Below are 144179 nucleotides of genomic sequence, written 5' to 3'. Positions count from 1 at the left end.
ACTGCAGTAGCTGGGAGATGGCATCAGCTATGGTATCCCAGCTGCAGGATGCATGGAGCACCCCCATCAGCTGTGGTCTCCCAGCCTTGGAGATGCAGCTGGGAGCTCTGTCATCTGAGGGGGCTCTCAGCCATAGGAGTTTCTACTTGTTGGTGGCTTCCTGCCAAGTGTGGCATGGCAGGAAGCTTGACTGTGTGGATCACACATCAGATCCTGTCACCCCTTTATGTGCATGTCTCGAAGGGCTTTAAGTCTCTCAAAAGAGCCTGCTCACCTAAATTCTTTTGTGGTATTAACCTGCCGAGGATATAGGGTGGGTTTATATTTTCTATGTTGTATTCTGTCCCAGCATGCACATCAGATAATGGTCCTGATCCTGTAATGGGCTCTGTGCCAATGCACTCATAGCAGATCCAGGGCTCTGCAACCCAAAATGCAAAAAAACCTCATCAGAATAGCTCCTGTAATTTCAGTTACATGGATTATGTGAATAATGAATGCTCTTGGGGTTAAGGGTTTGCAGAATCAGATCACAGAGAAATGATGAATGATACGCTTAGATTAAGGAGATGTAAAACCAAAGGGGAATTCAATTCTAAAATATGCCTTACCTTAAATAGTTATTAAATGTTCTTGGAATTCTAACTACCAGTCGCTTGTACATCTGCTTACCTTTATGCATGAAGATGATCATAGTCACTCAAATGGTTAAAGCATACATGTTAGTAGTTTTAGAATAAAGCCATAGTATGAATATTTTAAAATTATGTTCTATCATATGAAACAAATTTTGAAAAGTAAAATTTGTGAGAAATCAGAGGTTTGTGCTCCCTCTACTGGATTTGCAGAAAGAATTAGTCCAAGTTCTTTCCAAGTGTTGTGTTGACATTATCATTGATACCAAATCACAATGGAGGATGATGTTTTATTTGTCATAAGGCTTGGCATATATATTTTATGTGTACATTTTAAACTAATGAGTCCTATATAATTATTTGGCAATATCTTTCTAAAGGATAGATTGGTTAAAAATAAGATAATTCTACCATGAAAGCATGCTAACCAGTCATAAAAATAAACATAATTGTTAGTAGCTAATTTAGTCTGTGGCTTTTGAAAAAGAAGAGCGGTGATCTCTATTAAAATGGACATGTATATGCCGCAGTCAAAGGGATGACTTCAGCTTATGAAAGCATAGCTCAGTTACCTGTTAACTACTAGCTCAAGGGCACCCTAGACTCATTTGTGGGCTAAGCTTATTGAACAGCTTCTTGGGTGCATTTTGGATCCTGTGCTGACCTGTGTGCTGCCATGACTACATTGCTGGCAGTACTTGAGCAAACTAGTTTAAAAGCCAATTCAATTATGCCTACACCAGCTATAGTCACATCTTTGGGTGCAATGTAGCTATGTCCCATTTCTGCCTCTTAGATGTCTTTCATTCAAATAAAGGAAAGTGTTTTTAAAAGTTTACAGACAGCTTCCGGCTGTGTAAATTTTAGAGTATAAATAACAATTAGTAATGATGAATAATAATGTATTAGATTTATTAACTACATAGAAATGTAACACAGCTGAAAATTAACAAACAAGAACCCTGTCCTTCCAGCATGTAAGCAATGCTATTCACATGAGCAGTCCCATTAAAATGAGCAAGGCTGCACATGAGTAGACCTATTAAAATTAATGAGGTTATACATGTGTTTACGAGAGTGTTCAAGGATGAGTCCATTAATATCAAATACACAGCTTTAATGTGCATGTGTAAATTTAAGAACAAACATTAAGTCCTAAATGGCTTCTCTGAGAAGGACATTGAGATCTTCTGATGAAAGATGGTATATATCAGTCTAAAACAATGTGTAACATACCTTACTTAATAACAAATACAAAGCCAGATCTTTAGACTGGCTGGACAAGGGTTGTTCATCTACACTTCTGGAAAAAAGAGCTTTTGAGTGCATTCTGTCATGTTCGGTATCTGCAACACAGGCATCTCATATTTGAAAATTTGGTCTCTACCCCCACAAATAACTATTGAATATCTTTACAAATACAAAATATAAGGAGAAAGAATCACATGCATCCAGTTCTTTACTAACTAGCTCTAAACTGGTATTTAGACATTGTCAGATTTAAATTTTTGTGAATATTTGATTTAAAGGATTTCTTAGGGTGATCTCTTTTATTGGATCAACTGCATTCCAAAACTCATGTAGCTATATTCCAACTATGAAGATACCACCCACAAAAATCCTTGCCTCTTGCTACTTCCTGGACCATCACAGCTACAGTATCAGTCTAACACTAAATTACTTGATAAAATATAATATTAACGTAAAAATATTTTTAACCTTAATCTACTTTCCTTTTAATTTGTGATGGAAATTAATAACATCTTTCTAAGGATGTGAATCTTAGACCATTCTCCTCATCTGATTTTTTCAGAGGCAATGACTTATACTTGTATCATCAATTTTTTTTTGATTAGTGAAACTGAGACTCCAGCAATTTGTTTACCGGTTCCCACCAGATGAAATAGTGAAATACTATATAGTTACAGTTTTAGTAAGAATCTAGTAAGAATCCAGTATATACCAATACACCTCTTGCAAATCACTTCTTGGATATTTTCCCACCTGGAGGTTTTCCAATAAATAGTATGATTTTCTTCTAGGCCCTTGCCATTATGGATATGATGTGTGTCCTTTATTTTCTCATTCCTCATCTGATACCAAACTCCCACAATTCCCTGATTACTATATGCATGATACAGTAATAACAAGTAAGTGCCCATGTGAAATTGCCCATTTCCAATGCTTAGTACATATTTTTCCCCCTAGTAAGTTGCCTGAGGAAAAACTGAGTTAATGTTCTCAACCAAATTATAATCAAGCCAAAACTACACTAATTAGTGCAATTTAAGTAAAAATAGCTGGAAACGCTCTAGAAACTTACCACTTAAATAATATCAACAAGTACCATTGCTGAAGGCCTGGCTGGATGTGTCCTGTGAAATCCTATAGGCTGGGCAGGCATTTCTCCATCCATTACAACAGGAGATGCAGGCTCTCAGCAATATCCAGGATTTTACCTTAAGTGATAAAGGGATTACTGTTAATTTAATCAATGGGAGTAGGCAGTAACTTAAGTAGGAGTGGCCAAGTGGGACACAGGAGATGGGTGCTGACTATGGGGGGGAGCACCAGACTGGCGGCAGGCGGCTTAAAGTGACCAAAACCTGCTGCTGAATGATTTTATATTGTTTCAAGCATGGGACTCTGTGGGAGCTCAGAGGGGGAGAAAGGTGGGCAGGCAAGAGTTGTCACCCTGGCTCCTGGCCACCTATTTCAGGCAGCCAGCCCCTGTAGCTGCTTGGAGCCTCAAGTCCTCTTGCCTCCACCCCCTGGCTGTTGACCACCTTCCCCTGGCTAGCACAGCTGGAGCTTATAGCTGCCAGGGCACAAACCCTAGCAGGTATACCTCTGCAAGCAGGAGCTGCAAGCAGAGTAACTAGGTACTTTATAAAGGCCACATCAGAGTTAGAAAAGGATAGGCTACTAATGACCCACTCCTTTATACTGAAAACAGCAGGACCTACTTGATTTCTCTTAAGGCACAATCCAGTTCCCATTTAAGGCAGGCACTCCCAGGCATCCCATTGCTTTCAGTGGCAGCTGGATCTGGCCTTTACTCAAACTGGCTTGCATTGATTCCAAATAGACCTTGAACACACATCTGTACTTGAGAAATCATTGGGCCCTTAAAATCTCTTTAAGTCCATGGGACTTGAAGCACAGGCTTAATGTTAAGAGTATGCCAAATGATGTCCTGAATGGGGATGCTGTCCTGAACTGAGTCCCAGACAATTTGCCTACTTTCACTGTGAGCTGCATTTTGTTTTGAAATAACAGAATCTGAAGTACATGCTAAAGTCCCTGAATTATTTTTTGCTTCCAGACAAATGATAGATATTACAAATCCTTATTTAAAGGCATGCTTATTTTTAAAACAGAAGACTAAAGTATAGGAATTGCTGGGTGTTGAGTCTGTTAATTCTACACACATTATGAGAGAGGAAGTATGGGCCCAAATATATCAGTTTTACTTTGAAGGACTTAACAAAAAATCGTAGGCCTTAAAGAAGCTTATTTCTCTTAGAGATGATTTTTATAGTGTCTGACACCAGTGTAAAGCAGAGGGAACTCCCTTACTATGCAGTGAAATGCCTGATTACACATTTGGCAGTAAGTAAACTCCTCTGCACTAGTGAGTTGCTTGTTAGTCACTATGTAAAATCCAGAGTCCAGAACAACATAGCTAAACCTCCCACAGAAAAAAGGAAGGAGATTATAAGACAACAGCAGCAGAATGATCTGTTCCCTTGTATGTGGTGGGGGGGAATCTGCAAAGTACTCACTTCTCCCAAGAAGCCATGAATGCTAACTCACGTTGCTGTTAATGCTGTTAAACACCCAGGCATTTAAAAAGAAAAAGTCCTCCTGCTCTTCCAAGAAACAAGGACTTTTGTGAACCAACTGCATGTTTGGAATAAGTTAGATAAGTTTTCAAACGCCAAGCATGCTCTTGTTACATCATGCTGTCATCAGGACAGGTAGTTTTAGTATCCCTGACTGTGAAGCAAGGCAGAATCATAGGGCTCCTACAGACTTGCAGTGAGGCTGCTCCAATGTGCTGTAAATCCAGCGCATCAAAGCAGATTTGATTAATCAAGTCTGCTGAAACGTGAAAATGAATACAATCCAGCAGCCTCCAGTGTCATGTGTATCAGCGTCCCCGTGCTGAAAACTGGTGGCGGAGCATTTTAAACTAAAATTCATTGGATGAGCTTTACTCAGGGGCAGCCTGGGATCATGATCAAATAGAAAACCAGGTGTCTTGTGAACCTGTGTGATACTGGGGTTGGGACCAGCAACCAGCTGATTGTCACTCTCAGCCCTATTACTGCATTGAAGTGAGTTTGATACTGATAGTCAGCTGATTGCATCCCAGCCCCAGGACAGCACTGGGGCCCATCCCAGAGCCCCACCATGCAGTTGGCATTAGGCCGCAGAGCAGGGGCCCTGCCACACACTGTCACAATGCAAGCCAGCCACAAAATTATTCCATGTATTCTGTGGAATAATCCCATGTCTTATTTCCTAATTTATTGTGCCATTAATTGCCTGCACTGCACATGTGGCTGGGTTACAATTTAAGACACTATTAACTGCTTAATCTCATCTTTGAAAACTCCTGGTGCTCTGGTGTAGTGCCTGAAGACTGGAAGAAGGCCAATGTGGTGCCGATCTTCAAGAAAGGGAGGAGAGTGGATCCGGCTAACTACAGGCCCATTAGCCTGACTTCTATCCTGGGGAAGATCTTAGAAAAGTTTATTAAGGAGGCCATCCTTGAGGGACTGGCCCAGGCTAACATCCTAAGGGATAGCCAGCACGGGTTTGTTGCGGGTAGGTCTTGTTTGACCAATCTCATTTCCTTCTATGACCAGGTGACCTATCACCTGGACAAGGAAGAAGAGATTGATGTCATATATCTTGACTTCAAAAAAGCTTTTGATCTGGTATCCCATGATCACCTCTTGGCCAAACTGCCCAGTTGTGGCCTTGGCTCCACCACGATCCGCTGGCTGGGAAACTGGCTCCGTGGTCAGACCCAGAGGGTTGTAATTGATGGCAGTCACTCATCGTGGTGCCCTGTGACCAGTGGGGTCCCTCAAGGCTCTGTCCTTGGACCCATACTGTTCAACATCTTCATTAATGATGTGTACATTGGAGTCAGGAGTGGACTGGCCAAGTTCGCCGATGACACCAAACTTTGGGGCAAAGCATCCACGCCAGAAGATAGGCGGGTGATCCAGGCTGACCTGGACAAGCTCAGCAAATGGGCAGACGAGAACCTGATGGTGTTTAACACCGAAAAATGCAAGGTTCTCCACCTTGGGAGGAAAAACCTGCAGCATCCTTATAGGCTCGGCAGTGCTACGTTGGTTAGCACTACAGAAGAAAGAGACTTGGGGGTCATCATTGACCACAAGATGAACATGAGCCTGCAATGCGATGCTGAGGCTAATAAAGCGACCAAAATGCTGGCTTGCATCCATAGATGCTTCTCGAGCAAATCCCGGGACGTCATTCTCCCGTTGTACTCGGCCTTGGTGAGGCCGCAGCTGGAGTACTGTGTCCAGTTTTGGGCTCCACAATTCAAAAAGGATGTGGAGAAGCTTGAGAGAGTCCAGAGGAGAGCCATGCGCATGATCAGAGGTCAGGAAAACAGATCTTACGATGATAGGCTGAGAGACATGGGACTCTTTAGCCTGGAAAAGCGCAGGCTCAGGGGTGATCTGATGGCCACCTATAAGTTTATCAGGGGTGACCACCAGGATCTGGGGGAACGTCTGTTCACCAGAGCGCCCCAAGGGATGACGAGGTTGAACGGTCACAAACTCCTGCAAGACCGTTTCAGGCTGGACATAAGGAAGAATTTCTTTACTGTCCGAGCCCCCAAGGTCTGGAACAGTCTGCCAGCGGAGGTGATTCAAGCACCTACATTGAACACCTTCAAGAGTAAATTGGATGCTTATCTTGCTGGGATCCTATGACCCCAGCTGACTTCCTGCCCTTTGGGCAGGGGGCTGGACTCGATGATCTCCTGAGGTCCCTTCCAGCCCTGATGTCTATGAAATCTATGAAATCTTAAGTGTAACATCTACCAGAAGCCTAAGTCACGTAGACAAGTCCTTAAGTTACCACAGGCAAAGGCACCCAAAGAAGCTTCAATTTACTAAATGAATTAAGCTAACTTGCATTAAGGTTTATTTAATGGTGAATGAGCCTGTCAACACAGGGCTTAATGGAATTTAACTAATCCACTGAAAAGTTAATCCAAATTCTCTTTTCTGAGGATCCATTGTAAATACTTGCCAAAAGATGAGAGTCAAGATCTGGTGTTACTTCTGCTTTGAGGGAAAGAACTGGATTTCTTTGTACGTAGTTTGACAAATGCATTACAGTATAAAATACTGCAAAATCTGCCTGTTGCTAGTGCCAGTACTTGATCTGACATAATAAAGAGACCTTGTTTCTTTTTTAGTGACTGCCTCTAAAATGTCAAATGATATTGATGCAAGCCTGATGTTCTAGAGAATTAAGGTCTGATGACAAAGACATAAATACAAAGGCAAAAATCATATTTTTTCTGCTTGTGCTTCTTCAAAGCATTTCTCACAGCTCTTCCCCTAGATAACTTAGGGCTCCTACATGCTGTCAACCACCGTTTTATCTATGGCTTTCACCAAATGCCAGGACTGTAATATGTAAGAACCAGAATAAAATTAGTATAGCGATGGGTGCATTTCTAATATGAGTATCTACTTTGCCTTCTGCCTGACTTCAGAGTAACCCAGCTATCTACCTCTATCTCTCTGCATTAGTAATGTTATAAATGAACATACTGTCTTTGTGTTTTATACTTATTAAATATTTAAACTAAAATAGTGGCTGAAATCTAGTACCATTGTTCATAGCACCGTACCAACACATGGGGTGCATCTCCACATGAATATAAATGTGATACAATAAACGGTTTTATTGCAGTGCCCTGCACTATAGCACCCTTGTGCCCCAGCCAGCCCCAGTCACTGTCTAGTCGTGTGTTGTGGCAGAATAAATAACTGCAAGAACGCTACTTGCATTAGGCAGTAGTATCCTATTGGTGATTTGATTAGTTTACTCCAGCCTAATAGTACCACTCATGTAGACAAGTGAGGCTTTACTTTGGAGCTAATTAAGCAACTTGATAGCAAGCGTCTCATGTAGATGCATCCATGCAGTGATAAAAACCCAGCCAAGAAGTCACCAAATTCCAAAAGATTCACAGAATCTACTTCTCATGAGTTGAACACCAAATGACAATATATTTCAGCAATTCTGGATTATCCACTCGCATGCAGCTTTTGTAAATGAAAATTATACCTTATCTCAACTATAACTGTTCTTAAACTACTTAAGTTGTCCTCCTTCCAGCAATTATTCAAAATCCACTTGCAGTGCAGCCAGGAACATTGTTACTACCCAGGAAGCTGAAACTTAAAATAATATTTTGCCTCCCCCAAATTTTATATTAGTACAGATGATAGTCTGACTACAGTATCCAAGTCAACATTAAAGCTGGAAACCATCATTTATTACTAATCTATAGTAGCAAAGTATCACTTGCAAATAAAGCTTGATTTCCCTAAATAGGAGACTGATCAGGATAGCCTTAGTAACATTCATTTTTAAACTAAAATCAAAGTGCACACTAGTTTGTTTGGATGGTTTATTCCATTTTGTTAAGAGATAATTTTAAAGGTTTAGTATAAAAAGAAGATGAACTATTTGGACTAGAGTGAACTAAAGGGTTTATATTAGATTTATAGAGAGAAGACCAATATTTTCAAAAATCCTATAAAGAAAAAAATCGACCAAATATTCCATCATATTCCATTTATACATCCAACCTGCTAGAGAGAGATTGAACTGGCAAAGGACACCCGGTCTAGTTCTCAAATGTTCATTTCCCTCCTTGCTACCAAGCATATTCCTTAATCTATAATAACTAGAACTGAAGTCTTCTGTCTTCCATCACGGGGTTAGCATCTGATCTAATCAACTTATTCATATTTCTTGCTGAACCATTTTTTCTTTTGCCTTTCACTTTTAAATCCCCTATTGACTTGAATTAATCTTTAACAGGGTTTGTAGGCCAGGGAACTCACTGAGTTTTGAAAACAAACTTTTCCAGTTCACTAAATGGCTTCTTCCTAGTCCATCTTCAACAAATTTCAGAAAGGTTAGATACTGGGTGACAAATGTAACTGACTGTCATCAAATAGAAACACTAGAATAGATCAAAAGAAAGAAGGTTGGAGCACAAACCTGTGCCTGAGCAGAAGTTTCAATTCAAGTGAAAACCCCTTTTTGGAAAAATGGTGTGTTTTTGTACAGGGATATTAACCACAGAACTGCCACTGGAATTAAGAGATGTGGTGCGCATAAATTCATCTGTAGAAAGTTGATTGTGGAAAGTTGATTTTCTTATATAAGCTCTTCCCCCACCTCCCCAAGAGCTATGTTCTCAAGACACAAAATCATTGTTTTAATGAATGGAATATATTACATAACTGTATAAACTGGTAACTAGATCCTTATGACTTGAGTTGTGTACAGTGTGAAGCCATGTAAACAATGGATTATTTAACAATATACGGTTCCTCATCTGTAAGTCAGCAGTCAGTTTGACAATGGTATAAATATCAGCAGAGAGCCTGTGGTATACAGTGACTCATGTTGTGAATGTAATGCAACTTTTAAGGCTCACTGAGAGAAAATGCAATAAGGTCATGAGAGATCACATTGTGAAATTACAACATTTCAGGTTGCTGCAGTTTCTTGTGGAATTTTTGCATGCATACAAAAACAAGTCACTATATTCTGCCCTTTCCTAACTATGTTGAAGTGGGAAAGAGTTTCTGATTTCATGACATGCTATATATCAGTTATGTAGAAACTGAGCCAACTATTGAAATAAAAGCATAGCATTTAGCCAAGCAAGTTTACTTGGCTAAAAATGAAAGATCAGACACAAAAGAAAGACCATTTCCATGCAGTGGAAAATATACAACTGAAGGATCATTACCTGAAAAATAGCGTTCTATGAAGTATTAACAGGAATGTCACTTGTAAGAAGTGTTTTTTCTGCTCTATTCAGCAATTAGGCCTCACCTGGAGTCCTATTTCCAGTTTTGGGGACCACATTTCAAGAAAGAAATGGGAAAACTGGAAAGCGTCCAAAGGAAAGTAAGAAAAATTATTTGAGGTCTAGAAACATGACATATGTGGAAAGGTTGGAAGATGGAACAAGGTCTTATGTGAGACTGCATATATAAATAAAAACAGGATATAGGAGAAAGTATCAGGTAGCCAACATTGTCACAGTCCACAAAGGCAGCAGTTCTAGCAGGTAGAGCTGGGGGTGGACCAGGGGTTTCAGAGATAAGCCACAGGTTGGAGTAGCAGAGGGCAAAGCTGGGGGTGCTAGTCAGGGGACCTAGTTACATAGGCTGCAGGGCAGAAGCCTTACAAACAGGAAGGACCTGAACAGTAAAAACCTGGTAAGTGGAAGAGCCCAGGCAGCAGAGTCATTATCACAGGTGAAGCACAGAGATTAGTAATCAGGTAGATTATGCTAGGCCAAGAAGTCTTTGTCTATGTTAAATCCCTGCTTTTCAGTGTCCAACAGGCTACAGGATTTTTGTTCCCACTGATTTTTTGAAGTAATTTTGTAAATTTCCCTTCAGCATGAGAACAGTGGGGTCAGACAGGGAGACAGGGAGTTGGGGGCACGGGGTTCGGTGAAAAATATTCTCCTACCTGTATTCTAATGTCTTTGTCCCTTATCTATTTTTAAATGATAGTTCATAATAATACATAATATTTGCCTGGTTTCACCGACATAGTCCTCATAAGGGCATTTGGTGCATGGGATGGACATGCACATGATCCATGGATTTTGGTGGTTTTGTTGTGGGAGTATTGATACCTGTGGCAGTAGAGATGAATTGACAGTCTTACATTTATTCTTAAGGCAGAACTGGGTCTCATTGAGTGCCTGTTGATCCACAGGGAGTTTGCTACTTATGCGTTAGGCAAGGATAGAGGGCTGTCTGAAGGCCTGGAACAAAGGAGTTGGAGAGTTCTTTCAAGGTCTGGTCTTTTTTTGAGTATAGGATTTAATTGTTTAATGATCCACCTTATTGGCCCAAGTATAGGGTGGTAAGAACAAACAAGGAGTGTGCAGCCAGTGGGGGGGTTCTTCTTGTACGGTAGCAGGTTGCTACAGAATATTTGGGTGGCTCTTTCAAAGATATGGTTTACGTCTCAGCTGGAGTAACCTTGCTGGGCAAAGGCAGTTTTCAGTTTTGTGAGATGGGTGTCATGAGTATTCTCCTCAGAGTAGATGCAATGGTGTCTGAAGGCTTGGCTGCAGGTTATCACTTTTTGGTGTGTTTGAGATGATTCTGGGTTTTGTGGACCTAAGTTTAGTGGTCTTAGTTTTTGTATTTGGTGGTCTGTAGGGTGCATTTACAGTTTCTACTGCACATATGGGAAATCTCATTCAATTTGGGACTGACAGGCAGCATGTTTCCACAACGAACAATGCAATATAGCTGTGATGAAAGTGCCTGCTGAATATCTGCATTTTATATAGACCTATTCTCTAGGTAGAAGCATGGAACATTCATAGTACTATAGCAAGAATATCACACTTACTGATTGGAGCAGGACTGTTCAACATTTAAGTCCCCAGGGGCCACACACCATGATGGACACACTGCACAGGCCACACAAAGTGAGTCATCTTGCTGTGCAGGTAATCCACCCTGCTGCTTCATTCAAACTCCCCCCCGCACGGCTACACTATGTGCAGCTACATGAGTGCAATTCCCCACATTCTCTTGCTGCAACACACACCATCACTGGCATCCCTCAATCCCATCACTGCACTGAGAGCCCCTCCACTGGTGCCCTGATCTCCCCTCCAACCCCCAGCATGACCCAACCTCATCCTCAGCTCTCTGCACTGCACCATGCTGCCCACCCCCTGGGCAGGCAGAGAAGGGAGGGGGAGCCCAGAGACTCTGGCAACAAAGGCAGGGGAACAGTGGCTGACTTGCAAACTGCATGCGGCCTATGGGCTGCCAGCTGGACAGCCCTGGATTAAGGAGATCCCCAATTCACAGCAATATTGTGTGTATTTTTCCATTAACCAAGCCACCTTATATTTGGGTCTGGTTACTGGGTGTGTTAACGCTGCAAGTAGCAGACTGCAAACGCTTTCTATAATGCAAAGCATGACCAGTGATTAAAGAGGCACTAAATGGAGCAATGGAGGGGCAGAGTAAGTAGAATGATATGGCTCACTATATATGCCAGGAATATATAAACAGAAATATTTGAGATGAACAGAGGCCCTGTTGCTACTAAAAAGGATGCAGTTTTTCTGCATGCAGTTAATCCATTTCCTGCCAATATACTCCCACACTACACCAGCTTTTTCGTGTATCCTTATGTTACCAGTGTCAGAGAGGACAGAATAGCATCAGCAGGCCTGAACAGAGGTTTATTTCCATGCATATTAAACCAGCTTGAGCACCAGTTCTCAGGTGTTTGTTATCACCTATTCCACAGCTGTAGAATTTACCATGGAAATCCCCCCCTCCTCCCACTTAGTAATTCAACTCAGAATCTCAGCATTCGTCACAATAAATAAGCCTCTAGGCCTTATGATTATGAAGGAAGCACTAATCAAATAAAATCAATGCAATAAAGCCAGTACATGGTCTGGAAAGCACCCGAAATGGCAGCTTTGAGAGGTGTGAACTGCCCCATTCATCTCAATCACCACTGCATGGACCTTGCAATTCAGCAAGTAGAGAACTGTGCAATTCAACACCTTTACTTCCTTTTTGACATTTTGCTGCTGCCTCGTGGCTAATATTTTCTTTTCATCTTCCTAGCTGGCTGGGGCTTGCAGCTGCTACTTCTGTTCAGCTTTCTTAACTAGGTAAAGTTCATACTGGCTACGGGGGACGACCTAATCGTTGACCTAGTGATTGATGGGAAGTTGGGTGACAGCGACCACGAGCTGATCACCTTCACCATCCGCCGTAAAGCTGGCAAGTCAGTCAGCAACACAGAAGTCCTTGACTTCAGAAAAGCCGACTTTGACAAGCTCAAGAGGCTAGTCGGTCAGGCCCTCAGGGACCATGACCCCAGGGAGATGGGAGTTCAAGAAGAGTGGTTGCTTCTCAAGGAAGCGATCCTCAGTGCACAAGATAAATCTATTCCAACATGGAGAAAAGGCAGCAAGAAGGCACAGCAGCCCCCCTGGCTCTCCAGAGACCTAGCGGACCTACTGTGGTTAAAATGGAAAGCCTACAAAGGATGGAGGACGGGATTCACCTCCAAGGAGGATTACTCCACGCTGGCCCGGTCCTGCAGGGAGCAAACCAGGAAAGCCAAGGCTGCAACTGAACTCCAACTAGCTTCAGGCATCAAGGACAACAAAAAGTCCTTTTTCAGATATGTGGGGAGCCGGAGGAAAAGCAAGGGCAATGTTGGACCCCTGCTAAACCAGATGGGGCAACTGACAACTGACGCCCAGGAAAAAGCCAACCTATTAAATAGGTACTTTCAGTCAGTCTTTCATCAGTCACATGGGATGCCCATGCCTGCTATGGGACAGGGAAATCTCGGTGAGGGGGATCCCCTACCCCCCGTCAATGCTGACCTCATGAAGGAACACCTTGAGAAGCTGGATACCTTCAAGTCAGCTGGCCCTGACAATCTGCACCCCAGGGTACTCAAGGAGCTGGCGAGCGTCATAGCCCAGCCCCTGGCACAGATCTTTGAAAACTCCTGGCGCTCTGGTGTAGTGCCCGAAGACTGGAAGAAAGCCAATGTGGTGCCGATCTTCAAGAAAGGGAGGAGAGTGGATCCGGCTAACTACAGGCCCATTAGCCTGACTTCTATCCTGGGGAAGATCTTAGAAAAGTTTAAGGAGGCCATCCTTGAGGGACTGGCCCAGGCTAACATTCTAAGGGACAGCCAGCACGGGTTTGTTGCAGGTAGGTCTTGTTTGACCAATCTCATTTCCTTCTATGACCAGGTGACCTGGACAAGCTCAGCAAATGGGCGGATGAGAACCTCATGGTGTTTAACACTGATAAATGCAAGGTTCTCCACCTTGGGAGGAAAAACCTGCAGCACCCTTATAGGCTCGGCAGTGCTACGTTGGTTAGCACTACAGAAGAAAAAGACTTGGGGGTCATCATTGACCACAAGATGAACATGAGCCTGCAATGCGATGCTGCAGCTAGTAAAGCGACCAAAACGCTGGCGTGCATCCATAGATGCTTCTCGAGCAAATCCCGGGACGTCATTCTCCCCTTGTACTCGGCCTTGGTGAGGCCGCAGCTGGAGTACTGCGTCCAGTTTTGGGCTCCACAATTCAAAAAGGATGTGGAGAAGCTTGAGAGAGTCCAGAGGAAAGCCACGCGCATGATCAGAGGTCAGGAAAACAGATCTTACGATGACAGGCTGCGAGCCATGGGACTCTTTAGCCTGGAAAAGCGCAGGCTCAGGGGTGATCTGATGGCAACCTATAAGTTTATCAGGGGTGACCACCAGGATCTGGAGGAACGTCTGTTCACCAGAGCGCCCCAAGGGATGACGAGGTCGAACGGTCACAAACTCCTGTAAGACCGTTTCAGGCTGGACATAAGGAAGAATTTCTTTACTGTCCGAGCCCCCAAGGTCTGGAACAGTCTGCCATCGGAGGTGGTTCAAGCACCTACATTGAACACCTTCAAGAGTAAATTGGATGCTTATCTTGCTGGGATCCTATGAACCCAGCTGACTTCCTGCCCTTTGGGCAGGGGGCTGGACTCGATGATCTCCCGAGGTCCCTTCCAGCCCTAATGTCTATGAAATAAATCTATGATTGCAGTGTGATCATTTGAAAAGTGATACTGTTCAGTGACAATCTGTAGGAGGTGCATGGGGGTGCATCCCTGACTGGTCATGCTGTAGCCGCTTCTGGGAGCCACTGCGGGGGGGAGGGCAGGGGACTAAGGTGGCACCAGTCACCCATGATACTGTTCATTTGCCTACAGTATGATCATTTGAAAAGTTCATTTGAAAAGTGATACTGTGCTAAGAAAAGCCTTCATATGGTTGAAGTGATAAATCTGGAGTCTAGTTTACACTTAGGCTAGGGACAGAAGTTACACATAAACCGATATAAGTGATGGGACACCAGTTTAAACCTGTAACAGAACAGAAGTTCAGGCACATAAGCCAATTTCAAAATAGCCAAACCTGGTTTAAGATAAGCCTGGATGGATGTAGTATCATACTTTACAAATTTGGGTTAAACCGGTCTATGAAAATTCTGTCCCAAATCCCTACCCCCCGACTCATGTCCTGCTCCCCCACCATCCCAGGATGCATTGTGTCCTTTGATAGCCCCCCTAGCAGGGCAGGTGGGCTAGCCTCAGCAGTGCTGTCTGCCCCAGCTGAGTTGGGGCTGGCCCCTGCTACATGGTTGTCACAGAGCTGAGGCAGCAATGCCTCTACTCCCCAGCCTGGTCCTTCCTGCATCTATCAGCCCTGCAAGGCAGCAGGGTGGGAAGAAGGGGAACAGAAACCCCAACCCTGGCTCCTGTCAGCCCTGTGGGGCAGTAGGTGGTGGTGGGGGAACAGAGCCCCCCCAGCCCTGGTCTGTGAGGATTGCCCCTCCCCCTCCTAGAACAAGCCGAGTCACTGATCCACTGGGGGGAGAAGGAACAGAGTCTCCCCTCCTGGGTCTGGGGCTGGCCCTGAGCTGTGCATCTGCCCACATGGAGGGAGGGGAGCCCCAGCCGCTGGGGGTTTCCTTCAGCTGGCCCAGGTTCCCTCAAGCCCCAGCCTGCCTAGCTGCAGAAGGGTGATCCCACACTCCCTGCGTGGTCAGGACAGTGTGAGTTACTGACATACAGTGGGAGAGGGGACAGGGGAATGAAGTCCCCCACCCTCCTCATCCCTCCCCAAGCTGGAGTCTTCCTAGCATGGGGGGAGCAGGCCCTGGGGAAGTCCCAACCTCACATGGCCAGGCTGGCTCCATAGAAAGAAAGATTGAGCCCCAGTGGCAGGTCTGCCTGGCACATCTTGTCAACTGCTGCTGGTACCGGGCTCCAGCAGGATGTGCCTTGCAGACCAGGGGGCTTGCATAAGGCAGTGGGGACAAGAGACCTTCACAGAGGGCAGGATCAGGTCCCACTGCCTGGAACAAGCCCCTAGGGCAGCCTGGCACAGCTTGCTGGCTGTCACTGATGCTAGACCCCAGTGGGGCATGCCAGGCAGCCTGTGGAACTTGCACTAGGCAGCAGGGCCTGATCCTGCCCTCTTGGGAGTGCTCCCATCCCTATTACCTGGTGCAAGGCCCCTGGGCTGCCTAGCAAATCCCACCAGAGCTCAGCAAGATGCACCGGGCAGCTCTGGGGGCTTGTGTCAGGCTGCAGGGCCTGATATTTCTTTCTGTGGAGAAGGAAAGAGAAAATACTGCAGTGCCTGGCACCCCCATCTGGAAAGACCCCAGCTGCTGGAGCCAAGACTGAGGTGAAGGGGCCTATCTAGGAGCTACAGCTGTGAGTTGCCACTGATTGCTAGAAAATGATTCAGAGGTTTGTTTTTAGGAACTGGCTTGTAGATGGAGTTGATATTCATTAGAACAATGATCCAAGGGAACAGCAAGGGTTAACTGGCTTCTAAAAGCCTGTTTGTGACAGTTTCCTTCAAGGCCCACTGTGTCTGAAGCCAGAAGACAAACAGGCTGGGAAATTAAAGATGTATTGTACTGCTCCCTGGAAACCAATAACAAAGATAAGGGACTCTGCAGCGTTGGCTAGGTCACAATGACCCCTTGATTTTCTGATTTTGGTGGATGGGCCAAATTAGGAGGCCAGAGTTGCCCAAATTAAGGCACCGGTAAATGACCAAATTAAGATGTATGCATGTGATGGGTTTGTTGAAACAAAGGAATATGCTGACAGAACAGAACATGGACAATATGTTGATCACATGGAAACCAATCAATGGTACTCAGAAATGAAGTCATCAGAGGTGAAAAAATACAAAAGGAGGGGCTTCAGAGCAACAAAAAAGGTTCCCAAGGCCACCATTGATGGAGGGAACGCCACCAACCCATCTCACCCATCCCTCCCAAGGCTTAAGATAAGCAGGGGAACGAGCAGGGGGCCGGAGACAAGATCTTGGAAATGAGCTGAAGACATTCCCCTGCTCTCTCCAGCCTTCTTCTTGTTCTCTGCTACTACCACTGAGTGTGTGGGGGCTGGGAGAGCCAGCAGGGAGCTAGGGGAACAAACCGGGAGCGGGGAGAACAAATGGGGGGTGGGGAGAATGAACAGGGGGTGTGGAGAATGAATGGGGAATTGGGGAAGGTCCTTCCTCCCCTCCTCCAGCCCAACCCGCGACTTACCTGGCAGAAGCCGGGTCCAGATCTCTGCAGCTTGCACCGCTGCCTGCCCGGCTCCAAATCTGCAGTGGGGGGAATAGTTTTATGCTCTTGACGTGCCTCTTGGAGCATCTCAAAGGGGTTTGAGATGCTGCAAGAAGCACATGCGGGCTCACCTGGACACGCCCAGGGGGTTATTTTGTTTGCTTTGCCTGTATTATACTTACCTGCTATCACTGTGTATCAATAAAAACTGCCTATTATAGAATGGAAGAAGTCGTGGTTGTTCTGAGGGTTTGCGTCTGCCTGGAACAAGATATCAGGACTGGGTCATAAATCCAGTGCCAACAGTCACTACAGGGCTGGTGAGTCAGGGCAGGCTTCTAGGCCTGCTCTAAGTGGTAGAGTGTGAGAGATGGGCTGGGGGAAGTAGGGGGGGTAGGGAGAGGGAACATGAAGCTAGGAGGCAGAGAGTTAATGGGATGGGGGTGGGTAATGAAATGGGAGATGCAAAGGAAATGCAGGTGGGGGAAGGGTGGTGAAGTAAAGGAAGTTAACCACTGAAGGATGAAGTAAAGAGAAGTATAAAAAAAATGTAAAAAGAAATAAAGAGGAAGTAAATTAAAGAAAGTATCATGTTTTAATACTCTGGAATTTGGGATTGAATTGTTGGGAGTGCTGATTATGCTTGCTGGAGTGGCTGGGAGATGGTAGCGGTGAGGGAAGATGCTTTTTGGGGGAGCTGCTGCCCCTGCCCAGGAAAGAAGCCCCAGCTCATAGGGAACCAATCTAGCCCCCTACCTTGTTCCTCCTCCCACCCCCAGCAGACCCCAGTCCTGCACCTGTCTCTGCCCTGTGACCTGACTAATTGGCATGTGCTCTGCAGGCTGCTTGCAAGGAGTTACACCCCTGAGGGTGGGAAGGTCACACACCCAGTGGGCAGGAGGGGGAATTGGCTTTGTGCCAGAACCACCCTCTAAGAAGCTTGTCCACACAGAACAGAAGGGTGAAAGAAGGGACACTGCATCCCTAGGATGCTGGAGGACTGTAACTTGGCCAGCTCAGCTGTGGGGAGTGGCCACATATTAATGGAACACAAGGTGGGTAACATGGCTCAGAGATAACCCTGCCCTGGAGTGGTATAACTTTAAGCCACCTAAAGTGTGCTTATAACTAGTTGCAGGTGTTAATGGGTGGACAATCCAGGAGTTAAGAGCTCCAGGAGCTGCTTAAAAATCAATGTGTAACAAGGCTCTAAGTCTCCAGAGTAAAAGTGGAGGAACAGTAATCCTTTATAACAGCAGGATTACTAACAGATGGGGTTTCCCCACTAGTTTTGGCTCAAATTTCGTTTCCTCTCTATTCTGTGTTGCCGGCTTTCTTTAGAGACTGTAGTGCATTTGGGAAACTTTCAGCCTAACATCTATTATGTAATTTTATTATCAGTCAGAAATGGACTGGAAACCTATTGGTAATGTCTGATGTGTCATATATAATGGGTGCTCAAGTCTTATGGTTGTAAACAGAAGAAAAATTATGATTCCAGCTGGGCTTGTAGCTGGTGGTTTACCGAATATGCCAATTAGATGTGTAGAACAGTTTATGAAGATTGCCTCTGGTTACAATAAAGTGTTAGTAGGGATACATAAACCCTAACACCTAATCTTGAAGCTTCTTTGCACATAGCACTGGAGGTGTTAATTACAGTCTTATTAAAATAGCTTCTGCAATGCCTATGTACAACACCTCATTTTTCTTGCTTGTTATTAGTAGTCTGACCTCTGAAAAGTAGTTTAGAGATTTATAGTGATTATATAGCTGGGCTGGAATTTTTTATGTACAATATCTAGTAGGAAGATTGGCAAATTAAAAAAAAATCACATTTAATTACAAAAGGAGTCCTTTTACTTTATGACTATTCCTATGAGACACCAAGCTAAAAGACTGTACATGCAAGTTACATATCCTGTTATTAGAAAAAAGGTGTTAAAATAATTTTGCAACATGAACCTTAAAGAATTAACTACCAGAAAATAAAGCTATTCAGAGGTTCAGGGGAGCTGATTTTTGATTTTCAAGTTGCATATAAAGCTACAAGGTGTTTAATTCACGTGATTTGATTTTACAAGACTGTGTTGTTGTCTTAAATATCCACTCACTTTTGAAGTGCTTTATTTCATGTTGGCATTCATCAGGATTTATACTAAATCCATGTCAATTTCACAACCAATTTTTTTCTACCTCATGGAAATCAACACAAAATACGTTTAAAGCTCGCTTAGTTGGTTTTCACATTGTGAAGCAGGTAGGGTCAGCATTGCTTGCCTGCCACCTTCTCCCAGCCTTCCTATATCTCCCTCTTCTTGCCTGCCACCACGTTGATGTTGTTAGTTGTTGGGAACTGAGAGAGTACTCAGACCAGTCGTGGCTCTGTAGGTAGCCTGGCCTATTCAATCAGACCAGCTGCCCTACTGAGTCTTTTTTGCATGCCGATGCAGAAGTTCCCTGTTATGGGGTTGTCCTTATGGGTTTCTAAGGATTTGTTAGGGCTCCAGCTATCAAAGCCTAGGCTCCTTTTTCTCTCTGGCTCTGCACACCTCAGTCCTCAGACTCTGGGTTACAGAATGAGACTCAAGAGCCATTTCCCCCCCTTTGGAGCTCCATCTTGGTGTGCTAGACTGAGTCTGCCCCTCAGCTTGAGATTGTGTTACCTCTCGGCTCTGTGTTCTTAGGGAACCCTTGCACACTCACAAAGAACTCTCCACCTCCCTGCCTCTGCCTGAACAAGAACTGGTTAGAGGAAGGACTTACAAAAGACAAGGAATATGCAGTGGGAGATGCACCTAAAGCCCTCCAGACAGGGGTGATAAGAGTGAAGCAACTCCCCTGGTCTCATTTGCATTCAAGATGGAACCAGATGGCAACTCATTTACATGGGAGATGGGGCAGGCATGCACCTTCACTAGCGTTCAGGATAGAGAACAGAGATTCCAAGGCAAGGACTGCACTGAATTCTGGGATCAGAAAAGAAGGGGAGCACTGCATAATGAGGAATCCTTGCTCCAAATGCTAATCAAGCCACATCTACAAACACCTAGCTCAGCATTTATCAGACCAATTCTAGTAATTCCTCTACTGGTATCCAAAACACTGAATCTGTCTGTCTGTATTGTGAGCCCCCTCAGAGTAATGCCACCCACAGCCAGGAGTGATCAGTTCCTATTATCCAGCCATTGTTTACCCCTAAACAAACCTAGTGTTTGCCCTTGAGCCATTGTTAGCTCTCTACAAAACCCCTACCCAAGCTCAAGTTCCTGTCCCGGTGCTTGGATCTAGACACTGCACCACTTCCACACCTTTTCTGCCTGGAATCCCTCCATTAATTGTGCTCAGACCTCTGCCTGTCAGCCAGCTCCAACAACGCCTGGGAACCTCGACTGGTTCAAGCGTCGCTCAGTGGTGAGATCCCAACTCTTTCTATCTATCTCTCTCTCTCTCTCTCATTGACTCCAGGAACCTGACTTTTTTTTCTCTTTCTTCAGGCACAGCTTTCTAAACCTGACTTTTGCTAATCAAACTCAAACTAGACTTCCCCCACAATCTAATTAAAACTATGTAATATTGTAACTGTTTGTCTCTCTCTTGTATGGCTATTATTACTGGTATCATCATAAATTCATATACCTGGCAATAAATAACTTTTATGGTCAAGCTGATTGCTATACTTTCTCTCTGAACCTCACCTACTCTTTCCTCCCTTTGACCTCCCAATTTGCTCTGCAGCAACATTTCTTTTACCAAAGCTAAAGATCCTTGTAATGCCCAAAACCACAGTGGGGTCTGCTCATCAAGGGGGTTACTACTAGGACCATTGTAACAAGAGATTGTGATGTGCTGAGTTTTGAGGCACATGAGGGGATCAGCTGAAAGTGCTGATCAGACCTAGCCTGCTCAGATGTACTCTGTTAGCATATGTGTACGTGGGTCTAACTGCATTTATTATTGTCCTGCTGAAATAAAGGATGAACTGAGTTCAAGGCACATGAGGGTGTCAGCCTATCGATGCTGAATAGTCCGGACTGATTCAGATGTGCTCTGTCAACCCATCTGTTTGTGTCTGACTGCATTTTATTGTTGCCCTGATGAACTGAGTTCAAGGCATATAAGGGTTATTTAGCATTGACAGGAGTGTAGCCTGTCAATGCTAAATAACCCGGCTTGGCTCAGGCATGTCCTGTTGATCTGTGTGTGTACGTGCATACATGTGTTTGACTGATTCAGTGGTCAGAGGAACCCAGCCCGACTGAAACTGAGTCCTGCAAGATAGCTCCATTGAGGGTGAGGACTTGCAGAAGGGAGAGATACAGCTCCATGTAGAAATGCAAGTAACACAAGCAGCACATTGATAGAATTACAGATACCACCAGAAACATATCCCTAATAAATGAGCACACCCCAAAGTGACAGGCAAAATTGGTAACAGTTGGCTCCTAACCCCTATAACAAAAAAAAAAGGGGGTGGGGGAGAGGGGGGCACTCCTGCACCCTGTTCACAGCCTCCTCTGCCCCTATATCCACAACTTGGTCCTACAATCTGTTGGTGTTACTGGGCATAATTTTAGGTAATTTAGAGAAATGAAAAATTACAAGTGTTAATGAAGTTTCTTTGTTTTAGGCTTAGGCGAGCCAGGGCTTCCCCACCTTTCCCAACTTTTGTAACCCTTTTTTTGACTTTTGTAATTTTTTGTAATATTAGAAAATAGGATGAGTAGTAAGTTAAAACTGTTATTTGTAGAATGTAAGGGCACTGCTTAGAGTGAGAAGGGAGGAGGGAAAGTGGGGACAACTAGTAAAAAACTATTGTAAAAAATGACTAGGATATAAATATATATTGTTGCAGGGCTAGGGGCACGAAATTTGAAACCATACAGTCTCCCTGCACCTTTTACTTGAGCTCAAATAAACTCTATCTACTTCTCCCCCCAGCGTGTTCATTTGGCGCGATGCACACCGGGCAACGAACCCAATTGTTGCCTCCCTCGGGTACCTTGTGCCGGCAGCAGTTTTTGGCGCCCAATGTGGGGCTCGAGGCTAACATTTCGCCTTGCCCGGATCCCTCCTGGGGTCGATGACTTGCGGCAACAACCGACGCCCAATGCGCACCGGTGGTTTCATCGGGGGCCTCGGCGAAGACGTGGTTTGATCGACCCCAGAGGGCACAACGGTGCAACGCGCTCAAATAGTGGAGAAGCGATCGTGGGCAACAGTATAGAACCGGTCCCTTGGACAAGGTAGGATAAGCTCAGCAGTCTGAGCATTGCCTGTTAAGACCTGGGGACGCCCAGTGTCTCCCTGGAGTATGGGGCAGGGACAGAGTACAGTTGACAGAGCACGGTGTACACCCTTAGAATGCATTCTGACTAATTGAAAACTGTTTAAGTCAGATCTAATAACTAAAAATAATCTTAAAAGGTACTGTACAGTGGAATGGCCTCAATATCAACTGAAGGATCAGGAAAGGTGGCCTCCAGAAGGGTCAATTAACTATAATACAATCCTCCAATTACTCCTGTTTTGTCAGCGGACGGGTAAGTGGAATGAACATTTGTATGCACAATTGTTTATGGCTTTACGAAATAAGACAGATATTTTGCAGAAGTGTAATTTGACTCCGACAGGATCGGTAGTTGTCAGTGTTGAGCCTCAGCATTCCCCCCCAACCACTGTAATGCCAGAGCCGGCGTCCCCTTCGGCTTTAACACCTCCACCATATAAAGATCAGATGCCCCCGGGTCCAGAGATTCCTCCCTCAGTGGAATTTTATCCTTTACTTACTGAAACTGTAATAGCCCGGCCCGGGGCAGATGGGTGTGCAGCCCAGACCATGCAAGTATACACCCATGTACCTTTTAATCCGGTGGACCCGGTGACTTTTAAGGCACAGGCTGGAGAATTTTCAACTAACCCGAGTAAGTTTATCTCTGTCTTTAAGGGATGTTTAAGCTAGTCACAAGCCTGACTGAAACGATTATAATATTCTTATGCAAACTTTATTATCTGAAGTAGAGCGAAATCAAGTTATTTCCAAAGCAAGGGAGGAAGCACAGCGGAGGCATGAAAGGGATCCCGTCAATGTTCCTGGTCCAGCAGATGTGGTTCCCCTAGCAGACCCTAGATGGGACCCTAACAACCCTGTGGCTCATACCCGTCTTACCTCTTACAAAGAACTGCTTATGCATGGACTCAGGCACTCGGCTGTCCAACATAATAATTGGGCAAAGCCGTACGAAATAGTACAAGAACCGAAGGAAAGTCCAGGTGCGTTCTTACAGCGCATCCAGGACGCCATTCAGCAAAATACCAATGCAGACCCTGATGACCAGGCGACGGAGGCGATTATAAAGAATATTTTTACCAGCTGTGCAGCCCCTGATATAAAGCGGAAATTACAAAAAAAGAAAGACTTAATGGGTATGTCTGTAGCACAAATCCTGGAGACTGCAAACAGGGCATATACCCTCAAAAGGAAGAAAAGGAAAAGAGACAAGTTAGAATGCTAGTAGCAGCAGTACAGGCTGGAGTCAGAGAAAGGCCACAAAAAGGTGGGAGAGGCAGAAATATAAGGGGTCATGGGCGCGGGCGCCCTGGTCCACAAGAAAGACGCCTGGGACGAAACCAGTGTTACTTATGCCGGCAAGAGAAACCCTGAAAGAATGAATGCCCAGAGAAAGGGAGAGACTGTACTCCTGTAATGGCAGTGGAAGGACAGGAGTAGGGGTGTCAGGGAAAACGGACCACCCCACCCCCAAAAACCCCGAATAAAAATGTGAGTGGAGAATTCAAAAATTAATTTTTTGGTAGACTCCGGAGCGGCATGGACCGCTATAAATCAACCTCTTCAACTTCCCGTAGCGGACTCTCTCACCGTGGTAAGTGCCACGAAAAAATTGGTCCACCTTCCAGATTGCCCAACACCCCTGCTAAGACAAGACCTGCTTTGTCGATTAGGTGCATCACTGCATTTTACCCAGGATAAAATAACCCTCACAATGCCCCCTAAAAATGCATAAATAATGACCCTTGCGATTGAACCCTCGACTATGAACGCCCCCCCCCCGGAGTGGAACCAGTGGAAAAACCAGGTATACCCTTTAGTGTGGGCAAGGGGGGTCCCCGGAAAGGCTACACATCAAACCCCCATTAATATCCAACTACTGCTGGAAAAAGGTCCAGTACGAATCAAGCAGTACCCAATCAAAAAGGAAGCCAGAAAGGGACTACAAGAAACTATAGACCGTTTCCTAAAGTATGGCATACTGCAAGAGTGTCGGTCAGCCTGAAACACTCCTATCTTGACTGTACTAAAGCCTGATGGCACATATCGACTGGTACAGGACCTAAGGGCAGTTAATAAACGAGTTAAAACTATTCATCCCCTCGTCCCAAACCCGTATACCTTGCTGGCTTCCATAGGGGGGCAGTATACTCATTTTTCAGTTCTTGATTTGAAAGATGCTTTCTTTACGATTCCAGTTGACACCCCCTCTCAGGAGATATTCTCTTTTGAATGGGAGGACAAAAAAAAAGTTAAGAAACAACTTTGTTAAACAGTATTAGCCCAGGAATTTAAGAACTCTCCTACCCTTTTCGACCAGTCCTTAGCTAAAGCCTTGGAGGAGTGAAATAATGAGCGTAAAGTTCTCTTGTTACAATATGTGAAAAATTTATTAATTGCTGCTGTAGATTTAATCTCTTGCCTTAACGCCACTGTAAGCCTCCTGAACTTTATTGGACTTCGAGGATATCGAGTGGCTCAAAATGAAACTGAAATTGCTCTCCCTGAAGTACAATACCTGGAATTTCACATAAAACAGGGGGAGCGCCAGCTTTCAAGTGAGCGAAAGGAGGCTATATGCCAGGTTCCCACCCCAAGCAACCGTAAGCAGCTCAGGGCGTTTCTTGGCATGGCAAGTTTTTGCAAAATATAAATCTCTGAATTTAAACTATGGGCAAAACCACTATATAACTGTGTAAAAGGGGCAGACCATGACCCCTTTTATTAAACTTCAGAAGCCAACAAGGCATTTAAATACTAAAAAGGAAACTAATGGAAGCCCCTGCCCTGAGTTTACTGGACCTTTCTAAATCTTTCCAATTGTATGTACATAAACGAAAAGGGATGGCTCTAAAAGTGCTTACTCAATTGTTGGGGGCGTGAAAACATCCCGTTGCTTATTTCTCCAAACAGCTTGATCCAGTTGCCAAGAAATGGCCAGCGTGTTTACGAGCAGTTGCAGCAACTGCCCTAGTACTTAAGAAAGCTAAAAAGTTAACGTTGGGAAAAGTCATGTAAGTGTATACCCCTCATATGGTCCAGGCTCTGCTAGACGCGAAGGGGGGTCTCTGGCTCACCCAGGCTCGGGTGGCTCGGTACCAAGCTAAGCTGCTGGAGAACCCTAAAGTGACTCTGCAAACCTGCCCCTCCCTCAACCCAGCTACTCTCTTACCTGAAATGGAAGAACAAAAGCATAATTGTTTAGACATCATAGATACACAGTACTCCAGCCATCCAGACCTACAGAATCAGCCACTTCTAAATGCTAATTGTAAGTGGTACACTGATGGCAGTATTATTATTGTAGAAGGGCAAAGAAGGGCAGGTTATACTGTTGTAACCCCCTATGATATTATTGAGGCCAAGAGTTTGCCCGCCAAAACATCTGCTCAACTTACTCAACTGGTAGCCCTAACCCGGGCGCTAGAACTGTCAAAAGGGAAACGGGTCAACATCTATACCGACTCTAGGTATGCTTTTGAAGTACTGCATGCCCATGCTGGCCTATGGAAACAAAGGGAACTGCTAACAGCCCAAGGCTCCCCAATAAAGTATAGACCCCAAATTCTCCGACTCCTGAAAGCTGTTCAACTTCCCTTGGCAGTGGCAGTAATGCACTGTAAGGTGCATCAAAAAGAGAATCAAGACATAGCCAGGAGTAACACCCGTGCAAACAGAGAAGCTAAAAATGCTGCCACCCTGAGGACGCCAAGACCTGCTGACACCCATATGCATGCCCTCATTCCATCAGTGGGGGAGCTCCCAGATCCCCAGTACTCGTATAAAAAAACAGAGCTAGCCAATAAGCTTGGTCTCCAAGAAAAAGAGAGATGGCTCTACTCCACTAACAAAAAAATCCTCCTACCAAAGAGCCTGACCCAGCTGGTGCTGCAACGGCCACATCAAACTACTCATGCTGAAAGAGAAGCTCTCACTCAGTTAATGAACAAATATTTTCTAACCTCTGAACTTCGACCTCTGGCATCCCAGATACAGGCCAGCTGTTCAATTTGTCAAAAGAATAACCCTCGACCCAGTCTCTCAGTACCTCCAGCCACTTTGGAACCTACCCCAGACCCAAAACTGGTTTGGCAAACAGATTTTACTAAGTTCCCCCGAACTCAAGGATTCAAGTAGCTCCTCGTTATAATAAATCGATTCAGTGAATGGCCTGAAGCCTTTCTGTGTCGCAACTGTACAGCCAAAACTGTAGCTCTAAAATTCGTCCGGGAAATTATTCCCCGCTTCAGACTTCCCCAGTAAATAGAATCTGACAATGAAACACATTTCACTTCAAAAATCATCCAAAACATCTCAAATGCTTTACAAATCCCCTAGAAACTCCATACTCCATGGCGACCACAGGCTAGTGGTGTAGTAGAACATACAAATCAGACCCTCAAGCGTCATCTATCAAAGATCTGCCAGGAGGCCTCTCTGCAATGGCCCGATGCTTTGCTCCTTGCTCTGCTTCGCATCCGTGCCCTCCCCAAGAAAAAATTAAAGCTTAGCCCCTTTGAAATTATGTTTGAAAGGGCATGGCCTATAAACGAGACGCCGGTTCTAGCAGGAAAGTGGGAAATAGGATATAATATTTTGTCACAGTATATGTGTTCTCTGTCTGCTGTTCTTTCTTCTCTCCATAAGTACACTAAAAACTTGCAGCCTCTTCCGCTGAATACTCCAGTCCATTCGTTACAGCCGGGGAATTCCATGCTCGTTCGTACCTGGAAGGATGAGCCCCTCCAAGAGAAATAAAAAGAACCTCACACTGTCCTACTAGTTTCCCACACAGCGGCAAAGGTCGACGAACACAAAAACTAGATTCATCACTCTCGTCTAAAACCAGTGCCTACTCCACCTGCGAAACAGTGAACTGTCCAGCCCACCAACGACCTTAAACTAAAGTTACTGTTTAAAAGGAAAAAAGTTTAGAATTAACAGTATAAATTCTAGTTTAAGTTTCAAAACTACTATAATATTTTCCTTTTTCACTGTAGACTTTCTTTTCCTGTTACCTTTTACTGCATTCTCCTTACAAGCAGGGTGGGGAGGAGACCCAGCAAACCTTGTTACAAACACCTACGAAGCATTAAAGGTTACTTTTGTCCGTAAGTTTAACCTATCTAACTGTTGGATATGTTCCCAAATCCCTTATCACGCTCCAGGACTCTCATGGCGAGCCATTCCTAGTAACTGGTCAGATATCTGTCAGAAAAAAATAGCTATTAATACTACAAAATATCATAACTCTATCTTTAACCCCTCAGCATACCCCTCCATACCTAAAATCGCTCCTGAATGGCCACATTTAGGCAACAACTGTACCAAAGAAGCTCCCTTCAGTCTCTCTAGTTCCTCATGAAAGCCAGAGTGGAATAATTCCTATATCCCCCAGCCTATCCGCTTACGTTCAGTTCCCCCTGGGCTACTTTGTTATGCTCAAAATAAAACCACGAACCATACCTGGTTCGCCGGCAATAGTTCATGCCAATATTATCTCTCTCCTAATCAAAACATATCCATACCCTTATATAAAAGCTCTGGTTATGACCCGGGTAAAACTTGTTTTTCTTTACTCCAGATCTATCCAGTCGAATGCGAGAGGGGCTTAATGGAATGATGGGAAATGGGGAAACTTTTTGGATTTGTAGTACCTTGGCCTACAAATGGCTACCTAATGGCTAATATGGAAGTTGCTACATAAAATTTCTTGCCCCTCCCCTTCAAGTTCTAACCCACCTCCCACCTGCCCGCCCAAGACAACAAAGATCCCTCTATGCAACTCCGCCACCTATTAGTGAGGGAGACAAATTTAGCATAATCCTTCTCCCATCGTATAAAATAAACCGATTAGCCAAGCTGTATCGTCAACTTTCTACATTTCTTACAAAATTTACCAATGACACTTTAGCTATTAAAAAAAGCCTTAACTCCAAAATTTATCAACTTCATTTATTATCTCTTCAAAACCGTCAGGCTCTAAATTATGTCTTAACATCTCAGGAAAAAATATATACTCTAATTAAAAACAAATGTTGTACTTATATCCCAAAAAATTCCCAAGATATTAACAAACATATTTTGTCGGCCAAACAAGCTTTTAAGCAGTGGAAAAGTCAAGAACATAAACCCACTGTTTTCGATTCTCTCTGAAGCTGGTTGCCCAACCTCGGAGGCCTAGGAACGGGCATCCTTCACCTCCTGGTCACTGGTGTTATATTGTATTTAATTACCCTCCTCTTATTTGCATGCTATAATGCCCTCCTACGCAAAGTCTGTGTATCCCCCTCCCCGAGCACTACACTATACCCCTGCATTAAAAATCCCAGTTCTCAAACACTTAATCGCTTTTTATCTTCAAAATATAAGAAAACTCAGCCAAAACTTTGTTAAATATTCTCAAAGGGGGGAATTGTTGGTGTCACTGGGCATAACCCTAGGTAACTCAGAGAAATGAAAAACCACGAGTGTCATTGAAGCCCCTCTGCTCTAGGCCCAGGCGAGCCAGGCCCCCTCCGCCTTCCCCAACCTTTGTAACCCTTTCTTTGACTTTCGTAATCTCCTGTAATACTAGAAAACAGGATGAGTAGCATGCTAAAACTGTTATCTGTAGAATGCAAGGGCACCGCTCAGAGAGAGAAGGGAGGAGGGAAAGGGGGAGGGGGGGGCAACTAGTAAAAAACTACTGCAAAAAATGACCAGGGTATAAATATACACTATTGCAGGGCTAGGGGCGCGAAATTTGAAACCATACAGCCTCCCTAGGCCTTTTACTTAAGCTCAAATAAACTCTATCTACTTCTCCCCCCAGTGTGTTTATTTGGCACAACGCACACCAAGCAACGAACCCAATTGTTGCCTCCCTCGGGCACTTTATGCCGGCAACAAGTCCACAAATCCAAACCAATCCAAAAAACACAAGCCATCCACTTTACAAAAGAAACAGGTAGACTTCCTCCTCAGATAAATGCAGCCCACAGGCCTAACCTACTTAGAAGTCTTGTTCCCCCCATTTACCCAGGCCGCTTATGTGCCTGCCCACCTTTAGAAACACTCTCCAGAGCTCTTTCCCTACTCCACCCCCTTGTATGGCTGAGTTTAAATCCCCTAACTCAAACTCCTTCTGGTCACCTGATGGGGTCTGCTGCACCCAGTGACCAGGTGGCAGTTACTCACTAGCCACCTGTCTTTATCAGTCCCAGGCTTAGTCCACCTGCACTGCTACCTTTAACAACCTGTTTTCTCAGACCTCACCAGTAACAAGGGCAGGTGGACTACAACACACCATAAACAAATCCAAACTAGAGTTGTCATGATGGATATAAAATAAATATATTCTTGCACACTGAAATAAAACAGAGATGGGTAAAATATGACCTGTGGGCCAGATCTGGCCTGCAGAGGGGCTTTGTCTAGCCTGCGGCGGGTCCCTTGGGTCTGCCTGGCCCATGTCCTGCTGCCCCCTGGGCACGCAGCGGGGCTCGGATGGCTCTGTGGCTGGGCTGCCTTTCCAGCTCTGTGCCTGCTCTGAGCTTGATTGACCAGACTGAGCAGCAGCAGCAGCAGTGGCCAGGCAGAAACTGTTGCTCAGAGCGGGGGAAAATGGCGCCTTCCCCTTGCCACTGCCCGGTCTTCCTGCTACAGCCACCTGGAGCCCGTGCTGTGCCAGGCTGCCCTGCATCTCTACTGCCATCACCACCACCTCCTAGCTGCCAGAGGAATAAAAATGGCTTTTCAAAAAAACTTTGAAAACTCACAGCAATCAGGAGAGGTCCCGGATGACTGGAAAAGGGGAAACAGTAGGCCTGTGCAAAATGTTGATAGGCATTTCATTTCAATGCTGTTTCAACTCATTTTAAGCTTGAGACAGCAACATCAAAATGAAAAGAAAGACATATTATAATATACAACTTACACAGGAACACATGCATACATTTATATATTTTATTTATTACATAAATACATACATACAATTATCTACATATATTACATAAATGCATATTACATTACCGAAGAACACACACATTTTCCAGCACACCAAACACACTATGAAGTGTGCTGGAAAGGCAGCTGGCAAGGCTTCAGGGAGGGATGGAAGAGGGGGTAGAAGGAGACCTGTAAGCCCTGCTCCCCCCACCACCAAAATGAGACACAGCCTCTTTCCTACAACTAGCAGGCATGAGGCTTCTGGTTCTACTGTCAGCAAGAGAAGGGAGCAGTGCCACTGCCTGAGTCTGCATCCCCTCCAAGAGCACCAGCCATAACTCCCCCCCCCCACCATGACACCAAGCAGCACCAGCATGACAGTCTCCTTTACCCCATTTCACTTCCCATGCTGACCCTTCCAGTCCCAGGAGAAGAGCTGGATTGGATGTGGATCCAAGTGACCCAGAAAGGGTCATTCTGGGGAAGAAGCAGAAATCAGCTGAGTATGTTCTCCACAGCCCTCAAGTTTCCCCGAAAGCCAGGTCTCCTTCCCCAGAAGGCACTTCGGAGGAGGTTAAGGTAGAGGTTGTGGAAGTAAATGGCTCAGCTGACTCTGCTCCTCCTTTTGCTGTGTCTCTGCCTGCTAAGGGGGAGGAAACTACAGTATCCACACATGCACCCACACCCCAGAAGTGAGGGTGCATTGTGGTCTGGGATCATTTTGAGCTGGGAGATGATCCCACATACACTATCTGCCCGCACTGCCGAGCCAAAACCAGCCAGGGAAAAGGAACAAAACACATGAGCAGTAGGGGGATGCTGATGCATCTCCACAGGCACCACCCCCTTGCCCTTGATCCTCAGCCTGGATCCACTGGGAGAATGGTCATAAAGAAGTCCCCTTCTTGCTACAAAGCCCCCGTCCCTCCAAAGCAGAGGCAGACCACTCTGGAACAATGGAGGAAAGGTGGGCACACAGGGGGGTGTGTTCCCAAGACGAGGGAGGTCACCCAGAGCACTGAGATGCTTCCTCTGGATGGCCAGCCCTTCTCCTTAGTTGAGCCACCACGGTTCAGGCAGCCCATGACACTCGTGGCCCTGTCCTACCAGGTGCCTGCATGCACCACCTTCATTAGGATGGTGGTGCCCTCCCTGTATGAGGTATGCAGGGAGTACTTGATGGAGGAGCTGCGCAAGGCAGGCCTGCAGGTGGCCTTACATTTTACCTCAGACATCTGGAGCAGCCGGGCTGGAGATCATGCCTACTTCTCCCTCACAGGGCACTGGTGCAATCAGTCAGACCGTTGATGGGCTCTACTTCAAACCGAGGTGATGGATGAACCCGAAATGGCAACTGAGATCATGGGACCCATGAACCACTTGGTGCAGGGGTGACTCATTGGGCAGGTTGAGCTCACCTGCAGGTTCATGGTGACAGACAATGGGGCCAATATGTTCAAGGCAGTGCATGATGCCAACTTGGCTGGCATCCACTGCGTGGCACAAGAGTTCCACCTCATTGTCAGGGATACCTTGAAGGGGGACAGGACTGCCGGTGACAGTGCCAGCACCACCAGCAAACTCATTTCTAAGTGCTGAAAGGTGGTAAGCTCCTTTCACCAAAGCATTAAGGGGGGCAAGATGCTGCAGGACAAACAGGCAGAGATGAACATCCTGCAGCACAAAATCATGCAGGATTGTGGAGATTCAGTGGAACTCCACACACCTGAGGTTCAAGAGGCTGGTGGAGCAAAAGGAGGCCATCCATGAGATAATCTCCCAGAGGAAGGCTGGGATCAGCAGCCCCCTTAACTGAGCTGAGTGGGATACTACCTCCCAGATCTTGGTGGTCCTTAAGCCCTTCCTCGAGGCAACTGAGAGCCTCAGTGCTGGCTATGCCCTCCTTAGCCAGGTGATCTCTGTAGTGAGGGAACTGGAGAACCAAATGGAGAAGTTCCAGGGGATCAGTGTTCCTGGCTGAAGCATAGCTGTCATCAGACATACAAGCACTGGTGAGGCAGCTGAAGTAGGGCATCAGGAAATTGCTTGATCCCTTGTGGTCCAGTCTGGTCCATGTGCTGGCCACCATGTGTGACCCAAGGATGAAGAGGAGTGTCAGTGTATGCAGAAGCAAAACCCTGGATCAACGGACGGAGGTGCTGCTGAACAAAGTCAGGGAGACCACACCTCCTTGGATCCTGATTTGGTGGAGCAGCTGGTGTTCCTAAAGGTGAACCACCTGCTCCTGGGATTCCCTAAGCTCCATGTGCAGATGAGTGCCACCCTCCTCAGTCCATCCGCACTTCCTTCTTTTTTTTACCCTTGGGTTTCACAACCATTTAGTGCCCCGCTCTCATTGCTGGAGGCAGCACTCACTGTATCATCAGCCAGCAACGGAAAAATATGTCTCTGCTGATCTCCCGTGCTAGGACAAACTTGGAGGTATGAGCAGGGGCTGTGGGGAAGGAGAAGGACCCAAGTCCTTGGCATGACCATTAAAACTGCAACCTGCCAGGTTTGGGGGGGCTGGTGGGCCTGCCAGTGGCACAGCAGCCCAAGAAATGCCAGGACCGAGAACCTCCCTGGTGAAAGGTGGGTAGGAGGTGCCTTATAACCTCCAGCCACCACATGCAAGCACAGTCCTGGCTGGGGAAAATCCAGACCCATCATATCTTTGATAGGTCTGAGGCTTGCTGGTTGCAGTGGAGTTGTGAGGCTCCAGGTGAGCTCAGTTTAACTGCCTGGCATTCCAGTTTTTGGGTTGAAAAATCCTTTGTCAGGCTGAGGAAGCATCTGCAGTTGGTGTGTTTGTGTGCTGTTCCTGGATGGAAGGAATAGTACAGAAGTCAGAGGTTGGCGCAATGCAGGCAAGAAAGCCAGTCAGTGAAAATGGAAATGGAGGCATCAGGGGCTGAGGGACAGGCTGGGGTGAGGGACACTCAATATAGACACTGGATTTATGACACACTACAACCTGCCAGACACTCGACTCCCTAGGTACTTCTCCACTTTTACCTGCTACATCCCCCTTCCCCCCTACCCCAGCCTGTCTTCCATCCAGGAAGAGCACACGCACCACTGAAGGTGCTCCCTCAGCCTGATGAAGGTTTTCAACCTGAAAGCTTGCTAAGATATATTTCTCCAACTATTCTGTTGGTCTACTAAAAGACATCAGATTGACCAACACGGCTACAACCTATATCACTAACAACTCTACCTAGTCAGCTGACTGGAAGGAGTCAGGGCCCTGGGCACATCTAAGCCCCAGGGCTGGGGCTGGCTTGGAGAGTTCTCTGGCAGTTGCTGGAGAAGGAGCTCCTGCAGGAAAGATAAGAAAGACTCTGTGACAGTTTGGTTGCCTGAGATGCTAGTGTTACTGTACTGCTTATTTGTTGTTATGTAAAGTGGTGGACCAGGCTGAGGCTCTGGAGGAGAAGGTCTCATTGGGACACACTACCATGTCATGTAGAGGCTCCAGCACCAGTGAGGGTGCAGCGACAGGGGCAGAGAGAGCCCAGCAACAATGGAAGGTAGATGAGACCAAGAGCTCATTACTGGGACGATATTGATATACTATCTGCAAGGCATGGGGCATGGTAAGGGTGGTTGGAGCCATGCATCTAGCCCATAAGGCTTAGAGTATCCCCTTGAGGCATCTGTTTAAACCGGGTCCCAGCAAGGGGTCCAAGAACCTACAGGGTTTAGTGGGGTCCATTAGGACCATGACTGAGCTGAAGCTTGAGGGCAGCCCCCCTATTATCTTTTCCAACAAGACATGGCAGCAGGCGAGAAGAGAAGACACCCACAGGGTGGAGCTGGCACAGCCACAGAGCAAGGGCCTAGGGGTATCACAACCATCTCTAGGGACCCTACTCCGTGACAAAGTACAGTTTCTCAGAAAGCCCTGTACCTATCTCTTTGACACTTGACAGGCCTCAGCAGTGGCAACCATGCCTGCTGTTTTCACCTTACTGTGCCTTAACACACACGTGACACAAGTTTTTCTTGTCAGCAACTTGAGGTGCAGTTTCCCAGATACCCCTGCACCTATCTCCTTGAAACCTGACAGGCTTTGTGGCCTCAGCAGGGGCTACCATCCCTGCAGTTTTCATTTGAATCAGGAAAAAAATGATTAAGTTATAGGGATTTCCATGATTCCCCATTATAGCCTAAGAAATGTTTAAACAGCATCGAAACGGCAAAACAGTTTTTATTAAATGAAATGGAACAATGCTTCAAAACAGCAAATGAAACACTGTCCCTTCAAACCAGCAAAATGAAGTCAAAATGGAATGATGCTGTTTCACACAGCCCTAGCAAACAGTGCCCATATTTAAGAAAGGGAAAAAGGAGGCATTACAGACCAGTTAGCCTCACATCAGTCCCTGGAAAAATCATGGAGCAAATCCACAAGGACTCGGTTTCTAAGCACTTGGAGGAGAAAAAGTCAATTAGAAACAGTCAGCATGAATTCACCAGGTGCAAGTCATGCCTTACCAACTTGATTGCCTTCTAGGATGAGACAACTGGCTCTGTGGATGTGGGGAAACGGTGGATGTGGTGTATGTATATTTTTAACAAAGCTTTTGATACGGTCTCACACAAGATTCTCGGAGGCAAGCTAAGGGAGTATGGGTTGAATGAATGGACTGTAAGGTGTATAGAAAACTGGTTGAAGCATCAGGCTTAGAGACTAGTAATCAATTACTCGATGTCTCGTTGGCAGCCAGTATCAAATGGAGGGGTTGGTCTTGGGACAGGTTTTGTTCCAGCCCTGGGCTGGGCTGGGCTGTCTGCTCCAGCAAAGAAGGGTCTGGGATCAAGGATGGGGATTAAACTCACCTTCCCCCTAGTACAGCGCTTCCCTGCTACTAAGCTTACTGAAACTTACTGAGACTGTGAATTATAAATCCCAGAGGCACCTGGAAGCAGGAAAAAGTGATGATCAACCCTGCAGAGTCCTGCTGCTGTGGTTCTGGACTACAAATCCCAGAGACCTTGGGGCCGGCAGAAAGAGGATGAAAACACACAGCTCATGCTGGTTATATGCCAGAGAGATGTGCTATAGCACTGCCCAAGCTTCTGGCCTGAGCCACTGCAAGCATTTGGCTGCATTCCCGGAATCAAAAGTGAATGTGTGTCCAGGTGTTTCTCATTTTAATCTCTGCAGCTTAAATTAACCTGCAAAGACTGAACCTAAAGCTTTTTGACTCTCGGTACTTAACCATGATGAGAAGATAGATCAATCTGTTGAGGACTCACCCCTCTTCTTTCCTGAGAGCTTGGATATTGGCTGCTAGACACATGCACAGTTAGCTATCCACCACTACTGCATTCTCCTTTTCAACAGATTCCCCACATTCTGGAGGAGGAGATGTGAAGGGCCAACCCACTTTTTAAATGTGTGATTCGTTTTTAATTATCTATGTGAGGTCCAAAAGAGAACTGATAACTTGTAACACTTGCACCTGGAGTTGATTGGAAATTGAACTTAAGAACGAAGGAAATTTTTAAATAATAAGCCACTCCACTGTGTTAATGTGGTTAATTTGTTATTATTCATACTCATTAAAAGTCATTATGATTAACTGACAGAATGACAGAGCCTCTTGCATCTAAAAACAGGATTAAATCTTTCAAAGACGTATTTCCATTTTTTTAAAAATCACCTGCATACTGCTTTCAGTTGATCACTAAATACCAGGAGAATGGCTTAGCTACAGGGAAGAGTCAGGTAAGCCAGAAGGCTATAAAAACAGACAGTAATAAATATATTAAAAACAAAATAGTACAGCCAGCTCTTAAAATATTATAATTTTAAATCCATTGAGGTCTGTATTCTGAATTTCAGAATAAGGGTCAGTCCAAATTCGTTATCCTAAGCATGTGTCACTGTTTGACACATTCTTAAAGTCTGAAACTGTGTGAATCAAATATTTCAGACAAGTTAAAAGCACACACGGTATATCTTGCAACTGAATGCATGGATATTGTGTTTGATTTAGCACAGCCACCTTATAATTTCATTGCAATTTCTGAATCATTAAAAAGACTATTGAGCAGTTTAGCTGAACATGCTAAGGATCCATATAAATTATTCTGATTGTTGAAATGATACATGAAAGCAATTTTTGCTGCCATAATATTATGGTCTTTGGAAGAATTGTCTTTTCAAATGCATAAATCAGGTAATAAGAATTCTGCTTGCTGCTAGGTAAAAAACAGAACTAGACAAACACTGACAGAACTACTGGAAAGATCCTAGTTATTTTTAATGTTTTGGTCCCCGTACACAGTCAATTTCCATTTATGTAAATTTCCATTTCTTAAACCAAAAAGGATTGGATTTAAATTTTCCTAATACATTTTAGGCCTGATAATCTTTCTCCATGTCTAACAACTGTCCTAATGTATTTCCTTTCTTTGTAATGAAACTTCTCGTTATTAGTCATTCTTGTCTTGTTATCACGTCTCCCTCATGTCGGGGAGGGTCCGGGCAGCTGGCTGAGCCAAGCTCACGGTCTCCTCGGTCACAGTAGGTTGGCCGGGTGGGGGCAAATTGGATGCGAACAGGTTGGGATTAGCGGCGGTTGAGTCGGGGTGGCACAAAAGCTTGATGGTTGTAAACAAGATGAATTTATTTGACTTACACTTTAGACATAGGCAGGATGTCTTCAGTTACAGTATTACAACAGAGAACAACGAAGGGGTCTGTTGGCCCACGAGGTTCAGTCTGAAGACCTAGTCCCAGGGCTGGTCAACAGCTCATTAATGGGGAACACAAACAACAAAACAAAACTGTAGCATGATGTATACGGTAAGTCGCGTGACGCCAGTCCTGTAGGACAACGATGAAAAGCGGTGATGTCGGAAGCCAAAGTCAAAACCAGGTGAGTCAAACCGAGGTTGCAAACAAAGTCCAATGGATGATCCGGAATCGTAGTCGGTGGTCAGTGCCAAGGTAAGTCGGAAGCCAGGTGAGCGGAGTCGAAACCATAACACAGCAAGTAATACGAAATACCAAACGACGGAGGCAAAGGAGGAGATCGATAGGCCCTAAAGCCTGACTGAGAGACAGTCCCTGCAGCAGCAGCCTCTGTCCTCAGCTAACGCGATCTCCCCCCGAGGGAGGGGTTCACTGAAATTTTAAAGCAGTCCTGTGGCCAATCAGGCTGCTTGACTGAGTGAATTTTCCAGAAGCGTGACCTCATTCCAGTCAGTCTCTGAGCATGCCCAGCTGCAAGCTCTGTGAGGCAACTGAGTCTGCGCCAGAGAAAAACTAGGTCAGGCCTGAGTGACAGGCCGACAGGTCATGAAAAGGGCACCTGCAAGGCCCGTCGCCATGGCGCATGCCTGGTAGCTTCTGTCTTGGCAGCACACACAGAGCAAATTTCTCTGACACCTCAGTGGCTCCAACCTTAACAATTTTCTTTTGATACTTTTCCCATTCTCCCCCTCTACTCCATACAGCTTCTGCTCTTCAAATTCCTCTTCAAGATCTACTTCTACCATGACACCTAAAAGTTCTGAGCCAAAACGACCTATTTTGTAACAGATTATACAAAGCAGCATGGGGGAGATAAATGAATGAATATGTGTGTGTGTGTGTGTGTGTGTGTGTATGTATGTGTGTGTGTGTGTGTGTGTATATATATATATATATGTTATTCATCTCCCCCCACGCTGCCTTGTTGCTTAGCCTCTTAGGGTTATCTCTATGCTGGCTCTGCACTACTCTTCAGAGTGGCAGCAGGTGGCACCCCTGAAGCATGCTCACTATTGCATAGCTGTGTTTGGAGAATGTGAATCAGCAGTGGATGCCAGGGTTTATGAATCTAGTGACACAAAGCAGTACTAAGTCAGGGTAAATATACTTTTAGAGACTTACTCTGTAAACACTCCAGCATTCATGCACTTTTACTTAGGCTACTGGTTCAATTCAAGAGCTTACAAGTTTGTTCTAGTGAAATGCTCACTTCCTCCTAGAACCATCAAATCCTATTCCTCCCAGTTTCCTGAAGGTGTAAAGCCCCTTTCAGAACCAAAGCATAAATGTTCCATGACTGGGCCCTTAAACTGCAACATTCTGGCTGATGTCAGCTGTATGATTGCCCACAGCACATTGTAGGCATTACCTGTTATTTGCATTTTAGTAATGATAGCTGCTTACATGTGTCAGGACTGCACAGGGCGTATGTATTTGAAGAGGTAGATTTTGAGAATCTAACTGTACAAAAGCAAACAAGTTAAACCTCAGAATTTAAATAATGCATTATAATTTCTCAAAATTGTGTCTTTTCCCACTTTCCTACCAAGTTTACACCCTGAAAAAGAGACCAAAAAAAGGAAGAAAGCATGTTACAGTTTGGCACAGAAAACAGTTGCCTTTCAAAGTTTATAATACCATGTGTTAAGTGCAGCTGGCAAGGAGACAGACAGCATCAGCAGTGTCTTCCAAAATTAATATGAAAAATGTGAGCCAGAATAGCAACAGGTCTGAATTTAGCAAATACTCATGTGAGTACTACTCCTGAAACCAAGTTATTAATAAGCACAGTAGCAGGATCTGGCCCTATACCTGTACCTGATATAGCCATATCATCATCTAAAGTATGACTACATTTGCCACATAGCTGCTGCTTTCCCTATGTATCAACAGTTAATAAAATAATGTTAGAATTGAGGAAAGGTGATGGGAATCTCTTACACATCTCTGGGAGAGGTGACGTGGAACTACGATCTAGGAACTCAGGTACTAGAACTACACAGGTACCAGAACTACAAAGAATAAGTGGTTCTTTGAGAAATAGTCTAATAACGAAAATCCATATGAAGTCTATAACAAATTGGTGTAAAGTAGCCAATAGAATGTTATCAGAGAAAAATAGAAGGTTGGGTTACTCAGTTTCAGGACTAAATGATTAATTAATTGTTCACATTAGTAAATGTTTTGCTCAGTAAGCAACAATGTCTTTTATAGATATGTCTACTATAGTGTGTATATCTATTATAAGTATATGATCTATGTACTGTACATATTTAAATACATAAAATGATCAGTCAATATTATATAACAAACAATAATATCCAAATTTTACCTTAAGCAGTGTGAATGAAGCTCCCATTGAAATCAGAAAAGCTGACAGAGTAGGCGCTGTGTAGAGCTCATGTTCTCAGGCTCTTGGTTTCCTACTATGCTTTGCTTGAAATTCTTGAACAGAGTGATTCTAACTGTTTCTACTTTGTTTTGAGTTAAGTTTTTCAGTGAAAAAACCTTTTTAGATTGACCAAATACCTCAATGTCATGTCAACAGTTCATCTTGACATAAAAATTTTATAGATATATATATAAAATCTGTTCATTTTATACTTGTCCAAGAGGCATATTTTTAAGTAATTTGATATCACATTTTGTAAAAAGCACACATTTGGAACTTCAGCATACCAAATCTACATAAGGGGAAGTACTTTGAGGAGAAAATACATTGTGTATGTAATGTGGCTGTAGATCAAGGAGGCAACTAAATCAAATAAAGCGGCAGTAATGGGCAATTGCAACAACCCACATATAAACTAGTCATATGTCACACTGGGACAAAGTTTAGGGAAGCAAACTCTTGACATACTAAGAGATAGTTTCTTAGAACAGCTACCTCCACATGGAAAACCCATGTTCAATATTCAAATATCTCTTTTGCAATAGGGGATTTGGACCTGTCTGTGAGAAAAGAGCCAGCACTGGAACTTCATAGCAGAGGATATTCTTGAGCGCCTGTTGCTATTGTTTCTCTCTGTGTAAATTAATATTCCCTGGAGCAAAGGCTGGAACCCCAGTGTATCACATTCTGTGTGAGTGTTCTAACTACTAGGTTATAAATTTATTTTCTTTCTCTCTCTTGTTCTCCAGCCCAATTCATATTTAAGTATTTTATATGAAGGGAAACATCATCAGCGAAAGAAATTAGCAGCAGAGTATCCTGTATCTGGGGGCTGAAGCACACTTTTGAGAGGCGAGAGATAGAATCAAAATCCCATTAGACAGAAGAAGCAACTGACCCCAAATCCCACATGCTGAACCCAAACCACTGGGCTACTGGACTCCTCCTCTGGTTTTTATGACTCTAGTCACAAGTTACAAGACACAGAAAGTTATACTGTAGCTCTACTACCCTATGGTTCTTTTGCCGACTAAAGTTTTCACCCAGGGACTGTAGTTAATTTTGTAGAAAGATGTCTTGCCTTAAAGCCTTTTATACGTACAGCTCTTTGTCAAACACTGTCTAATGTTGACCAATTAAAGCACAAACATCTTCTCAAATGAGTGTCCTACTTGTAGCATAGTTGGTAGAATACAGTTTAGAATTACTATGCTAGAAATGTCTTAAAGTCTCCTCATCTATACATTTTGACAAAATACATTTTGTAAATACATACATACTTCCATTTCTGTTGTGCTTGTTGTCAGCATTTGCTTCCAGCATTAAATGTTTCCAAGTGAGCTGCTTGAAGACCAGTTTTCAGCATGCTCAGAAATTCTTCCAGCATCACTTCTGCATTAGTCTGATAACTGTGTCAGAAACTACTCATTCAAACAGCTTCAGGTGCCCACTTTTCATCTCATGCTGGCAGCCATACTTCATTGTTGAATACTGTATGAAAAACAAAGATAAGCATTAAAAAGTAATTACAAGGGTTTGTTTATACTGTTATAATTAAGGTGACATCAGTGTTTGCATTAATCTTTAAGTGTCTGGGATTCTTCTGTTTTGTCATTTTGGGAAATAACATTTCAAAAAAAAATATTGGAGGATTTAGTGCATATAAAACTATAATTGAGAACAGGTGTAATATGCCCTGAACTAGAAGAAATGTCTCCTTGTTGTACTCCTCCATGGAAGTACCCACACATCTCAGTTGAACAGATTTTCAGCTGGTGTAAATTAACATATCTTCAGTGATGTCAGTGGCCCTACAGCTCTACGACTAGCTTCTAATGACATTCAGTTCTTTATCTCTCTAAGAATGGTTATCAGGATGTCAAAGTGATCGCGCTTATGAAGCAGGTATCTGTTCATTAGAAGTTGGTCAGGAATTTCCAACACATTTCTCAACTGAATAGGTAGAAGGATCTACCAGTCTGGAGGCAAATAAGCAACAACATATAACTGTGTAACTAACCATTCAGGAATACAAAATAGGAATAGTTTCCCTGCTTTTCTATTGTCCTACTTCGAGACCATCTTTTTTTTTTTTTTAATTTCACTTCAAAGATGCTTGTATTTTTGCTCTAACTGACCTCTGAATGAAAAACTCTTGCATTTAGAGAAGCTAAGGAAAGGTTATTCTTGGGATAAACAATGCTTTATGAAGTAAAGGAAGTACATTCGCCCATATATTTCCATTACATTTTCCGAAAAGGGTGTTTGCAGATGCAGCTGTTTCTAACCAAGGGAAGACTTTTTTCCCCCCTCCTCTCTCCACATTTTACAAACTTCAAACCCAAGATTCATTCCTTGCAGGGAGTCTGCAAGAATGCATCCCATATGGATATGAGTTCCTAGGAAGCAGGCAGAACCTACCAAGTTTTTTCCTGTCTCTCTTTTTTTTTATCTGATATTTCTCTCAACATTGCCTCCCCCAAATCCTGCGCCTTGCTACTTATGTACAATGACAAGAAGTACTCCTGCAGTGATGTAGTAAAAAACCCTATTTATTGGAGTGTATTCAGAGGCTTGGGGGTGTGAGAACACAGGAGAATCAATGATGGAATAAAATGACCCTGCCTCCTCATAAACCAATAGAAAGAAATCAAAACAGATGATTTCTCAAGGAGACAGGATTTATTTTCCTTTGTGACTCACCAGTGATAGGAGTAACTCAAACTCCATTGACCAGATTCTGACCTCACTTAATCCTGTATCATACAAATGTCAGAATCTGGCCCACTAAATTAAGGCAATACATTTCTCTGAGGAGATTTAATTCTAGCAATTCTTAAATATTCTCAGCAGAAAATATTCTAGATAATTAGAGCTGGGCCAAAATCCTTTACTTATCTTTTGAGATTTTTTTCTATTTTTTTAAATGCCTCTGAGGGGGGATCAAACTGAAATGTTTCCAAAGTTTTCAGAGAAAATCTAGCCAATAACCTAGAAATTCTGTCACTGAGCTTGGATGCAGGAGGTGGCGAATCAGTGAAATAAATGCAGGTCTCCCATGTTCCAGGTGACTGCCCCAAAAGCTTATCAAGCCATACCGAGTTATTCTGTGTCCCGTTTATCAATCTCCTTTCTTGGAGCTTTTCCAATGTGTATAAATAAATATAGAATGAAACTATTATCCTGTGACATCTACTGCCCACGCAAAGTAGGGACTTGAACTGAGTTTTCACAGGCAAGTGGCTGTAATGGAGCTGTTCCCTCCTTCTTCCTCTCTCTCTTCCCCGTTCTGACTTTCAGTGGAAATTCTACCCTGGACATAACAAATTTCTAAACAAAGATTCATCAAAACCACTTCTTTTCACAGGAAAAGTTTCATTATGCTATAACAAAAATGGTTATGTCGAAAGAAATCCCAACTTTTCCCAAACCACCAGGCCCCTCTAGGACTCCCGTCTACACTTCAAGTTTAATAGAACAGGCAGTGACACACGTAAAAATTCTGTTTCCCTAAATGGAGCAGTATGGGCTGAATGGAGAAGGCATGGCAGTGTGGCATTTTATAGATTAACTAGAGACATTAGCTTTCATAAACTAAAGCCTACTTTCTTGAATGCTATGAATGGAATGAAAGGAAATGAGGTAACTGTGTTTGTATGAGATAGCAGCCAGACTAATTAGCACTGACTCTCAATAGTACTAATGACAGTGCCTGTAGCACCGTGTCAACAGCATGGCGTGTTTGAGGGCACTGCTGCCCTAAGCCCTATTTAGGTCTACAGGAGCTTAAATCCCATGGAAGTTCACTGTGATTTAGACTTCTGTAACAGGGCAGCACCCCAAGGGTGGTCAAGAAGCCCCAAAGTCTCCTTTACTTTAATCCACTTCTAGGAACAGTCTCCCCTTCACTCTCTTGCCATATCTTGATGTTTCTTTTGGTTCTCAAAGGGAAGACTGCCCCCCCCCCCCGGCTTCCCAAACTGGGTCTTCACTCCAGAGAACACCTGAACGTGAGGAGCTCCTGCCTTAATGGCTAACTGCATGGCTCCACATCATCCCTACACTATGCCCCATGCCTTGCAGATATTACACAACTGTTGTCACCTCTGCTGGGGCCTCGGCTTATTCAGCCAGTACTCCTTTAATGTGGCTTGGCCTTCTAGCCTAGGCCAACTGCATTGGACCTAGCTTTGAGGAGCTAGCTCTGCTCCTTCCTTTCCTCACTGGTCCCTGCCTCTCTGCGCCTTGCACCTGACAGGTCTCAAGAAAGTGATATGCCTCTGGGCACCAATGAGGCCTCCAACCCTTCCCTTTAAGCCTCATCCCAAACCTCTGGTTTATCCTACAACATAAACACTAAGCCCCTGGGCTATAACAAAGTAAAGATAATAGCAGCAGCGCACCTGCTTCCCCAAGGCTTCTTCTCATCAGGTCGCTTTGTTCTGCCCTGCAACCTGCAGAGCTGTTTTCTTCCGGTCTCCTGGGCATTCAGGAGCCCACACTCTGCCTCAGCCTGGGTTGGCTGGCCCCCTCTGGCTCAACCCAGGGCTTATATAGCTCTGGCCTGGGCTTATATAGCTCTGGCCTGTGCTTTCTCCTGGTCATGTGACAGCCCCCAGTGAGCCGACTTGCCTGAAGGGCTACCCTGGCAGGCTATGCCCTCCTGGCAGGCTATGCCCTGGAGACTCTATCATTAAAGGGGCCACCCCACTTTCTAGTAACAGGGCTTGGGTTCCCTTCTAATGGCTTAAGTTGGAAAATGGGATTGAAGCTCTCAAATCATTTCACTGCTTTTGAAAATATTGATTAGTTTTTGTTTTGTTTTTAAATAAACAAAATCTTCATTTTATAACCTTCTGAACTAAGCAAAAAAGAATAATAAAAATATTGTTTAAAAGATGAGAAAAAGCAAACCAGGAAATCCAGAGGTTCAACTCTTTAAGTGAAATGAATTGCTAGATTGAAAGCTGCAGCTTACCCAAAAAGACAGGCATCAGGCTTCTAACTCCTCTGCAAAGTTTTCCCTTCTCCATAGGTACATAAGAGATGTGAGGCCGGAAGTGAACATGGCCTCCAATATCACAGTTCTCTTACCTCCAGTACAAAACCCCTAACAATAGTCTAAAGTTTTCATCTTGCTGGGCTCTGTTGCAGTAGCCCAGCAAGCCCAGGGAGCCCAGGGAGCCCAGGGTGACCATGTCTCTGAACCTTCTCTAAGTTGAAAACCTTAGTAGGCTGAAACAGGCAGTGAGTGACCTGTTACCGAAGACTGACTCCAATGTATTTACCAGTGCATTAATAATTTGGGCCTCCTAATAATCACATTTTTTTCCTTGAGTAATTTGTGTACCATGCTGTGTAGTTCTTCTTTCCTCAGGACTTAAAAAGCGGTCTGGTTTCTTCCACATACTATCCTTCTGCCACTGTTGCTGAATCCAAACTCCTAAATAAAGGGTACAATAAATAGAGAAAGTGCCTTTCGTGTAGGAACTCCTAGTTTTTAGGGTTACTTCACAATGCCATCTTACATGGTTTCCAAGCATATGGCTAATATGCCTAACTCCATCATACTTTTCCCTGTTTCTCCCACATATGTTACTTTCCACTCTGTTGCCAACAGAGCATTTTGCACTACCAGATTGAAAAAACATGCATCATACTTTTTAGAATTAATTGAAAATGAAAGGCCTGACGTTTAAGGCAAACTGTTTAATGATGAAAATTGTTTAAAAAGAATAGCTTCTGGGCTGAGACCTTAGATAACAAGTTGAAGCCCAGAGTGAAATTTTATGCCTGAGTTATAAACCTCTGATAATAGAAGATTTAATGGAAAATGAAACAGACCATTAATTGTAGCAGTACCAATATATTAGGAGGAACAAGAAGATTAAAAAATGTATAAACTAAGAAACTTCAACACCTCTTAGCTTCTTTATTGGAAGTGAAACCTGTCTTAGTACATTTCTGATGCATGTAAATGTTGATTAAGAGCCCCATCATCAAAAATGCACCCATACCAAAAATGTAAAGAAACACTGTGCTCAAAATACCACTTAAAACTGGAAAATTTCATGATGTACTCTGCTCTTTTGACCTCCCCCCCCAAAAGAAAACTGAATTTTAGCAGACTCTGCAATGACACACAGGGATTCATACCCTTCATATCTACCTAACCTACACAATAAGAAATAAAAAGTTAATAAAGGCTGCTGAATCCATTGCAAAGCCTAGTTATATATGTTTATTCCTAAAATTTCATGAAGAAAAATAAACATGTATAACTAGGCTTTGCAGTTTTAAGTGGAAAATCAGCATTTTAAGGGCATATTATGTGGCTTCGACTGCACCTTACATCACACCCATGCCTCACAGATGTCATCAATTAGCTCCACTCCTAGGCCTATACCAGGCCACAGACCTTCTCTGGTCCCCATAAGGTCTCCACTCTGTCCCTATGCCATCAAACTTTCCTGACCCATCCTGGGTTCAGGCCACTGTCTCTGCCCACACCTAGGCACTTTGCCCATTTTGGCCAATCCCAGGTACCTACCCCCTCCTGTGCACCGGGCACTTCTGGTCCCCACCAAGCACCAGACCTTCACCTTATTCCTGAGTTCTGGCCCTGACACTGGGCCTCTTGAGGCCACCACTGCCCCTTGTCTCTATCCTTAAACCATCAGTTCCTACCTCAGCTCTAAGGCTGCCTTCTCTTAACCCCTGGAAATACAGTCTTCCTCTTGTCTTCTGCTTGCTCGGGAGCTCCTTCCATATCAGCAGCCAACATGAGACTACTTGCCCCAGCTTGGGCCCTGGGCTTATCTCCCACCCAGTGCCTGTTACACTCTATATGGCCGGCATGGGAGAGAAGGGACTACAGTGTTGGGGTGCCAGAACCTGTAACTCCTCTTGTGCAGCAATTTGCTGCTGTGCAAAGTGGGGGATTTGCACAGATGTCAATGACAGCAGTAAGGTACAAGGTAGTGAAGAACTGGACTCTAAAAGTGAGGCCTAATCTACACTAGAAATGATTTGCAAAAATATCTTGCAGCAGTGGATAGCAGGGGTATATCAGTATGGTGCTATAAAAGCAAACTGTTAGTATAACTCCAACCAGTTCCCCAAATGAAATACATTCTAGCAGCAAAAGAGCTTATTCTCCAGTGTTACTGCATTCACACCAGTACTTTTTTCCTGCTACAAAAATGTCAGAGAAACCATACCCATAGACATACACCAACAAACACTTTTAGTGTAGACCTCTCAGGGTTTAACCTCATTAGCCTAACCCTTCTACTCCCAGGAATTTGTCGTTTCTTAATGATATGTAGCTAATACCAGTATTTTGAGTTCTGGAGAACACTAGGACAATCCTAGGCAGAAGTGATGATAACTACATCAAATGTAGATGACAAGCAAAACTTGATGCGCTGTAATTAGTGCTACAGCACAGTATTGCCGGCACACGTCTTTTACATGACACTAATGTTCAGTACGCTAATTCTACTGTGCGCTAGCATGGCTTTCACTGTGACATGGTAATGCACAGCAGAATAAGTCTACTGTGCTTTTAGCGTATCGTGTAGATGCACCTTGCATATACCAATACTATTTTCTTCGCAAGAGATCTTGGTGTCTTGACAAATGTCTGGAAAGTGCTTTGCAGTCCTAACTGAAAAAGCAGTCTATGAACCCGAGAGAGAGAGAGAGAGAACAATGCCAATACAGTATTAGGATTGGGAAATAATTACCGATTATAACTGTCAACAAAAGATAGTTGCAAAATTGACATTTTGAAGTTGCCATGCTTCATCTCTGCTAAATTTAAAAGGCCAACACTCTCAAAAACATGCTTAGCATTCTTATACTTCAGAGTCTCTATACGGAATAATAATTCGTCAAGAAAAGTAGTTTTGCACTACACATTGTTAGAACAAAAATGAGTTCCATTTAAATGTTATGTAAGACAAGTGGGAGTGAGACTAATTATATTGTTTTTATTTTCTTAACTAGCTTCCCTTTGATAAGAGAAAGTCCTTGCCTCTTTCCAAATATATCATATACCTATTCTGTGTCAGAGGAAAGAACTCATTCATTTAATCTTAATAAAACCAAATTAAGACTGACCTTTTGTGTTGGGTTTCTCATACAAGATGCTTTACTACACAGCAGACTAATTTGCTGCACAGTAAAGTGTCACTCTTTACATGTGCATCACAATTAGGGTGCAATAGACTAATTTACTGTGCTGCTGGATAGTTCCTCCCACCAGATACAAATGGTATCTGGCAGCACAGTAAATTACTGTGCTTAAACATGTAAATCATGACACCAGAATTAGTTTACTCTGGCTCAAATTGAGCTGGAGTATATTCAGTCAACATTAGTTGTACATGTGGACACACCCAAAATGTCCCATTTGTATTTTAGATTGAAATTAATAATATTCACTGGGCCTAGATTCCAACATGTGTTAACCTAAGCAGGGGTCAGCAACCCCTGGCACATGTGCCAAGCATGACACATGAGGCCGTTTTTCTTGGCACGCATTGGGGCCAGGGTGGCAGCAGCTGTTTGCCCTGCTGGGAGCAGTTAAGGCTCCATGGCTATCAGCAGCTACCCAGAACTGGGGCCGGCTGCGACCAGGCTACAAATAGCTGCTGCCCTCCTGCCCTGGCTCAAGCCCCAATGGGTCCAGGGGCAGCACTGTTGCCTTCCCGGAGTCCGGGGCTGGGAGACAGCTGGGGCCAGGGAAGGAGGGCAGCAGCTGTTTGTCGCCTCCCAGCTGCAGCCAGCTCTGGTTCTGGGTAGCTGTTGATAGCCATGGAGCCCAGGTTGCTCCCATGGAAGCCTTGCTGCAAGCAGCCCAGGCTCCATGGCAATCAGCAGCTACCCAAAACCTGGGCCAGCTGCAAACATCTGCTACCTCTCTACCCCGACCCTGGCCCCAGCTGCCTTCCAGCCCCAGCTCCAGCCCCGGGCTCCGTGGAGGCAGCACATACCAGCAACGCTCCCCACTACGCTGCCCTTGCCACTTCTGCAAAGCAGCGTTGGAACCCAGTGCCGCAGGGCACAGCGGAGGCTGCAGAAAGCTGCCTGCTCCAAGCTCCCCGCTGCCCTGCCACACTTCCCCTGCAGGCGGGGGCAGCAGCAAGGGGCACAACCCTGCGCTGCTGTGCTCCCCTGTACACAGGGGAAGTGTAGCAGGGCAGCGCAGAGCTCGGAGCAGGCAGATTTCTGCGTCCCCCCACTGTACCCTGCCATGCTGGGTTCCGATGCTGCTTTCCAGAAGTGGCAAGGGCAGCATAGCAGGAAGCATTGCTGGTACGTGCTGCCTCCCCATAGCTCAGGGCCGGGTCTTGGGCTGAGAGGCAGCTGGGCCCAGGTTCTGGGTAGCTGCTGACAGCCACAAAGCCCAGGCTGGGCAGCAGGGACTTTGGGTAGGGGGCAAGGAGCAGCAGGAGTGGGGGGCAAGGGCTTTGGGTGGAAGGCTAGGGTCATGAGCAGGGCTGGGGGGCACGGGATTTGGCTGAGGGACAAGGGGCACAAGCAGGGCTTCCTGCCATGTACTCCCTGCCCTCATTTTGTTTTTCTGGCATGCCAGCACTCCGGCACCTTTCAAGGTAGGCATTGTGGGTTTTTTTGGTACTCCAGCCAAAAAACGTTGCCTACCCCTCACCTAAGCCAACAGTACATCTAATTCTCTATCCAGTCTCCTGGCATTGTTATTCTTATGCTCCCCAAAGAAGGTGGGGAGAGGTAGAGTCACACTATTTTTTCCCTTTGCATCAGCCAATTTAACATATGTTGCACCCTACAAAATGATGAAAAAGCTACCACTGCATCATAAATTCTACTGGAACTGTAATAAAAAACCTAGCTGAGTCAGTTTGCAATTCAACCTAAAGCTCCCAAATGTAGGATGGACATTTCTACACTCCATTCCACAGGGACGTTCTTATTTTGAAGAGAAAACTAGGACAAGGTTGAGACGGGAATATTATACGAGTAGTCCAGCTGAGTTTCTCTCTCTGAATGATTAGTTAAGAAAAAAGCACTACATTACATTTGTTTGATGTGTTTTTAACACTGGGTGAATAAATCTGAAGTAAGAGAGTAAATTCACAGATTAAATGATTTATGATTCATTTGAAAGTGTCTTTCAGTAACTTAGGAACTGTTCTCTACTATGACATATTGAGAAACTCCAGTACAATTTGTCTTTTCAAGCTGTCCCTGAAAAAGATTTTGGGGAAATTTTTCAAGTGCAGTTTATATCCAAGTTATAGAACTAAGAATATATTATATCCTGTCAGTTTTAATGTTTGTGGAATGCTTTTAAAATTGTCACTTGTGAGATAGTTTGAGCACAGACAACGTGGTTTATAAAACTGGAAAGTGTGGAAGTAGCACATAGTGCTTCCCTGAAATTTTGCTTCAGTTATCATTAAAAGGAATAGGCCATATCCTAGAAAGGAGGTGGTCTCTGGATTCATGCCTCCAAACCTTCTCACTGCTGTCTATCCATTTTATCTGTTGACTGTTAAATGCAAAATGCAGAAACACTACTAAGACAAATAATTCGCCAGCACTCAGGGCCCTTTACCTTCCATTTAGCTGTTATATTGAGGTACACACCCTCCAACTACTTCTGAATCCATGCATCTTCCACAAATATATTGGCTCTCCAGTGGGCCAGCTTCTACAGAGGGGGAACAAGGGTGCCCTTAGTAATTCTTAGCTCATGGCCTGGTGGTTAGGGCACTGTGACCGGACCCATACCTAGCAGTGCTATGGTTTCCTTTTGTGGGCTCATGGCTCCTGCTCACTCCCACCCCTTAGGGTCCACTTATCTATTATCTCGTTCCTTAAGGAGACGATACTTAGGGCCCAAGGGGTGACCATCCAACAAAAAGCAAGGGAGGCAAGAGTACCCGAAAGCCCCGCTGGCTCACCAAGTGTGTACGGGAATGCCTAACTGCCAAAAAGGCAGCGAACACCCGGTAGAAGGGGGGTGCTATCTCCTCTGCTCGGGCCTGTAGGGGGGCTGTCAGGAAAGCTAAGGCGCACATAGAGCTAGGACTAGCATCCAAAATCAAAGATAACAAAAAGTCCTTTTTCAAATATATAGGGAGGATGAAGAAAGCACTAGAAAATGTGGGGCCCCTGCAAGATCCTCTGGGCAATCTGGTGGTTGCGCCAGCGGAGAAAGCAGACCTTTTTAAACAATTCTTCACCACCATTTTCTTGTGTAGGGATCAGGACTTCCCCACCGTGATGCAAGACAGACTCGAGGGGAACGCCTCCAGACCTCAGGTTGGGGAGGACTGGGTTAGAGAGATTCTGGAGGGGCTGGACGTGTTCAAATCAGCGGGTCTAAATGTTCTCCACCCCAAGGTGTTGAGGGAGCTAGCAGAGGTTATTGCAGGGCCCTTGGCGCAGCTTTACAAGCGCTCATGGTGCTCTGATTGGAAGATAGCCAACGTGGTCCCCATCTTTAAAAAAGGGAGGAGGGAGGACCCGGGCAACTATAGGTCTGTCAGTCTTACCTCAATCCTAGGGAAACTCTTTGAGAAGACCATCATGGAGCACATCTGCGATGGGCCGGCCTCAGAGATGATGCTCAAGGGCAACCAGCATGGTTTCTTTAGGGGCAGGTCATGTCAGACCAACCTGATTGCCTTTTATGATCAGGTCACAAAAGCATTGGATGCAGGTGTTGCCGTGGATGTAGTCTTTCTGGACTTCAGCAAGTCTCCCACCCCATCCTCATTAAAAAATTTTGCGACTGTGGCATCGATGCTTACACAGTCAGATGGATTGCAGATTGGCTGATGGGTTGCACTCAGAGGGCGGTGGTGGATGGGTCATATTCAACCTGGGGAGAAGTGAGCAGCAGAGTCCCCCAGGGGTCGGTTCTTGGGCCCGCGCTGTTCAATTTCTTTATCAGTTATTTGGACGACGGGGTGAAAAGCACCCTGTTTAAATTCACTGATAATACCAAAATTTGGGGTGAGGTGAGCACGCTAGTAGGGAGGGAAAGACTGCAGCAAGACTTGGACAGGTTGCAGGGGTGGGCTACCAAAAACAGGATGCACTTCAATACTGACAAGTGCTGGGTGCTGCACTTGGGCAGTAGTAACTAGCAGCACACTTATAAGATGGGAAACGCACTTCTTGAAAGCACGGAAGCAAAAAGGGATCTTGGAGTCATTACTGACTCCAAAATGAACATGAGCTGACAATGCGAGGTCACGGTTGGCAGGGCTAACTGCACCTTGTCATGCATCCACAGATGCATCTCTAGCAGGGACAAGGAGGTGATCCTCCCTGTCTATGCGACACTGGTCAGGCCACAGCTGGATTACTGTGTCTGGTTCTGCGCGTCCCACTTCAGGAGGGATGTGGATAACATTGAGAGGGTCCAGACGAGGGCCACTCGAATGATCTGGGGACAGCAGGGCAGACCCTACAATGAGAGATTGTGGGACCTGAACCTGTTCAGCCTTCACAAGAGAAGGTTGAGGGGGAACCTGGTGATAGTCTATAAACTCACTAGGGGGGACCAGAAGAGTTTGGGAGAGACCTTGTTTCCCCTAGCGTCCCCTGGCATAACAAGGAATAATGGCCACAAGTTGTTGGAAAGTAGGTTTAGATTAGACATCCATAAGAACTACTTTACAGTCAGGGCGGCTAGGATCTGGAACCAACTTCCAAGGGAAGTGGTGCTGGCTCCTACCCTGGGGGTCTTTAAGAGGAGGCTTGATGCCTACCTACTGGGATCATTTGAGCTCAGTTTTTTCTCCTGCCCAGGCAGGGGGTCAGGCTTGAAGATCTACAAGGTCCCTTCCGACCCTACTTCTATGATGATCTTGCCTGCCATACTTTGAAGTTGTTCAAAAAGGATTGGGATGCTGCCTTGAGGACCCAGAGTAGATCCAGTCCACTGGAAACTTTCCCTCAGACAATCCATTGCAGAACTTATGGCCTTATGGTGCTCTATGACACCAGGTGCCGTAGGAACTGTTTTTGTGGCCTATGTCCACCTCCATAGCCATGTCCATGCCTTGTAGATGGTATATGATATTGTTAAGGGAGCCACTCAGTCCCACCACAATGCTTGGCCCTCTCAGGCCTCAACATCTTTGTTGGGGCTTCAGTCTTCCAAGCTTTTGCCCCTTTGTTCTGGCTGTGCCCCTCTTAGCCTAGGTGCACTGCACCAGACCTTGGCTTTTGGGCTCCAGCCCTGGTCTCACCCTTTGTTGGTTTAACCTCTGATCCTCTTGGCCTCAAGCTACCTATGTTACCTATGTAGTCATTTGAACTAAAAGCTTTTGTTTTCAGATTTATTTGTTGTTTATTTATCCTAAAAACAGAAATACTAATTCCTGTGACTCCAGTCAGTAAACAAGCAGGTTTGTTTCAAACTTTTCCCAGGGTTGGGCTGGGAAATGTGTTGAGCAATAAGAGGGGGTACAGTCTTCCCTGTCCCAGATTTTTTTGCATATCTTGCGCAATGTTCCAGATACACACTCAAGTGGATATTGATAACATGCTAGTAGATACTCCTTGGCTTGACATAAGCATGCACCTGTCTCAAATGATACAAATGTATGTCCATCCCATAATAATCCTTTTAAATCTCAGTGCAGGGGGACGGGCATGGGGAGAGGGGAGCATTAATTAGTGAGCTGTGCTAATTAAAAGCACCTGAACTTCACATACATCAGCGTCCCCTGTGCTGAAAAATGATGGCTGGGAATTTTGAACTAAAGTCCAAATAAACCTTAGTTTAACACATCCCACTGCCATTTTCCAGCATGGGGTCACTGAGACACATGATGCGGGAGGCTGCTGCAGCATGTTAATTTTTGTGCTCCATGTTACCAGATTTGCCCATCACTTTGGGGTGTAATCATTTATTTAGGATCTGTTTCTTTTTTTTGTAATTCTATCAATGTGCTACTTGTGTTTCTATACGGAGCTGTATATCTCCCTTCTGCAAGCCCTCACCCCCAATGGACCTATCTTGCAGGACTCAGCTGGGTTCCTCTGTGGGACAAGCTGGGGCTAGAACTGCTTACTCTTATGCTTTCACAAGAATGTACCGAAGAAGCACCTGCAACTTGTTTTTCCGCTTTGTTGCGCGAGAGGGCAAACCACAAGCTAACGGCTAGAAAGTCCCAAACTTTGCAACCAATTTCGCAACTATGTAACCCGAAGTACGCCTGCGCTAATGGAATTTTCCAATACCTTGTAATCGAGTATATAAGCAATGGAGAATAGGCACTCGGGGTCAGCTTTGATCTGAGTCTCATGACTCCAGGCCGACCTGCTTGCAAGCAATAAAGGCTTTGCTTCTGTGGCTTGTGGTGTGACTCACTTCTGGGGACCAAATTGGAACTTAGCCTCCAGGAGCTCGAATGGCCGGCCCCTTGTGCAACAATTCTGGTGAGCCAGGCAGGAGCGCTTTTGGACCACCCTGGGGCTGGACGACAAGACAGCCGTACGTGCTCATGGAGTGCACATCAAGCCATAATTTGGGCTTGCCACGAGGCCAAAAGCGTGAGTCGGGGCACCCGGGAGGTTAAAGGCACTCCATTTCCATTTGAGTCACCCCAGCCGTGGACTCCAAGGACGAGGTACCTGGGCATGTTTGGAGTGAGTATACTAATTCCCTGACTCATTTTGTTAGTATTGTTATTTGTTGGTCCATCAGGACATTGGTCTGGGAATACCTTTTCCCAGGAATCGGAAAGAGACGTTATGGGTACGGGTCGCTCCCGGGTAGAAAACTCCTCCACTCCATTGGGTTGCATACTAAGAAATTTCGATAAATTCGTCAAATATGGAGATTATGGAATAAAAATGACTAAGGATGAGCTCACGAAGTTCAGCCAATTAGAGTGGCCGACCTTCGGAGTATACTGGCCAGGAATGGGCTCTTTTGATGTTGACCAGGTCACAAGGGTATATGATATAGTAGTTCATGACGGACATTGGGACCAGTTCCCTTAAATTGACTGTTGGTTGGGCATAGCCCAGGACCGACCGTCTTGGATCAGGAAATGTGCAACGGTACGTAGGGTCATGGTGGCAAGAGATAAGGCTCGGGGGGGTCGAAAGAGTCCCTGGGTGTTAGATGATTCCAGTAGGGAGATAGATTTGGCGGGTTCCGGAGGGAGCGGGACGTGTCGAGGCAGATACATGTGCCTATTGTAAAGAAAAGGGACATTGGAAGCAAGAGTGCCCCCGGCTGAGGGAGAAGAGGGGGGAACACTCTAAGTCCCACCAAATGAGAGCTGAACTCTCCGGAGAGGAATCCAATTGATGGGGACCGGGATCCAAGGCCACCGCTCTGCGGGCAGAGTCCCGCAAGGATCCCATGGTAAAAATAACGGTTGGTGGCAAAAATTATGAAGCATTAGTAGATACTGGGGCCACATTTTCAATGATCCCCGAAAACCCCCCGCTTGGAGGGGAAAGTGGAAAGTATGTAACCGTAGAAGGAATTGAGGGTAAGCAGAGTAAGCTACCCATGTGCGGACCCCTCCTCACCAAAATTGGAGACAATTTGCTTGAGCATGCCTTTGTTTATTCTTCCGCCTGCCCGGTTGCCCTGCTGGGACGAGATCTCCTTACCAAACTCCAAGCCGAGATTTTTGTCTGAGGAGACCAGATGGTGGTCCAGCTGCCGGTGAAACAAGGATCCAACTACCAGATGGCACTCTTGGGGGGCGAAAGCTCGGCAGTGGGAATTGAAAGTTTAGAAAACGTACATCCACAGGTATGGGCCGATGGAACCCCCGCAAGGGCCAAGTTCGTGACGCCGGTAAGAGTGCGCCTCAAAGAAGGGGACGGGCCCATTCGCGTAAAACAATATGCCCTTAATAGACAGACTAGGATGGGACTGAAGCCCTTGATAGACAAGTTTAAAGGATATGGCTAGCTGGTGGAGGGTTCGTCTCCGTTTAATACCCCCATACTCGGGGTACCCAAAGCTGATGGGACCTCGTATCGGCTGGTACAAGATCTATGGGCTGTAAACCAAAAGGTCCTAGCAGATCACCCAGTAGTCCCAAATCCTCACACCATCTTAACCCAAATCCCGCCAGATGCAAAGATCTTCTCAGTCCTTGATTTGAAAGATGCCTTCTTTTCCATTCCTCTCCACGAGGATAGCCAAAGGCTCTTTGCTTTTGAATGGGAAGATCCGGACACTCACCATAAGTCTCAACTTATGTGGACTGTTTTGCCTCAAGGATTTGTATCTGCCCCACACATTTTTGGCATCTCTCTCCAAAAGGAGTTAGAGGAGTGGAAGCAACTACACTCGGATGTTACCTTAATTCAATATGTTGACGACTTGTTGATAGCCAGCCCTAACCTAACCCAGGGAAGGGAAGCAACTGAGTCATTATTGAACACACTGGGAAAGAGGGGATACAAGGTGTCTCGAGAGAAGGCCCATACCAGATGTTGTTAACCACCCATTCCGCGGTAAAGATTGAGGGTCACGACCGGTGGATTCACCATACGAGAATTAAGCGATATTTGGATAAGGAGACGGACAGCAGCTCCCTGGGTGAGCCTGCACCGGAAGCCGGGCCACCCTCAGAACAAGAAGCCAACACCTGGACCAGTTAGCAAGCAGGGGACCTCACGCTCCGACTTAAGCGATCGTCTAAGACCTAGTAGTATGGCAAAACAGTTGCTTTGCTTGCTTTTTCTCTCATTCCTCCCAACTACCCCATTCCCCTTTCCTGAAGGAGTGTTAACCTCCTCCTACCAGCTCACTAACCGCATGGCTCATAGTCTGAACCTTTCTGCCTGTTGGCTTTGTGTATCCCAGTGAAGCTGGGGAACCGCTATCCCAGCCCCACCATCCCTGTGGGGTTCTCTACAGGCTAGTAATTCTCAATGGACGAGAACACACCCTAAATCAGACAGGGGTCAGTCTCTGAGGGGAGGGGAACAAGCGCTTAAGTCGGCATGGAAATTCAGAGATCAGGCCTTTACAGCAAAAAGCCCAGCATCCAGGTCCATATTCGGATATATATTACTAATCATGCTGAGAATTTATACCCAATTTGCTTGCAGAGCAATTATACCAGTCATCAAGGCTCTGTTTACCTCGGCAGCATAAGGCCCTGGCAATGTAATATTACCTTTTTGATCCAACCCCCAAAATGTACTACAGGAGGTTTCAATTATTCTGTATTCTCCCCCTCGCAACTTGAAAACTCTTCAAGACCCAGGCAGTACTCAAACTACTCCTGGGATAGACCCACAAACTCACATCCAGCTTTGACAAAGGGAGGGCCAAATGCGATCCTATTGTATCAATCATTGCAGCCTCAAGGACAGGTCCTTTTCGATAGCAGCCGAGGGTCGATCTTCTTTGCCCCCACAAACGACACCTCCTACAAAGATCCTTCCCTAGATCCTTTGCTCTCAGCTACTATGGCTGCTCAAACATTGCAGGCCTTTGTCGTAAAGGAAACTAGGAATGGAAGGGAGGTCATCCTCAACCCTCAGCACCTATATGCATCCGTGGTCTTTAGCAGTGTCCTGTCCCCCGCATCAGGAGTCTACTGGATATGTGGCAATCGGACCTACTGGGTCTTACCCCCCGGTTGGCAAGGGACTTGTTCCCTAGGGTTTGTATTGCCGCAGATCGAAGTAGCCCCCTCTGGAACACCACTCCCCTTCCAACTACAAGCAGTAAATAGACTGGCTAAAAGGGCGGTCCCTTTGCTACCCCTGATGGCAGTAGTAGCTGCTGCAGCTGGGACGGCTGGAGTAGCCACCGGGGGAACTGCACTGGGGTTGCAGCAGGAACTATCCCAAGAAACGGCTAAGGCACTCGAAAAGACAGGTGAAACCCTAACTTTGCTTCAACAACAACTTGACTCACTCGCGGGGGTAGTACTCCAAAACAGAAGAGCTCTTGACCTCCTGACATCAGGACAAGGGGGGATGTGTCTATTTCTCCAAGAAGAGTGCTGTTTTTATGTAAATCAATCAGGACAGGTACAAGAAAACATAAACGAGATATTACAGCATGCTAGCAATATCAAGTCATTAGGATGGGGAAGTTGGACAGGAGGACCAATGCAATGGCTACTATCGCTGCTTCTACCCCTTATACCAGTTTTAATGATAGGATTAGTCATCCTGATGTGCGCACCCCACATAATACAAGCACTAAACCGGTTTATAACCGGCAGGATAAAAGCAGCCACCCACCTACAACTTATAATGCTTCACAGAGGTCAAACAAGGGAGTAAAAGAAGACATCTTGAGCGGGGATAATTGTGGGACAAGCTGGGGCTAGAACTGCTTACTCTTATGCTTTCACAAGAATGTACCAAAGAAGCACCTGCAACTTGTTTTTCCGCTTTGTTGCGCGAGAGGGCAAACCACAAGCTAACGGCTAGAAAGTCCCAAACTTTGCAACCAATTTCGCAACTATGTAACCCGAAGCATGCCTGCGCTAATGGAATTTTCCAATACCTTGTAATCGAGTATACAAGCAATGGAGAATAGGCACTCGGGGTCGGCTTTGATCTGAGTCTCATGACTCCAGGCCGACCTGCTTGCAAGCAATAAAGACTTTGTCTCTGTGGCTTGTGGTGCGACTCACTTCTGGGGACCAAATTGGAACTTAGCCTCCAGGAGCTCGAACGGCCCCTTGTGCAACACCTCCAGGCCCCAAATCAGTCATACACACACAAACACACACAGATTAACGCAACATACCTGACCCAGCTGGGTTTCATAGTTTCATAGTTAGTAGAGTCAGAAGGGACCTGAGCAGATTATCAAGTCCAACTCCCTGCCATGGCAGGAAACAGTACATGGACAGGCTGACACCCTCATATGCCAAGAATCAGTTCATCAGAGCATCAATAAACTGCAGTCAGACACAAGCACACAGGTGAAAAGAATACCTCTGAATCTAGCTGGGTGTCCAGCTGACAGCCTCGTGGGCCAGTATTTACTTCATTAGGGCACATCTGAGTCAAACTGGGTCAATCGGCCTGTAGAAGCTGATCCCTTTATGTGTTTCAAACTCAGCATGTCCCAATCTTTAGCCTCTTGACGAGCACACCCCACAGTATTTTGGGGCTTCACAGGGATCTTTAGCTTAGGTAGAAAGAAGCGTTGTTGCAGAGCAAGTGGGGAAGGAGAAGTAGAGAAGGAAAAATATATCCAGTTACTACCAGTTTGACTATAAAAGTTACTTATTGCTATGGAAGAACTCAAACTTCACGTTGTGTTTGGTATTAGAATTCACACTCAGTCTGAGTTTATTGGCGACTATACCATACGATCGTAGGGTGGAGATCTAACAGAACTCCTCCCCTCTACAAGTTAACATACCTTTTTATACCTAAAATTGTTTAAACAAAGCATCCTTGAAAAGAAAGTCGGGGTAAATCATAACAGATGCTTGCTCAGCAGCACGTTTTGTTTTGAAAACTGTTATCACCTTTTTTGTTTTTAGGAAAGGAAGAACATTTGTTCCAAAAGAACTGTGCATGGAGTCATAATAAGCAGAAGAGTTTTTCTTATCTGTGACGGGCTGGCTGGCAGTGACCTGGCCCAGCGGTTTTGAAAGGACAAAAGATGATTGGAGGACTTGGGATTCCCTTTCCTCACCAATCAGGCCCCAGAGACTCACCCCCGTGTTCCGATTGGCCCCTTGGGTCACCTGGAGGGGGATAAAAGGGGCAACACAGTTGACTCAGGGGAGAGACCAGTGAGGGACAACAAGGAAGGAGCTTCACACAGCTGGTAAGAACTGAGCCAGTGGGGCAGGAGCATTGCCCCAGAAGAGCCTGAAAGAGCAGGACCTGCAGGCAGCAGTGGGACCCTCAGCAGCGCGGCGTGCGGCTGGCAGGAGAGGCTCTCTGCTGGGCTCCAGGATCCCCTGCAAGAGGCTGCAGCCAGCAGGAGAAGCTCCCCAGCTCCAGCAAAGATCTGAGCAGTGATCTGAGAGGTTCCTAGCTCTGCTTCCAGCTCCTCCAATCAGAGGCCAGGCAGCTTGACATGAGGCCAGGCTCTGGGAAGGTCAAGACCCCTAGCAGGGGGGCAGTGCTACCACTGCTGGCTGTGTGGCAGTGTTCCTGCCCACCATGTGGGAGATCTGGGTTTAAGTCTCCAGCTGAGGTGACTTGGAGTGAGTGAGCTACCGAGAAGTAAATCTTCTTGCAGTGGAAAAGGGCCATTGTGTTTTCTCCCCCTCCAGGTACCAAGGCCCTATGTTTCCTTATCATTTTGCATTTTGTGCCCTTTGTGTATTTCACCAGTCCATATAGTTTGTTCTGCTGTTTGAGTTTTATATTTTGTTAACTCGTGTTTTGTCAGTGATTGTAAGTGTCTAACCTTTGTTGAATCCTGCCCCCTTGGGGCATTGTAGTGTCCACTATATGCTCTGATTTATGCCTGTTATGTTCCCAGTATTAAAAGGTATATGGTTAAGTCCCCATTGGTGGTCTGGTTCAGCTCTATAGGGAGAGGAGAGTCCCTACACCTCCCACAGTGCTTGTGCACCTGCTTTGATCCCTTCAGTTGGAGAGGCGGTACCTCTTGGAGTACTGCCCGGGTTACACATCTTAAAACATTTTAAAATACGAAGAAAGACCATTTTTTTTCTTCACTCTTTTTCCTTAGTTAAGTTAGAGGCCTGGATTGATCTATAGTCGGATAGAGGCCTGGATAAATTTATAGCCAAGTTAGAGGGGCCTGGATAAATCTACTTCAACACTGCTAAGTATATGAAATATATAATGGTACTAGTAGTAATAGACAAGCAAAGGAAAAACAAACACAAACAATTACAATACTATCCTGATTTCACTAAGTATTTGGGGAAACTTAGCTCAAGCTAATACAGTTCAGGTTCAGAAATCTATGCCTAGAGAGAAAAGAGAGAGGGGCAATTATTGGAGTGTTCATAACCTTCTGTGGGGAGGACTTCTACCACTCATCCCGGGAAAAGTATGACAACACTTGTGGTCAGGGCTCCAACGGGCTGGACACCATGATGAACCCTTTACCACTGTTTAAATGTTGCCCATACCCCCTCTGACTCCATCTCTTTGCCTCAGCATTCCCTAATGCGGCAACCAAATTTTAGTCAATCAAGTTTAAATAGGCCTCCCATAGTGGGACCGGGAAAGTACGGCCTGAGGTGCCTAGTAAACTTTACTTTTGTGTGTGTGTGTGAGGCGGGGAGGCAGAGTCCTTTGTAAATCCAGATTAGAACTGGTCTGATAAACGCTGAGCTGGGTGTGTGTAAATGTTGGTTGATTAGCATTGGGAGCATAGATTCCCCACCATGCAGTACTCCCCTGCTTCTCTGATCCTAGAATTCACTGCAGTTTTTGCTTCGGGCTTTTTGTTCCCCATCTTCCATGTAAATGAATGGTCATCTGGTTCCATCTTGGATGTAAATGAGACCTAGGGCAGTTGTTCCCTTATCTGGAGGGCTTTAGGTATGTCTCCCACTGCATCTTAATCAGTTTTGTTTAGGTAGAGAAGGGGGGGAGGAATTCTTTGCAAGTCAGACAGACTGCCATCTCTGTCAGGGTTCACCAACAACATGGAGCTGAGAGGTAACATCCATCAGACTCGATTAATCGAGTCTGCTCCAACGCGCTGGATTTCCAGAGTGTTGGACCCAGCTCCCTGCACAGGTATAGGAGCCCCTAGTTCTCCTCAGCTTCGGCTTAGTTTCATTTGTCATAGTATTCTGCTCCCAGAACCTGTTTAAGAGTTGTTGCAGCTTGGTAACATGGCCCTGGGTTGTATCTTTTTTGAAATCTCCTTCTTTGATAGGAATATAATGTACTACAGCCTTGATGTCAGGGAGTCTCTCTACTACCTTGTTCAGTTTTCATGGGAACACCTTGGGGGCCTGGAAAATGCCCACAGACATTCATACCCACACTTGCCACAGGGTATGGCAGTTTTATCTGCCCTAATATGCCAGTATTGTTTCTTGTCATCTGATAAATTGGGCAGTATATGTCCTTCACTACTGGTAAATGGTAGTGGCTTCTCAGTGCTCTGATAAGTGGTTTTGGATTAACCATAGAAAGTTGGGTTTGGAAGGGACCTCAGGAGGTCATCTAGTCCAACCCCCTGGTCAAAGCAGGACCAGCGCCAACTAGATCATCCCAGCCAAGGCTTTATCTAGCTGGGTCTTAAACCCCACCTAGGACGGAAAAACTTCCAAGGATGGAAGGCAAATCTTTGGTTTACCTGAAGGTTTTATCACTGCCAGTAGGCTCCTAAACCATTGCATGCTGTTTTCCATAGGTGTAACAATGCTTCCTCTTTGGGAACTTGCCATGCCCTTCATCAGTGACTACACTAGGGCTAACAGAATTCTGAATTCTACTAGTTTTACAGCTGCTTTTGCAGGGCTATTTTTAACCTCAACTTGCCCTCTATGCATCTGCTTCTCTGAAACAGGTTTGATATTCTGTTAGACTTATGGATATGGACTGTGGTGTCTGTTCTTACACTGGGGTTGCATTATTGATGTTGAACAGGGATCAGTTCATGGCTTGCACTATCCTGCTGCCCAGTGTTGGGTGATACTCCCATGTTTTCATGGCGAACCTGAAAATAATAATACTTCTCATTTTGGGGATTTTTCATTGACAGCCTGCATTTGCCCCCTGGCCTCTGAATATTTTTATTGTATGCCATTAGCATACATTTCTCACAAATGGCATTTCTCCATCCTAACTGTAGAAGGCTGAAAAACAAGACAGGGTCAGCTGTACTTGCAGTAAAAGGAGGATATCTGAGGAGTGACAAGATGCACTGTAGTAGAAAGGTATTGCTATATCTGCAACTATAATATTAGGTCAGGGCTGTCCAACTGGTAGCCTGCAAGCCCCTGCAGCTGCCTCTCCCCCTGCAGCATGGGAGGGGAAGACCCAGGAGTTGCCACATGCCAAGCATGCAGCCTGCATAGCAGGAGGCAGGGAGCCACCATGCAGCCCATGTGGTGAGGGATGGAGGCTGGGGAAGGTGAGGGGGAGGGCACACGCTACCAGCACTACCCACACAAAGGGGGAAGGCACACAGGCTGGCAGTGGGAATACCAGGGGGCCACCCTTGCATGTATGGCCCATACAGTGTGCCATCCCTTGCTGTGCCAAAGTTAGACAGACCTGATCAATGACAAAGAGGATTCCAGCCATACCGTGGAGCAAGCCACAGTTTAATCCCATGAACAGTCAATTTATCAAGGCAGAAATACTGGGGGAAATACTATGGCCTGTGTTACATGATTAGATGACAATAATAACAGTAGATGAGATTACCATAATGGCTCCTTCTGTTCTTAAAATCCTATAGATACTCATCCTCAGAGTCAGAGGTGAGACCTGAGATTGGAGACACTTTTAGGAGGCTCCCTACATCCAGCAAAATTTTGCCACCATAAACTATGTTACAAAGGTGGCAGACAGGCACACTCTGACTGTACTTTAACACTGCAAACTGGTTGATGGGGTTTTTTTGGTTGTTCATGCAGCCTGACCATCCAACCACAGATTCTCAAGAGCAGTTGCAGAGAAACCATACTGAAGAAAAAAAGTTGGAGAAATTAATCTCAGTAATGGCTGATAAAGGCTCTAGTCTGCCAGAGACAGACTGATCAAAGTGCTAAAACCAATGATTTTGACACTTTTTCCAGACACTACAGAATTATTTATTCTTTCATAGAGTATTGGCTGAAAAATAAAAAACGATGTCTAGAACAGCCAAATATCAAAGCTACAAATCAAAAGTATTTTAAACAGACATGTTGATTAACTGAACTAAAGTTATCTATTGTACCAACAGATCTCAGTTTTTCTTCTGCCAGGTATCACTGCTGATCTATGGCTTGCCTCACAAAATGCACTGATCATATTCAGCAGTGACCTTAATGTTATCATTATTGAGACATGACTCAAAGAACCTTGGATTGCTTCAAGCTGCTATATGCATATACTATTACATCCTTTGAAACTTTTCATTTTTGACCTGATATTATTGTCCTTCAATACCTTAGAACTTGTTATACCAAACAGATACTTTAAACCAGTGATTCTCAACCTTTTCTATACCAGGACCTATCTGTAAACATCAATGGCCAGTCCCAACCCAGTACCCCTCATTCCCAATCCACTGCCCCCCAGGGGTTGAGTGTTGGAAGTGAGGGGCACTGGCAGGGCCAGAGAGCTGTGGCTTAGAAGTGAGGGGGGCTGCAGATCAGGAATGAGGGTCACCAGCAGGGCTGGGAGGCTGCAAATTGGGAATGAGGGGCACCAGCAGAGCCAGGGACCTGTGAGTTAAGAGTGAGGGGCACTGACAACTTGCACAGAGACAAATGTCACTTGAGAGTAATGAAGAGCCACATGTTGATATTGCTGTTAATGTTTTCCTGTTGCTGTTGATTTCTGTCTTTAAGATTAAGACTGTTGAGCTGCTTTACCTTCCAGTGTGTAATAAGCATTCTGGGGCCACAATACTTGTGTGTTTTCTACTTAAACTATTTACTGGATCAGAACTGGCCATCAATGTTTACAAATGGGATCTGGGACAAAAAAGATTGAGAACCACTGAATTAGAGCACCTATTTAACTTAAGAGTGTTAGTCATTTCATTTACACTGCAGTAATTAAGCATGTGCTTAAGTATTTGTATTGTCAAAGTCAAAATCTGAAAGGTTATGGCCTGAAGCCAGGATCTGTGCAGACAGATCACTGTACCCAAGTTAAATCTTTAAGTAGGCCTCCTTGCAAAAGCTAAGGCTCACCAGTCTAGATTTAACAGCAGAATTGATGCCCTTGTTTTCTCTTTAATATTTTTCTGGCTTTGCCTATGTCCAGTTAAGCACAAATATAGACTATTCGGCTTCATGTTCTCTTTCCCCCTCCCTCCCTGTCTCCGGCACGAGCACTGCAAAGTCAACATTTGAATTGCTAATACTGAAAACAAGGACTTCCTTTACTTTAACCAATCATTAGATTATTTATACTACTATATTACAAAACTGAAAATACTTCTCAGTTACTATTATAGAAATTTTATTAGGCAGAAATTAACAGAAGTATCAGAGTCCTGTAGTTCTTGTTATTACTTGATAAACAATAAACGATTCTAAACCATAAGGGCTGTTCTTTTCTCTGCAAAATTAGCCTATTATGTTTTAAAATTATTTTATAAAAATGCTTTTAAAAGTTTCTGGTAGAATAAGGGAAACAAAGGGTGTGGTATCAATGTCAAACTACTTACAAGAAATGAGATTGAGTCAGGCAATATAATCAGAGAAGCAGCAAAAAGGATTTCCCTTGGTGGCAGGAAAATGTGATAGTACCTGCTAGCATGGATATAGTTAAAGGCTCAACAGCCATTTTAATATACAATGCCAGTTTTAGGTTTTGTAACTGATAATAAAAATTCCCTCTAAGCATATAAGGTCTCTATCATAGAGGCCCTCCTTCCTTCCCAGGTTTCCACAAATACATGTGTAGATATATCTAGTCACAGTGCAACCAGAAAGATTAATATAAAATTAGCTTAGGGTAGGGTCAGCAACATGAACATTTCCTCTAAATGCTACACTTTAAAGAAAGAAATGAATGAATGAAACACACGCTGTGTTGATGTTAAGAAGCTATGTAGATTTGTTAGGTGGTAAGTCTCACTTGACAAAATAAGAAACTGGCTAGTCAGTGATTAAATAAGATGGGAAACTGGCCGATTGTTGTGACAGTTTTCACAAGGGTCAGTTTGGGGTGGTAAGGTGGCATTATTTTCTTATGGTAAAAGGGGTGCATGGCAATTGAAAGACTGGACCATTTACCTAACTCTAAATAGAAATAAAGCCACATTCTTCTTGAAGTTACTTTCACCCCAATGCTAGCTGCCTGTGAAGCTTGTAAGCTGAAGTGCATGCATCACATACCATGATATGATATAACAGATCCATTAATCATTCTTTAAAGCCTTAACTTGTTAAATCCAGCAGTAACAGTCCTACTCAAGGATGCCCCATATTGCAGGCAACTTTAACACATATATGAATAATCTACATATGAAGGGATATCTAATTTTAATGTAGCAAGTTTAAGACTTTACATTTGAGCATTTTCAGATCTGATTCAACTTTTTAATTATATTTCTGACTACAATTTCTTATTAGAATGATTCTTTCAGACTGCATATATTTTTGCAGGCTGAAACTTTTTAGCATCATCATCTTGAAGAGAAGGCTCAGACATATCACTAAACTAACCTCTATTCTCAAAATAATGAACAATGCTATAGTGGTACGACTGCCATAATATCATAGGAATTCTGTAACTCATTCACAGAATGGTACTATCCTAATTTATAGGGAAAAGGCTAGGGTGGCTGGACAAAATATTTTCAGCCTGTAATAAATATGGGTTAATCTTACTCAGCAGCATCATTGAAATTCAAGCTCTTACTAACTGAAAAAAAACTAGTATATATTGGTTTAAACAATCCATCTTTCAAGTGTCATAAAATTCATTTTGCAATATCCTTTTGTTGAAATTATTACAATATATTTCTTCATTGCATACCTTCAGTTCTATCCTGGAATTATTCTCCTAATTAATCTGAAGTTGGAATCAAATTATCTGAATGTACTTTTTAGTATTTACCATCAGTGCAAGGGTGGTATTTGCCACCACTGGCCATGTCTCCACAAGCAGGGAGGTGTAGCTGCCACGGAGAAAAAAGCAGCAGCACAAATTTGGCCAACTGCTTTTTGCCCTGATGAACACCCCTGCATGTGGGATTAGTGCAGGGAAAAGTGCTCTGGGTAGGGCAGGGAAGGCTGGGGCCAGCACCTAGGGTCCTGGGGTCCTCCTGGGGCTCCAGCAGCAGCAATCTGAGTGTGCAGAGCCTGGCCAGCAGCCAGAGTATGGCTCCAGCCAGCCAGGCTCAGGTTTTGGGAAGCACACCCTGTTGCCACATGAGCCACTCCATCCCCCCATGTTTTTTTTTTCCTACTGGGATTTCCTGGTATCTATACAAGGTATCCCTTGATTTATGCAGGTTCTTTATATGCAAATTCGCTCTTATGTGATGAGCATATTTAGACCCATCATTCATTTTATACAAGGTAAATTCACTCTTATGTGATCAGCATAGATGCCCCCTGCCCAAGCAGGTAAGTCTGTAGGGGGAGGGGAAAGAGATGTGGCCCCACTCACCCCAGCCCTGGGTGCACAGGCCCCGGAAGCAGCTGATACCAGCTGCCTGCACCAGGGCACAGTGTAGCCCAGGAGCAGAAGTAAGTGGGGACAGGCAGAGCATGGTACAGCCCAGCAGCTGCAGGCAGCTGGCACTGGGCGCTCCTGGGGCCACTGCATGCAGGGTTGGGGTGAGTGCTGTTCTGTTCTTTCTGCTTTGCAGCACTCCTCCCCCTGCTTCTTTCCTAGTCCCAGACTCACTTCCTCCCTCCCTCACCACCATGGGCACCTATCCCTATTTGTTACATTGTAAAGTGTGTTCGCTTCATGCAAATTCAATTTATGCACTGTTCTCTAGGCACGCATGTATAGCACAAATTGAGGGAAAACTGTATTTGGCTCCATGCTGCAAATAAGCAGCACAGAGAACCAAATCATATGTGCGGGGTACATTTTGCAGCACTTCAAAACCCTCTTGGGTGCTGCCAAACACACGTGTGTGCTTGTGTGGATGCGGCTGTTATGTCTAATGTGATATCCATCTTGTCCCTTTCTCCAGGTTATAATGCTGAGCCATTATTTAGGACTAATTTGGTTATAAGTGATAATCGTTTAAACAGTCAGCCTCTTTTGAACCACTGTATAAAGGGTGGCCTGATTCTTCTCTCATGATGGTACTGAAATTGGGTTTAGCCACCCCAAAAGTCAATGGAGTTAGTAAGGTGTAGAACTGGCATGAGAAGATCAAACCCTAAACTTCCAATTGTAAGTGAAAAATATAGTCAGAAGAGAAAGTCAGAAAACAGTTAATACAAATTAAATAATTTATCCTCGACTTGGAAGAGAATGGAGATTTTAATAGATTTACACATGGAAGAGTTACTGATTTTTTTTAAATCAGTAAAAATAAATACAGGGTGAAATTTATGTACAACAAGATGTTATATCAACCACTGCATATTCTGCATTCATGTGTTGCTGCATCCTGTCAATCAATAGTATCAACAGCCCATTTCAGAAAAAGCTGTTTCTTTCACCTGCTATAAAAATATATTTTTGACCTTCTCTGAACATAGCATGAATGATGAGATCTTACTGTATAATTTGTCTCACCAATTAGCATTTGTGTAATGCAAATTTGGAAAACCAGTTTAAATCTCCAATACAGCCCACATCCAATAACAGTATTACAAAATAATTCAGGGGAAAAGAGAAACTGTCTAATCATTACATTTCTTATTTCTGAACACAGTCTGACTCAGGAGGCCAGTGTCTGTTTTAATCCATTTCACCCAACCAGTAGTTTTAAACCTTTCATCTGGATGGCATATTCAGTATTGAATGATGCATTTTACTCATGTTATATTATTCCTCTGAGCTACTTCAGTTAATGCTGCAGCTCTACAAATCTGGATGTTCACATGTTGATCTGTTCACCCCAGAGTGAAAGGGAGCTATCAGAGTTATGAATCATAATATGTCAGGACGCTCAAAACACCTGTCAACATGGAAAACAAAAACTATGAGAAAAATGTCAGCTGCAGGAGACCCCCTATTAATGAGCAATACAGAACTCAACACTGAGCTGTAAACCTGGGATTGTGCCAGTTTATCTTATGCATCAAATATTTGGAGGAAATTTCCATTATGAGTGTGCAGCATCATTCTGCAACTTTCCACATACAATTTCAGCAGTATTAATTACTTGAAACTCTAGGGCTAAGGGCAAGCCCAACACTATACTTCATTAAAAAAAAAAAAAGCTAGTGTATATGTCTTTAGGACACAACGAGCAGTGAGAACATACCAACTTTTCTATATCAAGACAATAAAGAGTTTTGTTAAGATTTTTAAGACTTGATTTAAGTGTTTGACAGTATGCTGTCAAGAACTATACTCACTAAGTTAAAGTAACGTAAGTGTATTTGAAATATTCTACTAACTTACAAGCTAAGGTTGATGATGCACTTTTGAAAATTTCACACATGGCCAACTAGTTTATTTCAAGTTCTAAGGGTTAGTTTAGAATTAAACTCATACCTGTACAAAGGGTCTCTTTTAAATACAACTTGACCTGTGTTTCCACAGAGGTGAAACTGACCCTTAGGATTCAAAATACTCTTGAAATGCACATGATTCTCTTGTAATGGCCACTGACTGCCATGACATTAAATTGGTTGCTACTAACTGAGGACTCTACTGAGTCCTTTCAGTGCCAACTGAGATCTAAATAAAATTCTAGACCTGCAAGTGGTGAAATACAAGTATCCATATTCAGGCTTTGGAGCAGTGTTTTGCATTTGCTTTCTTGCTTGAAAGCAACTCCAATTTTAAATGGTTCCTCTATATAGCCAGCATCCCTTCTCATTTGCTAATACCATATTTGGTTGCAAACTATGGGCATGCACATGTACAAATGATTTCCCCAAAAATTATCTTCCCAACACTGGACTGCTTAAGCAGGAAATGTGATTTTTGGCCCAGAATAGGAGTATCCCACTTTGATTCCTGCTCCACCCAACCTGACAGCAGCAGTAACATTTCTATTCAGGCTCAGGAGGGAGTCAATAGTCTTAATAGCTCATTGGCCTTCATTCCACAGGTGTTAATGATTATCTCTCCTTTCTAATGGTTTTGATGATGTTCCACTAGCCTTTCTTCCAGCAATTTTGCTGTCTCTAGCTACTCCTGATCTCTTCTCTTATTGCACAGCCCTACAGACTTTTTTATTTATTTATTTTTTTTAACTCTTCTACCACATTCTTAGATCTGCCAAAGGAGGACAGTATTCAGCAGCAGCTTCAGGCTCAGCTTCTGGAAGAGCAGGAAAGGTAGGGAAAGTAAGCTGAAGATTAGGCTCTGTCCCCATTCGATGCAACCATTACTCGGGAAAAAGTCTTTTTTTTTTTTTTCATTCTGCCTTCCCATAACAGGACAGGCACCCGAGGGTTGCTATGGCACCCTTTGGTGGGTGCAATAATTCTGCCTCACTCCAGCCCCTCTGTGCATCTTCTAACTGGCTTGCCTCATGCTTTTATGTGAATATTATATTACACTGGGAGGCTGCCCCAGTCTTGGAGTAATCCTCATGGTACCACCCATAGCCTGCCCCAACTTGTTTAGCTAGACCCTTGATTCTACTGGTCACAAGACCCTCATTCTCCTTTCTGCCAGCACTACTCATACCTTGCTGGCACTCAGCTTCCCTTATGAGCACCAATCATGGCCCTACAGGCCAAATTGTGCGGTAGGGTAACTAGTAATCACAGCCTAAGCCTTCCCCAATGGAGTAAGACCCTTTGTGTATGGGTACGGCTATCTATTTAGTGGGCTCTTAAAGAACTGTTGCCTTCCACTCCAAATTGTCTGGCTTTAGAGCCAACAACCTACCAAATCATGCACCCTTGCAAGGCTCTCCCCTGACCTCATGCCCCTATGGGAGTGCCTCCCATTCACCCCCATAACCAGTTTCATAGTTGGTAGGGTCGGAAAGGACCTGAGTAGATCATAAAGTCTGATCCTCTGCCATGGGCAGGAAAGAGTACTGGAGTCAAATGACCACAGCTAGGTAATTATCTAGCCTTCTTTTGAAGACCCCCAGGATAGAAGCAAGCACCACTTTCCTTGGAAGTTGCTTCCAGATCCTAGCCATCCTGACAGTGAAGTAGTGCCTCCTAAGATCTAGCCTAAACCTACTCTCAGTCAACTTATGGTCATTATTCCTTGGTACTGCTGGTAGTGCTTGGGGGAACAAGGACTCTCCCACTGCCTGCTGGTCCCCCTTGGCCAGTTTACAGATAGCCACCAGATCCCCTCTCAGCCTTCTCCTGTGGAGGTTGAACAGGTTCAGGTCCCATAGCCTCTCTTTGTACGACCTGCCCTGCTGCCCCCGCTCATGCAAGTGGCCCTCCTCTAGATCCTCGATGCTGTCCACATCCCTCCTGAAGTGTGGTGCTCAGAACTGGACACAGCACTCCAACTGCAGCCTAACCAGTGTCACATAGAGGGGGAGGATCACTTCCTTGGACCTGCTCGTGATGCACCTGTGGATGCATGACAAGGTGCGGTTAGCCCTCCTGACCACATCCTCACATTGGCGGCCCATGTTCATCTTGGAATCAATAGGGACTCCAAGATCCTTTTCTGCCTCTGTGCTGATGAGAAGCAAGTTCCTCAGCCTGTAGGTATGCTGCTGTTTCTTCCTCCACAGGTGCAATACCTTGCACTTGCCAGTATTGAAACCCATCCTGTTCTCATCTGCCCACCCCTGTAACCTGTCCAGATCTAGTTGTAGCTTGTCCCTTTCCTCTACCATGCTTCTCTCCACATCTTAGTGTCATCCATGAATTTGAACAAAGTGCTTTTCACCCCCCTGTCCAAGTCGCTGATGAAGATGTTGAATAGTGCAGGCCTGAGGACCAAGCCCTGGGGGACCCTACTGCCCACATCCCTCCAGGTCTAAAACTTAGAAACTTTCAGTTACAAACATAGACCCATTAGTCTCTAACTTAAACTCAACACCCCCTGCTCTCCCAGTCTCAACACTGTTGCAAAGCCCTGTCCTCATCAACAGATTCCTAGCTGCCAGGGTACCTTCTCAGGTTTGCAGAGTCATTCCTCTAACAGCCTAAGCTTACAGGAACTCTTCTCCTTGCTAAGGACAGAGTTAAACTTAGTCTCTAATCCCAGGCTCAGTCTTATAAGGCTCCTTACTTTTCCCACTTCCTGTCACCTAACTTTAGACCTTGGCAACTGATCTGGGTGCTAATTATTACCCTAAATCAGCAGCTTTATGCTCTATTGCTTTCAGTCTGACAGATGACCTCTGTAACCCTTTCCTGTGGTGCTTCCTGTCTACTAAGCTATTCCTTTTCTCTCTTAAAATAGCAGGATCCCTTGGTGCCTGTTATACTTCCAAGAACAGGGTGTATCTCTTATTTGGGGACATGTTTTATATGAGGAAATATCGTATATTAAAATAACCAAGAAGGTAGAATGTACGCGCTGTCCAGTAAGGGCTACCTGGGCTCCAGTGTTACATTTTTAACAATGAAAATGCAAAGCACAATTAAAGTGTATGCCTTTTACTGTTCTTTTCCAGTGTATAAAGTTAGCCTCTGAATTTGCTCAAACAGAAAAGGAGTGTATGAGCACATCTACGCATGTAATTATGGTGCCTGAATAAACTGCGGAGCTTATTGATCAGGAGTTAACTGTTCCCAGGTGTGCTGTTTGAATGTGCACCTGGGAGCACTTAACTTCAGAGCAATGAGCTCAGCAGTTTATTTAGGTGCAGCATAGGGAACTGGGTCAGAGCAGTCCTGGCAAGTAGGCAGCTGCCATCTCCACCCAGTTTCAGTGTACTGTGGAGAGGCTGGCTTTAGGGTATGAGGGAGCTGCAGTGTGGGGCCAGCTGGCAGGCAGCCCTCACACTGGAGCACCCTCATGCCCCAGCCAGCTTGGCAGCATCTGCTGCAGGGTTTTTTACTCCACTTGTATTTGTAAATACAAGTACTATCCTGCTGCAGAGTAAATTAGTTTATTCCAGCCTAATAAGGGGACGTGCAGAAGCCTAGGTGTTTACTGCACAGCTACTTAGTCAACTGCACAGTAAACATTTTATGTGCCCTGTCAGAGGCATTCTGCTAGACTTATTAGTAAAGTGTTACATTTAGAAAGATCAATTCTTGGGGCGCATCCAGATGAGTGCCTGTTGCCTCATCTCAAACCCCCTTGAGATGGGTCAAGTAGCACATGAGGAAATTGAAAAATGTTCTCCATGCTGCAAGTTTCCAGCGCGGGGGCAAAATTAGACCATCCAGGGGTCTAAAAAAAATGGAGTTTAAAAAAGCAGGGACCATGCCCTGAGGCAATTGGAGGCTGGGTCCTCCACAGGGACACTCTGGCTGCCAGAGCATCTCTGTGGTTGGCCCTCGCCCTGGTGCTGAAGCACGCTGCCTGTCTGCCAGGCAGTATGCTTCAGCACCAGGACTCACGCCGGTAAGGGTTCTGGAGGAGGGGAGAGGGGACTACGGAAGGAACCCCCACTGGCCCTGCCCACTCCCCCAGCCCTTCTCTGCCTGGCCCCGTCCCCATCCTTTGTCTTCTTTCCGAGGCCCCCGATCCCTTCCCTGCCCAGCCCTATTCCCCTACCAGCCCCCCAATCCCTGCCTCCCCATCCCAGCATGCCCACAGTAAAAAAACCAACCAAACAAACAAACCTGTCTAGCTGCCGTCTGTGTCACTGGGGCCCCACCCACACAGCACAGGACAGAGAGACAGCCCCAGCTGCACCAGCCCAGGCCCTCTTGCTCCCTGCTGCCCTGTGCTGCCTGGAGGGGCTCTGCCAGGAGGCCCCAGAGCCCCCTGTGCCCCTGCTTCTAGGGTAAGTAGAAGCCTCTTTTTGTTTTTGTTTTTTTTTAAAGTCACAGTGACTGGGGTTGTGGGGGCAGCCATGGGGGCCTGAGGGTACAAGTGGGGGATGGGGCCGGGTGGGCCAGCCACTGGGGGCTCTGGGAGAGCGGGGAGTGGGCTGGGTGGGGCAGCCATGAGGGGGGTTGCAGCAGCTGGCGGGGGATGGGGCCAGGTGCGGCAGCAATCAGGGGGCTGTACTGGGGCATGTGGGCTTTGCAGGGGGCGATGGTAGCCCCTGCAGGGGCCATTTGGCCCCTGTGGGGGGGGCATGGCCCCTGTGAGAGGGCAGCAAAATATATATTCATGTATTCATGAATTCATGAGACATGTATTTAGAGTTCACTTTATTATTATGATAGAGACATGAGCAGGCTTCCACATTGTTTTAACACTGTAGATATATCAATAAAACACTGCCCAACCGATCACTGTTTCTGCCTCACTCTCTCTCTCTTTATAGTGGTCTTTTGTTTTAATTGTGGAAGAACATGGATTTCAGGGTATTTTGCAGAGTGACTTTGGGATTTTTTTTATCAGGGATCTTTCAGTTTCCCAATACGAAACATGAGCATTCCTGCTAGGGAGTCCCTGCCTGCTCAGAGCTGGCACCTTGGACCCAGCTGGCTGTGGCTGACCTCTTGGCCTGCTGCAGAGGCCAACTCTGCAGCCATAGCCCACTGGCAGCTGGCCCAGGGGGGCAGATGCCTCTAGTGGCTGTGCAGTCCCCATCCGAGTCAGGCAGGTGCACAGCAGGTCACAGCCAGGCTGCTGCAGAGGATGCAGGGAACTCTCAGGGCTGCTTCAGCAGTCCAGCTGGCACAAAGGGTAGTGTCCCCAGGTACCAATTGGCTGGGTCCCAGAAGCTCTTGAAAGCAAGTAGCCCTGAGCTACTTGCCAGGGCAGCTTTTTATACTCCTGGGGACAGCACATGTGCTGGCCCAGGGCTCTAGCTTCCCCTGGCTGCCGATTCAGGAGCCAGGCAGGGTTATTTTGCCCCAAGTGGCACAATTTGCTCCACAACAAAGTGCATGTCTAAGCATGTGCACTGAGGCAAAAAGCTCCAGCTCAAATTTGCACTGCTTCTATTTGAGCTGCTGCAAGCATACGTGCTTGCATGTGTGGGCGCACCCTTGATGTCCCATTTCCTTAGGATTGGAGACAGATATCAGTGCTGTAACTACATTTAAGAAGGGAGAAAGGTGCACTGAGCCTACAAAACTTGTTATAAATCTTCCTTCTTGCTAACCAGAGAATCTTTAAAAGTTCCTACCAAAATCAGGGCTGTATACATTCCCAACTGATCTACCACATTACTCCTGAAGATTTAAGAACAAAGAAAAATGACAAATGGCAGTTCTTATACTAAATCTCATTTTTACCTGAGATCAGCAGCACTGAGTCCTATTTCAGGCTCTTTATAAAACACATCACAGTTGTGCTGCTGTGAGCTTTGCTTTTTTGGTTTTTTTTTTTTTTTTTTTAAGAAATTGCTGTAAATCTGTGATTTTCAGCAGCGATTTGAAACTTGGCAGAATGATAATACTTGGATCTGAGAAACGTACTTGTGAATATTTCTTTAGAATCGGCTGACTTATGAGATGTCAAACAGTGTTATTTGAACTCTGTATGGTATTCAATGGGGTTTGTAAGCAGTTTGTAGTGGCAAGTGTCTAACATCCTGATTGCACTGAGCATGCTCCATCCTAGTGGACTTCCTGCCTTAACCTATGACAATGATTCTGCTGCACAGTATCTTCCTGCATTATTTTAAAGTTGCCATGTTGTAGGCAGTTCCCATAGGGAAGTTATCGGTGAATCCACAGATGATTGAGGGGGCTAATCTAAGAACTGCATGTTCAGCTGTAGATATGGCAAATACTTCTGGAAGGAAGAAGCAGATCCTGGTAACGTTGAGTACCTGCCCTTTCCCTGTGTCTCTCTTGTTTGTGCACCTCCATAGTGAGGTGAGTTTGCTCAAAATGATCAATGCCTTGTCATACAATATGGGACCACTGGGGACAATTCAGTGCTTGAGTCTCCAACATACTAATGTTAATATTGCATTTCTTGAAGATTAGCCTTCAAGTGTCCTTGGATCTCTTCTTTTGCCCGCCTCTAGAATAGTGACCATCAGTCATTTAGCACTATATGACCTGTTTTGGGACCTGGAACTTGTTTTGAGACCATCCTTATGACATGTACTGTCCAAGAGGTGGTGCTGTATAAACTTATCTTCAACGCTTGTGGTGTTTGCTTGAGCCAAAATGCCAGCATTCATTCTTCTGTCTTTCCAATTGACATAAAGGATTTTCTGAAGACATTGCTGATAGTAAAAGTTGTTAGGTGTTTCCAGTATGTGACTGGAGTTTCACATCCCCAGAGTTTTCAAGGAGCTGGCCAGCATCATAGCTCAGCCCCTGACATGGATCTTCGAAAGCTCCTGGTGTTCTGAAGTCCCCAGTGATTGGAAGAAGGCCAATGTCGTGCCTATCTTCAAGAAAGGGAGGAAAGTGGATCCAGCAAACTACAGGCCCATCAGCCTGACCTCTATCCCGGGGAAGGTCTTAGAAAAGATTATCAAAGAGGCCATTCTTAATGGACTGGCCAGTGACAACATCCTGAGCGACAGGAAGCATGGGCTTATTGCGGGTAGGTCGTGCTTGACAAATATCATTTCCTTTTATGACCAGGTGACTTATCACCTGGACAAGAGGGAAGAGATTGATGTCATATATCTTGACTTCAAAAAAGCCTTTGATCTGGTATCCCATGATCACCTCGTGGCAAAACTGGCCAACTGCAGCCTTGGGTCCACCACGATCCGCTGCCTGGGGAATTGGCTCCATGGTTGGACCCAAGAGATGGTGACTGATGGAAGTCAATCGTCATGGTGCCCTGTGACCAGTGGTGTCCTTCAAGGATCCGTCCTTGGACCTATTTTGTTTAACATCTTCATTAATGATGTGGACATTGGAGTCAGAAGTGGACTGGCCAAGTTCACTGATGATACCAAACTTTGGGGTACAGCATCCACACCTTTAGACAAGGGGGCAATCCAGGCTGACCTTGACAGGCTCAGAAATGAGCACACGAGAACCTGATGATGTTTAACACCGAAAAATGCAAGGTTTTCCATCTTGGGAGGAAAAACCCGCAGCACGTCCATAGGTTCAGCAGTGCTACGCTGGCTAGCATTACGGATGAGAGGGACTTGGGGGTCAGGATTGACCAGAACATGAGCCTGCAATGTGATGCTGCGGCTAGTAAAGCGAGCAAAATGCTGGCTTGCATCTATAGATGCTTCTCAAGCAAATCCCAGGACATCATTCTCCCCTTGCACTCGGCCTTGGTGAGGCTGCAGCTGGAGTACTGCATCCAGTTTTGGGCTCCACGATTCAAAAAGGATGTGGAGAAGCTTGAGAGAGTCCAGAGAAAAGCCACACGCATGATCAGAGGTCAGGAACACAGACTTTAAGATGAGAGGCTGAGAGCTATGGGACTCTTCAGCCTGGAAAAGTGCAGGCTCAGGGGCTATCTGTTGGCCACCTGTAAGTTTATACAGGGTGTTCACCAGGATCTGGGGGAATGTTTGTTCACCAGAGTGCCCCAAGGGATGACAAAGTTGAATGGTTATAAACTCCTGCAAGACCGTTTCAGGCTGGACATAAAGAAGAACTTCTTTACTGTCCGAGCCCCCAAGGTTTAGAATTGAACCACCTCCAGTGGCAGGCTAACACCTACTTGGAACGCCTTCAGGAGAAACCTGGATGTTTTTCTTGCTGGGATCCTATGACCTCAGCTGACTTCCTGCCCCTGGAGCAGGGGGCTGGACTCGATGATCTTCTGAGGTCCCTTCCAGCTCTAATGTCTATGGAATCCATACAACAAGTAGGGATGGCAACAGCCTGGTAGATGAGAAATTTGGTTTGGGTCCTGATGTCATGATCTTTGAAGACATGATTTGGAGATGTCCGAAGGCACCACTGGTAGATTTTATCCAGTGTTGAATATTGATGTCCATGTTTACTTTTTGGAAAAGGTGGCTATTCAGTGAGGGGAAATGCTCAACATTTTCCAATTGTAATTGTAATGTGTAGAGAAGCAGCTGTTTGAGGTGGGTTAGTAAAAACTTTTAGTTTCCATGAAGGTGACAGTGAGTCCAAGCATTTCATATGCTTCATAGAACCAATCAAGAGTGATGTAGAGCTCTTCAAAGGGGCAAACACACACAACAGAATTAGTGTACTGAAGCTCAGTAATGGAGGTTTTGATTACCTTGAACTTGGAATGTAATCATTGATGTTAAAGAGATTCCTGTCCATGAGATATCGATGCTGATTCTGTAGCAAGGTTCCTTAACTCCTGCTGCTTGGACAACCGGACAGCATTACAGTGTTGCAAGGTGATGTAGGCAGCTGAGCATGGGCCAGCTGCAGAGAAGTAAGCAGCACAGAGGAAAAGAAACAGAAGAGCTTCAGAGTTACAGATAGGTATCAGAAGCAAGGTGTCCTGCATTAAGCTAGAGTTGCAGTCTTGCAAACAGATAGGTAGCTAAGAAGCAAATGAAAGACAGCCAGGCAGACTGGTGTGGAACAGGGCAAGTGGAAATAACAGGCTAAGCAGAAACCTGACTCAGTCAGAGGTCAGAGGACCAGAAAGAGGTGGAGCTCCCATATACTTAAATCCTAGCTCCAGAGCTAGAGGGTTAGTCAGGCCTTAAGCTGTGGAGAGGGAAGAATCTTTGTGAGCCTACACTGTCTAAGGCAGGGCACCCAGTCAGCTCTTAAGTAGCCAAAGAAGCTGGAGTGAGGCAGCAAAGAGGGCTGGAGGTCGTGGGGATCTGAAGGCTAGAGGTTTGGCTGCAGCTACTTACGATGGATTTGGAGCCCTGCAATGGTTTGAGACAGTGGGCTGCATGGCCAAGAGCCTTATAGACTGATGGTAACAGCCTCGAAAGAGTCAGGGACTGACGGTTGAGACCAGTATAGGGTCTGAGGGCCTGGTGAAAGACATAAAGAGTAAAACCTATGAGGCATGAGAGTAGCTGGAGGCCACAACTACAGCCCCTAAGGCAATAGAGCCTGAAGACCTATAAGTAGGACCAAAGGAGTCCAGTGCAAGGGACATTTTCAGGTTGAATACCGTTTTACTGAAAAACTTAAAAGCTTTGAACCCAATGTGTGAAAACAAATTGTTAGCAGCACTAACAAGAGTAGATTTTTTTTTTCTTTTGGGGCAGAAAACTTAAGAAATCACAAACGTAACATTTTTATTTTAACTGTGTGTGAAGTTGGGGAGTCCTTTACTCATAGTTTCCTAGGAAGCTAATGAACCATGGGACCCTCTTAAACTAAGGTAGTGTGATTCTCAGTAATGCGTCCAGAGCTGGGTATCATGAGGCACTAAGTTATAATTGATTTAGGAACCAGATCAGAAATGGAAGGTTTTATAACTTGCACTTCTACCTGATAGAAATATGGGGAAACTTATTAAATACCTGCTCAGTGACTCAAACCTATCAAGTGCCAAGTAGTCTCAAAATGGTATTGTTACCTTAAAATATACATCCAAAGAATGGGTTTTTCACATTTTAGCCAGAATCTCTTTGTACACCAGTTCCCCATTTGTGAAATGAGTATTACTTCCTACCTTACAGAGAAGTTGCAAGGACAAATTAATGTTTGTGGAGCACTTGGATACTGTGGTGACAAGTGCTGTAGAAAAGCCCACTAGAAGATCAATAATTCTGTATGTAGTTCAGGGTCTTGGGAGCATTCAGTAAAGTCCACATATGGTATAATGAAAATGAGGGGAAAATACTGAACAACTACATTTTTCTGTAAGCAATATAGCAGAAGGCCTGTGGGAGGAAAAAAATGTGATCAGATGGAGACAGGCAGCACGGACACAAGAGTAAACAAGGATCAGATAGATAAGAAAAGTCAGAAGTAAGGTTGTCAAACTTTTGAATGTTTGTGTTGTGACCTTACTAACACTCTTTTAACTATTTTTCTCTGTAATAATTAATAGCAGTATGTACATTTTCAAGTTTACTTTTTTCTTTTGACTCTAGTTAGAAGAAAAAAAAATCATTATTTCACATAAATATCTTTATAAATATACATACTTAACTTTGATAGAATTGGGGAAAAACTCAGTTGGTATCCTAGCATTTCAAATTACTTCTCTTCCAAATACACAGTCACTGTGTTATAAAAGACTAAAATCATTTGAATTAGAATTTCTTATAACTGAGTGTCTACAAGATGGAAAAACCTACCTGGATTTTTTTTCTGTCTACCTATTCTGCACAGATCAGGCTCTGCATGCAACCAGAAAAAACTTGCAACAGTTCATCTGGAAATGCTTCCCTGTGGGAACAAAGGAAAAAAGGGAAGATTGCAGTGGGAGGTATTGGGTGACTTAGTGATTTGCCAGTATAAATTCTACCGCTAAAATATTTACTGCATATAGACCCTAACAATAATTTGCTTAGGAAACAGAAGAAATTGCTATACCAACTGAAAGATTTTTTTTAACTAGCTCATTTAATGTTGGAGGTATTTATAAAGTTCTGTGGCAAATTTTTAATAAATCATGTTGGAGCAGCACCTTTTTTATCTGGGTAATAAAAATATAATAGTGCTTTTCACCAAAATTAGGCCAAAGAACTTTATTATGAATATAATGCATCTCGTTTCATCTTCTGGGGGATGGGGAGAATGGCAGTTCCTGGTGACAGGACACTCATCGCATTCTAAAGCTGAAAGCGTATTTAAGAACCCTTAAGGCACCTGCTCAGCACCTAGCAGAATCAGGCCACTACTGAGGCACATGATACAGCAATAAGGGTTGAGAAATGTGGATAGTACTGGATCTTTGTTACCATAAAGTAAATCCTGCTACTAGGAAAGTTGCCAGGGGGCAACTTTATTTCTAAGGGATTAATTCAGTGGTGCTTACCCTTTTGGCCCCATGGGCTGGATGAGTGGCATGGGGCAGCTGGATCCAGCCCCATCGTGTTGGCCCTGTGCAATCTAGAGCACTGGGTCACGCTGTCTAGCCCACAGGTCTCCCAACAGCACCAGAAATCTAGCAGCAAGGGAGTGACAATTATGGCTATCCCATTTTCCCACTGCCAATTTTTTGGATCCTTGGGGAGCCCTGCAGGCTAGATGACATGGCTTGGGAGTTGGGCATCTTTGGATTAGCTGAAAGACTCCTTCCTCCCCCCACCCCAAAATTATCCTGCTAAGAAGCATGATTGTCAAATCAGAACACTTGTTTCAGACTGTATTTCATTTCCATGTGATAAAATACTATTGTCACAGAAGTGAATAGGGAGGGTGAAATACAGTTCCCATTAACCAATTAGAGACCCTCCCCCCGCTATCTTCCATGACGAGTGTTTCTCATCTGACACAACAATCACCTGTCTGACAGAGGCAGCTAACCATGTTAGTCTCTAGGCAGGTGGAAGGCAGTGTACAGATGCATCTTACAGACTCGCTAAACCGGAGATGCAGAAGCTTTTTTGAGTCTCAGCTCACTTCATCAGATGCTGAATCAAATCTGCCTGTGAGGAGGTGAGCTTAGGCCCCAGAAAGCCTCTCTGATTTTAGTTAATCATGGACTTGCCAGGTGCAACAGCTACGTATGAAGGGAAGCACTTTAGCTGAAGGGACGATGAATGTGTCAGTGGCAAGGAAGCTCTGGGTTGCAGTCTTGCCTCTTCTTTTTCTGCATGTAACACGTGGGTATTTTTCATAACCTTATTACTGAATCCTCCTCATAGACAGGCCTGCAGCAGTGTGGTGGTTGTCAGCAGCTTTTCAGATGATGGCAGACAAAGCCGCGCATTTAAGATGTGTTCAGACTAAAGCCTATGGTCCCTTGTCAGTGCAGCCAGTAGCGAGAGGGGTTTCTATGGGAGCTGATTCAGATCTGCACCCCAAAGAAGATGTGGCTGTTCCTCCTGCGAGCCCTGCTCTTAGATTCAAAGTTGCCCATGAATGAAGTGTGACCCCTGCACGGTGGCGGCAAGCAGAGAGCTCCTGCAGACAACAGCAGCGGTGTTAGGGGGGTGACAAGCGTCGACCACCCACAGGTGCTGCCATCCGTGTCAGCAGCACTTCTTTCACTGCCGACCCGAGTACACAGGCACCTGTGTGCACCCCCTACGTATTGCTAATGCGGTTGCCAGCCCTATCCCAGGAGGTTTCATCACATGATGTAATGACAGTTATGGCTTGACATCAGGAATGCAAACACTGCGTTTTAAAAACCCACTGCACAACTGCATCAAGCAGATTCTATCGCTTCTGGGCCGCTTGGAGGCTCAGATCAAGTTTATTTTAGTTGAATGCGTTGTCATTTATGTCCCGGTGACTCCTGGAGATCGATTCCCTAATGACTGGAGACCCCCGGGGCAGGCAACCAGACCCGCCGTCCCTGGGGGAGTCGACTCTGTTCCCAGAGCCGCGACCGCCAAAAGCTTCCTAAGAGCTGTCATTGCCTGGGTCACACCATGGGCCCACCTGGCCCAGTCTCCTCAGCGTTTGAGCACCCCCAAGCCCTGCACCAGGGCGGCCCAGCTAAGGTCTCAACACCTGAGATGCAATGGCCGGGTCCTTCCCCCCGCTCCCTGCTGTGAAAGTGGCAGCCAGGCGACCCCGGAAAGCGCGGTCCCTCGATGAGTCGTCTGACGCACCGCCCCCTGGTGCCGGCGGCTCAGGACAGACCCCTCCCCCATCCCCTAGGAGGAAGTGGCGACGTCGCGGCCCGGCCGCAGTGACGTCACGGCGCGACCCCGCCCTCCCCGGAAGTGAGCGGGCGGCCGTACGGAAGCCGGCAGGGGCTGCGCCAGGGTGCGGGGGGCGCTCGCAGGGGTAGGAATGTGGCTGCGCCCCCGGCCCGGCAGCATGAGCCCCACCCGCGCCGCGCTCCGGTACGTACCGCCCGGCCCGCGTCGTGCGGCACCCGGCTCCGCCCCCACCCCACCCCAGCCCGGGCCCACGGGGCGCCTCCTCGGGCTTCAGCCCCGCCGCTCCCGCGGGTAGGGGCCTGGAGGCTTCCGGCGATGCAAGTAGCGGGGCGTTTTGCAGCGAAGGGGGAGGGGGGAGAGTTGCCGCGGCCTGGGCTGGTGGCCCTAGCCCCGCGGCCGGGTCGTGTTCCCTGCCCGGGGCCCAGCCAGCGCCCTCCTGCCCCTCCTGGCCCCTGGGCTTGGCCTCGTCCTTCCCACTCCGAGTGGGCTCTTCCCTTCTGAGGAAAAGGCGCATCCCATTTTTTAAACAAATCAAGGACTGTCCTGCTTCCACCTTTCCACTGAAAGCTTTTTTTCCCCTAAATGTTGGCAGGGGTGTTTAATTTCATAGATTTCATAGACATTGGGGCTGGTGAAATCATTGATCTGCTACAGTTAAAGCAAAGATGTTGCGTGTATAGTCTTCACTGTGGTTTGGTTTACAGCAGTTGCAATATTGGGCGGGGAGTGGGATTGTCTCTAGTCAAGTTACATTTGCACCTGGTGATGTCCAGGGTTTCATTTGACATTTTAACTGTAGTCTCCTGTCCTGGTGGTATTGTAGCATAGTCTGAGCATGTTAATGCTGCAAATGGGTAGTAGGCCAACAAGGTTCTTTAGGTGAATCTGATATCTTTTATTAAACCGACTTAAATAGTTGGGGGGGGGAAATTTTAGTGAGCTTTTTGGTTCACAATTTTTCCCCCCCCTAACTATTGGAGTTGGTCTAATTAAAAGATATAAGATTCATCCAAAGAACTTTGTCAGCCTGTGTCCCTAGACCAACACGGCTACAACCTATACCCCTGTAACACTAATTAGTAAGGCAGTCAGGACTCATAGTAGAGATGATGTCTTATATTAGACCAGCAATGGTTTTATTAGACCAAAAATCTTTCCCCATAACCAATAGGGCTACAACCCGGATACCTGACTAATAGGTAAGAGAACTTGTAACAGGAGAAACATTTTGCTTTGGAAAGAACGAGGTCAGCAAAACTAATATGATTCATGATCATATTCCTACCATTAAGTAAAGTTTCATGAACGAATTATCTTTTGTGTGCTGATGTTGTAATAGAAACGCTGAAGATATTGCGGGCATTACTTACTTTCCGTTTCAAAATGCACTTCTGCTTAGTAGAGGTACAATTTTAATTCTTAAAGAACTATATAATCTTTCCTGTTAGAGGTGTCATGCCTTTCAGATTAAATATGCTCAGTTGAATGAAATGCAGTCAACTTCTGATCACCGGCTGTGCAAACTTCTCTTGGTATCTGCAAGTCCGGCTGGGTTCTTGGCTGCTCTTCGTGCTGCCACATATTTATTCTGCAGAACTATTGTCACATGTGGCTTGGATGCTACAGTGGAAGTCTTGCTGTTCTGGAACTGAAATAGAGGCATGATTACATCCGGCTTTTTGTTAAACTTTTTGGACAAAAGCAGATGAAGATGCTTCTGAGATGAGTTTATTGTTCTTTCCAAAGTTTAGCTAAGTAAAATCAAGCTGCTTTCTTGTGAGGCGATGGGGGAGGGAGTTTCAGTTTCCAGTGACATGGTGTTTTTTGTCACTGACAAGTGTTTTATGTTTGACCTCTGGAAGGGCCACATACCTTTGCACTTTTACCATTTGTTTCTAATATCTCTATACTAAAGGTTTCAACAAATAAAAAAAGTTGCATGTGTTCTTTCTCTCACCCTTTCCCCATTCCCCCCAATTCAAACTTAACAATCCCTGAGGAATTAACTGCGTTCCTTTAAAATGGTCCCTATGCTTTAACTTAGAAATCATTCTCATGTCTAATGTTTTACCTAATTGTTACAAATAATACTTAGAAACATAATACCTGAAAAGAGCAAAAACATAGTTTTCTTAAAGGCACAGAGCAAAGATTTAACAGCTGTTTTGTACATTAGTTTCACTATTTTTTTTTTCTCAGTCATTTTTGCCCTTGAATTTTCACAAAACTGGGGAAATATAAACATGTTGTATGCTTTTTTTTTTTTAAACTGCTAAACATGTTGGGACACTTAGAGCACCCGAAACTACTTCCTCCTTACTCTTTGAACCTCATATTGCTAATGTTCAGAAACAGAAAAACATTGTCCAAAACATTGAGAGCAACTGGCCTAGACACATTTGTTGGTATCTAACACTTTATATGCTACAAAACAAACAGAAAACAAAGTTAAAATCTCTAGTGATTAGGAAAAGCCCTTCCACTTTTAATATTCCATGCCTACTGATTCCAGCTCCTAGAAGGATACCATCTTGGAATCTCCTTATTTTTAGTAAATATTTAGAAAATTATTTAATTTTTAAAAATGAAGAACAGGAACCTGACTACTTTTTGTAAGGGGAAGTAGCTAAGCCAGTTGTCAAATGCCCGAAGTTGGGTCAGAATGAGTTTATTTTTCACTGTCATTATGAAAATTGCCATAGCTAGCAGGCCTTATACATTCCATCCTAGGAATACCATGTATCTTAGACTGCAGACTTTTGAGGCTGACATCTGTTGTTATTTTAACACAGAAAAGAATGTCTTAACACGAAGACCTAGTGGTCCTTGGAACCTCAGCCATGGAACTGTTACAGTACAAATAATCTCAGACAAGCAAAGCCTCTCACTACCTTATGTGGGACCTTGGCCACCCCAGGAAGACTGTCTGCTGGAGTAGCAACAGCTTCTCATCTCTTTTCTCTCCCACCCCATTTCACATGGTTGGTTCCTGAGGCAGCTGGGTTCCTGGAATAACTTTTAGGTTTTTTTCCACAGGTAGGTCTTTTTTCAAAGGAGTAGGAATGCCTGTCTTTCTGTGAAGATAGACATGCTGGTTTTGTTTGCACTTTTCTGCATGTTTAGAAGGTAATCTTTGCCAGTGGAAAACATTTTGAAATTTATTTTGTTGTTGTTGTTGTTTTGTTTTTTTTTAAATTCAAGCTTAGGTTCCGTAGACATTTCACGGCAGAAGAGATGGCACTTCATTATAGCTGAGTACTTTTTGTTGTTGGGGTTTTTTTTAAGGTCTGGTTATGTGATGTGTATATAATGTGGCAGGCGTATGTCATTCTTAGTGGGTATTTTCAACCAGTGGTAACTTTTGTCAGTATTTAACTTTTGGGGTAGGGTTATGTTCAGTTTGGGAACAAACTCTTCTTTTTAACTAAATGCTGCTTTGGCAGAGCAAGAGCCCCTAAGTTGCTTATATGGCTTCTTGTGGCTTGGTGAAAATTGACTGCAACTTTTGTCAGATATAGGACTTATACAGCACACTTTATTGTACAGGCAACCATTAAATCTTGTTGTGTGAATTATTTAAGTTGGCTGAGGTTTGTTGGCATGACTGTTGAGCTTAGGATAGTTAGGGGAGCGTGGGACATTTCCCTCTGCTCATTCAAAGGCTTGTTGCTGCTGTGGAACCAGAGAGTTTGCATCTTCAGATTTGGTGAACTGCATGACTTTTACCTTGCATTGGCTTATCTCTCTCAGGAAGTGACTCTCTTGATTTTGTTTTTCGGTTTTTTTGACATGACATAAACAATACTGCCAGATACTAGTCTGCGCTTATGGAAGCGATTGAAGTGATCTGGTATAAAATATTACAGAGTATTATTTTGGTGAATTAAAAATATTTCCTTTCTGTGCAGTCTATTAAGAGCAGTGAGGCCAGGATACACAGTGATTTCAGTTGAATTCCATATAAACTGGATGTAGTTAGCTGAATAAAAGAAGAGATGTAATTGGTAAATCAGCAATTTCTATAATGTAAGATAGTGTAAGCCTATATACTGGGATACATTCACCCAGCTTGGTGTTGGTTATCAAAATGGCATTTGTAGTATAAGATATACAGTGCCTACACCAGAACAATTGCAGCATATCCCAAGTTAGACATTTGAGACAAAAAGACCTGCTGTTTCCACCAAGTGGTACATGTACTGTGTGTTTAGTGGTTTTTTAGATAGCTGCTCGTCTGTTCTCTGTGGATCCTGGTATAACTTACATGCTTATAAATTATATGCAGACACACCACCTTCCTACCATATTTACTTGAATTTAAGATGACTGCCAAGGAATTAGATTCTATACAGTTGGGCCTCGAGTTGCACCATGGTTATATTCTTGAAAAAACAACATGCAAATAGAAATTATGTAAAAAGATATCAAGGGTATATGGGAAATAAAGGTTTAGGTTCCAGGTGTGGCTGATAATTCGGCCAATAAATGCCCATGCATGCACGCAGCCAGCTGCAACGCAGCATGCAGGCAATGAGGACCACAGCCTGGCAGCTTGGAGAGCTCTGTGTGGCTGGTAAACCTGGTGTGGTGGAAGGGGAGTGGGCAGGGAAGAGTTGGGGGGACAGGCAGATCAATGTCCTCAGTGGTGAAGGAGGAGTGGGGCAGGGTTAGATGCTGTCTAGCTGGGGCGGCTGTGGTATGGAGCTTGTCTGGCGGGGAAGCTGGGGCTGTGCTGGGCTTTTCTTGGCAGGGGCTGGGTTCAGGGTGGGCAGTGGCAGCCCTGGGAAGGGGCTACGAGTAGTTGGGCTACAGCCACCCCATATTTTACCATAGTCCCTTTCCAGTGCCACCGCCTGCCCCAAGCCTAGCCTGGCTCAGCCTCCTCTGAGAAGAGCCCCATGCAGCCCCAACCCTAGCTCACAGCTGCAGCCTGCCCTGCACAGATCTGGGGGCACATGTCCCCCATGCCCTCTCGGGGTGCGTGCAGCAGTAGGAGCTGTCCCTCGTACAAGCAACATCTCTGTCCCCCACACACCCTACCCCAGCCCAGTTTGGCAATGCCTGCCCCAGCCTCTGCCTCCTTCCCTCCCTCACTGCGGGGGTGTTGATCTCCCCCCCTCCCACGTCCCTTCCCTCCCCACCTCTTCTTCTACCACAACACAATACACTTACCAGCTACACTAAGAGCAGTGTGCTAGATGGAGGGTGGGAAGTGACTAGCTCATTCTAGACGTGTCTGCGCATATTGGCAACCATGGTGCAACTTGGTGACCATGCTGCACTGTATAAAAGTGAATCCATACTGTGCACAGAAAGAAAGGGTCACAATTAATTGATTGTGTATAACAGAAACCGTGCAAAAATACCATGTAAATTGAGGCCTGACTGCACATGGAAAAACTGCACATTTGTTATAAGTTTATAGATTTCATAGATTTCATAGACATTAGGGGTGGAAGGGACCTCGGGAGATCATTGAGTCCAGCCCCCTGCCCAAAGGGCAGGAAGTCAGCTGGGGTCATAGGATCCCAGCAAGATAAGCATCCAATTTACTCTTGAAGGTGTTCAATGTAGGTGCTTGAACCACCTCCTCTGGCAGACTGTTCCAGACTTTGGGGGCTCGGACAGTAAAGAAATTCTTCCTTATGTCCAGCCTGAAACGGTCATGCAGGAGTTTGTGACCATTCGACCTCGTCATCCCTTGGGGCGCTCTGGTGAACAAACATTCCCCCAGATCCTGGTGGTCACCCCTGATAAACTTATAGGTGGCCATCAGATCACCCCTGAGCCTACGCTTTTCCAGGCTAAAGAGTCCCATGGCTCTCAGCCTGTCATTGTAAGATTTGTTTTCCTGACCTCTGATCATGTGCGTTGCTCTCCTCTGGACTCTCTCAAGCTTCTCCACATCCTTTTTGAATTGTGTAGCCCAAAACTGGACGCAGTACTCCAGCTGCGACCTCACCAAGGCCGAGTACAAGGGGAGAATGACGTCCTGGGAGTTGCTCGAGCAGCATCTATGGTGCAAGCCAGCGTTTTGCTCGCTTTACTCGCTGCAGCATCGTATTGCAGGCTCATGTTCATCTTGTGGTCAAGGATAACCCCCAAGTCTCTTTCTTCTGTAGTGCTAACCAACGTAGCACTGCCGAGCCTATAAGGATGCTGCAGGTTTTTCCTCCCAAGGTGGAGAACCTTGCATTTTTCGGTGTTAAACACCATGAGGTTCTCGTCTGCCCATTTGCTGAGCTTGTCCAGGTCAGCCTGGATCACCCGCCTGTCCTCTGGCGTGGATGCTTTGCCCCAAAGTTTGGTGTCATCGGCAAACTTGGCCAGTCCACTCCTGACTCCAATGTACACATCATTAATGAAGATATTGAACAGTATGGGTCCCAGGACAGAGCCTTGAGGGACCCCACTGGTCACAGGGCACCACAATGAGTGATTGCCATCAATCACAACCCTCTGGGTCTGACCACGGAGCCGATTTCCCAGCCAGCGGATTATGGTGGAGCCAAGGCCACAACTGGCCAGTTTGGCCAAGAGGTGATCATGGGATACCAGATCAAAAGCTTTTTTGAAGTCAAGATATATGTCATCAACCTCTTCTCCCTTGTCCAGGTGATAGGTCACCTGGTCATAGAAGGAAATGAGATTGGTCAAACAAGACCTACCCGCAACAAACCCATGCTGGCTATCCCTTAGAATGTTAGCCTGGGTCAGTCCATCAAGGATGGCCTCCTTAATAAACTTTTCTAGGATCTTCCCCAGGATAGAAGTCAGGCTAATGGGCCTGTAGTTAGCCGGATCCACTCTCCTCCCTTTTTTGAAGATCGGCACCACATTGGCCTTCTTCCAGTCTTCAGGCACCAGAGTGCCAGGAGTTTTCAAAGATCGGTGCCAGGGGCTGGGCTGTGACGCTCGCCAGCTCCTTGAGTACCCTGGGGTGCAGATTGTCAGGGCCGGCTGACTTGAAGGTATCCAGCTTCTCAAGGTGTTCCTTCATGAGGTCAGCATTTATGGACGGTAGGGGATCCCCATCACCCGGATCTCCCTGTCCCATAGCAGGCATGGGCATCCCATGTGACTGATGAAAGTCTGACGCAAAGTACCTATTTAATAGGTTGGCTTTTTCCTGGGCGTCAGTTGTCAGTTGCCCCATCTGGTTTAGCCAGGGGTACAACATTGCCCTTGCTTTTCCTCCGGTTCCCCACATATCTGAAAAAGGACTTTTTGTTGTCCTTGATGCTTGAAGCTAGTTGGAGTTCCGTTGCAGCCTTGGCTTTCCTGGTTTGCTCCCTGCAGGACCGGACCAGCGCGGAGTAATCCTCCTCGGAGGTGAATCCCGTCCTCCATCCTTTGTAGGCTTTCCTTTTTAGCCGCAGGAGGTCCGCTAGGTCCCTGGAGAGCCAGGGGGGCTGCTGTGCCTTCTTGCTGCCTTGCCTCCGTGTTGGGATAGAGTTAGCTTGTGCATTGAGGATCGCTTCTTTGAGAAGCAACCACTCTTCTTGAACTCCCATCTCTCTGGGGTCATGGTCCCTGAGGGCCTGACTGACTAGCCTCTTGAGCTTGTCAAAGTCGGCTTTTCTGAAGTCAAGGACTTCTGTGTTGCTGACTGACTTTCCAGCTTTACGGCGGATGGTGAAGGTGATCAGCTCGTGGTCGCTGTCACCCAGCTTCCCGTCGATCACTAGTTCGCCGATTAAGTCGTCCCCCATAGCCAGTACCAGATCGAGCAGCGCTTTGCCTCTCGTTGGCCCATAGATTTCTTCTGTCAGGTAGAGGTCATCCACGCACGAGAGAAAGCTTTGCTACCGCTCGGATTTTGCTGAGTGATCTTCCCAGGAGATGTCCGGGTAATTGAAGTCACCCATGACAACCAAGGTCCTGGAGCAAGCGGCCTCAGTCAGTTCCCGGGCGAACTCCTGGTCAAGCTCAGGACTTTGAGTGGGAGGTCTGTAGTAGACTCCCACCGTTGTGTCCCCTGTGCTGTATTCCCCACAAATTTTTACCCAGAGGGTCTCTAGCTGTCTATGCCGGTCGCCAACATCAGCTTGCAGGGACATGTAGCTTTCCTTGACATAGAGAGCTATACCCCCGCTCCTTTTGTTCAACACGATCCCTGCTGTACAGGGTATAACCCTCTATACCTGTGGTCCAGTCATGGTTGGAGTCCCACCAGGTCTCCGTTTTCCCAGTGACATCATATTTCTTTGCACTGTGCAGGAGGACGAGCTCATCCTGCTTCTTACCCAGGCTCCTGGCATTAGTGTACAGGTAGGCAAGTGTGCCCTTAGGGGCTCTTGGCTTGCCCACAGATTGTGCCAGGGCTGGGGCAGGGGTGGGCTCCCTTAAGTGCCTTGGTCCACTGGCTTTGCAAGGGTCGCTCTGCAGGCCAGGAGTGGCAGTAATCCCACCATCCCCCAGCGGGCTTAATTTAAAGCCCGGTGGAGCAGGTCAGCCAGCCTGGCTGAGAAGAGCCTGCTCCCCAGGGGGGAGAGGTGGAGGCCATCTCTTCCCAGCAGCTCGCTGCCTCTCTCGCCAAAGAGCGGGCTGTGGTCATGGAAGCCAAAGCCTTCCTGATGACACCAGCGCCGCAGTCTTTGGTTCGCTGCATAGATCCTCCTCTCCCTCCTCAGCCCATAGCCCGAGACTGGGAGGATCGACGAAAACACCACCTGAGCTCCCAGACCCCTAAGCCCCGCTCCCAACTCCCTGTAGCGCCTCATGACCTGGCTGGGGGTGCTCCGAGCCGTGTCATTGGTGCCCACGTGAATAAGGAGCATGGGGTAGTGGTGTGTGGACCAGAGGAGCTGCGGGATCCTCTCCGCAATGTCTCGGATGCAGGCCCCCGGGAAGCAGCAGAGTTCCCGGGCTAAGGGGTCGGGGCGGCAGATTGCCCCCTCGGTCCCCTGCAGGATGGAGACTCCCACAACAAACACCTTTCGCTTTGTCTTGGGGAGAGCGGGGGCAGTAGCTGTGGTTGAGCCTGAGTTGCCTGCGGGAGATGGCAACTGAGCAGGCTCTGCTGGGGCTGCAAGAGGTGCGAACCTGTTGCTAAGCTCCGGTGAGGGAGGGGCCTTGGTGCGGCGGGCCTTCGGGCCCTTGACCACCTTGGTCCATGCCGCTGACTGGGTACAGCGGGAGGTCCCAGAGTCCTCCTTAGTCATGGGGGGCGACGGAGCTCTCCCCTGCGGCTCGCGGGGGAGAAGGGCCTGGCAGTAGGAGTCTGTGTCCTGCTCGCAGTCCCTGATGGCACGCAGTCTCTGGACTGTGGCCTGGAGCTCCTCCAGCTGGCGTGCCAGAGACCCCAGTAGGGAGCAGACCCCGCAAGGGGAGGTGGCCATGCAGATAAGGCACAGGTATAGAATCTAGATTTTGGAAGTTGGCCTTGAATTTGCTCCCCTCCCACTGCTACAACAGGGAAAATAAATCTGGGAGGTCAGGTAGCCCTCTGGTCCCCCAGTTTCTTCCCCTTGCAGTCCTTTTTCCCCTTCCTTACTGTTAGTCCCTGCAAGCCCTGAGCACATGGAAGTGAAGGGCAAATTTGGAAATACTGACCTTGAAATAAACGTCCCTATAGTAATTTACATATAGGACCCATAGACTTAGTTCATCCAGAGTTGATGCATATTACCTTTTTCAACTGCTGGAAGTTTTAGCACAGGTGCTCCTTAACCACACTGTTTAGCGGCGCTTTTGTAACTACTTTATATATAGTACAAACTATGTATGTTGTTAGTCCATAGTCAAAAGGCTAGTGGTTTACTATACAGCTCATTGGGCTGGGCCCCAACAGAGTCAATAGCATTTCAAGCCACAGTGACCCCACAGTTCAGAACTGCTCAGTATGTTTGTCTATTCCAGATACCCCATAAAATATCCATGTCCTAATTAATTCCCTAACTCATGACTGGAACAGATATGTTTCTGTCAAATCATGGTAACCTCCAAAAATTGATATGCAGATAAGGCACAGGGCAACTTGGTCTGGCTGCATCTCATGGAGGGCAGAGCCACAGTCGTCATATACAACAGGCGAAGAGAGGTCGCAGCAGAGAGATTCTTGGTGAATTGTTTGGGGCCCTGTTTGATGATTTTTGCTGGACATTGAAGGCTGGTGAAGAAAAAGGAACAACTAGAAATGGGAAAGAAAAGATGCATCTCAGCTGTGGGAGCGAAGAGGAAGTCAAAATATGGTCAGTTTAGTGGCTCACCATGACTTGAAAGAGTCGTCATTCAGGGAGACTGTACTTGATGGGCACTACCATATATCTTATTCTGATAGGTTGTACTAACTTATCCTTGTGGTTGGTTCCCATCAGCATGTTTGATCCATATGGGCCATGTGTTTTGTAGACGTGCTCAGTGTTTGATGCATTTAAATCAAGTTTCTGTGACTAAGCACATGCTGCATTTGGTGGCAGTATATTTAATGAGTTTTCCTTAAATGCAAGATGAGGGACTTTTTTCCCCATGCTGATTGGTGGGGGAGGAACACCTCAACTTGTATTTCAGTAAATATGAAGGATGAGGCGTGTGTATGTGCGTGCGTGTGTGTGTGTGTGTGTGCGCGCGCGCGCGCACACACACACACACACACACACACGCACCCCCCTGTATAATTTGTCCAGTCATTGTCTCACAATTTCACAGCTAATGTAAAATTGTGCTCTCTTCTGAACAGTGCTCACCTTCCTGAGCCTCAGTCTCGCCTAATACTTCTATCATGCCCAAATCTTTGTTGAAGATGGTATGGCTTGTTTCACTATCTCGGCCGTGTACCTGGGTGCTAATCTTCTGGCATTCCTCCTCCTCATCATCAGAATTGTATAATCTTGTTCTGATTTAGTGGCTGCTTTGAGAGATCCTAGTGTTAGCTTACGTTGAGCCATCTATTTTTTTGCTATGGTATATGAAAGGGCATTATCCCACAATGTTGCCACCATGTCCTCATGGATTTTTTGAGGGACAAGCCCTCATGGAGGTACTTGATCATGATCTGACTTCATTCTTTTAATTTTTTCAATTTTTTGGTGGTTGACTGGCTTTGACATGTCTTCATACAAATCCTGCCCAGATTTAAAAAAAAAAGAAGGCAAGAAATGACTAATGAAGAAAATGCATTCAAATATCAATTTTTCGAGCTGTGAAGTCTGTGAAAGTGTTAGGCTGTAGCATATAATTAAGTCAGTCAGGCTATGTGGTTCTGAATCTCTCTCATACATGGCATAATTTTCTCCCTTGGTGTCAAAATTTCAGTAGTTCTCCAAGCAGCATTGAATGTGCTGTGGTACACAATACCAGAAATTCTTCTGTAGAAAGAAGCTTTTGAAGTAAAACTAAAGCTTGTCAGGCTGTTTTGCCTAGGGTAAAGAAAGGAAAATAGTACGTTTTCCCCCGTCTAATGCATCACTTTAACGTGCTGATTAAAATAAAAAAAAATATTCTCAGTTATTTCAACCCTTAGTTATGTCACCAAAACTTTTCAGGTTAATAGTTTTTTGTGTTTTTAACCTTTTAAAATAGGGACTATCATTTTACTGTTTCAGTGCAGCATCTAGCATAATAAGGTTATGACCTGGTTGACTCTATAAGCACTACTGTTGTATAAGTAGTAGTGTTTAATAAAATGGGTTCTGGTATTTTTTAATCTTAGCACTTTTATGGGAACATAGCTCTTTGAGTGACTTCTTGATTCGTAGTTGTAAGAGTATAGTCACTGCAAATCGTCACATCGTTAAGGATCAAGGTGCCTATGTCAGGAGGTCAACAGAAATAGTCATGAAAGCAGTAAATATTTGGGGTAAACTTGAAAACCAAGTTGAACAAAATATGTCTGTTAATTTCAGGCATTCCTAAGCATTATTCCTAAGCATTTTATAGATGTGTTCTGGTAGACAATAACCTTGATGAGTTAGCTGTAACTTTCTGCAAAGAATCAAATAATATGTTGAGTTGTGTTAGTAGGATTACTGTGATTCGAGCAAGGCTGTCTGTTCCTACTTGATATTGGTTAGTCTTTGGTTTGAATAGTGCATTCAGCTCTGGTTACTGTTAAAGTAATTGGAGCAAAAAGAGTATGAGGAATAGGCAATCTACAGTCCCCCCTCCCAAAAGTATGGTTTACTACAGTGAAATGATTTCCAAGAGACCAGTTATTTGATAACACGGTTTATTTGAAATGTCCTTTGTTCAGTTACCTGACAAACATGATGGTTAATTTTAATGCTTTTACCTCCGTAGTAAATATCTTGTGGTACAGTGGCTTTCAGACTTGTGGTTTGTAACGGGCAAACTGGTCCAAAGGTACCACTTCTCCTGTCTTCCAACTATTAAATTCCAGGGTGGATAAAAATCAACAATTTAAAAAAATTAAAAATCAGATTTTTTTATTTAATCTCTTTTTTTTTTATTTTTTAAGATTTTTTTGTAAAAAGTAAACTTATAAAGATAGTTTTAATTTTAAGGTATGTTAAAGCTCAAATATATCATCGTGGAATAGGGATTATAACATCTAATTATATGCTATTTGAGACGATATATTCTAGTAATCTTTTTAGAAGTTTTATAAATATGTCACAAGAGGCCATAAACTATATTAGGGGCCCAATCTTATGGGGTTCCCAGAGGCTCCTCTATAGAGTGATAAATCAGCGCACCTCTAATCTTTACTAGTGGCATGTCAGATACACGCCAGTAAAAGGAAAATTAATGGAGGTGCACCTATACATTGGTCTGATATCGGATCAGTACCGATATAAAGAAAATTGTCTATATTGGATATCGGCCCAACGGGGCCAATAATTTGGATGATAAATGCCCATACTGTGTGCAGGCGCAATGCAGCATGGAGCAGAGCCAGCAGTGTGGAGAGCAGTGTGGTAAGTTGGAAGGGGAGGGAGGATGGAAAGGATGTGGGGGGCAGTTCAATGCCCCCTACACTGAGGGAGTGTTCAGGGGCAGGTGCTGCCCAGCCAGGTGAGGGGGGTGAGGGGTGTAAGCGTGGTTTATGGGATGGGGGCAGGTCTTGCTGCTGCTTGTATCCCAGGAGGGCAGGGGGGCGTGTGCCTCTGGATCTTCATGGTGCTGGGTGGGCTGCAGCTGCAGGGTGGAGCCAGGGCTATGCGAGGCTTTTCTTTCTGGGGCCTGGGCTCAGAGCAGGCTCCAGCGGCGCTGGGAGGAGGCTGCAGCCACCTCAGATTTCACTGCAGCTTCACTGCCAGCTCTATGCCACCACCCAGCGCAGCCCCAGCTCAACATCCTACCTCCACCCAAGCACTGGGAAAAGCCATGGCTGTGCCAGGCTGTGTACAGGGCTGGGAGTGGAGCTGCAGCAAAATTTGAGGGAACTGCAGCCTCCTCCCAGCGCCACTGGAGCCTGCTCCAAGCCCAGCCCCTAGCAAGAAAAGCCTTGCACAGCTCTGGCTCCACCCCACAGCTGCAGCCCGCCACACAGATCCCAGGGCACGTGTTCCCCTCCCTCGTCTCCACCCTCCCAGGGTACAAGCAGCAGCAGGAGCTGCCCCCACCCCATGAGCAGTGCCTTTGTCCCACACCCCCCACTGCCAGCTGGGCAACGCCTGCCACTGCCCCCTCCCTCACCGCAGGGGACGTTGATCTGCACCCCCATGCCTCTTCCCTCCCCCCTCCCATTCCATCACATTGGACTTGCCATCTGATGGCAGTTGTATTGGATCGGTATCAACTTATATGCCTCCTTAAATATCAGCTGTTGGTATCGGCCCTCAAAATCTCTATCAGTGTACCCTTAAAAAGTTAACGTTATCAGCAGTCAGCGGTTTTTGGCCAGTGCAGCTGATAATGTCCCTGATAAATGCTGTGTGCAGGTAAACAGCTGCAGCATGCACACAGCCAGATATACAGCCTGGCAACTTGGAGAGCAGCTTCCTGCTGGTAAGTCTGTGGGGGTGAAGGGGGGCAGATTCAGGCTCCCACAGCGAGAGAGGGAGTGGGGCATGGGCAGGCACTGTGCACACCCCCTGGGGAGATATGGGAGCATATGCCACATCGGATTTGTGCGCAGGGCAAGGGTGAGCTTCCCACAGCTGGCTCAGGGCCAGGGGCTGCGCTGGCCTCTTCCCAGCACGGGGTTTGAGCTCAGGGTGGGAGGGGTATATACAGAGTAGGCTATAGCCATGCCAAAATTCCTTGTAGCCACTCCTGCCAGTGCCATCACTGCTGACCTTGAGCATAGCCCTGGACCAGGCCCCCTGGGGAGCCATGCCCCCTCAGTAAGCCCCCTGCGGTTCTGCCCTACTCCCAGTTGGGTTGCATTCACTGCCTTGGCTAGGCAGTGCCTGCCTCTGCCCCTCTCCCTCACTCTCTGTGGGGGCATCAGTCTGCCCCCCCATACCCCTTCTGTGTGTCCCCCCCCCCCCGACTTACTAGTCAGACGCTGCTTTCCAAGCTGCCCAGCTACATTCTTGTAAATTGGCCAATATGGCTGGTTAATAATCGGCCACTGGTATCAGCCAAGTAAATCTTTATTGGTGCACCCCTATTAAAGAAAACCACTCTCCACAGTGGGACTCAGTTCTCAGTCCAGAGGATCCCATGGAGCATCTCCATCCACTGCTACCCCTGTGTCTAAGGATTTTGTGACCTGCTTATAGAAAGCCACCAAGTTGGTCTGACAGGACCTGCCTCTAATGAAGGTGACAGTTGGCAGGGCTAACTGGACCTTGTTGTTCATCCACAGGTACATCTCAAGCAGGGCTAAGGAGGTGATCCTCCCCCTCTATGCAACACTGGTCAGGCCGTAGCTGGAGTACTGTGTCCAGTTCTGTGCGCCCCACTTCAGGAGGGATGTGGACAGCATGGAGAGGGTCCAGAGGAGGGCCACCCGCATGATCCAGGGACAACAGGGCAGACCCTACAATGAGAGACTGCGGGACCTGAACCTGTTCAGCCTTCACAAAAGAAGGCTGAGTTGGAACCTGGTGACAGTCTGTAAACCCACTGGGGGGACCAGAAGGGTTTGGGAGAGGCCTTGTTTCCCCTAGCGTCCCCTGGCATAACAAGGAATAACGGCCATAAGTTATTGGAGAGTAGGTTTCGATTAGACATCCATAAGAGCTACTTCACAGTCAGGGCGGCTAGGATCTGGAACCAACTTCCAAGGGAAGTGGTGCTGGCTCCTACCCTGGGGGGTCTTTAAGAAGAGGCTTGATGCCTACCTGGCTGGAATCACTTGAGCCCAGTTTTTTCTCCTGCCCAGGTAGGGGATCGGACTTGAAGATCTGCAAGGTCCCTTCCGACCCGACTTCTTTGATTCTGTGATCTCTGTGATGCTTAGTTTCTCTTCTCAGCCTCTGGATTTGCACCTCCAAAGATCATGGGCAGACAAGGTTCTTTGGGTAGGTATGATATCTTTTATTAGAGCAACTAAATAGTTGGAAAAATTGTTCTTTGCAAGCTTTCAGGCACAAACACCCTTCTTCAAGCATAGGGAGAGTTTGTTGTCTCCAGAGATAATAACATCCTTGTTAACAGCAATATATTGACTGGAGAGATAACAGACCTGATACGCACCCAACAGGCCTATTGACTCTGAGTTTATAATAATGATAATTATTAATAATTAATGATTCTTAACCAGTGATTTAAATTGTGATTTTAATTGATTTGATTTAAATCAAATCCACCCTGTTAAATTCTATTGAAGTGTGTTGATAGTACTTACTGTACTTGTGGTGGGGATGTTATGTGATAAATAGCAAGTAGAGAGGGATTATGCAAGGCAGGCTTTAGACAAACATCAATGTGGACTGCTTTTATTCTGTGGACAGTCGTTGGAGGGACTATCTGCTGATCCGTTATAATGGGTCTTATCCCCGTTTGCAGCTACTTAGAGGCAGAAGAGCTGTATTCATCAGTCAAGGTAGGTAGAATAACTACACCAGTGAAGAGCTGTAAGAAGCTTGAAAACAAGAAAACACAGCCAAAAAGGGATTCTGTGTTTTATCTTGACATTTGGCTTATGCTTCTAAAATGTTGCTAGGGTGAGCAGTCTAGGCATGCAGACAATAAAAGGCCTCTTGGTGCACTGGTTATTTCAGACTGTGTCTATGGTCCCCTTTAATAAGATGCTAGTCAGCTGTTTACATAATCCTGCTTGTTCGCTTTGAGATTTTGGTGAGCCATACGCAGGCAAGTTGAGTAATTTTGTTATGTGACTTTGCTTGTCTTCACATTTGTGTTCAGTGAAACCATTTAAAAATACGCTTCTCAAACAAAGCCCAATTACAAAACTATATGCTCTGTATCTTCCTCTGCCAGGCTGCTGCTTGTGAAATACAGACTTAACAAATGTGGCCAGTGCTCAGGAAGTCTGCTTGAGGATCATTAAGAGTGAACCTTTCAATTGTACATGTTTCTTCTAGCACAGCAGCAGGTATAGTTTCCTCCTCCATTGGTTTCTTAGCTCCTGCCCCTGACCTACCCTAAAAGAGATGAGAGAGGGCCCAAGGAGTACAAGGATGGGCTTTCTGAGCAAGGCTGGAGATGATTCTTCCAGACTTTACCAGATGCAAAAAGAAGTTCTGTTTTAGGCTATGTAGGGGAAAAGACTGTTTTTTAATGGTTTTTAGGAATATCTTCTGAAACATGTAGTCGTACAGTGGAGCACTTAGAAGTGCATTTAATTCCTGTCCTTCCCCTCCCCCTGTTTTTAAAAGTTTGTTTTTGTTGTCATTTCAAAAAGGGGGTTTTGGAAGTTAAGATCTTACTGGGAAGCAGCCATACTCGCACCTCTCATAACAGAAACATTTTGAAATAAGTTAAGGGTTTTTGTTCAGAGAACAAAGTTTCATGTATGTATTGGATTCCTGCATTGTTGTACTATTATTAAACAACTGTTTTGGGTTCATCAGTGTTATAGTGTGCTTTTTGTAGCAAGATGTTTATTTGCTTTGTTGTCTTTACTCATTAAAATTGTTGCCAGTTTTACTAATTCAGAGTTAAAGCATAGGTGTGGCCCAAACTGAAAAGTTGTATAAGCATTTCTTCGCAGCTAAGTTCCCTTTGGAATTCTGTAGATTCAGCAATGTTATCCATCCCAAACTATATTTTAAACTTTCAAGTGAAGTCTTAATGAAATAGTGTGTGTGAAGATTACAAGTGTATGTGACAAAAGCAAAATTCTAATCCCATTCAGTTTGAGTGCTATTTTGACACGTTGACATGAACCAAACAGCACGGGTGGGCGAGAGGAACGGAATAGCATGGAAAAAGTGAAAAATGGGTCTTCATGATTTATCAGAATCATGCATCTTTTATAGTCTGCCAGAACAAACTTCAGCCTCTAGTGCATGCATTAAGGGTGTACCGATAAAGATTGTCTTGGCCTATACCAATAGTCCATAATTAACCAACCATATTGACCGATGCCAATCCAATAACCTTAGCTCCTATCCGCAACCCCGCTCCCTGTGCGGCCCATGCTGCTGTCCGGGGTGGGCAGGGTGGACCCTCATGTGGACAGCGATGCCAGGCACATTGGGAGCCTCCAGATGTGGCAGGCCCTGTGCAGCCAAGCTCGCACAGCCGTCAGGGAGAAACTGCTTTTGCAAAGGCGCCCAATGCCCAGCGGACCAGAATGTCCCACACATGGCGCCTTACGTGCAGCCCAGTGCCTCCACAGCAGCCCCGATGCTCAGGCACCTGTTGCGTGCACGGTGTTGCCATGCCATGGCAGTGGCGGCAGCAGCAGGAACCAGAGCGAGTAACACTCCTTTTGTGGCTGAGCCTGGTGCCCTGTGACTGCTCTCCAGTGCCCCCTCCTGCTGCTCACCAGGACCTGTAGTCTTCTGTGTGCTCAGGCTGGCAGAAGGGTGTGGGGACTGAACCGTGCTTGCCAGGTTGCTCCTGGCACGTGGCCATAACTACTATCTACCCAAAAAAAGCCAACAGCTGATAAAAGGAGAAATGACGTTATCGGTGCCCATCTGATAGCCGACTGATACATCTGTGAACCCCTAGTGTGCATTTTCTCCTCCTCTTCCACTTTTGAATTTTCTTTCCTGAGTATGGAAGGAGAAGATTAATCTCAAAATCAGCTAATAAATTTACATAGAAATTTCAGTGGCGTATATCCTGGGGTCTGAAAGATCCTTGAATAAAATGTCAGTACTGTAGTATAATATATCAACGGATTGGATCAAATAAGAGAGATATGAAGAAAGGACTGTGGCTCCTGAATTTTAATCTAGACTCTTGCGTTGTCTTGCTCTTGGCTGCAGGATGCTCAACCTGTTTCATTTCCTCAGCTGTTAGAGGGGTCATACTTCACAAGTTTTGTGTTGAGGTCTGTATAAAATGCTTTGATTAGAAGGGTGGTATAATTGTTTGAGGTTAACTGGGGTTAACATTTCTCTCTGCTGAAACTGGTTTGTTTTGACAGTCCTTTGGGGGTGCTGGCAGTGAGTGCTGCTACTTCATGCTTTGCTAGCTTGTAAAAACATGACTTTTGGAGTCAAAGAACTATTACCTGGGGTTTATCCCCCCCATTTCCTATTGTGTAAGTATCAGTTGCCATGTTTGGACCAGTACTCTTGTTGACTGACCCAACAGGAAAACCAGTTAAACAATGAATTTAGGTTGAATTTAGGTTAAATTATGGGTTAAATCAATCTTGCTAAATTTTGAGAGAAATGTTTTTGGGTTTTTCTTGGTGATATCGTTTATTGGACCAATTGGGAGAGATAGTAGACAAGCTTTCAAATACAGAGTGCCGCATCATGCGCACACTAGCATTCCAACTCTACTACTTGAAAAATATTATCATTCCAGGTACTCATCTACTTATTCACAGTTTGCCATTATGGTTCATAAATTAAAAATGTAATGCTGTATGTCTGTTATGTTGTTTTGGGGAGCATGGCTTTCTGCCAGAATCCTTAATAATAAAATTGAATTGAATTGAAAAATGTAATGCTTTGCTTACCTATTTAAAAACCAAGTTACCACGCAAAGAAGAGTTGTCCTAAACTGGAGTATGTTCTTGGCCACTGAGGGTAGATTAGTAACGTTTCATGCAAACTCTCAAAGTTGTGGCATGCTTGTAATGCAGGGTGGTGATGATTACCTACCACTGCTCCACTATAACATTTCTATGGCAAAATAGCCTTCATAGAGAACAGTTTGGCATAGTTACCAAACCTTACCAATTAAACACCACGTATAAAATTGTCAACCCCCCCCCCCAAAAAAAACCATGTTCTGCATATGTGCACTGCAGTACAGAGAAAGCAAAGTTAGGATTTTTGAAATACAAAAAGAGTACCTTTTTAAAGAACTTTAAACTTGATGAGCCTTTAGTTGTTTATAATTCATGGGTGCTGACATGCAAAATAGTTTCCTTGGAATAATTTTCTAGATTTTTCTCCATCAAAAAGAGTGTATGCAAAACCAAGGTTGCATATACACATTAAAAAAATCTGGGAGAATTCTCCCAGGTTTTTTATCATGGTAGAAGAACTCACCCAGAGTTGCATTACAGACATTCGAATGCTGAGGCCCTGAGGAGTGGAAGGCTTACAGTGCTGATTGGCTGCGTCCGATTGCCCAGGGTCAGCCTGTGTTGTCAGCATGTACAGACTTCACTCTCCCAGGAGAAACTCCTGAGAGTGATTTAACCCTGGTTGTTCCCATGTTGTTCTTCTCCTGGAGCAGCCATTTTTACTTTGGGAGGAAAAATACTACATCTAGGTATTTTTACATCAAAATAACATGGATAAAATAATGATGAAAATTGTAAAGAAAGCACAAGACAAATCACATACCAAATCTCCAGGCTTTACCTTCAACGCACATGTGGCTGTTGGAGGAAGGGAGTCCTCTAGCAGTCCCTCAGTTGAATTGTAATATATGTTTCTTCTGAGAAAATTCTCACCTGGTTCCTCCCCAACATTTTATTGTCTTTACCTTCAGTGGTAATTGCCTTTGCTCTCTGTAATGAAGTATGTAAGGAAGTGTAAAACAGACTGAGCTTTCTTCTCTTCCTCATCCCCTCCTCCTCTGCCCCCCAAAAAGGCCTTAAACTGATGTTTGCTTTATTACTGCATGCCAGAATGAGAGAGGAGAAAATAGCATTTTAAAATGAGATGTTCTTATGATCAACATTGAAGTGAACTGTACTTATTAACAGTACCACCACTTTTAATGTAATCTTAACTTATACATTCAGTATAAGTAATGTCAGTGACTTGGTTAAAAATAGAATTTTAGGTGGTTTATTACAGTAAGTTAACTTATTTACTATATTAATAAAGTTGAACATTTATCCAGTAATTATTAAACTAATCAAACTGATTCTAGGTCAGAATATGTTTTTAAATTAATACTCAGTTTCTGGCATAATTTTTTTTATAAATTGACGTGCTTATATTCCAGAATTGGCAGCCTTTTAAAACTACTGTAAAAACTTGATTCGATTTGCTTGCTTTCTCCTGATTTTGTTGCCTTCGTGTTAGTGAGACTGAAAAAAATTAAGTGTTTTGGGATAATACATAGAATACAATTAGTAACTGAAAGAAAGATTTGTATCACCTGTAAGGCAACTACATTGGAGCTCCAAATGCTAGGTGTGTGTGTTTCGTCAGATTTTTCTGACAAATTGGATCTTGACAAAAGCATTTTGTCAGCTAAAGCGGATAGAAATTTAACAAAACGTGTTCTGCTGCCTTGATTTTCAAGCGGAAGAAAGTCTTGTCAACTTGAGGCTGTTTCACTTGCAGTGCTCTGATCAGGATTTGGGTCATTGGATGCATCTGAGTGTTCAGTGCAGTATGTCGTACATAATTCTAAACACGTTAGGAAAGAAACTGAAAAGATGGAGAGGAGGCAGAAGCAGATAAGGGAAAGAGTAAGGCTGGTGGCATAGAAACAGAATAAGAAACGGAAGCCTCTATAGACCTACAGGTCAGTCTGAAATTTATGCTTGTAGCCTATCTATAACTTTACATAGCTCAGTATGGAGTAAATACTCAGGAGTTAGTCCATCCTGAGCTCTGCGCTTCCGTAGTTGTTCTGTTAGCAGTGTTTGAGCTAGCTATTTTAAATTTAGTCCGGGTACAGCTGAACTACACTGCGGTGTAGACATATTCCTTAATTTTTTTTCCTGTCTTGTAAAGCTGTTACTCCCACTCAGAGCCCAAGACTTCTTATTCCTAATGTATCTAAGGACTAACTATCTTATTTACATTACTGTATACACTTAAACTTTGAAATATTCATAATTTCAATGGAGAGTGTCTAATATGGAATGAAAACTAACTATACTACGTGTCTAATATGTAATGTACGGTCAATTTGAACCATACTACATGAATTAAAATTTAAATTGATGCTTATGCTGAAGTAACAGGTGTGACCCAAGTTCAGATGTGTAATTTTTCTTATTTCATTTTAAGGCATTGTTTTAGAATTATTTTCTTTTCAGTCTTTTTTTTTTTAGAGAAACAAATTGTGATATTGAGCAAATTGAAAAATTGCCTAACCTTAAGAGACTTCACAAATACATGTTATTGAGTAAGTGCAGCACGTCTTTCAGCAGGAAATGTAGTTTAATATAATTGTATATACAGGGAATGCCGTTTGACATTTGAAACAAAAGAGCAGCTAGTTAATCCTGGTAATTGGATGCAATAAAATTACATCATATAGTACAATTTGTTTGTTTACAGGAAAAGAAGTCCTGCTAACTGCTTTTCTTTTAATGAGACAATCATGCCATCAAATTTGGATTTTATTTTTCCAATAGCAATATTTAATAAATTTATTTTTATAAGCAAGTGGTCATCTTACAAGACAGGCTGTTAAATTGAACAGTTTGGTAAACCTAAGGCTCTTCAGTTGTGCGGATGCTTTCGTGTGTCTAGTGTTTGGGGACAAAGATAATGTCTCTGTGGAATAAACCAGTCCCTAGTCAGTTTAACCAGTAATTGGAGTTATTACCTTCATATATGAGGCAGTATCCAGTGACATAGCTGCTACGCAGGCATATAACTATGTTTTTCCTCTTTTAATTTTGAAGTACCTTACTAACGTTAAATTTCTCATGCCTATTTATTTTCAACGTGACTTAGCACGGTCCGGTCTGCCTTTACTTTATACGCAGCATCAGATCCTGTGTCTAATAGATCCAATATTAGAGCAATAAAAAGGTAACTAAGTGACTTACACAGCAAGGCCAGGTTCCTGGGTGCATAGGTGTTGTGATGCTTCCTTCATCTCTAATTGCAGACTCTGTCTCAGCCAATAACTAGAAACCGTTTAGTTTTTAAGCAATCCATTACCAAAACCCTTACTTTCTCCCCATCAGTCCATTTCTCAGATAGGAAGTTTCAAAAATGCTTGATTCACACTATAGACAATCTTACGAAATCAAAATTGAGTTAAGCACTTTAATTTTGGGAACTGGGCTGCTGCCATGTATCTGAAACGTTAATTTGAACTAATTAGCAAATGTATTGGATGGGAGGGGGATTTGTATATACTTCAGATTAACAAATCAAAGGTTCATCTTTGTAAACATGGATATTGGATTCTACTTCATATCTGGTTTCTAAATTTAGGTTCAGTGTTTAGCAGGGTTGTTGTAACTGATGAAAGTACATCCAGAAACCTTCAAGAATTTGTCTGCATTTTTTAACTTCCATCAACAAAATAACAAAAATGTCAATAATCGTTTTACAATTCTCAGGTATTTTCAGTCCCTTTAAATGTAGGGAAAATATTGAGCCCACTCAAAAATATTACAAACCCTACAGTTAAGGCTTTTTGCTAATACTTTAATTTTTTATCCATTTTCCTTTGACTTCTAGATAATATTAGTTCTTGCACTGTTAGCTGCAGTAACAGTTTAAGCCTATTAAGGAATTTACTCAAGTTAGAAGGTGAGGTTCCCCCCCTTTAACATCAAGTGGGCAAAGCTCCTCACTTTACAATTGAGCGTGGGGGCTGGGGGAAGTGGCTGCTGTGGCTCTGGCCCCAAACTGCTGGAGTTGGAGCCAAAGTTGCAGCTGTCACCTGCCCCCACCATGTCTTCCTCTCCCTTCACTGCACTCCTCCTTACCTTAGCTACACTGGCAGGCTCCATCCTTGCAGCAACCTGTGGCATGGAGCGTGGCTCCACGCTGGCCCCGTAGCAGCCATTGTAGGGCGCTGGCACTGTTGCTGCAGGGCTGGGCTGGAACAGTGGTGCCGGTTCCATGCTGCTGTAAGGGGCTGAACTGGAGCCATGCTCCAAGCCACTTCAAAAACTGGTGGGTGGGGGAGGAGGGAACTGCTGTATAGAAGGTAATAAGCTGCTTATTAGCAAGTTCTTGCTGCAGAATAGTGCTGTGAGTCTGGTTCTTTTAAAAAAAAAAAAATTGTAAGTTCTGGCATGAAAAGCTTGCATTCAAAACTTGTTCAAATTGTGAAAGTTATCGCTGGCTGTGTACACATTACGCCATAGCCACCCTTCCCAGCGCCGCTGCTGCCTGCTCCACCCCTGCCTACCCCAGGTACAGCCTGGCCCAGCCCCCTTGGTGGGAAGAGGCTAGCACAGCCTCCATCCCCAAGCATGCAATAGCAGCCTGCCCTCACCCCATGCACAGATCCGGGGGCACATGCCCCCCCACACTTCCCTCAGGGGTGCCCACATTGACAGGAGTCACCCTTTCCCCACACCCCCCAGAAGAGCTGCAGCTCTGTCCCATGCAGCGCCCACCCCAGCCCCACTCCCTCCAGCATTGCGGGGGCCTCAATCTGCCTCACCCCATGCCCTTTCCCTCCCCTGTGTCCCTCCCCTCCCCCCCACCCCGAGGCTGCCAGACTGCATTCCTGACCTCATGCATTCTGCAGCTGTGCATGTTCATGCAGCATTTATCGGCAATAGTATCGGCCACATCAGCCAAAAAAACCAGTTGCCAGTAATGTCAATTTTTCCTCTATCGGTGCTGATACAATGTGGGCCGAAGTATAGAGGTGACTAGTGGAGTTCTCCAGGAGACTGATTTTACTTAATATTTTCTTAATGTTTTTACAAATGTTAGGCTCATGCTGATGAAGTCTGTTGATGACATGAAAGTGGGAGCATTGTCTATACAGATTATCTATAAATGTTGGATTTGTTCAGTTTTGGGAATGAATACACCGTTGCATTTCAAATTAACTACCCTGGGTATAGGTTCTATTTCTGCATAAAGGAATGAAGTATAATGATATTCCATGTAATTAAAGGAGCCTACTGGCTGTTGAAAGCCACTGGCTACATATAGCTCTGCTTGAAAAAGTTATATTATTGCAATAGAACTTTAGACCGTCTTGCCTGTAATCTATATTTAGTATTTATGTATAGCAAAAATAATTTATCTGCAAAGCTTCATGTGTCATTGCTCCTTTTTAGATAGGTAAAATCAAAAACTTTAGAGCCTTTAGGCATGCAAATAATCACCTGTCAAGCTTCACTTCATAAATGTGAAGCTGGCTGGGGTGGTTTTTTTTTTTTTCTGGAATGCTCATAAGGTGTCTTAACACCAGTGACAGGCCTACTTGAAGCTCTTATTTGTAGTTCAGTTATAATAGCAAATGATGCTAATGGCTTTATTTGGTATTAGGCAATGGAAATTCGTTTACAAAGTAGACTTATCCTGCTCCTGCTAGACGCTGTAGAAAGAGTAAGTCAATGACAATCTGGAGAAGTCTCTATGATGCAAAGGAAAATTTCATTTTGCTGATGAACCTTATGTAAGGAAAGCTAGCTGTTCTCTTTGCTAACACTTTCAGAGCTGAAGAAAAGCATTGAGGGGTAGAAGGAACATGACAGCAAAGCTATCGCATTTCTTTTAGTTTGCCTAAAATAAGTGGCAACCATTAAGACTTAATAGAAATTTTCTTACAAGTATAGTGGAAGGAAACTTTAAAAAATTGTTGGTGTTGCATCTTTGAGGGGGGGCAAAATCCATATTCTTTTTTTTTGTAGTTTCCAGTGTCATCTATAAAACTTGTTCCCTCTCCCCTCATTGAGTATATGTAATTATTTATTGAATGCAAATCTTATTTTACTTGCATTTAATAGTTTAATCCAAACTGTAGTCGTATTCTTTGTGACCATATTGATACAAAATATATGCCCCCCCCACACACACACACACACAGAGTTTAACCACATTACTTTATGCATTCCGGACTTTAACAGCTTTAAAAAATGGGTTTGGGACAAAATTGGTAAGATTTACTTCATTTGTCTAAAAGTTAGACAAAAATGATAGATAGCTCTGACTAAAAATTCCTAGGAAAAATCAAATTATCTGATATGAGTGGGTATAAAAATGTTTGTCGAAGTTCAGAATAACAGCTTTGCAATTCTATAAAAAAAAATTGTAGTCTATTAATAGCCAACTACTAGAAACTTTATCAGCATGGCATGTAGGTGCTCTTGTTTAAGTGATACAAGAGGTTACTGAAGGAACATTCATAATATAGTAAATGCATAAAGAATGTTTTAGAGTCCCTGTTTCCTCTGATTCTCATACAATAGAGGAAAACATGATTCTGAAAAGTTACCAACCATGGTGTGACTTAAATCCACCCCAGGATCCTAAAATCTGGATTGTGGGGCTACTCATGGGGTCAGTCCAGACTACAGGGAGCCTCCTGGGCTGCATCTGGGGCAAGTGGCAGCATTTAGGAAATGGGGGCGGGGAGGGGGCAGGAGGAGGATTGATGGCTGCTGCCCATCAAGGATGCATTGGTGGGAGCTATTCCAGGAGGCCCATGGGTCAGAAGAAATGGCTCCATAGGTTAGATCTGGTCCATGGATTATATATTTGATACCCCTGTCACAGAAACTCCCAACCACATGACAATTGTTGTAGTCCCCTACTGAGGCATATATAACGCTGCTGTTAATTATGGCTCCTTTTGTATACAGATTTAGAATCTGACTTGTATCTTTAGTACTGATTTGATGAACAACATACTAGCTTATTTTCCTTTCTCTTTGGACCTCTTATCCCTGGCTCACCTGGAACAGTTTATTGTCTTACGAGCATCTTCATTTCATGTTATCATTATTACCATATTTATTTGAATACAGAACGAGTCTTCTGCATTCAATATAGGTGGAGGGGGGAAGAGATTTGAGTGCAAGGGGGGATAGTCAGCTCCTGCTCTCCCACACCCCCATGCACATGTCCCATTCTGTGTCTGTACCCTTCCCAACCCCAGTTACTCTCCTCCATTGTGGCAATGCTGTGTGTATGTGTGTGCTGTAGTGGCAGGAGCTCCAGCTCTGAACCCATCCTAGGATCGGGGCATGGGGCTGCCATTTCTGCAGCTGCTGCTGCCTGATCAGGCAGGAGCCCAGAGCTAGAGCAGCAATAGAGGGTAAGCAGCTGCAGAGGGGTAGGGAGTGGTAGGGAGTACAGACACCCGGGGAAGGGGGCTGGAGGGCAAGAGCAGATGTTGACTCCTGGCTTCACCTGCCCCCCTGGCACTGCTTTCCCTACTGTAGCAGGGGGAATGACTTTAAAATGATTCTCCGATAATTATGATTCTATACATGGAAAATTATAACAAATTAATAAGTTTTTTCCTTTTAGTTCCCATGATATATTTTGTTACTTTACAAGCCGAATTAATAGATCCTAAGAGAGGATATACAACATGATTAGAGTGGTTACTAATTAGCCATGGTATTTTTTTTAAATAAATGCATTTTGCAGTATGAAGTTAGGTTATAAAGCTGGATATTTCATTATGATCTATCTCTTACAGATCTATGAATAAAATGTGATCATTGGTGGGTATTTGATGCTGAACTTAGATCTATTTCAAAACTGTTGCCTTCTCTTAACTATGTGAGAAACCTGAGTATTTGACTTGAAACAATAGCTTAAATGCCAAAGTGTAATAATTACATTAAGTGGGCAGGAGGGAAGCAACCTGATTTTGGTAATCACATTTTATTAATTATAATCATTATATTTTTGTAGAAAAATTACTGAAATTTCAATTGCTACCCTGATGCTGTAAATCTGCAATAAAAGTGGCAATGTCGAGGGTCCCCACACCTCCACCACCTGGAGAGATGTCCAGTGGACCCGTAGCTGAAAGCTGGTGTTATACACAGGTAAATTGTACAAACTGCAGTGACTGGGCTTTTCCTGTCAGAGGATCAGTCTGTCAGAATATATTTTTCCCAAAACCAAACAGAACTTTGTTGACAGTCTCATAGGTAGAGGGTAATTTATGTAAAAAAGTGAATTACAAATTAAGTAACTATATTGCATATGTATTGATTTTTTTTTTTTTCATATATCTTTTGTTCAGGTTAAAGTAGTAAAATTTTCCTACATGTGGACCATTAATAACTTCAGTTTTTGCCGAGAAGAAATGGGTGAAGTTTTAAAGAGTTCAACCTTTTCATCAGGGCCAAATGATAAAATGAAGTGGTAAGGTGGTTGTGCTTTTGACTTTGTATTGTCAATTCTTTGTGGTCCCTTTAAATTTGGGTTTTAAAGTTCAGTAACAAATTTAGTTGTTAAACACTGAATCCAAGAAGCCTTTTTTAAAGGCTTATAATAAAAAGAGTGTTTTTAGAAAGGTATGGTTTCTTAATTTTATTCTGTCTGGTTTTAAAGTTTACATCTTTTAAAACTGCCTCTTTTCCTTTTTTTCAGGTGCCTGAGAGTAAACCCAAAAGGTTTAGATGATGAAAGCAAAGACTACCTGTCATTATATTTGCTTCTAGTCAGTTGTCCAAAAAGTGAAGTCAGAGCAAAATTTAAATTTTCCCTTCTGAATGCTAAAAGAGAAGAAACAAAAGCAATGGGTAAGTATAATCAGAGTTAGCCTAAACCAGTAAGGAAATCCTAGAGACATTAAACTCTAAAATGTTTCTAGTTTTAAAACAAGTTCATTTTTAATGCAGTTAAGCTTTTAAGTGTTTGTATGAAATACACGTAGGATTAGCATTAAAAATAAAAAACGTTTCCATAGTGTTCTGAACATTGAGCTATGCTAATTCTGTTAAACAGCGTAAATCACAACACAATGCTCATGGCTGCCACTGTAGATCCAGTTGTATTGTCTCCTGGCTCTTGCAGTAGGTTCTGTTGTGCATAATGTTACTACAGTGTTTTACTTTTAATTTTTTCTTCTTTTTAATAACGATTTTATTTGTTTCTTGTTGATTGAAGTGGTATGCGCTAATGCACACCGATTTGATCTCAGCAGTTAATTTGTTAAGCTAAAATAGGCATTTTATTGGCAGCTCTTTACATGGCCAGAGAAAAACTCTGAATTTTCTCCTCTTTCAAGTTGCAGCGTAAGATTGAATCAGACCCAAAACATTTTGGGAGGTTTATTTTATTTTCACCTTGCTTTTTGAGTCTTTACTCTTTGTGTTTTCAAACACTCTTCCACAACCATGTTAAGGATTGGAAGCCTTTACTTTTTAATGGAAATGTAGAATCTAATGGAATTATAAGATTGTAGGACCTGGAGCTTATAACAAAAACACTAAACATAATGAGATTCTGTGCTCTGCAGCAATAAGTGCAGTTAATAAGTGTTCAAAGTGTTCTGAATGGCTCCTGAATCACTTTAACCCTGATCTTGCAGACATATATAAGTGAGATTTCGCATAGATGAGTAGTCATGATGAAATAATATATGCTCAACCCTTCTTTCACATGTAAATAGCAATAAGAAAGACTGAGTTCAGTAAATCTACAGCAACCTTGATATGATACACCCCCTCATACTTACTCAAATATAAAACGAGCATGAATATAAGATGACCTCCCCAATAATTGGATTCTGTATATGGAAAACTTATAAATGTGTTCTAATTGTCCAGGTATAGAATCTAAGTACTGGGAGTTGTCTTGAATCTTCCCTGCCTTACTGCTACAGCGGGGAAAGCAGTGACAGGGGAGGGGGGCCAGGAAAGTGGGGGGGGAGCAGGTCAGGTGGCTCCTTTGCCATCTGCCTTGACCACTTCCCCCTGCAGCCTTCCTGCCACCTGCAGCCCTCCACCCCCAGCTCCTCCCCAGTCTCTGCTTCTTCCCCTACCCCACAACTCTCCCCAGTTTCTGCCTCTTCTCCTTTTCCCTCCCCCTTACTGTCTGATGCTACTCAGAGATGCTACTTGAGCTGCTCCATCCTGAAGCACAGCACATAGAAGCCCTTGCTTGGCCATGTAGCAGTGCCAGTGTTGCTAATTGGGTGGGCAGGTGAAAGTTTCCATGTGCTGTGTGCCCAAGAGAGACTGCAGCCCCAGAGATGGAGCTGAGTTGCACCTGACAGTAAAGGGGAGGGAAGGGAGTGGGCAGGAGGTTGGGGACAGAAACTGCAGAGGAGAAGTGGGTGGGGAGGTGCAGAAAGCTGCTGTGGTTCTAACTCTGGCCTCAACGTAGGCTCAGGACCAGTCAGAGTAGCAGCAACCACCTCCTCTCCCCTTTGCATCTTATCCCAATGTAAGACAAGGGGCTTTCCTGCCCTTCCCCTCCATGCTGATTGGGAGGACAAAAACTCATTTTATATTTGAGTAAATACATGGTACATGGTTTGAGCAAAACCTCCATCCCCATCAGAACTATACCTCCACTTCTAGCTCTAGAAAATAAACGTATGGCACCCCAGGAATCTTTCCAAGTGTTTCTTCCATCTTCACACGTTGTTAGGGGCTGGAAGGGACCTTGCAAGATTGTCAGGTCCAATCCCCCTGCACTTGGCAGGAAATCATCAAGTCCGGTCTCCTGCCGTGGATGGGAAGTTATTGGGCTCAGATGAGCTCAGCAAGGTGCTTGTCCAGCCTCATTTTGAATACCTCCAAGGAGGGTGATTGCACCGCCTCTGTCGGAAGTGTGTACCAGATTCTGGTAGCCCTTACAGAGAAAAAGTTTTTCCTTTTATAGCCAACCTGAATTTACCCTCCATTAGTTTTATGCACGTTGGTCCTTGTCCTCCCCTGAGGTGCCCTCTTGAATAGTTGCTCTCCTAATTTTTGATGCTCTCCCCTGATGTGCTTGTAGGCAGCTATCGAGTCACCTCTCAGCCTCCTCTTCCTCAGGCTGAACAGGCCCAGTTCCTGGAGTCTCTCCCCAGAGGGCCTACCCTCCATGCCCTTAACCAAATGGGTGGCCCTTCTTTGTACCTTCTTGAGCTTTTCCACATCTTTCTTGAAGTGTGGTGCCCAGAACTGGACACAGTGCTCCTGCTGAAGCCCCACCAACACCAAATAGAGTGGGAGGTGTACCTCCCTGAATCTATTGGCCACGTATCGGTTGATGCATGCCAGAATTTTGTTTGTCCTTCTGGCAGTCTCATTGCGCTGTTGGTTTATATTCATCTTCCAGTCAATCGTGACCCTCAGGTCTCATTCAGATGCTGCGCCAGTCAGTGGGCCACTGGCCATTATATATTTGTGGTGGGGGTTCCTCCTACCCCAGTGAAGGACCTTGCACTTCTCCCTGTTAAACCTCATCTGATTTTGTTCTGCCCATAAATCCAGTTTGTCAAGGTCATCCTGGCTGTTTACCCTATCCTGGTATGAATGCATTTCCCCACAGCTTGGTATCATCCATAAACTTAATCATTGCACTTTCCACCCCCTGTTGAATAGCAGGAGTCCGAGCACCAATCTCTGGGGGAACCAGTGGAGACGGCCCTCTAGGATGAGGCTATGACTGTCTGGGAGTGGCCTCTAAGTCAGATGTCCAGCCCAGTAGGAGTGCCCTTTGATATGAAACCACAGAAACATTAGGACGATACAGTACAGTTGCATAAAGCTTGCAGAAGTCAAATGATGGTTTATTTTCACTATCTTAATTTGCCAGTGGAGGGTCAAGAATGTAATCCTTGGCAGTTTAAGCGGAATGCTCAAACTTTATTTATCCTGTAGCATTCTTGGAAGGACTGGAAAGTAGCTTTGAGTCAGCCTGCTTAGGCGATTAACACTAGATTTTGCTGTCACTTCCTGCCTGGTCCCTCAGGAACTAATTCACCTTCCTAACGTAAGCATCGCTTGCAGAATCAAGCACATGCTGTTGTTAGTCCATTCTTGATTTTGCTCTGGCAGTGTTCATCAGGTCCTTTTGTATTTGCAAGGGTTTCTAAATCTTTGGACAGCACCACTGAGCAGGTTTGTCTTTTGGGCCATGCCCCTGACTTTAGAGTCCTTTGACTTTCCTTTCTTCTTCAAATCTTATTTTTTTTATACTGTTTCTGAATTTATTAACCTAAGTTTCTCAAACTTTACTTATTACATTTTTCTCCTCTTCACATCAGTGCATCTATATCAATCATTTAATAGAGCTTTTAAGAACAGAACACAAACCTCTAATGCAGCAAAAGTGCCTGGGTGGGGGAAGGGTAATGATAACACCTGAAAATTAAGCTAATCAAAGCTGGTTTTCTCTCTTCCCCGCCCACAGGTAATGGTAATTCATTCAGTTCTAAACCAGCTCTAGAATTGACATACATACTGTAGAGTGTGTGTATTAAATGAACATGTTAAGCAAATTATATGATATTTTACTTCTCTAACATTGCCTATCTCTTATATACCACTGGATTTACATTACTAGCTATTTAATTTCATTCATGAAGGTATTCATTTTTTTAATGTTTTCCTCTTCTTTTTGGTCCGTGAGAATCAAAACCACGTCTCCATATCCTGAAAAACATTTAAAGCAGAACAAAATCCTAATTATGGATTTAATTCAATCTGAGGAATGTATTCTGTCAGTTTTTAGGGGCCTGACTAACGTTATACCAAGTGAATGTACCTCTGCTTCTGTATTCTGGATAAACTTTGAACAATCTTTGAAGACTTCTCTTGTTGGACCAGACATTTTATCTTTCCTCTGTGTCCTTCCAAAAAGTACTGCTTATCCCATTCTGTATTCTTAATTTTGAGGACAGAGTTAAACTGCCAAATAGTGTGACCGTAATATGGTCCTTTTGATATGCACATGTTCCTGGGTCTGTCAAAGATGATTGAAAAAGGAACAGGGAATGCCTTTGGTTTGATATGGATGTTTTGAAAACTTCACTAAAGATTTCTTATTTATATAGTTCTTTACCTGCAAAGTGTAAAAGCTTCTGTAGGGGAGATAATTATTGAAGTACTTTTCAGAAAATCCTGTGCGATTCAGAGCTGTTTCTTTTCTGTGGTTAATTATCATATTTTCAGCCCGGGAGAGTTGCCTTACAAGCTGTTCAGATGCATATTGCTATTATGAAAATAGCTTAGGGTCCATCTCATGACAAAATATGAATTAATTGCACGTTCTGATTACTCGGTATATTAGAATTGCTATATCAGTGACCTGACCCTCCATGTTTGCAAACAGGCATGACCAGCTGACTATGTCAAACAACCAGTTTCTCCATCAGATTAAAATAATACTCACCAACAGATTGGCTTAGTAGGATAGCATTTACAGGGCCAAATATCACTGACTTTTGCCATAGAGGGAATTTAGCAGTGACATGTAAATTTAGACTGCCTAGGCTTAATTTTCTTCTTTATAAAAGGTTCTTGTGCATTTTGAGAAAATATACCCCTCCTTTGCCCCTCCCCCCCCCCAACATATTTAAATTTGGCTGAAGAAAAGCCAAGGATGTGCTTTTTTGCTTGGAAAAATTGCTTGTTCAAATTCACTACTGTTCATTTCTCTCTTGCTGTTGGTTGTTATACCTTTAACAACATGCCAAAATCCTGGAACATTTTGGCTAGAAATAGGTGTTGCTGAATGAAGCAGATCAGCTGTGCCATGAAATACGTGTCACCCCTTGTCCCACCCTTGATGGTTCAGGACAAGGGGCAATGTAGTCTCCACACTCAGCCAGAGGGGCTTTTCCCCATTTAGCCAGACCTGTCCCTCAGTCATGGGGGTTGGATCTGGCTGACTGGGGAACCCTTACTTCCCTGCTTATGGAGAGGCATCCTGATATTCCCTGGGGTGCCTCTCTGTAAGTGGGGAAAGCAGGTAGGTGTTCTGGAGGCTTGAGGCTACCTGAGCACCTACCCAGAGTAGTTGGCTTTCCTAACACAGAGCTAATAGATGGGTGCCACAATCAAGCAGCAGTCTATTACTGCCATTTGCACCACTTATTTTCCTTTGATGTGGCACAACTCGTGTTACTATAAAAAATGTGATGGCACACACGAGATGTCAGGAGATGTCTGTTTTCACCCTCTAAGTCTGGATCGCATCACCGCGGGAGTAGAGCAACAGTTCGCTGAGGAGCAGCCATCATCTGGCAGAAGCCAGCAGTTCAGAGCAAGGGTGTAGCCAAACCAGGAGGCCCTGTGTACCCCCATGATATTCCAGATGTGGCAGTCGGTTCCTCTGCAGGGACATACCATATAAGGCAGAATAATAATCTGTGGACTATGCAGATTAAAAAAAATAATAATCACAGCCAGGATTAAAGAGATCTTTAGTTCTAGATTTACTTTTCTACTGATTGTTGTTCCTAAAAAAAAAAACCCTGCTCTTTAGAATTTGTATTATTGAGCAAAACCTTTTCCTCTGAGAGACTGAAGAAGATTAGGGTAAAACCCGTTTTTTTTAATGTGGCAGACTCAAATTCCATCTACACAGCTACACACTTAGGACTTCCCATATCTCTCTCCCTGTCTGCATTTTCAAGCCTGTTTGGATGTGTTGTACAGCTTCCCTGTAGAAGCTAGCTCAGATTTTAGTAGTAAACCAGCTGCCAGTTTAAGTTATACCATTTGAGCTAAAGAATTGATAATTCTTTGCTGCAGTCCTTAATACTCTGGATCCAAACTCTTGATGATGACTAGACAGATGTTACATAGAATAAAACTTGAATCTAAAAAAAAAAACCCTAAAAAACTATATGCAAAAAAAAAAGCAATAAAAATCATTTAAGATGCCAAGGTAGGCACTGAAAAGCTGGCAAATGCTAGAATTAAATTTGCATGGGCATGAGTGTGGTTGGGATTCGAGAGCACCTGAGGTCTAATCTGGCTGTACTGCTGATTCAGTGTGTGGCCTTGAACAGGTTTTACATTTGTGCCATGAACCTTTCTCTCGGCACAGAAAGAGACTGAACAGCTGTTCAAGGGATTTCTTGGAGGAGAACTAGCTCTTCCCCAAGAAAGTTAAGAAGATGACCCTCCTCACGATGTAACTTGAATGGCTCTGTGGGCTTCTCTTGGGCATATGCTTATGCATATGTCTTATATTTTCCCTCCCTCCCTCCAAGGGCGAGGTAGGAAGGGAGAGCACTGGCTTGCTGATAGCCTGCCTAGAGACAAGCTGTTGGTGGGGACTTCCTGCCTTAAAAAATTCCCCCTGCCCTCTGTCCCCCTCATTGATCAGCTGAAGGGCGGGGGTTGATTGGGGGGGGGGGGGGCATTATCCTTCAGGGAAATGCTCCTGCTTCCACCTGTGCTGTTCCAGGTCAGACCAGAGCGATGTGGGGGCACGTGAGCTGCCACTTGACAGCCAGGCAGGGGAGAGGATAATTAATGGACTGTCCATTAATGGACTTCCCTAGGGGTTGGGGTGACCCAGGGAGCAGCCCTCTCATGCCCCTGGCTGGAAAGTTCACCGATGTAGCTCTCGAGCCAGGAGGCTGGCCCCCATCTACACTTCTGCTCCCAGGATATTTTTTTAGCAGTCCGTAGCCTGAGTCTTTTCTCCCCATATCAAAAATGGAAATTCAGGAAAATAATTGGTTTGTATGGTTTAAGGATTCCACGGTGCTATTGTGTGCGAGGTTTGGGGAGTATTACACTAAATAATTTAAGGAGCATATATATTGAATGAGGAACAACAACAACAAAGCATTTCTGCCTCAGTGTGGTCTCGTGCACTGAGAAGTAGTCTTGTGTGTGGGGAACAGTGGTCCTGGGTTGAGGGTGAACAGTATGTGAACATAATGATATGAACTGAGAAAAATCAGGGTTCTTTCTGAAGCTTTAATTATGGTATTTCCTCACTTTCAGGTATCTGATTTTTTGCAATGTAAATATTTTTAAATGTAATTTTACTATAAATACCAAATTACCAAAACAGATGGAACATCAGATCTGTGAACAAAACCGTAAATTTGAGTTAAGCTGTCTTGGCCGTATTTGTTGGCAGGTATATATCATTATCTTTAGGATGATGTCAGAGATGAAAGTGGCATTTGAGCCTTCCTTTTTTGGCTTCAAATTAAATTGTCATTTTGCAAGATAATAGATGGCTTCTTAACTGCCCATTCTACAAATTCCACTTAATTCTAAAGAATCAAGCTAGGTTTGTTTGTTCTTGTCATTCTACCAAGTAAATACCACCAAGTTGTCTTCACTAGCTCAGGCATATATATGCACAGTCTTTGTCTTTGATTCATTTGATAGGTGTAAATGGATGTTTTTAGATCCATTTTTTAGATCTGAATTTAGTAAATGAAGGTGGTGATCGGAAGGAAAGAACAGAATCCAGCTCACTGTCTCTGTGCTATACTAATGGAACACTCCTCGAAATAGACACCCCCCCCCATTAAGGTGGAACTGTGAAAAATATAGGGGAGCAAAACTTTCCTTACTATACATCAACTGTTTGTAATAAAACTGAAAGTAATGACCTTTTATTAAGCCAGAGGATATGCTAAAGCAGATTAATAATCACATTTTCTAATTACAGAATTAGAATCTTGATTTTTATGCAGAAGTTCGCAAACTGTGATATTCAAGCTTGATTATTCTCTCAGTTCATTTCATGAGACTTTAAGACGGTTGTATGCAATCCAATGAAGTTTGGAAGCCTGGGAGCCTAGAAACAGGAATTTATGACACCATATTTAAGTTTTAATAAAATTATCCTTGAAGCTTTCTAAAATTTCTACTAGAGGTCAGCCTTTGCAGTAACAGATGTTGCTCAAAGATCTATTACATTTTAAAAATAGAATTCATGTTTTTCTCCAAATGGGATGACAGATGACAGGTTTCATCCCAAAAGACTGGAAACGGGCCACTGTGGTCCCTGTTTTCAAGAAGGGGAGGAAGGAGGACCTGGGTAATTATAGGCTGGTTAGCCTCACCTCTATTCTTGGCAAGCCTTTAGAAAAAATTATAAAGGATCACATTTGTGGGGGCCAGCAGGTAATATTAAGGGGCAACCAGCATGGGTTTATAGCACCCAGATCCTGCCTGATTAACCTGGTCTCTTTTTATGACCAGGTCACAAAGTGCTTAGATGCAGGAAAAGAGGTAGATGTTATTTATTTGGATTTTAAAAAGGCTTTTGACACAGTGTCGCACCCATTTCTTACAAGTAAATGAAGTAGCTGTGACATGGAATTTTTCACAGTCTGGTGGGTGGAAAACTGGCTTACGAAATGCACACAGAGAGTGGTGGTGGATGGGTCGGTTTCTGCTTGGAGAGATGTGGGCAGTGGTGTCCCCCAAGGCTCTGTCCTTGGACCAGTACTGTTCTACATCTTCATCAGTGATTTGGATGAGGATGTAGAAATCATTCTGTCTACATTCGCAGACAATAACAAACTATGGGGTATCGTAAACGCACTAGAGGGTGCAAATTCAGGTGGATTTAGATAGACTGGGGAAGTAGGCGGATCAGAATAGGATGCAATTTAACAAAGATAAGTGCAAAGTGCTGCACCTGGGGAGAGAATCGCCAACACATCTATAGACTGGGAAGCAGCGTTCTGAGCAACACAGCAGTGGAAAGGGATCTCTGAGTCATAGTCGACACAAAAATGAACATGAGTTGCCAATGTGACAGGGTAATAAGTAAAGCTAACTGCACTCTTTCCTGCATTAGTAGGTGTATCATGAGCAGGTCTAGGGAAGTGATGCTTCCCCTCTGTGGCATGGGTGAGGCTGCAGATGGAGTACTGCATCCAATTTTGAGTTCCGCACATCAAGAGGGATGTGGATAATCTGGAAAGGGTTCAGAGGAGGGCCACTCATGGTTGAGGGCCTGTGGGTAGGATCCTATAAGAAGACAGAGTGAGGGACCTGAATCTCTCCAGCCTCCGCAAGAGAAGGCTGAGAGGTGACCTCTTGGCTGTCTACAAACTCATCAAGGGGTGGGGGTCAGCAGGGAATAGGGAATACTGTTTACCAGGGTGCCCCTTGGGGTTACTAGAAACAGTGGTCATAAACAGAAGGAGACTAGATTTAGATTGGACATCAAGAAGAAATTCTTTACGGTGAGGGTTGCCAAAATATGGAATGGGCTTCCAAAGGCGGTGGTGCTTTCCCCTACCTTGGAGGTGTTCTAAAGGAGATAAGACAAGCACCTGGCTGGGGTTACTGGACCCCAGCACTCTTTCTTGCCCAGAGCAGGGGGTTGGACTCAATGATCTAATAGGTCCCTTCCCACCCTAGAAATCTATGAAAATCTGAAAACCAGAAATTAAGGGGAGAGGAGGTTAGATTGGAGTGATTGAAAAGTTCTATTTAAATTGCAAACTTTTAAAATATATTTGTTTATTTTATCTCAAAAGAATCTGTTTAAGGAATAAAAAAATGTCATTGTCAAATCTCCAAACTTTTTTTTTTTTTTCCCCCCAAGGAATTTTTGAGGTGAGAAATTCTTAAGATAAAAGAGTCCTTTTCATAGAATCATAGAAATTAAGGGCTGTCTAGTCCCCCTGCTCTGGGCAGGAATACTGCTGAGAGCAAATGATCTCAGCAAGGTGTCTGTCCAGTCTCCTCTTTAAGACCTCCAAGGTTAGAGACTGCACCACCTCTATTCCAGAAGAGGTCTATTCCAGATTCTGGTCACCCTTACTATAAAGAAGCTTTTCCTTGCATCCAACCTGAAACCATCCTCTAACAGCTTATTGCCATTGCTCCTTGTCCTCTCTGGGGTGCCCTAGCGAACAGTTTTTCTCCCAGCTCCCAGTATTCACCCCCTACATGCTTCTAGATCAGAAGTAGGCAGAATCCAGCCCAGCAGGCCATTCTCTGTAGCCCACGGGGTCCCCCCTCAAAATTTACTCTGTGTGTGTAAATTTAAGTGCTCGGGGGCACTGTGCGCGCGCGCGCGCTCATGTGCAGGCTCGGGGGCACTGTGCGCGCGCGCGCGCTCATGTGCAGGCTCGGGGGCACTGTGCGCGCGCGCGCGCTCATGTGCAGGCTCGGGGGCACTGTGCGCGCGCGCGCGCGCTCATGTGCAGGCTCGGGGGCACTGTGCGCGCGCGCGCGCGCGCTCATGTGCAGGCTCGGGGGCACTGTGCGCGCGCGCGCGCTCATGTGCAGGCTCGGGGGCACTGTGTGCGCGCGCGCGCGCTCATGTGCAGGCTCGGGGGCACTGTGTGTGCGCGCGCGCGCTCATGTGCAGGCTCGGGGGCACTGTGTGTGCGTGCGCGCGCTCATGTGCAGGCTCGGGGGCACTGTGTGTGCGTGCGCGCGCGCATGTGCAGGCTCGGGGGCACTGAGCGCGCGCGCATGTGCAGGCTCGGGGGCACTGCGCGCGCGCGCTTATGTGCAGGCTCGGGGGCACCGCGCGCGCGCTCATGAGCAGGCTCGGGGGCACTGTGCGTGCGCGCGCGCTCATGTGCAGGCTCGGGGGCACTGCGCGCGCGCGCATGTGCAGGCTCGGGGGCACTGCGCGTGCGCGCGCGCGCATGTGCAGGCTCGGGGGCACTGCGCGTGCGCGCGCGCGCATGTGCAGGCTCGGGGGCACTGCGCGTGCGCGCGCGCGCGCGCATGTGCAGGCTCGGGGGCACTGCGCGTGCGCGCGCGCGCATGTGCAGGCTCGGGGGCACTGCGTGCGCGCGCGCGCATGTGCAGGCTCGGGGGCACTGCGTGCGCGCGCGCGCATGTGCAGGCTCGGGGGCACTGCGCGCGCGCGCGCATGTGCAGGCTCGGGGGCACTGTGTGCGTGCGCGCGCGCATGTGCAGGCTCGGGGGCACTGTGTGCGTGCGCGCGCGCATGTGCAGGCTCGGGGGCACTGTGTGCGTGCGCGCGCGCATGTGCAGGCTCGGGGGCACTGTGTGTGCGTGCGCGCGCGCATGTGCAGGCTCGGGGGCACTGTGTGCGTGCGCGCGCGCATGTGCAGGCTCGGGGGCACTGTGCGTGCGCGCGCGCATGTGCAGGCTCGGGGGCACTGTGTGTGCGTGCGCGCGCGCATGTGCAGGCTCGGGGGCACTGTGTGTGCGTGCGCGCGCGCATGTGCAGGCTCGGGGGCACTGCGCGCGCGCGCGCATGTGCAGGCTCGGGGGCACTGTGCGTACGCGCGCGCGCGCATGTGCAGGCTCGGGGGCACTGTGTGCGTGCGCGCGCGCGCATGTGCAGGCTCGGGGGCACTGTGTGCGTGCGCGCGCGCGCATGTGCAGGCTCGGGGGCACTGTGTGCGTGCGCGCGCATGTGCAGGCTCGGGGGCACTGTGTGCGTGCGCGCGCATGTGCAGGCTCGGGGGCACTGTGTGCGTGCGCGCGCATGTGCAGGCTCGGGGGCACTGTGTGCGTGCGCGCGCGCGCATGTGCAGGCTCGGGGGCACTGTGTGCGTGCGCGCGCGCGCATGTGCAGGCTCGGGGGCACTGTGCGTGCGCGCGCGCGCATGTGCAGGCTCGGGGGCACTGTGTGCGTGCGCGCGCGCGCATGTGCAGGCTCGGGGGCACTGTGTGCGTGCGCGCGCGCGCATGTGCAGGCTCGGGGGCACTGTGTGCGTGCGCGCGCGCGCATGTGCAGGCTCGGGGGCACTGTGCGTGCGCGCGTGCGCATGTGCAGGCTCGGGGGCACTGCGCGCGTGCGCATGTGCAGGCTCGGGGGCACTGTGCGCGCGCGTGCTCATGTGCAGGCTCGGGGGCACTGTGCGCGCGCGTGCTCATGTGCAGGCTCGGGGGCACTGTGTGTGCGTGCACGCGCGCATGTGCAGGCTCAGGGGCACTGCGCGCGCGCATGTGCAGGCTCGGGGGCACTGTGCGCGCACGCATGTGCAGGCTCGGGGGCACGGTGTGCGCGCGCGCGCATGTGCAGGCTCGGGGGCACGGTGCGCGCGCGCGCATGTGCAGGCTCGGGGGCACTGCGTGCGCGTGCTCATGTGCAGGCTCGGGGGCACTGTGTGTGCGTGCGCGCGCGCATGTGCAGGCTCGGGGGCACTGTGTGCGTGCACGCGCGCGCATGTGCAGGCTTGGGGGCACTGTGTGCGTGCGCGCGCGCGCATGTGCAGGCTCGGGGGCACTGTGCGCGCGCGCGCATGTGCTGGCTCGGGGCACTGTGCGCGTGCGCGCGCATGTGCTGGCTCGGGGCACTGTGTGCGTGCGCGCGCGCGCATGTGCAGGCTCGGGGGCACTGTGTGCGTGCGCGCGCATGTGCAGGCTCGGGGGCACTGTGCGTGCGCGCGCGCGCATGTGCAGGCTCGGGGGCACTGTGCGCGCGCGCGCATGTGCTGGCTCGGGGGCACTGTGCGCGCGCGCGCATGTGCTGGCTCGGGGGCACTGTGCGCGTGCGTGCTCATGTGCAGGCTCGGGGGCACTGTGTGTGCGTGCGCGCGCGCATGTGCAGGCTCGGGGGCACTGTGTGCGTGCGCGCGCGCGCATGTGCAGGCTCGGGGGCACTGTGTGCGTGCGCGCGCGCGCATGTGCAGGCTCGGGGGCACTGTGTGCGTGCGCGCGCGCGCATGTGCAGGCTCGGGGGCACTGTGTGCGTGCGCGCGCGCGCATGTGCAGGCTCGGGGGCACTGTGTGCGTGCGCGCGCGCGCATGTGCAGGCTCGGGGGCACTGTGTGCGTGCGCGCGCGCGCATGTGCAGGCTCGGGGGCACTGTGTGCGTGCGCGCGCGCGCGCATGTGCAGGCTCGGGGGCACTGTGTGCGTGCGCGCGCGCGCATGTGCAGGCTCGGGGGCACTGCGTGCGCGCGCGCGCATGTGCAGGCTCGGGGGCACTGCGTGCGCGCGCGCGCATGTGCAGGCTCGGGGGCATTGTGCGCGCGCGCGCATGTGCAGGCTCGGGGGCACTGTGTGCGCGCGCGCGCGCGCATGTGCAGGCTCGGGGGCACTGTGTGCGCGCGCGCGCATGTGCAGGCTCGGGGGCACTGTGTGCGTGCGCGCGCGCGCATGTGCAGGCTCGGGGGCACTGTGTGCGTGCGCGTGCGCGCATGTGCAGGCTCGGGGGCACTGTGTGCGTGCGCGCGCGCGCATGTGCAGGCTCGGGGGCACTGTGTGCGTGTGTTCATAGGGTAAGTCCCATACACATGGACCCACATACTCCCTCTCACTGCCCTACGCAAGCCCCAGCCGCTCTTCCCCTCCACACAACCCTGCGCACCCCCATACCCATCCACACACACCTCTACATGTAGTATGCGTGCATGCAGGCTTGGGGCCAGATTGTGTGTGTGTGTCTATAGGGTGAGTCCCACATGCACACCCCACCATTCACATGCATCCACCCCCCTGCACTGTCGTAGACCTCAGCCTCCCCCCCTACACACAAAGCCCCCATACCCACCCACTCCCTCCACATACACCCACAGCCCCCACAAACCTACACCCACCGCCCGCAATATGCAAGAGTAAGACTTCATTTTAAGCTATTGTGCAATCACCTCTATGTGCACTACATGAACACATGTAAATCAAGAAAAAAAATACATAATATTTTAGATGTTCACTTTTTAAAATATAATTTGATATTTTTCTGGTTCCAAGATAGCAAAACCCCTTGCTGAAAGGAGTACTTTCAGTGGCAAGGGGAAGGGACTTCTGGTGGCAAAGGACAAAAGTTAGGGGGCAGGACATCTGGTCACAAGGGGCGGGGCTACCAGTGTGGCTCTCAGCAGCTTGCCAAAACTCAGTAAGTGGCCCTCTGCCTGAAATAATTGCCCACCCCCATTAGACAGCAACCAAGTTCCCCCTCAGTCTTCTCTTCCCCAGACTGAGCAGTCCCAGATCCCTTACTCTCTCCTCCAGGCACTTAATCATTCTTGTGGCCCTTCTCTCGACCCATCAAGAATCCCCACATCCTTGTTGAAGTGCAGCCCCCAGAACTGGCCACAGGACTCCAGCTGGAGTCTCACCTGCCAGAGGATGAGGCATCACCAGTAGAGAGGGAACATCACTTCATTAGCCCTCATGTAATGCATTGGCTAATCCATCCCAGTCTGCTATTAACTCTGTTGACTACAGCATCTCATTGGCGACTCATGTTAATCCTGTGATCAACCATAACCCCAAGGTCCCTTTCATCGTGCTGGCCAGGACGTCTCCTCCTAACCTATATTCATGTTGCCAGTTACTTCTCTGCAGATGAAGCACTCTGCATTTTTCCTTATTGGACTGCATCCAGTTCTACTCCACCCTCCTTCCCAGCTTGTCCAGGTCTGCTTGGATCTGCATCCTGTCCCCTAGCATGACTACTTTTCCCCATAACTTAGTATCCTCTGCAAACTTAGCCAGCGTGCTTTTGACATCCTCATCTAAATGGTTGGTTAAGATGTTGAACAGCATGGGGCTGAACCCTGCAGGACACCACTGGCCACCTCCTGCCAAGACGATACAGACCCATCCACTAACTCTCTGCATGCAATCCCTTAGCCAGTTCCCAACCCACCTGACCATGGACTCTGTCAGCCCACAATCCACCAGGTTTTTTTTCATAAGAGCGTCATGGGAGACCATATCGAAGGCCTTTTTAAAAGCAAGTGTATGACATCAACCGCGTCTCCCACATCTAAACGATTCGTTAGTTGATTATGGAAGGAGATGAGGTTGGTCAGGCATGACCTGCCCGCAGCGAAACCATGTTGGCTATTCTTCAGCATCATGGCTCCTGCTGTCTCTCACAAATGGATTTGATAATTTTTTCCAAAATGTTACCCGTATCAAGGTCAAACTGACCAGCCCATAGTTTCCCAGATCTGCCTCCTCTTAAAGATTGGCACCACATTGGCCCTTTTCCAGTCATCTGGGACCTCTCCCAAGCACCATGAGTTGCCAGCGGTCCCACAATGACTCCCGCCAATTCCTTCGGCACTCTCAGGTGTAGTCCATCCGGTCCTCCTTACTTGACCAGAGCTTTTTCTGAGAGAGCTTTTGGTTTGGCAGTTCTAGACAGAGATCTGTTGAATAAACTCAACCAGTTTTCTAATGTCTAAACCAATTAACTAGGAGGAGTTCAGGAGAAGAAATAAATAATCAATAAATGGAACACAATGGGATACAATACAACACAATAGTACAAATAAGATTCTAGAATAATCTTCCATGAAATGACCAGATAATCTTGTAAAGCAAAATATTATTGAAATAAATACAGAATTATGCTCAGTGATGGATTTTCCTGACGCATGATAAAATGCATGGTCTAACTATATTAAATTGATTTACGGTTACATTAGCACACAGATGTTCTCAGAATTGATTTTTCTACCTTGTTTTACCACTTGTTAAAGTCTTTTATTTAAGAAAATATTTTATTTAGATATAACAATCCTATTTGTCTTCTGTCTTCAACCAGAAAGCCAAAGAGCATATCGATTTGTGCAAGGCAAGGATTGGGGTTTTAAAAAATTTATCCGAAGAGATTTTTTACTTGATGAAGCTAATGGTCTTTTACCAGATGACAAGCTTACATTATTTTGTGAGGTGAGTTTTTTTTAAGTAAACAAGATTCTAAAGTTTTAAAAATATAACGAATAATCAGAAAATTCAGTGACTTGTACAGTTTCCAAAAAAATCTATGACTATGGTAAACTAGAAAGTTTAAAATGTGTATGATATGGTGCTCTGTTCTTTGATATGTAGACACAGACGTACTACAGTGAACCTATCAGAATGAGCTCCAGAACCTCTGCACAAAGAAATGGCTGATGCATGCCATACACAGAAACACACTTATATTGAGGTTGCCTTTTTTTTGAAGTCATCTGTTCAATAAGATTGTTTTCCATCTTCCTCTAGATAGGCACACATGTAGAACTTAGCTTTTTCTGTAATGAAAGCTATATCCCAGGGAAGAAACACCACTGCATTGATGACATGTACCTCTTACCCAGTAACCACATTCCTTGACTTAAATGAACAACAATTCTTTGATGAATACCTGGTTTAATATCTCAGCAGTGATATGATTCTTCTGTGTCTTTCACTTGTGAGGCCAGGATTTTAAAATAGACATCTATTGTAGACTATATACACCCTAAGGTGCTTAATGGCAATATGGTATAGCAAGTTTTGGTAAGGGAAGAAGAAACAAAGGAAATGTCAGCGAGAATGTCGGAAATGAGAATTATATTAGGAAGTTCCAGAACAACAGGTTAAAAGTAGTAAGCTACAGGTTGCTAGGAGTAGTACATTTAGCAGTCTTATGCCAGTTATACCTTGTCCTAAAACCAGATCTAGCTTAAATAGGAGATGTAATAGGGATATGAATATTAATTAAAGTAGTACCTATTAGAACATCATATTAAATGGCCCTGTTTCAGGTTGTTTTAAATCAAAGCAGGCAAGAGTATAAAAATCTAGGTGTATTTCAGAATCTTTGCTCTTCAGCCTTGAACTACAGTTCATACTCAACAGCCCTTCTGCAAGTCAACCAAGATAAAGCACTCTTGTAAAACTTAATTTAAAACCTGACAGAAGTCTTTTTCCCTAACAGGCTTTTTTTCCCCCCCTGCTAGAGGCTTTTTAAGACTTTAGAACTTATCATTTGAGAGAATTTAAAATTAATTTCTTTAATAGGATTATAATTTCTTCAGATAAATAAATATTTTATATATTTAGATCGTTTGCTTGATGTGCTGTTTCATTATTAAATTTACTTTTAAAAATGCTATTAAAAGGCATTTATATATATACATTATGACTAATTTGGTGGGACTGACTCTTTAAGCCTTTCTCGGTTCTTAGCATGACACTGAGAATCAGCCCTATATATTTAGACTTTTAAATGCAAATTTCTGTAGTTATACCCTTCTGACATGAGCTTTAAAATGAAATTGCATATAACTGCATAGCTTACTACCCTGCTGCATTGCTATCTGAACAGATGTAGTACTGGTTAAATACTCATATACTTAACTCTGTGTCATGGACTAAACTTCAGAATTTTGAAGGAATATATGAGGAAATGAAATGTAAATCATAATAAATTATTCCAGTAACCTACATTGTCTTACTAAAATCCATGAAGACGGCTTATGACTTTTCAAAAATGAAAACCAGAGAAGGTTGTGATCTAAGTACAGTGTGTGTTTAAATATACATTGGTAGGTTATCACTGCTGCCGTGGACTGATTAATGGCTTAGGAGGATGATAGATGCTTTAACTGCTAATAAGTTTGCTTTGATCTGTGTATTTACAGGAAATGTGTAAAATTGTCTTGGCAAGATTACAACTTAATTATATGTCATTATGCTGTGTAGGAAAAATAATTGAAATGTGGCCCTTGAGACTAGATGGTGCAAATATAGTGCATCTTATTTTCACTTAGACAAGTTAAATTAGCTGCATAATGAATTTGTTATGAATACAATTATTTGCCTGATAAAAGCAGATGTAACAAATGTCTAGTGGTTTTGTAAAGATCCCCGTTGAAGACCTTTTAAAACTTACAAAGTTTTGAATAGTTGGTACTGTAGATTAAACTAGTTTTGCCAAATAGAATATGAATATGAAAGTTGGTTGGTTGTACTACATAATTTTAAAGATGAAATGTACATAAAATTATAATAGGAGACTAATCTGTTCAGAAATATTTGTACTTCTGAAATAAATTCTGACATTATTTAATTGTAAAACTTATGCTTGATATAATTGAAGCCATCTGTAAAGTTCTCTATTTTTAAAATATAATTGGCTTATATAAGATACTCTGCCTTTCAATACCAACGGAATCACGTTTACTTGTATTCAAGTAAATTTTTATCATCTTTGATTGGGTCAATCCAGAAGTTAAGACTGAAATCCTAATTCAGTTCCTTTTTCTGTTACGCTTTTATAGCTGTTAGGCTGCTTTGTGGGGGGAAAAAAATCTTACTGTTTTGAGGTACTTTGACAGAGAACTATACCAGAAAAAGTACAGTCATTTTCAGCTCTAACTGAATCTTGATTTACAGAATTCAGGTTTGGTTTTTTTGCATCCTTCTTATAGACACACTTGGGAAATTCAGGAATTCCTTTTAAATTATGATGATACAAGTACACCATTTAATAAAACTTAAGAGACCCATTAAGCCGAGTTCTTTAGAAAGGCTTGCTCAATAAAGATCCTGCTCTACTCATTGAGGCGAGAACCTCATGCTCTGTTGGTTGGAGAGGGACTTATTCACTCTTTATATGAAATAATACAAAACACAAAATGCACAGCTTCTGATGTAAATATTCTTGTGGTCAGGAGGATATTGTTACAGTTAATACCTATGGTTTCTGTTAAAACAGAGACTGGAGGGTTTATTTGATCTTGCCAAATCAGCCCACTCCAACAAGAAGTTGGGTGACTAAAAATCACAGCGGTTTTAATGAACTTTCTGTTTAAATATACTTACTCATTTCAGATTTTTTCTGGTTGATACTCTTAACTGACTGAAGTGGATGTCATATGTTTGTTTCCTAATTGCTAGTAGAATTTTAAATGATATGTAATAATGCTTTTTCTACTGAAAAGCTTCACACTTCTCAGCTAATCTGTGTTGAGGCACAAGTTTTGCATCTCATTAAAATTCTTACTGCAAGAACACCACAGATTCTTACCCAAGAACCTGATAAAGAGCCCCTGTTATGATTTGAACTTGCCAGAGTCAGTTGTACCAGGTCATGTAGCTCCATCAGGATTCACATTTTAAAGTCAGTGCTGCCTCTAAGGAATTATCTGCACTGAAAACACTGAAGTTTGATCAAGTATTGGAAACAGTCTAGCTGCAACATCAGTTTCACATGATTCATTTATTTGCTGAAAACTGAGGCAGGTAGTTTACCCCAGTACTTCTTTAAGGTTGCCTCCCACACTTGGTAGTGGTAAATCAGTAGTTGGTTTACACCTTTAGCCGGTAAATTGGCCCACGCAGCACTCTGACTGCTGGACTGCTTTCAGTATCTGATCTAGCCGATCTTGGCTTTCTCTACAATATACTATGGTTTGCAGTGTAAGCATACCCCAAGACTTCTGATAAATCCCACCCAGTGCTCCCCAAGTAACCCCAATGAAGAGAGGTTTGGCTCCAAAATGTATTTTGAAATCTGGATCTTAAAGTCAAATGGGAAGTTCCTGCTTTTTTTTTGTAATCATGACTTATTGTATAAAAAGGTTGAATTTTAAAAAAAATCGTTCGTGTTGAAAACCTAAATACCTTTTCATTGTTAACAGTGAACCAATTTTATTTTCAAGTGCCAAAATTTATGCCACTAAAAAGCAGTTTTTAATAAAAATATAATTTTAACCCTTCAGGCTAAAAACATTTTATGCATATGTTTAATTTTAAATAAGAATATTGTCCATTGACTTCTGCTGGATTATTCCTGAGAGTCATTTTATATACCTGCTGAAGTGTTTAAATTAAAAGATTAGGCCCACGCTTCCTTCAGTATTTTGAAACCCTAATAGCAGCTGCAGAAACATCATTTATAATTTAGTTCACTATAAGGTCTAAATTTGCAGTAGCATCTAAATTATTTTGATCACATCCTTTTACAGGTTCTTCACTTCCATTTTGCCATTAGGAGTTTTTGTATTTAGGAGTGATATGGGTACTTGGCACCCAATTAACTCTAATTGTGGTAGAATAAATACATAGTAGCCATTCAGTTTTTAGAGACTTGAACTGAGGTTGCTCTGATTGTGCTCAGGTTAAGAGGACTGTAGGGATTTTGTGCTTATGAATACACCTAGGAAAGTGGGGAAAAGTCCTTTGCCCCCAAAGTTTTCAGTTTAAACAAAGCAAATGGCTTTCTAGACTTCTGGCTTGCAGCTGTTGCCAGTGGTCCTCCTCCATCTGCTGCTAGTACCTGGGAATAAGCTCCCCTGTTTCCTGCAATGCTTTTGAGGTGACAAGCAACAGAGCCTGACTGATCTATTGTAAGTACTTGTAAGGCTCTTATTCCTTTAAGATGATACTGCTCAAATATTAAAAGTAGTTATCCTCAGAACTTCCCCCGTGAGTCAGAAGGATACTTTTATCTCTGTTTTACAGGGGAGAGCTAAGACAAAGAAAGATAGTGAGTTGCCCCAGATTCACACAGGGAGTCTGAAATAGAATAGGGAGTGAAAACTGAATCTTTTGACTTCCATTTTAGTACCCCACCTCTTGTCCTAAATCCAAGTTCATCTTCTGATATGAAGTTTGTACTGTACAGCTCAGACTTACTCATGGAGCATGAGCTCACTCTTCTGCCTTTGTCCCCAGTTCTGTGCATCTGGACGTCAAGCAGACTACTGGGTTTGTTGATCTTCTCTTATTCGTTATACTCCTACCTTTTTGTAGCCTAGGAAGAGAAAACTGTGATCAAAGTCCTTCTAGGAATGCCTGCTCTGTTTCAGGGAGCTTTCATTTCCAGGCCTCTGTTCCGAAGCAGGAACACCTTTTTGAGCTGCTGCTTTGTTTAAATATCATGCAAAGGACCTTTTGTGCAACTTTTGCTTGTTAAGTAAAAAACATTTAAAATCCCAGTATCTAAATAGTGCTATCTACAAAGAAATTCTTAAAAGTCACAGCAAGGAAGTCTCAACTGTGACATTTATTCTCCTTCCCAAATACCAAAATGCCCCAACATCCAGGGAGAAGTGCCAAAAAACACTGATTCACATCTCCTTTAGAACTTACTTGGCATAGTTAATACTGTATTTTACCACTTATGAACATATATTTTATTAGTTTGAGTAGACAGGATACTGTTGGGGTATACCTATAAACTCATTTTTGTAGAAGAACCATTGGAATCTTGCTTTTTAAGAGGAAAACACCCATATTTGATTTCTTCAGTGGAGCTAAGGGAAGCTGAATACTGAAGGAGCTATGTTTTATAGCTCCCCACCAGTACTTATTTTCTTGTCCCCTGGCAGTAGCTTGCAGGATGGGGGCTTCTGGGGAGGAGGGGTTGCTAGATTGCTAAAAAGATAGTCTGGTGTCAGGGGGGCTGATACAGAAAGCTCAGCTACAGGGCTGGGCTATCTCAGCCTTTGGCTGCACAGGTAACCACAGAAGCTTGATTTACTGGCCTACCTTAGATTAATTTAATTTTGAGTGTACATCAATCCACGTCTATTTTATCTGCACAAAACTTCTGTTCTGTTATGGGTTTGGACTGATTTCCAATCACTGAGACTGGGTCTAAGTGTGAGGTCTGCACCTGGGCAAGCTAAGTTAGATTGGGTGGCCATTTTCAACGTGCTCTAACCTCCATCTAACCCTCCGAAATATCCACACTTAGCTCATCTTCCCTCAGTGCACGAGTGAAGTGTTTCGAATCTTCATTGTAAGGAGGGTCTCTGTATAATGTTGGATTCTGGTTTTCAGGAGTGAATGGTCTTAAATTCTGTTGATTTATCTTTGAAGCAGCAGTCATTTTTAATTAGGGATGTCATTGTTTTCCCAACAGGAGTATCAGCCTTTGATTTACTTACTCCATGATCTTTTTATCATGCTGCTTGTGGTGTCATATTCTTTTATTTTTGTGTTGTAGCAGTTACCTGACCACAAATGTTTGGATCATAAATAAAAGCTAATTTCTCTTTTAAGAGTCTCAAAAGGTTTATTTCTCTGTATCTGGTGTTGTTTCATAAAACTAGACTCTTTGAAATTTAGTCTTTCCCAGTATTCAACTTTTGCTTTATGGGTGTGAGTTATGGACAAGTCCCAAAAATATTTTGCTTTTGCTAAGTTCTAGCATAGATACAATAATTTAATGATCATCAGCATTCATTTGTTGAAGGAGTTTGTCTTGTTGTGATTTTCTGTTAGGTAAGCGTGGTCCAAGATTCAGTAAATATATCAGGACAGTCCAATACAAACACCTTGAAGGTACCTGAATGTCGACTAGCAGAAGATTTAGGGAATCTCTGGGAAACAACAAAATTTACAGATTGCAGTTTTTATGTAGGAGGACAAGAATTCAAAGCCCACAAATCTGTCCTTGCAGGTACTTTCTCCTTTTATATTGATAACCAAAAATAGTTACAAACATAATTGTGAAAATCTTGGCATTTAATTGTATTTAATGTTTAATTCCCTTGCTGCAGCACGCTCGCCAGTTTTTAATGCAATGTTTGAACATGAAATGGAGGAAAGTAAAAAGGTAAGCCTTGCTGAAAACTTTCTGTTCCAACATTAAACAAAAGGAAAACATGTATAGAAAATCCTAAATGTACTTCGTAGATTGGTAAAGATGATAACAGGTGAGTACTTAAGAGAAGTGAAGAACTCGTGTCAACAAGGCAAGTATCTCAAGGTACCATAGAAGCCATCCTGTGTCAAGGTAGCGAGGTTATGCCTTCCTGCAAAATTAAGTCGTTACCTAGACTTAAGTTACGTCTCTAAAATTTGCCTTCTTACGTGAGAATGTGACTGTAGTGACTTGACACTTTCTTGTGTGGTCCTAAGACTTTTTGTTGGACTGCAGTAAGCTAGTTGGTCTATTAAATCTCTTCCAGCAATTTTTTTTAAAAAGGGCAGAATATAGTGGGAAAACAGTGAAGGAGCCGTTGAATTGGTTTGTGTCCATGCTACAGTGGTTGCACTTAACAGCTGCCCATTTGTGCTCAATCCAGCATTAGCCCATACTACTGGTAAGCAGCCAACTCAAGTTAAAAGTGCCACTGTACCAAAATTAAGGAGGGGCTGTTGCAGGTGTGACTCAGGGACAACTTCTGAGTTATAACTCAAATTGATTTTACAGTGAAACCAAGCTTTAACTGAAGGAGATTCCTTTCCTTCATTCACACATCCACAAAGAGTTAGTATGTAGAACTGCTCAGAATAGTTGGTTAATTGATCCAGACTACTACTTCTAGTTTCATATGTCTATAGAAATGGTGACTGTGTAGTTGTTACTGCACAGTCATTTAGTATTTGCATATACAAGTACTAAGTTACTGCCCAGTAACCAGAGTTACTGCACAGTCATGTCACCGAACAGCTTTTTGGTGATGCTGACTGTGCAGTAGCTCATTGCTACTGTGCAGTAGCGTTGCATTGTGCTTCATGCCACACAATACTACTGCGCAGTAGTAACAAGCTACTGCAGAGTCAGTGTCTCGTGTAAACGCAGCGTTAGTCTCTCCTGTAATGAGGACTATTGGCTGATTTCATGAAAAGGCTCTCAAATTATAGCAATTCCTGGGATCATTGGGTTCCATGATTCCTAGGTCACAATTTATAGTATTTTTTTTTCCAAAGTGTTGTGGAATTTATCATTTTTGCTGCCCCCAGACAGCTGACATTTTTTTTTTCTGTCTGTTCAGTTGCTATTGCTTGTTGCTCTTCATCTTTCACCCAGAAGGTGTTAGCTTGGACTTCCAGTGCATATTCTCCATCCTTTTATCAGGAGTTAGGCAGCTGAGGTCACACAGTAAAAAAGAGAATCCAGCTTGAAGATGAGAAGCACAGAGAACTCGTAAGGTGGAGGCTGAGCCATCTGAGCTCTCTGAAGAACAGCACAGTAGATCAGGATTAAAGAGCAAAGAAATAGTTTCTGTAGTTCACACATGTTGTTAATGGGGAAGCAGGAGATGAACAGCACTGCAACTGCAAAAGGCATTAGTGTTAGGTCACCTGGACAATCTAAATATTGCTAAAAATTTTACACAATATTTACAGTGTTCAGCTAAGTAACGCATGGATGCATGGTGCTTATAAGAAACTACAGTGAGTTAACTTTGCCACAGAACATAGGGGAGTTTGTCAGCAGTTTTGTTCATTGTATACATAAGCTTAAAAGTCCATACAAAAGCTGAAGTGTATGTTTGTGTTAACTATCCTCTAACACTGCTGCTAATAGTTTGTATAATGCAACAAGAGCAGGTAGTATTTTGTTAATATGGTTTCAGGGTTTGTTCTTGGTCAGCTTCCAGGAAGATTTTTTTTTGAATGGTAGCTTTTCACATTCACTTAAGACTTCCTTAAAGTCCTACAGGGTACGTTACTGCTGCCTTGGTTGAGTGAATCCCACAGGTGAGGGCCATCTACTAAGGGAGCCCTAGTCCTAAAAAATGGCTCAGTGGATAGTGGCCCACCTGTAGGTAGGCAGACCAAAATGTGTAAACTTTCATCAGGATGCTGTGTAACACTGATGGCCTGTTACTTCTGTATCCATTTCAGGATCCTGGTCCTTGACTCCAAACTTGCAGGGCCAGGTCTTTGACAATGGAGGGCCCTCAGTTGTGGGATTCAGGTGAGGTACAAATCACTTTTTGCAGGCCTCCTTTAAGAACTGCTTTGAGAACATATTAATCCTAATTAATTTGAACAGAATAAACCTCATTCTCCTGCTTGCTGACTTTTTACTCTGTCCAGTACTCTTGGCATGTAACATATCAAAACACTAATGGATTTAAAATCTGGTCTGGACTTATTTTTCAAAATCCATAAATCAGGTTTTGAATTCTTTATATGACCTTTGCACTACAGATTCCTCTCATACTTAATCACCAAGAAAAGCTTACAAGATGCTCATTTGTTCCCTCGATCTTTCCACTGGTGATTGTCTGACTTATAAATTTGCTGGCAGTAAAGGAGTTTTGACTCTAATCTGTTAACACTAGAATATGTCAGCTTAAACCACGTTAAGGTGCTGTATGTTTGCTGCTAAGTAAAAAAATAAATAAAATAGAAATGCAAGATGATAGTCATAAATTCATTGTTCTAAAACGAAAAGTGGATTATAGTTTTCCTTTTTTTTCCTTTGTGACAGAATCGTGTAGAAATAAATGATGTAGACCCTGAGGTTTTTAAAGAAATGATGAGATTCATTTACACAGGGAAAGCACCAAACCTGGAAAAAATGGCTGACAACTTGTTGGCAGCTGCAGACAAAGTAAGTAAATCCTTAAACCTTTAAAACCTCAGAATCAGTACTTGTTTATTGAAAGTTCTGTTAAAAAAGGCATGTTTTAGTTTGTTTAAATACAACTGCAATAGACTTTTAAGAAAAAATAAGCAGCAGAGGCAACAATGGAAACAAGAGAAGGAATTGGAATATAAAGATTTTGAGCCCTGGAAAGTAAATAAATCTTTATTTAAAACCTAAGAATAGTTACTTCAGAAATTCTTGGCGAGAAAAAGCCAATATCTGTTAGGGGTGAAATGGGCAGTATTCGATTCGGAGTTGGATTTGGGGGACAGTGATTCATTCGCTGATTCGGATCACTATCCCGATTTCCATTTGGCTGAATTCTGATTTGGAGAATCAGCAATTCAGCCATGGACCCAGCTTTATATGTTTTTTCTACATACCTCAAGGTACCAGGCGCAGCTCATGAATGCTGAGATGGTGGGCCGGATGGAGTGCCCCACAGGAGCATGGGGGAGTGGTCCCCTGCATGCTCAGCGGCAGACCCAGCAATGGATCAGAAGTACTTCCAGTCCGCTTCCAGGTCCTCAGAGTGTGCAGGGGACCCCCTCACCCCCCTGGCTCGGGCACCTGGGGTTCCCCTACAGCCAGTTGCTGAGCTGGGGGGTGAGGAAGGAGGCACAAGGGGGTCCCCTGCACACATGGCAGCGAACACCACCCCCTGTGTTCCTGTGGCATGCTCTATTCTGCCCGACCATCTCAGCGTTCACAAGCTGCACCTGGTACCTTGAGATATGTAGAAAAAACATATAAAGCTGGGTCTGTGGCCAGATGGTCAAATCTCTTCAATTTGACTCAGGGAGATTAATGGGTTTCCTGATTCAGATTTGGAGACTCGGCTGCCAAGTCTCCTCCGAATCGAATCAGTGACCAAAGCTTCGCACAGTCCTACTATCTTTATCTTTTAGTAAATTAGTCCTGAATAAAATGTCCTTGATCTTTTGTGTTGAGAAAGATAATACATAAGAGTTCAATAACTGCCTTCTCTAAAGTATTACCACTTCAGAATTTTGTTGTCATTTTTTTCTCTTTAAACTAAGCAGTTCTAATCTTTCCTTGCATCTTTCCCTGCCTATCCTTTAAAGATTGTTGTTGTTCCTTTGAGCCATTATTTTTTTTCTCTTTCTTTGCTCTTTTTGAGATGAAGGGTCTTAACAGTAATCACAGTGAGATCATACTCTTTCATATCATAACATGCTATTCTGTAGTATTTTAGTTATATACATCTAGCATCTTGTTTGACTCAATGTTTAATAGCAAGTTCTTTCGTTACCTGTGCCATTGAAGCGTCAGTCATTTTGTCTTGGGGAGCTAGTTTAGAACCCAGCCTTTTGTGCATTGTTCATTATGTCCTTTTTAATGTGCATTCTCTTAAATTTTTCTGTGCTTAATTTTTTTCTATCATGTTGCCCAATTATGTAGCCTTGCTATCAGACTTTCAACTGTTTGTCTAGTTGACTTTGTTTAAAGAACTCTGGTAGTTTTGAGAAGCAGAATTATCCTTTGCAGAATCTGTATTGATTTGCTCATTGTTCATATCCATCCTGGCTTACCTAAAAGCAACAGCCTTAGAGTAAGGTGTGTTGTTCCCATGATCAATTCTTTGCACATTCTCTAATGATACAGTGCAAACTACTGCACTTCACTATCTACTTCAGTGGAATAGAAATAGTAATACGGCTTCAGTAGCTGTGCATTGACTGTTTCTTAACTTGTCTTAGAGACTTTGGAATTGTGTAATTGAAGCATTCTAAATTAAGTGACTAGACAGGAAAAAAGTCTTGGTAGCGTTAGAAGCAGCTGAAGAAAAGCCTGGTCAGGGTGCATCGGTAGTCAAAAAGTACCCAAAACGCTATTTTGGAGAATATAGGAAGCAGGGAGAGTCCTGAAAATATAATCTTTTAAATAGCAATAGGTTGCAGTTCATCTTTTATCAGAAGTGTAGAAGAAATAAGTGTTCAAAAGACATCAAACCAAAACTGATTATAGACCTAGAAAGTCTTACATGTTAGTGATTCAAGCTTGGCGCACTTTCTGTTAGGTTCAACTTGTAACGCCCTGCTCTCATGGATAACAATTGGATGCTTAGATAGGAGGCTAAGGACTAATTTAAAGTTTTTATTAAAGTAAATTGGCTGTTTCTCATATTGAGCAATAACAAATGTAATCCATTTGTTACATTAGATGGGGAGTAAACGAAACACTAAAAAGTTGGGAAGAACTGTAGCCCCAACTCTGGTTCCATGCAGTTGCTCCTTGTTCAGTTTCTTACACCTTCCTTTGAAACATCAGGCCACAGTCAGACCTGTTGCTTGACTAACAGCCTATGGTCTGATGTAGGGTTTTAATTCCTGTGATCCTAATATATATGCCACCTTTTCAGATTTTTTTTGTAATGAAATTTGGCTAGGGAACACGATACCCAGAATGAGTTAGTTTTCAGTTTTGTTAAAAAAAATTATCTTCTGAGGTGCAACTGTTGAACACGCAAGCAATTGTGATTTTGATTTGTATTTAATCCATCTAATGCAGCTTATCATTGGAGGCATGGAGGGAGGGGGAAGGTTTTATATGCAGCATGCATTACATTTTGAATGATCTATTTGCAAGCAGTGATCCTGGGGTTGAGGTGCTAGGCATGTCAAAGTATAAGAGTAATTTGTTTTAAATTGTGTAGATGACAGTAGAAAGAATAAGTTTGAAGAATGATTAGTGAGCGTGTATGTGGCTTTTTTCCCCACCAGTATGCACTGGAACGGCTGAAGGTCATGTGTGAAGAGGCACTGTGTAGTAACCTCTCAGTAGAAAACGTTGCTGACATTCTTATCCTCGCAGATTTGCACAGCGCAGAACAGTTGAAAGCACAAGCAATAGATTTTATTAACAGGCAAGTAATATTTCATTTAAGACATAGTTGGCATCTATGCGACAACTTCCATGCCGGCTTAAATATATTTGTATCACTACTTCTGTTGTAGGTGCAGTGTTCTTAGACAACTTGGGTGTAAAGATGGGAAAAACTGGAATAGCAAGTAAGTAAAGATTTGCAGAATCAAAGTCCCCCCCTTCCCTCCTCCCCAGCAATAGTACCTTCCATAGTATCCACTTATATTATGTTATATTATGGGTTGCAATCTACTGTGATTGGAATGGGAATAAAAACAAACCTACCATAGTTTATTTCAGAAGTGAAGGGAGACCTTTGGAATTCTTGATCCATTCTTCATTCTTACAGAATTGCAATCATTTGCTTTTTGCAAGTAAAGTAAGACTGCTTCAGAAGCGGTCTTGTAATCTGGGAGATAATACCCCACAGCTCCATTTATACTTTGCCTTTTTTCCCCTCATCTGAGATGAGAGAGATGGACTTACTCTGTCCTCCATGGTAAGAAAACAACAGTAGCCAACATTAAACTTTCCTTCTACTTAGCCTTAATTTGGTGCTCTGGGGCGGGCTTGTACCAGTGTTTCTAAAGTGATACTTTTCTTCCCAGAGAAATTAGATCAGCCAGATTTCTCTCTGCTCTCTTGGAGGATGCAACAGAACTGCAGGAGCAAATTAGAACAGAGAAAAGGCTGATATGGCATTGCTGAAAACTGTTGATGAACCTGTTCCCACCCTTGTTCCTATTCCATGCTTTTTATTATCCCTATAGTTAAAGTTCTTTTCTGATATCAAACCTAATTTTTTTTTGGTAAACTAAGATGTCTTTCTGTCATTCTCAATGCTACTGGGGAAAGAACTTGATCACTGTTTTCATATAACAAACAACCTTTTCTGTATTGAAACACCGTTGGAACATTCTTCCTTGGTATTCTGTCTTTAGATTAAACACGCCTTATTCCTTTAACGTTTTTTTCTCATCTGTCACATTTTCTAAAATTCTTATCCTTGTTGCTTTTGTTGGTCTCTGCAATTTATTAATATCCTTTGAACAGTGTAGTGGTTAAAACTAGATACAGTATTCCAGTTGAGGCCTCCTCAGTACCGAGTGAAGTGGTATACTTATCTCCCATTTCTTACATATGATAGCTCTGTTAATACATCCCAGTATGAAACCTGCCATTTTTGCAACAGCATGGCACTGCTGACTTGTGTTTAGTTTGTGGTCCAGGATAACCCCCTAACCTCCTTCTGCATCACTAATGTCATTTCCAGTTTGTACCTCTGCATTTACTTTCTCCTTTCCGGGTGTATCACGTTGTAGTCTTCTTTCTTTAAATCTAATCTTGACAAACAGTTCCCACAGTGTTCCTGTATCCTTTTCAACTCTAGTCCCATCCTCCAAAGAGCTTGTAAGCTTCGCCAGCTTAGAGTCCCCCACCCAGTTTATAAGAATATACTTTATTCTACTATGTGAGTCTTTAATGAAAGTGTTGAGAAGAACTAGATTTAGGACATAACTCAGCAAGGTCCTACTTAAAAATGCCCTCCCTGTTTTATATTTCCTTGTGGTCCCTAGGGCAGAGCCCACACAGCCACAGTGTCGTAGAACTCAATAGCGAGGAATGACCAGTAGTGTATAAAGGTTGTCTGAATTGCTACACTGTATATGCTGCCTTGGTTGAGTGTACTGTACATATAACTTCACTCGGGAGCAAGTTCCAGTTGTGGAATAATAGTAAAAGCAATCATTTCCTGTTAATATTGGAAAAATGAGTATTTTATAAAATAAACACTATATTGATTCCACATAAAATACAAATAACATTTGGTCACAGTAGTCCACATTCCTAGTATTTTTCTGATTTATCTTTTATACGTACCTATACATTTAAACATAATTATTCTTAATCGTTTTATTTTCAGCCAAGCAACAGACATAATGGAAACGGCAGGCTGGAAGTCCATGATCCACTCCCACCCTCACTTAGTAGCAGAGGCCTTTCGAGCACTAGCATCTGCACAGTGTCCACAGTTTGGTATTCCACGCAAACGGCTAAAACAGTCATGAAATTTTCCACGAACTTTAGAGAAATTTGAATTGACTCTACTCCTCCAGGTCCAGAGGTGTTTTCACAAACCATAACAAGAATTTGTGTTATCCTTGTCCACAGAACAGAAGCTGAAAAAGCCTATTGTTTGCTTTTCAGATGGATAATTTATGGTTTAATTCTCAGCTTTAAATTAGACTGATTACTCTCTAATTCACTGAAAGGCCTTAAATTATAGTCAGTGACTCTCTAGTCCATATAGTCTAACGTATCTTAGTTGTTTTTCTTATTTTTTTTCTTTTTTTTTTATGTGCCTTGTCTTTTTGACTAGGCTATGCAGGATTGCACTAGCTCCATAATGCAGTAAACTTGATAACTGAAGATTAATTTTTGAAAGGGATCTTCCATTATTTTTTGAAAAAATGAAGATTATAGTTTGGTCCTGTGCTGACTGGAAGGTTTTCAACTAACCTCTCATTAAAACCACTTGAACTGGACTTACATAATATACTCCAGTCAAGTATAGATAAGGAGAGTCCGTTTACCTTCAGAGGATGCCTACAGGCTATTTATGGCAATATACTGCTTTGAACATAATTTATTTTTCATTGTGGGGGCAAATATGCAATGGTTTGGCCCAAAAATGTATTTTCATTACCGTTTATAATGCTTACTGTCTCAGTGTCAAAGCTGTACAAACGTGACAGAGAAACACACAATAAACTTTTTGCTTGTGTTTCTTTATGGTCCATCACTGGTTTACATTTAATGGAAAATGAAGCAAGAAGTAAAGATTTTGATGGGAAGAGAGAATAGTATTGCATTTGAAAAAAAAATTATTTATATCCTACATGTATGGTTACATAGAAAAGTAAAAGATACATAGAATGACCAAATGTAAATTTAAGAAATGGGCCAAATGGATTCTAAATATGCACTTTTAATGTGTAACTTTTGTAATGTTGTGTGGTACATATATATTTTGCTTTTGATGAATTAATGAGGTACAGGTAACTGTGGCTTAACTTTTTACATGCGTTTTGAAGATGCCCACAGCCACATGGGATTTAGTTTTGTTATAATGAACAAGAAAACCATGTCTGAAGACTTAATTGAAGGTTGAATATTACAAGCTTTCATGTTTTGAGTTGCTGAGTAACTTTACATTTTTGAGGAAGAAATGTGTGAATGATGAAACCATGGAAGAGGGTCTGTTCTCACCTAAATGTGTATACACAACTTCCTTTCACACCAAGGGAAGTTACATACACATAACAGGAGAAGTATTTTTCCCTGATTTGTCAGATGTATTTGCAAGCATAGACTTGGGTTTTTTCCTAGCATTTCAGTTACTATACTAGCATTGTGGATGGTATTGAAATTCTGCATAATGTGAAAAGGATGAAATATGTGTAAACTGTTGTCATGGGCCAGTTCTTTATCATATGAACCTTTAGCTTTAATATCAACATTTTCAGTGTTTGATAGCTTTGTTTACAATTGGGAGGAAAGTCTGCCATACTGCACACTCTAAATGTTTCCTGAGTTATTGCATTGCATTTATTATAATGGTGATAATATGCTATATTTGTTGTTTGGCAAGACTTGCATTTAACAGGTAAATGAAGGAGATATTGCCTAATTTTAGTTTGTCTAGAAAACTTATATGAAAAATGAAAGGTAAGAGTCTCTTTCCTCATTTCATTCAGATTTCTCGAATTACTTCTAGTAAAACTTTTGGAGGGCAGAGTATATACTTGGTGTCAAGTAAGCTGTTAGCAAAAAAATAAATAATTAAAATTGTAAAAATGAAAAGAAACAACCAGTCAGTTTATAAAAATACAAGCCTCTGTACATGCACACTTTGAATTAAATCTTTATACTAAGGTGCATATAAAATTAAAGCAATCTATACAAGTACAGAGGGTACCTTATCAAACAATATAGATATGGAGATTTGACTTGAATAAAAAGTTCTATTCAATATTTAATCTAAATTAAGGTCCCATAAACATTTTTCATAATAGGGATGACACGTACTTGTTCCCTCCAAAATAGTGACTGTTTTGCTGCAGTGCATAATATTAGAACTATATATCCTCATATTTGTCATGAACAGGCTCACCAATGAAACTTGCAGCTCTAATATACAAAGTGACTTGAATATTTAATACTGTAATTATTACTGTCCAATTAGGCTTGTTCTAAAATAATTATAACATGCAGTAATCTAAAGGAGAGCGTAAGGCTTTTGTAATGAAGATTTTTTTAGAAGCTTAATAGCACACTTTGTACCAAAAAATGTCAAACACTGTGCTGTAAGAATATCAACATTTATAGAAATGTCCACCATACGTTACACTAACAAAAATCTTGACATTTGATCTGCTTAGATTTGGTTTTATTTATTATGTATACTAAGTTTTGTCAGTTCTTAAGAAAAAGGTAAAACAGTTGCTGTATTCTTAAGTGAGTGCACTAATTATTCACCTCTCTTTATTCTTGATTAGACTACATGCAGTGTTCTCACTGGACCCAAATGCTGGTAGAAACAAGTTTTTCCTCTTGCTTGTTTTTATTCCCTCCACCTCGAGAGTTTGTTTTTCAAATATGCAGTCGGTTTTTAAGTTCGGCATATATAAAATTATCTAATACAATATGACAGCTTTTCAGGCTGAGATCTAGAAGTCCTGCCGTTTCTTAACCTCTCTAAAAGATTTGGAGCACAAATTATGAAGGTGCCATGTTTTGGCTTGCCAACTCTACTCCCTCATACACTTGAACCACCAACTCCAAATTTTTCTGGGGAGAACTCTGCATGTGTTCTGTGTGTGCGTATGATTGTGTCTCTTTTTGGAAGAGTGACTTTCTAAAAATAAGGACTCAGTTCACTGTTTAAAATCTTAGTATCTACTTAACATCACTTTTCCATTCCAACCTCTTTTTGTTTTGGTAACGTTTTGAATGGAAGAAGTGTCAGTAAACAATCCTTAGTGTATAGTCCATTTACTGCATGCAGAAGTATCAGCCCATATATAGTGCCTTTTCTAAAATATGTTTAACAGAATAAAGTAATTTTAAAACAGTATATTTACAGATTGGGGAGAATGCTATTGGGCAACAAATTACTAGAAGTAAGGTAGAAACAAGTTATGGAATCCTGATTTGAGCTCCAACATACCTTGCTTGATTCTCATTGCATCCCAAATTCAGCGTCACTGGGTAGATGCAAAAAGAAATAGCAAGTTTTAAAAACGTTGGGTACGTGGTATCCTCTGTAATATATATACACACACACATATACTTCTTATTGGTACAAGATGATGACAAAACCCAATCAGCAAAAGGTAGTTAGCTGTGGAGAATTTAAATTGTATGGGATGCTCTAGTTTTTACACTGCCAGTATTTGACTACTTGTATTGAAGTGAGATTTGGTATGAAATTTGCCCGTGTATTACAGGATCAGCAGACAGGCTGTCCATGTTTACAGTGGTCCTAAGCCTTCATGATGATTTCACCCTTGAAGATTAACACAAAGTACAGTATTTGAAACAGTGTTTATAGAAGACACCATATTGTAAAACTAAGATATAGTATCCTGAACTAGTGCTAAACATTGCGTTTGACCCAAATTAAATTCTCATCTTTAATGGATAGAAAAAGTGACTAATTTTCCCTGTCTTTTGGCAGTAATATCACCATAAACATTTAGTCTGTAGGTCAGCTCACTAACTTCGCAAGATTATAGTGGCATTATTAGTCTCACTACTCAGCTTCAGCTTGCAGTAAATGGACTACGTTTGGAAAGGGAATTCATTATTTTAAGTGTTTGCAGTAGTACACTTTATCATAGTCTGTGTTCATGATTTTGAATCTTCAAAATGAAGGTTTAACATAAATGAGTCCTATTTTAGAAACTAAACCATTGAAAATGACTTATACCTGTTTTGGGGTGGAAATGACTAAGAGAATTCAGATATGTAAACACTTGTATCAAACCATCCAGCCTTTTTTTATCAGCTGATGTTAATGGTGAAATACTTTTTGTACCTTGTTGCTGAAAATATTTTTGCATTTCAGCACATCAAGTTACAATAAAGTTGTTACTTATACAGAAATCTTCTATGCATCTTGTACTTTCTTTTGGGTGTTTTCCGCACTGTAATTTTCTGGTTTTCCCTTGAGATAAGAGGATTTTATAAAATAAAAAATTAAAAGAAATGTAAAAGGAAGAATGTTGCTGTTCTCACGTAGAAGTTCTTCAGGTAAGAAGCATGGTGATCTTGTGTCATCTGCGCTGGCTTCTAATAACAGTTTGTTCC

General features: G+C 44.3%; 1 protein-coding gene across 4 annotated transcripts; it reads left to right on the top strand.

Moving 5' to 3' along the window:
• The first annotated feature begins 81964 nt into the window (after positions 1 to 81964).
• On the top strand, positions 81965 to 143975 carry SPOPL (speckle type BTB/POZ protein like). Of its 4 annotated transcripts, XM_090045836.1 has the most exons (13): positions 81965 to 82093; positions 97146 to 97284; positions 98207 to 98321; positions 108910 to 109046; positions 109247 to 109368; positions 109597 to 109748; positions 125379 to 125506; positions 131816 to 131993; positions 132094 to 132149; positions 134763 to 134885; positions 137666 to 137808; positions 137900 to 137953; positions 139732 to 143975. In XM_090045836.1, exons 4-13 carry the CDS (start codon positions 108969 to 108971, stop codon positions 139874 to 139876), a joined length of 1179 nt encoding a protein of 392 aa, XP_089901962.1. In that variant the 5' UTR covers positions 81965 to 82093; positions 97146 to 97284; positions 98207 to 98321; positions 108910 to 108968; the 3' UTR covers positions 139877 to 143975. The 4 variants fall into 4 exon arrangements, with proteins under 4 accessions (XP_089901962.1, XP_089901960.1, XP_089901964.1 ...); XM_090045834.1 differs by lacking the exon at positions 98207 to 98321; XM_090045837.1 differs by lacking the exons at positions 81965 to 82093; positions 98207 to 98321 and adding an exon at positions 82098 to 82201.
• The last annotated feature ends 204 nt before the right edge of the window (positions 143976 to 144179 follow it).

The sequence above is a fragment of the Crocodylus siamensis genome, chromosome 4 (assembly GCF_052110815.1).
Source record: "Crocodylus siamensis isolate JL-2025a chromosome 4, ASM5211081v1, whole genome shotgun sequence".
Taxonomy (NCBI): Eukaryota; Metazoa; Chordata; order Crocodylia; family Crocodylidae; genus Crocodylus; species Crocodylus siamensis.
This window is presented reverse-complemented; position numbering and strand designations above follow the sequence as displayed.

Bases quoted from the DNA above. Each gene is read 5' to 3' on its own strand.
- SPOPL (XM_090045834.1), top strand. From the start codon at position 108,969: ATGTCGAGGGTCCCCACACCTCCACCACCTGGAGAGATGTCCAGTGGA. The intron at 109,369-109,596 runs GTAAGGTGGTTG...CCTTTTTTTCAG, and splicing joins CCAAATGATAAAATGAAGTG to GTGCCTGAGAGTAAACCCAA. The intron at 134,886-137,665 runs GTAAGTAAATCC...TTTCCCCACCAG, and splicing joins TGTTGGCAGCTGCAGACAAA to TATGCACTGGAACGGCTGAA.